This window comes from Phalacrocorax aristotelis, chromosome 1 (assembly GCF_949628215.1).
Source record: "Phalacrocorax aristotelis chromosome 1, bGulAri2.1, whole genome shotgun sequence".
NCBI lineage: Eukaryota > Metazoa > Chordata > Aves > Suliformes > Phalacrocoracidae > Phalacrocorax > Phalacrocorax aristotelis.
The window spans coordinates 3868818-3974548 of record NC_134276.1 but is presented as its reverse complement, the minus strand read 5'-3'; the positions used below and the strand labels follow the sequence as shown (position 1 = coordinate 3974548).

Sequence of the window (105731 nt, the reverse complement as noted above, 5' to 3'; positions counted from 1 at the left end):
ATCCAGGGAGCAACAGTATATGCAACCAAAGTTCTTCCACAGCAGCTGACCAAGGCTTTAATTTAGAAGTACATGATTTAAATGAGCACATGGAAAGCCCATCTCTATTCAACATCGGCTTTGGAGGAACATATATATGTTCCATGGTTTTGAGGAAAGGGGAATCAGAGATTGTACTCAGGGCTATTCATACGTTTTGGGGATGAAGGACAAATAATCAAAAGACCCTTTATTTTTGCATTTGTAAAATTTCAGCAATCTGCTCTAAACATCAGGCAGATTCAACGTGTGTGAAATATGTGCAAAAAAAAATCTGCAGGCACTGGTTTAGGGTCTTGCATTAGCTGGATTCTGAACTCGGTTCTTCTTAAATCTGCAATTACATGTTTAATCAAATCCAAACACTTTTAACAAGTAAAAAGGGAAAGTTCTCAAGTAAAGTAAGATGTTCAAGCATCAAACCTGTCCCCAAAAGTAGTGGGGCCCCATATCCCCAGTCCTGTTTGGAGCATCTGGCTGGAAGCTCCAGTAACAGGGCTCTGCATAAAGTGCTTGCTTGACTGCTGCGCCTTCACCCTGCCTGTCATTGAAGTACCCACGCTGAAATAAACACCAGCTGTGGGGCTAAATACCTTTCAAAATCTGAAAAGATGCAACAGCATCACAGACGTGGGGTGTTCATCTGAGCCAAGCAGAGGCAGCCACATACTGGATAACTACATTTCTGGCAAGCGACTCAAAACAGCGCTGTGACTCCTGCAGCAGGAGAATTTAACAAAAGCCAGACCAACCTCCCACCGACGGAGGACCTTGTCTTATGGGCCCCAGGGGAAAACACAGCCTCAGCTCTCAAAAAGGACTTGCGACAAAGAGATCAGGCACTTGGCAGCGTAGGCAGTCGTGAGCGAGAAACTGAACAAAGAAACCCAAAATCAGTCTTAACAGTTATACAGTATAATCTCTGTAGTTACGTTACGGACTCTCAAACAAAGCTGGAAGAGGACGTTCTAGATGGATAAGAAATGTACTCGTTCACGTACAAAACAATCTGTGTCACGTTCCGTCCGATATGTACGAACATTGTGTCTTACATAAAAAAAACCCCAGCTGAATAATCTACAATGAACCGAATGTAATGGAGTCTACGTCGCTTCTGTGGCAAAGAGTGCAGAGTCAGCACGGCAAGTTAAACGTAAAAACAGCAAAACATTCAAGCTCGTTACATAAGTATCTAAAGTGCAGTTATCAGGAGGGTGGTTGACGTAATACTATGGGATTCTGTGCTTAATCTTTTGTTATTCTTTCCATGTAAGGATTCTTCATCTCCTCCTGGCTTCCACTTCTCATTGGTAATAAAGATTTCATCACTTAACCCTCGTCCCACTAAAGCCTCACACTTCAACAGTACTTTGCAGTTAAAGCCTCCCACTGCCTACTTATAAAGGGCAGATGGGGTTTCTTTAAAGTAAACCGCTTTACCTGAATGTGTTACTCTAAATTACCGGGCACACATTCCACCAAAATTAAGGTCTGTTCCTGGATTCTGAGGCCTACTGAAGAAAACAGCAGTGCTGCTTCATTAGAGCTCATCTTCCAGTGAGAAGTGTTACATTGAATTGTTTCACCTCCTGCTATCAAATGCCAAAAATATATCACAGAGAAAAACAGGTTTAAAAAAACAAAAAGGTATTACTGAAATTCTTACACGCAGACAAAACCAGGCGGTAGTGACTGTGAGAAACACTTGTGATACGGGGAGGATTGTGTGTTGCTAAGTGTGTCACACGGAGGAGTTAGGTGAAAAACTCGTTCAGTTGTTCGAAAACAGGTATTGGAAGCAAATGCACTGCAGCCAGAAGTCAACTGCATTTCAAATCATACAATTTCCCTTCAGGCAAACAAGACAGTGCAATATTAGATGAAAAGAGAACTAAAGCTAATTATAAAACAGTATTTTCCGTCACATCTCTTCCAAAAATCACGTAAAACAAGTTATACTGTTTTCAACTTAGCTGTAAATATAACTTAACTACCAAAACGGGCTCACTTCACCTGCCTGAATTCAAGTCATCCTACTTGTATCTGTTTCTAAGGCAGCCAGACTTCTGCACGCAGAGGAACAGCGGACTGAGCGCCACCTAGAAGCGACAGACACGGGACAAGTCAGGACGCTTATGGAGAGTGAACAGGATCAGCCACGGATCAATACAATGCTGCTGCCAACCTCAGGGGCTGCACGGTCTAAGTCAGACATAATTAAGGGCACAGGTATTGTACAATACATGACAGAGGTAGATTAAGTGATAGACTGCATATTCCAATTCTGACTGTGGAGTGGTCTTCTAAACACTCGCAGGTGAGCACATCTTCCTTGTGCTAAACCAAAAAGCCTTAAAATGAAGTCTGGAGATGACTAATACTGCTAGCTAACAACACTGCCTTCAAAACATGCATGAGATTCGTCCTGATGGCAGATTTTTGTTTATCACGTCTCATCTTCAGTTCTGGATAATGCACGTCGTGAGCTGTACCCAGAAAAACCTCGATTCCCAGCTAAGCTATGGTGTTGACCTGTGCTGGGCGAGTAATTCTTAGGTTTTTCTTTTATTTCCAGGGAAGAATTTTTCAGCTCACAGTTGCAGAACTACTTGCTGCTGGTCTGTGCCAAACCAACAGTCATAAGGTGGCAGATTTCCTGGTCCTTCATGGATGTTAACGAATAAGAGTTCATTGCTATCAAATCTGTCCAACACATCCTGTAGGATTCATATTAAATGACACCTGATACTTCCCTGATTCCCTTTAAAGTAGCTGCTGTCTGAATCCTACTCAAGAAATAGGATCAAAGGTGACCCACCTTATAAGATGTAGTGCAAGAAAAGTTTGGGATATGCTGCTTCAAGGTTTGTAGGAAAAAAACAAATCAGCATATCATACAGGTGATATAAATAAAAAGCGATTGGGCAGACATTTAACACATTACAGGAGTAAGGATGTATGTCTTTCCAGGCACAAGAAACAGCAGCCTGAATTTCAGTGACATGCAGTTAAAACTGGCTTGCCGTTTTCAGTATCACTCACAAGATCAATAAGGCAGTGAAACCAGAGCACCCATAATTTTAGATTATTTATGCTTAGAAGAATACACACATAAATTACATTCTTCAGAATCTAACGTAACCTGAAAGAAGGGCTGCTGGAAGGGTGGTAGAGGCGTGCATGGTTTTGGTCATTTGGAATGAAAGAGGAAGCCAATTTGTGTAATTTAAAGATAAAAAACACCAGTGACAAATGATATGTGAATGAAAAGCTAACAGCAGCATAAAACTAAAACAAAAGCTTTTCCAACTTTTATTTTTAAACCCTGACAATTTAATTCACCAAGATCTGAAAAGAAGTATACGCTTCCTAGTTGCAAGTGTGTAGAAGCAACAAATTTCTTTAAAATTTACCATTGTAGAGGAGCCCCATCAGTAAGAAAGTGGCTTTTCAGCACACTCTGGTTCCTGCAATTTCAGGGAAACCAGAGCCCCCAGATCCTCCAGTAACAAAACTAAGGCCACTAAAATAAAGGTTTTGTTTGTTTTCTTAAAAATAACACCATACCTAGCAGATGTCACAAGTAACCCTTTACAGGTCTCGCTGCTGCCCTGCTCCTGTTATGGGACTCTTTCCCTAACTTAGGAAAACATGTAAACGTACTAATACAAAAATAGGGTACAGAGCATGCTTGAGAGAGCCTGGAGGCAAACAGGCAGGCACTTATTTCTAAGCTACGTTTTTAAAACAGTTCTCACATCTCTTCACAAAAAAAAATACACCTTCTGGATAATTAAAGACACTTGATCCACGACAGCATCTTCCTACCTCTGTGCTAGTCATTCCAATGTCTTTCAGTCTGAAGATCACTCGAATTTCCCAACACAGATGCTGACCTTGTCTATGGAACTGGAGCCTACTGACAAAAAAAAGTCTATTTCAAAACTTTCATTCAAGAATCTTTATAGAAGTTTGCTGATTACGGGGCGAAACGCACTGCTATCAGCACGTGCTTAAACCTCACTAAAGTCACTCAAGGTTAAGTATCTTTTTCTAGCCCTGAGTTCGTGTCTATTTGATCCCAAGAGTCCAGGGTCAGTCACATAATCAAAGCCATGAATTTATCTGGAGATCCAGATCAGTAGGAGTGCCACTGATGGACAAGGAGGATGCAGCTAAGCTGCAAATAGAAAAAAAGAAAAAGAGAAATTAAAGGGAGCAGACCATTTTAGTCAGCATTGATTGTACAATACAGATTGCAGTCTGCCTTCTTCAGTAGTTGAAGCAAGGAAGCTTACACTAGCCAGGACTTTGTGATCTGGGAGACAGCTTTATAGCTCCATTCCTGTGCCTTGCTGCTGTGGGCACGTTTTAAATCAATACAGATGGGATTTCCAATCTGTCTGAGCATTTCCCTTTTTTCCTTCATGGCAAGAAGGATAAATCCCTCAGAAAATCAAAAGCAGACAAGAATTGCATAGCACAGCAGCTAGGAGGCCCAGAGACAGACTCCGTTAGTTGCCTCAGGATCTGAAGAATCAAAACCACAGCCTCCAGTATGAGGTATATTTTGAAAAACTGTGTTAGTTCAATGTTCTCTTTATGCTCACTTATTAACTTTCATCAACTGGGTAAATAAAAATTGCAGAAACCAGAAGGTTCGTCCCCCACTTCAATTCCCAAAGTTTGGTGTTACAAAGGTGGTCAACTTTCCAGAGAGTAACCGCGTGGTGGACAGATTAAGAGCAAGCAACCAAAGTGCTGCCAGTTTTATTTTGGGGTATCCTCAACAGCAATCTTGTTCTTTACTCTTTCTTCAACATTTCTGAGTAAGAAGATGCTTCTGAAAGTCAGACCAATATTTAAGACTTGTAAAATAAGGGAGAGAGATTAATTCAAAGCTGAACTAGCACACATTTAAAGTGTTTGTGAATCTGTAATAGGGACATGGGGGGTAAAAATAAGGGATAGAAAAGGGAGGTATGTAAATAATAATTATAAAAAGATAAAAAAAAAATGTTTCTTGCGTTTATACAGTCACCCTGAAGTCTCCTGATGGAGCACTGGTCAAACAAATTAGGAATTCAGTTTCCACACCCAGATAAGAACCCCTATAATGCTTCACCATCTTAAGTGTCTTCTGCCGGTCACACCCTGGAACATCCTCCACGATGTACCTCAGTTGGACTACAGAGAAAATGGAAGTTTGGCACAAAATGAACTAAATGGCACAGGTATCCCAAATGTTTTGCTTAAAATATAAATTGCAAAGGCGGCTGTGGAAAAGCAAGATACAATAAAGCCCTAAATCAGTCATTACATACTTCATTAATTGTATAAAAGTGCAAGATTAAAGTAGTTCAGGTTAAGCATTCAGTTCTCTACAGGCCACACAAATGCTTAGCTTGGCCATCAATGGCCTGTTGTTGTCATTCAGTTACTAACATTAGTTTAAAACACAGGAAGAACAACAACTGAATGAAAAACATACGCAATCCACTTCAAAAATGGTTAGTTTTCTGTGACCAGCACGAAATATTAGCTCAGTATCATCAGCTATACAATATATACAGAAAAATATTGTGTCTTAATCTTTGTTTTAACAACTTAGAATAAACCTGTACTAAACATTATTTCCCTAGTGTGCCAGCTCTTTGCTCTGTTCTGGCCAGCTGGCCTAGTAATGCAGAGAAGTCCTTTTATAGCAACGGTACTTGAACTGATCCATAATTTTGACACTTCAGCCATAGAAACTGTTGAATCCCTTTATTCAGCCAGGCTGGGTGATCGCGTGGGACCGCCTAGGTCTCAGTCAAAGCTTCTTGGGTGGCTCCACAAGAAGAACAGGCCATATTCCAAAGACAAACTGTTAAAAGAAAAATAGGAAGAAGGGAAAGATTTCTTGGAATATTATGTCTCTCGGAACAGAAGGCAACCACTGTTAACCATCATTTCAACCGCATCTCTTGGGATGTAAGTAAAAATCAAAGATAGGACCCTAAGAGGCATCATCAGTGAGCCCCAATGCAAGTTCAAGGCATAAGATATCCAAATGCTGCAGTACATTAACGGATGCAAAATATTGCTTGCTTACCTTCACCTTTGGCCTGTGTTTCAGGAAAAGTGTCCTTGTGTATAAACTGAGGAAAAGGAGAAAAGTGTGCTTGAAACTTCATGTATAAGACAGCATATAAAATAATAATGATGTACTAACCCCAGCTTTATTTTCCAACTAAAAAAGGATTGCTCTGTGATTGCAGAGCTACCCATCCTGCCTAGATTTATGCAAAATAGGAGACATTAGCTGAGAGTAAATCCGTCTGTGCTAGACCATGATTAGCAAACTAATCTATCCTATCCTCTATGTGGGGAGAAAGAGAGAAACCCAGAGAAGTAAATTCTCTCTCCACTATGGAAAAGACTAAACAGCGACTAGAGCCTGTCATGTTGGAAGGACGGCATTAAATCAGTGTACTACAAAACAGATGGCAGATGTTCAGGTGGGGGAGGGGAGCAGCACAGCTTGATTCTGTATCTCATTTCTGTTCTTATACGCCCTCTCTCCTCAGCAGATCTTCTCCTGTGTGTGACCTCACTTTTTGAAGTGGACATAGGCAATGCCACTGTGCGGCTGAGAAAATACTAGGGAAACTACTGCAGGGAAAGCATGTGGTTCATTCACTGACAAATCAGGCATCTGCACGTTCCCCAAGGGCTAGAGGATGCAAACCCAAATTATTTTCTCTGTGCTGCATGCTGGAAAAAAACCTTGCCTCTGCTATCCAAACTCTCTGCATCAGCTTGCTTTCTGCAAGGAGTTTTCTTCAAAAGATTACCTCGAGCTGTTTAGGACAGCACACCACCTGCCAGCCAAAATGGAGCAGCTGATTTCCACATACCATGAGGTATTTTATATATACACATATACACACGCAGGTAGATATAGATACCCATCCATATGCACATGTATATATGTACATTTGTATGTATATGAATATATAAAAAGCTATCAGTATAGCTACTGGAAATGTACTTATCTTCCTTGCATTTTCCTTTTACTAGCTATTTTACCATCTGACAAAAAGGATAATACTGTGTTAGATGTAGAAAAACTGATGTAATCAAGTTTTCTCGACTCATGGAATGTATCTGTGAAACAGACGTTAAGTGGTAAAACATCATCTTGTCAAATAATGAACGAACTACAGAAATCCTGCAGATTCCAGCTTAAACTCCGTCTTCGCTCCTGGTTCCACTAGGTGGTGGTATAGAGCAAGAACAGGGACAAAAACCTGCCAGCTGCAGACTTGCTGACTTCGGCTCTCATTTAAGTCTCCTCCTACAACTAATACCCTGCACTTCTGGGAAGAGCTTCTGCTCCAACCACTTCGGCCGCCACCCTTCTGCCCTACATCATGATGCCTGCTAGTTTGCAAGAGCGACAGCGCCTGTCAGAAAAGATTGGTTATGCTTCTAAAATGTTTAATGTTTTAATTTTCAACACGTTTAATGTTGCAGTACTTCAGGATTGCTGCTCAAGAACAGAAAGGTATCAACTGCTTATATTTTGAAATGAAACTGCAAAACTATTTGACAGCATACTGACTGCTACAGGGTTCCCATTTCTGAATTGCATTTTCATGAAGACCATGACTAAAGACTAATGATTAGATTTTGAAGAATACACGTTATTTTTACAGAGCTTTTAGACCAGTTGCAACAAGGAAAGAAAAACTACCGCCAGTTTACTAAGAAGTTATTTTCCTGCTCTTCTGGCCGATACAACATTCTGAAGTAAATCTGAAGCTCGGAAAACTCTTTAGACTGCTAAACCCAGTTTAGAAAATATTTCCTACCTTAGCAGGATATGAAGGTAAGAGCCCAGGCCTGTGAGAATATGCCACCATGCATGAAACTGTGTCACAGCTCCCACAACAGGAGGCATCCTCTCTCGTAGTGCTCTGTAAGAAAGAACACCATGTAATGCCTTTTTTTCCAAGCTACACAACCTCAAATCGCAGTGCTTGATTGTCAGATCACACAGTACTGTTTCTGTAGCTCAGGCATGTGTTTCACGAGTGAGGCTTCATGTAGTCAGACCTTCAGCAGGTGAGGAACAGCAGTTACACCTTATACCGCCAGTATAGAAAGATGTTAGCAAACTGGTTTTCTTACACATTTAAAGAAAGCACACACTTCTTCATACAGGGAGCGATCAGTTACTTCTGGACTCAAAATTCAGGTAATATATTTATGGCATCCCACAGTCTCAAATGAGTTCTAGAATCACAGAATGCCCTGAGTTGGGAAGGACCCACAAGGACCATCAAGCCCAGCTCCTGTCCCTGCACAGGACACCCCAAATTCACACCGTGGCTCTGAGGGCCTTGCCCAAGTGCTTCTGGAATATCGCCAGGCTGGTGCCGTGATGCCTCCCTGGGGAGCCTGTTCCAGGGCTCCACCACCCTCTGGGGGAAGAGCCTTCTCCTAATGCCCAGCCTAACCCTCCCCTGGCACATCTCCCTGCCATTCCCTTGGGTCCTACCACCCTTCTCCCCAAAACCTAGTGAACTACCATCCATAGGATGAAATGCCGAGTTTCAGGTCTGAGAGGGGAAATGGGATCAATCAGACATCACCGCTTTACATCTAGCAATCGCACCACCTATTCTCCAGCTCCACGGAAGCTTAGCTTGCCTTTTGTTGTACTCTAAACCAGGGACGAAGTGGGTGTTTAGTGAGGAAGCAATGAAAGCAGAGGGTCTGAAATACTCTGCTGACATGTTTTGTACTTTGCACAGTTATGGGGTGTGAGCTACGTGGGAAGAGGCCAAGGGATGGAGATAGAGAAAGAAAGGGGAGGAACTACATTGCCCTGATTTCTCCTGCTCACTTGGCTTCTGCAGATAACACTTATTTTGGTTGATGGTGGAGCAAACATTTGCATCTGCCTGTTGTCTTTTTTGACTTTCATTTCACATTCAGTCAAAACAAAACAGGGAAAACAATGATCGCAGGTGTTAAGGAAGAAAAATCTGCACCTTCTGTAATACTTATTTACTGCTTGATGTTACGGTGTTCAGTCGCCTTGACTAAACGCTAATCCCTGAGCTACTGCTTAGTTTCCAGAGCTGCTCAGTCACAAACATGAACGCAGAGCTTCGACTCAGTCAGTCTGGGAATGACATAGCAGAACACACAGACTGTCACCCCGGCACAGACCCTGAGCCTTCGGAGGGCAGGAAATCTCACAGCTCAAGTTAAAAAGTGCACAGATCCAACCAGGGAAGCTGAGTGCTATAGACTTTTTTGGTTTGGTTTTGGGTTTTGTTTTTCAAATAAGTTCCAAATGTAACGGAAAAACTGAACCAAAATACAATTTTGAACATTTAAACCAAAAAAAAGCAGGTAGGTGGATGATTCACAAGTTAGATCTTTAAGGAATAAAAAATTACAAGGAACTAGAATATATTTTCCCTAAGGTTCAAGCTATAATACCACCTGGAGAAATTCAAGGCTCTGCACACATCTGATTAAAGCCAGTAAACAAGCGTATTTATTGCTTTCCAGTGCTGTAACCAAACAACTGTTACAGGAAATATGCTAACTTTTTTTTTCCCCATTGCAAAATGAGGATGGAAAAAAGTGCTTCAGCAGCTGGCGTAATCTTGTGTCTAGGATCAAGTTCAAAAGCCCCATGGACCTGCAGCAGCTCAGCAGGCTTCATGAACTGGGGGTTATGATCTCACCAGCGAAGTGATGCAGCTGCAAAAATCAACCCCGATGCCAATATTTGCGAAGTCACTGCATATCCACCCACTTGTGCTGGCACGTAACTTTTCTATGCCACCTGTATCAAGTGTTTCCATAGATGAGGCACCGTGTATTATATTAAGTACACCTATATTTTTTACGAAAAAGTTTCAAGAAAACTCTGTTGGAGTTAAGCTTCAGTTGGCCTAACCTAGTGCAAGGACTACAGAGCTGTAAGGGACAGATGGAAAACGCTAGACTTCGTTACGGCACACTGATCCGACCCTGACAAAGCAACCTACTAGGACAATTCTGTACACTGCAGGTTCAGCAGCATAACAGTGTATCAGATAGTCAAGAACAGATTTTCTGGATGCTGGCAACAACCTTTCCCTCTACTCCAGCTTGTGGTGAAACACAAGCATCATAACTAGGTGAAAGAATGGTGCAGTTGTGTCCAGTTCCAGAGGAAAACATGTTAAAAGAACAACCTGTTGGACCGGTGTTCTTTCTTGCACGGAGAGCGTATCTAGCCAGACAATGAGGCGGTGGGTTCCTACAAGCTTTGTCTGGAAGCCTCTTTTACTCTGTTTGGCAACACACTAAACAGCGAGGAAGTCTTCCCTGGCCTCCTCTACAAGTGCTAAGCCAGGAGACTTCAAGCCAATAATGACAGCCAAGCAGGGTGTAGCGGCTCACAGAGTTACTGTTCTTTCTGAGATGCTCACACAGCTGTTGTTTATTGGTGGCAGATATACCGCAAAAGATATTTCTTTAACCTGCAGAACTACTGGTTTTGATATTTTCCTGGGAAATGGCAAAAGCAGAAACAAAAAAAAAGGCACAATAAAAACCTCATTCAGATGAAATCAAGTGTGAAGGGCAGGCTTTAGTAAGGCACAGATCCTCAATATTACTTCAGTGACATTACTTTCTTTCAATTTACATTGAAGTTAAAGGGAAATATCACTTATTAAAAAAACTAAATCTATTCATGGATAAAAAAACTGTTAAAAAAACCCGTTGAATGCTGAATCTAGTCATGACCAAACTGGATAAAACCCTTGTGAATGTTTTGTATGGAGCGTGCAATACATACCGTGAGATGGGCTTGAATATACACCACAGAAGAAGCAAAGCTTTATGCAAGAAGACTATTAAGAACTATCCGGACAAAGTGAAAGAACTTACCTCAATTTATCACAGAAAATGTTGTCCACATTCCAGAGAAAAAATCCCATTAAAAATACAGTTAAAGATGTATAGCCTAGACCTCTAAGCCATGGGTATACCCTAGAGAGACACAGAGAGAGAAATAATGCAAAGTTTAGTTCAAGATTCTTTAAAGGCAGCTTTTATGTAACACACAAATACTATTACATACACATAAACTGATTTACTACAACATTGACTTCAAATCTCATCTATTTAGGTATTGTATTTCACCTCCTCCCCTCTCTCCTGAATTCACATTCTCTGAGACTGGTCTTTTAAACGTTTTACTTCTGTATTTCTAACTGTTCCCCTAAAGACTGCTCTCTCCTAACACAACGATTAAGTGGGAAAACTGAAGTTGGCTAAAAGATGCTAATTCTTCAGTCCCATGTATAATCTTTCAGTTAAAAAAAACATAGCCATGTTAAAAATTACGACTCTCCCAAAAGAAGAGACTCTTCTTTTCCAATACATGATATCCCTCGATTAGGGGACTTGTTTAAATAAGGTCTTTCAAAACGACTGTAGTCTTTGGTGAGTGTAAACCACCATGTAACAACTAACCGAACGAATGGCTTTAGAAAAAGTAATTTCACATTGTATTTTCTCGCTGAGTGCTATTGGTGATGGAAAAATGTCATTTTAATTTTGGGAGAAAAGTTCTCTTTAGGATATGGGAAACGCACAGAAGAATCAGGTGCAACAAAGTGCACCATGAATATGTTCACCCTCACTACCTGCGTTCAGGCTGGACCATGGAACTGTGAACTTCCTACATGGAAGTTGGTGGCATTTGCTCCTTTCCCACTCATAAGACAAGTCCAAAAGCAAACCCAAGTCCAACCCTAAAAGGCTGCCATGAAATACTGTTCAAGTTATTTATAAGCATTATAAGTGCACAGTTTAGATTCTGGGTTAAAACACATTCCTGAACTGGTTTTTCTCCCCTGTTACACACAGTACGTTTCAGAGCCAGCAAAAACGTGCAAATCAGGAGAGGTAGAGCTTCTTCCACAGGGCAAGCTAACCACATACAAGCTGTACGTGTTCGCAACAACTGTACTGCCAATATAAACTAGCAACATTTTCATTTGTTTTCATTTGTTTAGCCTAATAAATGCAAGGAGCACCATGCAGTACACGGCAGAGACCACGCTGTAAGATTCCCAACTCAGTGCTCTAGAGATATAAGCAAGCCCAGGACATGAAAGAGCACTAAATAGTATGTTATATGTGCCGGTAATTAGGTAATTATAGCTAGAATTGTTCAGGGAATAAATGGTGGTGTTTTGTGAAGGAATGCGAGAGAGGCTGGCATCACTTACTAATGGGGAACATGCTTTGTGAACAGAGAACGACATTTGCCAAGTTGTAATCTTGGGAAGGGAGCAGACCCAAGAAAGAGATGAAAAGCGTGGAGAAAACGGGCAGGAACAGCCCCAAATGAAGAAGATAGATGGACGTAGCAGCCTGGAAGGGATGACGTGCTGTTCTTTGAGATTTTTATTCTAAGCTCAGAGTGATTTCAAGCCCCACACTAAGACATATGAGTGATGGGAAGCTAATACATATTAAGGAAGTAAGAACAAACAGAAATCAGGGTTGATGCGTAGGTTGAAACAGGCTTGGACGAGTGCTAGCATTACCAATGGAAAGACAGGAGTACGTTTTAGCAAGGTGGAAGAAGTAAATCCAAAAGTGTACTTGGGGATGACTTGTAGAGAAAGGAAAGCATACATTCAGGTTGGCACAGCTTCTCCGGCAAAATTTAAAATTAGTATCATAGAATCATGAAGGTTGGAAAAGACCTCTAGGATCATCAAGTCCAACTGTCAACCCAACACTACCAATAGTTTAGTTAAAACTGACAAGTAGTTTAAGCCTACTTCTCTCCCCATCCCACCTTTCTAACCAGTTCGCGTAATACAACCAAAGGGGGAACCAAGTCTTTGTAGGGCCATGTTGCAATGAAGTGACTTAGATAATTAAGGAAATACACTCAGAACCCCTAAAATTGAAGAGAAAAAGTAGGTAGAACTTCAGAGACAGATTTTTCTGGAGGGAAACAATGAATGATACCCCGGGAGGAAGGATGGTGGTGTTATTGGCAGTGACAGAAAGCAATTAAATGCTTCAGAAATAATGAGAACGCGCAAGTGTGTGGAATTTGCAGAACTGGAAAGATAGCAGGCCCAAGGGTTTGTCTACACAAAGAAATCTAATTTAAGTGACTGGAACTGTGCTAAATCCTCGTAGAAGAACAAAATTAAAATGACCTGAACTTGATTGAACTTAGTTTCTCTCGGAAGTGAATTAAGGTATTATCACTTAAGATCTCTAGGTTAGGATTAAAATTTCCACGTTCATGGGTTTGACAACTGCCTTTAAACCAATGATTGTTTCTAAAGCTGCAAGCAACACAGCATCAGTTTTAAGTTCTTCTTGCTTAATAAAAGTCTGAACATTTACACTGGGTCTGTGGGGATGTCTTGGGGAAAGTCAATGCAAGTTAAGTGAAATTCCAACTGGAAGGCGATACGACTCTAAATTCACACCTTTTGTTGAATTCCTCCCTGTATGCCTGAACAGATATGCCTGTAACTCGAAACAAAGTTCAACAAAGGCACATTTAGAATGAAGACAGAGAGAAATCAGTAATTTTCTGGTGCAATCCCCCGACACATACGAACCCCAGCTATTCACAGGGGAGAGACAGAAAGGGGAAACCAACTGAGCCCTTGAGAGCTAAAGGTATATGCTTATTCCAATACTGATTCATCTCCTTTTTTTCCCCACTTTCACCCAGCAAGCCCGTGCTCTGATGATTCTAATGCTTCTCAGTGTCTCCTAACATTTCCAATACCCTTTTGTTTGTCATAAATAGTTTTTATTTCGATTTCTAGAATGTATTCTTAACCTTACCCAGTCAAAACTTTAAGGAAAAATATTTACCCTTCTGTGTCATTATCTTTTACATTTGAATTTTAGACACTTGAGTAAGGAAAATATTAACCGATGGTTCAGCTCTGCAATCTTGCTCTCACTTCTCTCCAAGTATCATCATTAGATTTTGGACACTGGCAATAGATTTCTCATGCTACCCAGCAACATAAAGACAGAAACTCCGCTCCCCTGAAGTCCCAGGCTAACAGCTGAAGCCACCGATCATTAGCGTAGAGATCTCAGTTTTGGTTAATGCTATCCCAGTGGCTTCAAAAAAATGCAAGATCAGCCATTCCCTTTCAACCAAGCAGAGCGCATGGGGTAGCATTAAATACCTAGTTAAAGAAATTTTGCCACTGCCAATTTCTCATGTTAAGCCCACCAAAAAAGATGCAAATGCTAAATTATGTCTTATAGTGCTGAACTAAACAGTTACTTACCATAATACTATATAAACAGATCGTAGAACTATAATGGAAACTAGTGTTCCGTACATGATCTGGAAATAAAAACAGAGAGAAAATTCAGCAGTTGGATTCAAGAGACTTTACAACACACTCCAGGAGTAAAACATTTTTGAAGCCTCTGTTGATTTTTATTTTTCAGTCTCAGGAAAATAGCATCCCCTCTAACCTCCTCTCCAGAAAGCCTTGCATAAAAGTTTAAAATAAAAGTATGATTATAAACCATGCCCTTTATGCAGTTACGGGAACAGCCAGCTGTAAAAAACCCCTGCTTCACTTTTTTGAATTGGAAGGCAAACACTAGATGGCACTCAGCAAGCACCCTGAAATGAAAATGGTAAATAACCCTTCCATCTCTTCTGTGTCTGTGCATGTCAGCCCAGGATTGTGTAAGCATCAGCTAAAGCCATTTTTGAAAGCTCTAATTCCTTCGCTGATATTTGATTAATATTTTTGCCTGAAAGCAAACACCTGAATAGAGTAAGCGCTATGCCCACACTGAGCACCAGAATGCAAGAAACTTTCCAGGAAGCATTTAAAACCAACTATCACAGATTGTTGGGATTCAATCTAACTATACAGTGGGAAGGCTGCACGCTCTGAAAAGATCCATGAGCAAAATCTGGCTCGCTGTAGGCTTGATGAATTTGAATGTAACCGCCTGACTTATACAAAAAAGTCAAAGCAATAATTTCTTTTCTGCCTCGTGATCTTTAAATCACTCTCCCTGTTTTTTATTCACAAGTTTAGGATCCACACACCACCACCAAGACGTACAGACTAAAGAAGAGATGTGGTCAGTCATGCCTGAAAAGTGATGCAGAAGCCACTGCAGCAGGGAGGATTGTCAGACACCGGTGACATTAAATTACTCTCCACCTTTCTATTCTGAACTGGTTTCGTCCTGCCAAAAGGCAGTTTTTTTCCAAGCAGTTTTGCCTTGCTCTTCATCTCTCTCCAGTGGCCCACAAGCCCCTCGCTATTTTTTGCTTCTGTATTCACTGACTTCCCTTTCTTGCCTTGCTTTTAAGTTAACTCATAATGCTGCCTTGTTTTACATGAAACAGAAAAACTATAAACCTTCACTAACTATTTTTAAAAGCTTAAACCTCACAGAAGTGTGTTTACAAACCAGTACCCTTACCGTTTCGTACCGACCTCCTCATAACTTGCCTTCTTTTAAACTACATTGTCTTCAAGGCAAGACTACCTCGTACTCTGCTGTAACCAGGGTGTTCAGCTATTACTATCCTGCAAGCATATGCACGTGTCTAGTCATCCGACATAAAACAGATCACTGTAATAATGCAAACTGAAACCTACCTTTCAGAAGTCCATAATGGAAAATTTTCAAACACCTTTTAGCTGTAAGGACAAGCTGTAAGCTGCTGCACACACTGTATTATCACTGCATATGTACAGAACAAGAGAGACAACAGAGCCCTTATAGAATCGTAGAAAGGGACCTTTAAAGGCCATCTAGTCCAACCCCCCTGCCATGGGAAGGGACATCTTCCACCCGAACAGGTCGCTCAGAGCCCCATCCAGCCTCACCTGGAATGTTTCCAGCGATGGGGCATCGACCACCTCTCGGGGCAACCTGGGCCACTGCCTCACCACCCTCATCGGGAAAATTTCTTTCTTATATCCAGTCTGAAATCTCCCCTCTTTTAGTTTAAAACCATCACCCCTTGGTCCTACTGCAACAGGCCCTGCCAAAATGTCTGTCCCCATCTTCCTTACAAGCCCCCGTTAAGCACTGGGAGGCCGCAATAATGTCTCCCCACAGCCTTCTCTTCCCCAGGCTGAACAACCCCAGCTCTCCCAGCCCGGCCTCGCAGCAGAGGGGCTCCAGCCCTCGGAGCATTTCTGTGCCCCCTCTGGCCCCACTCCAACAGCCCCGTGTCTGTCCCGTGCTGAGGAGCCCCGAGCTGGAGGCGGCGCTGCAGGGGGGTCTCACAGAGCGGGGCAGAGGGGCAGCACCCCCTCCCTCACCTGGCTGCCCACACATGATCTTCCCAGGCACAGAGGTGAGGCTGACGGGTTGGTAGTTCCCAACTACCAACTACCTCATGAAAAGTGGCTTGGCAACTACACCAGCCAATTCCCTCAGGACTCTGGGATGCATCTCATCAGGTCCCATGGACTTGTGTATCTTCAGGTTCCTCAGGTGGTCACAGACCTGATCTGCTCTTACGGTGGGAGGGACTTTGCTCCCCCAGTCCCTGCCCTGCCATCCCTCCACTCGGGAGGTGTGGGAAGAGAGGCTGCCAGTGAAGGCTGAGGCAAAGCAGCTGTTGAGTACCTCAGCCTCCTCCTTGTCCATTGTTACCAGTTTGCCAGTCTTGCTCATCAGGCTTTCTTTGACCTTCCTTTTCTGGCTGACATTCCTGTAGAAGCGCTTCTTATTACCCCTTGCACCCCTTGCCAAGTTCAGCTCCATCCACGCCTCGGCCCTCCTGACCCCATCCCTACACAACCGGGCAGCGTCCCTATACTCTTCCCAGGATACCCGTCCCAGCTTCCGCTGCCTGTGCATTTCCTCTGCCCTTCAGTTTGACCAGCAGGTCTCAACTCAGCCATGCTGGTCTCTGGCCTTCGTTTCCTGATTTCTTATACCTGGGGATCGAGAGCTCTTGTGCTCTATGGAAAGCGTCCTTAAAGACCTGCCAGCCCCATTCTGCTCCCTTGTCCCTGAGGGCAGTTGCCCAGGGGGCCCGATGGACTGACTCCTTGAAGAGCTGGAAGTTTGCTTTCCTAAAATCCAGGGTCCTGACTTCGCTCTCTGCCTGACCCACATCCCTCGGGACTGCGAACACCACCAGTGCGTGACCACTGCAGCCAGGCTTGATGTCACTGATTAGCTCACTTGTGTTGGTGACCAACAGGTCCAGTATCGCATCCCCTCTGGTAGGGCCGTCTGCGGCCTGGCTTAAGAAGTTATAGTGTATCCCAGGAGTCCCCCGGATTGCCCGTAGCATGCCGTGCTACTTTTCCATCAGATGTCGGGGTGGTTGAAGTCCCCCAGCAGGACGAGAGCCCGCGAGCACGATGCCTCCTGTAGCTGGAGTAAGAAGGCTTTGTCAGTCGGCTCCCCTTGATCGGGGGCCTGTAGTAGACACCTGCCATAAGGTTCCCTTCATTCCCTCAGTCTCTGATTCTCACCCATAAGCTTTCAACCTGCTCGTGGCTATTCCTCAGAGACAGCCCTTCATGCCCTATCCATTTCTTGATGTAGAGGGCGACGTCTCCGCCCCTCCTTCCTCGCCTGTCCCCTCTGAACAGCCTGTAGCCATCGATTGCCGCAATCCAGTCGCGGGATTTGTCCCACCAAGTCTCAGTAATGGCAACTAGGCCATAGCTTTCTAGCAGCACGGTGGCTTCCAACTCCTCCTATTCGTTGCCCATGCTGTGTGCACGGGTGCAGAGGCACTTCAGCTGGGCTGTCACCTTCTTAGAGGAACACCCCTTAATGCCTTTGAGGTGTTTCCCTGTTGGCTTCTGTTACCTCAGGAGCCCCAGGCTTATCCCCATAAGACTTTGTGTGCTGCAGCGTAGCCAGCGCATCTCAAAGTGGCAGGCTGAGGGCCCTTGCTAGCACCCCATCCCTCTAAATTTGACACGTCACCCCACAGCTTGTCACAGGCAAGCCTGATATTATCCCCCTCCCCCTTCAAGTAGAGTTTAAAGTTTATGTTTGACAACAGGTAAAAGTAAGCTCCAATATTGACTACGCAAAGTCACTCAGCATAGCAGCTTTTTATTTGCATTTAGAGTGAGATCAAATAACTTCAGTAACTAAACTACTACTATTGTGTGTTCTGCTCTGCAGAGGTAAACAAAGCAAAACTATTTGAAAGGCTAATTGGTTCTGGCTTGTACTTCATATGAAACTGTTCGCTAATTCCAGTCCCCTTGCCGGGGTACACCACTTAAATTGGGGAAAAACACACCCCAACAAAGCCCGCTAAACACAGCCTGAGTATCAAGTGCTTTTCAGTCCCAAGCTACGGGTAGAAAGGGGACGGCTCAGGGTACAATTCTTCATCACTGACATCTTGCCTAAAGAGACCCCACCATGTTACAAATACAGACTAAATTTAAAAGCTAAATGCCCTTTTACTTCATCAGTCTCATTTAAAAGAGCCTTTTTCATTTTCCTAATCAAATCCAGTAATTTATTCTGAGACAGGTGTGGCACAGAGCAAGAAACTCCTAGAAAGGCTCCTCTGGAACCCAAATCACAGTTTGATGCCCTCTCCTTGCTGATCTCCTCTTTCCTACAGTTTCCGTTGCTAAAATGCTCTCCTGCAGCAGACACAGGAAAACCCTACCCATGAGGACACTTTTCTATCATTCTCATTAGGGGTGTGACCACCTTCAAGCTTTTATCCAATTTGCTCTTGGGTTCTTTCTACAAGGCGTTAAACAGCATCAGGCTATGCCTAGAGAAACATGGCTTATAGGCAGCCCAAAGCCCAGGTAAAACACAGGCTAAAAATGCTAACTTTTTTTGCAGCAGCAGCTGTTAAAAGCAGGAAAGAGCAAAAAGCTATGAAAAGCTTTCTTTTCAGAGCCTCTGGCTTGGTGTCTCCTAGTGAGTTGCTTAATGGCTCACAGAAGAGGACAGTCTTAATGGAGGAAGGAAAAAAAAATAAAGAACAACCTTGCAGTGACTGAAGAAAAATATGCCCACAGCTGACACTTCAATTTCTTGCCTTTTCCGCTCCCCCACACAAACAGGTTGTTAGCAGTAAAACACATTCGTGTTTAAAAGCCTGTGAGAGACTGGAACAACAAACTGTTCTGCTCTGCATGCTCCAGTCCTCCTCTTCACGCTGAATGCAAGCGTCGAGGAGGTGTTGCTGTGATATGCAGAGACTGTAGCTGCACGTCTCGCTACAGCTGTTTCTTACAAGAGGCCTATAAACCGAGCTACACAGCTTAGCTTATACTTCAGGGAGCAGTGCTTATTTTACTCCTTTACCTCCCATGGATTTATTATTTTCATCATGCCAAAAATTCGTTACGTACCACCCGTCCACCCAAAGAAGGATAAGAGTAAAAAAAAAAAATCTGCCTTACTCAATTTGACTCCATTTTTTCAAACCCTTTAGCTCCCTTTGCTGTTCTTCTTTACCTAACACATCCTTTAAGTGACAGATGAAAACCCAAGCAAGCTTTGTGCTATTTGGTCTCACCGTGCCTTTAAATTGTGAGCCAAAGAACACCCTTGCGCTGCAGTTGAAACAAAAGGAAACAGCAGGATCTTATCTTTTGTTATCATTAGACAGTTACCTCTTTGCTGTTTAAGATGCAAGTAAAGCTGCGTGTATTTCAGCTTTGAAGCTATCTACCTACTTTAAGTGTATCTTTGAAATGGGGAAAAAACCCGAAGTCTTATGAATACACAGTGCATTACCTGATAAGAAGGCTAATATGAAGAACATCCTTCTAATTCACAAATGGGAGGTAAGCAGTTCAGGGCTCAGTGTCTGGCAGCATTTTTGATGTGGAGGCAGTTAAGCGAATCATATAGATTCATTTCTTACGCAAGTCGGAGGCAAGGCTGGTACTCTACACTGGGGGGAGCATATAAACTGGTTCTTCATCTACCCTGCTCCTGCAGAAAGCAGCCGTAGCCTGTCATTTCCACTTCTCTGTTTCCTCTGCTCCTGGCCTTTTTGCCCATCCTTGGTTAATAAAGTCAATTTATCAGCCTCAAATATTAGCGTACACATTGGGAACTGCACCGAGAGATTTTGGGTTCTTGGCAACCGCTGCCTATCTATTAACGAATCAACCAGTTATCAAAAAATAGTTAGCCTAAGTACTTGAAGTTGGAAACTGTATTTGCAATTTACAACAAAGAAAAGGGACTTCTACATGTTGTTGGATTTCTGGAAAATAAATCCGAGCAGAGAGAATAAGGAAGGGCAACCCCCGTGATGACACTGACGCACCGAGTTACTCAGCATTGTTATGGCTGTTCATTATTACATGCTGCCTTGACAGCTCCTGAATGAACCAATTCAGATCCACTTGGTTTGGTCTTGTTTAGATGCACGTACATGATGGCAAAACAACACAAGTCACTGCTGCTGCACGGCTCGGAGCAGCTCTCCAGAGCTCCCGGGACACTGTCTGCAGCAGGAAACTGAGCTTCCCCTTTGATGACTTGTAAAGCTGATCCTTTGGAGGGTCTGAACATCCTTCCATGTTCCCTAAGCTATCGTGCAGATAGAAGCACTAGCCAGAATGAAAGCTGTACACGCTTTCTGGAAGACATCCCCAAACAAGCTGTGTAACAGAGTGAAAGGTCACTGAAATAAGTTTTATACATGGTTTTCAGCAGGACAATGCCCAAGCAGAAAAAGCCCCGTGGTGGAGACATGCCCTGAAAAGGTCATTTTTAACAGACTGCTTGGCAACCTGAACATGTAGGAAATAAGACAACATGTTCCACTAAAAGGCACAATATATTAAACCACAAGCCTACAGCTGTTGCCGTAGAAGCAGGAGGGACTCTGGAGAGCTGCAGGACATCGAGTGGGTCCACACAGACTCCCCAAAATGGGGAGTCCTGTAAGTTTGAACAGGTTGTACCCTGACAGAAGATATTCTTCCTGCAGTTTCAGGCTCTCATATGTACTTCTACACACACATTTCATAGTGATTTCACTCCCTTCTTTATATTTGTATATTTAAATCACCGGTGGAGAACAATTTTATTAATTTTTTCATTGAGGCAAATGAAATAACCTTTTCTCCCACACTCACTCTCTCCCTCTTACCCAAAGCCACCTTAACCGGTATATCAAATACTTGTATTTTACTTCTATCACTGTTGCAGAAAACTCACTGGTCATGTCATTATGCTGTGACCAGCAAACACATCCAGGCACTCCCTCCCTCCCGCCTTTGGTGTCTGTGTGCAGGTTAGAACAACCATCGTTGGTATTTGCCCACCAGTGCTCTTCCATTTTGACTCATTTGTCACCCTAGCCCTCAAGGTCTCCCAGTTACCCCTTCGTTTCCTCCTCCTGGACTTTTATCATCATAAATATCATCAGTTCCTGCTACAGGTTGTTAAACAAAAACAGTCCCACTACTGATCCCGAGAAAGCCCAGAATGAGACTGCATTTCATTATCTCCTTTATTTTCCACTAGTCACTCTCTTACCCTACTTGCAATCCTCATACTGATCTACTTGTCCAGCTTGCTTAGTTCCTCACGGGACACCGTAACGCCGCCTCTGGAATGTCTATACAAAAGATTTTTTTTAAATCACATTTCCTAATGTAGAAGAAACAGCTATTTAATCCAATTTTCTATTTACCTTTTAATTATTTGTTTGCTCAAAATTTGCTTCAAACTCTTGCAGCAGATGACTACGCAAATAAAACAGGTTTTTAGATCTGTTTCATTATTCACATAACGCGGCCCTCTAGCTGACTGAGGTTTTTGATCGCTGCAGGTGTATAGCCAGCGTATGGTACGTAGCAAGTAAACAAATCAGGATGGAAAACAATGCTTTGTAGGTGACAGCTTTCTAGGTCATATCGTATTAGAAAGAAGGCTACTTGTAAGAGTCTAAATTTTTAAACTGCCATAGTAATTGATTCTATTTCCAGTGCTGTCTTACATTTGTCTGTCTATGGATCACTCCATACCAGCAGCCAATCCTCCCCTACCCCGTTCCTTGTATAAGCACACATATACACGCGGTAAAAAGTGATGAGCAACTAATCTGACTTAAAACTAATTCTGAGGAGAGGTTTAACATGTTCAGTTCCCCAATCAAATTCACATCAGAGGGTAAATTTGTGTGCCAGATGGGAAAGAGGGGAGAGGCATAGCTGTTTTCTTTGACAGCGATGCTGGCTTAGAAACAACTTGGAAACTGGGATGCAGGGTTGTTTAGTGCCATGGAAATTAGGTAATAATAGTGCTCTAGCCTGAGAGAATTTGACATAAACAAGACAATACATGCTTGTAAAGGCCACTGCTATCTTTCATTTAATTGATGAAGCTGCAAGAAAATACCCCATCAGTTGTTAGGCAGGGAAGTGGTTTTTTCCTTCTAATAATGTGCAGCCTCCAACTGACCAAAACATGCATCTCATCCCTCCTATGGTTAGGGCACTAAGACCCTTAAAGATCTGCAATATGTGCATGGAGAAAAAGAAGTTGGTCTCTGTTGCCACTGTGCCATGAATAACAGCCTGAAATCCCCTTCATGCCCTGCTGGCAGTAAGCAATTTATGAGCCTAAGTTGGGAAGGAAAGTAGAAAGTAATTCACTGAAAAATGAGGCTTGGATCCTGGTGACTAAATATAATAGGATCCTTTTCCATTCTTACTGCTCTCCTTTCGGGGGGGAGGAACCAAACCAAAAACCGCTGAAACAATGAACAATATAAAGCTGTCTATGTAGTTATTCCCCTTTTTGCAAGGCTGACAAATGATGATGATTATAGACAAATACCTAGAGGAATGAAATGCTGCTTTATGTCCTGACGCTGCTTTCCAATACAGTTAGGGACCGAAACTGTGATTTAAACTATGATTGCACAAACATATTTAACTTTACTTCAAGCCTATGTGACCCGTTCAGTTGGAAAATACTGTTGGTTTTTTTGGTGCACTTTAAAATAAAGGACAAGTGTTAAGAAAATAACGGTGCTTAGCCGTGCAGTCAGAGAAACGTTTCCTCTCGATTTACAACATATTTGGCAAAGATTTTGAAAAAAATGAGCGTAGTACTTGAATATTTGGAATTTGGCCATAACTATATGTTCTCCACAAAAATAAATTTGGAAAGAGTTGTTGTAAGAAGTCCAGCACTTTTATGGGCTTAAATCTTTTCTACATTGATTCCCCATGTATAAATTGTAACAGGGAATTCGTATTTTGAACCTAACAGAAACCAGATGCAAAAAATAAACTGTTGCCCCAGACCTTTAAAAGTTTCCTTATTTCCCTCTTTCCGGACAAGTCATAATATCTATCGTCTTAGTATTTATGACATGGAACAATACCTATGCCAATGCATCAAACTCAAATATAGTGGGGCTGTGATGGTTTTTATTATAATAAATATAGGCCGAATAGATAACTGATTAAAGAAATAAAAGTCCAATATACGTACTAAATTCTGCCACTGTTGTTAACAAAATTACTTTGAGTCACTTCATTCAAAACCAGTTATAACCAGCTCAGTAAAAGCATCAGAAATTGCCGCTTTCACCCCCCTGCAGGAAATGTAAGTAAAGGGAAAAAAAAGAAAGGATTTCATTAACATTATCATAAAAAAGCCCTGCAAGTTACTCTTTATCGATAAGTAGAGTAACAATTCATGTTTCTAGGAGAGATTATTTGGAGCAGCTGGGAATTGTATTCATCAGTGCTTCACTAATCCACCAACAGGAATCACGTATCATTTGTAAAACCGCTGATGCAGCAGGCACGTTTTGACAAGCGATAGCACTACCAATTTCAGAAATTAAGGCTTAAAAGCTCTGTCCTGCAAAGAGCTCAGTACTTTTGCTTGGCAATTTTTCAGCTGTTATCCCTAATCAAAAAATCATAAGGGAAAACTACTCTTGGCATACATAAATGAGCATGTCTTGTGAAGAGGCAAGTGATACAAGTCCAGTCCCCACAAGCAGTGGATGAATATTAACACTCTTGGGCTGCCACAAAAGGAATCTGTACCAAACGTGCCAGTAAGCCTGTAAGACCATAACAACTCTGCTACATAACCCTAGAAGACATTCTGTGTTTAAATTCAGCTTGAATTTGCACAAAGTAAAACTGAGTAGTTAAACTTATATGTTAAAATGGAGAGAAGAACGTGGTGCTAAGTGACCCAAGCCATGTTAGAAAGTCAGGTCACAGTTTCACAGCAGCTGCTAATGGAAAGAAGCAGACAAGGACTCATTAAGCCCTCCCTCTCACACACACCTTAGCCCATGGGAAGGGTCACCTTGTTACGCTTGCCACTGATTAAAACGAAAAACAACAACAAAAAAACAAAACCCACATAAAATATTATTATGGTGCTAAAACACAACACGCATTAAACTACTGTAGTTTTTCAGGTCACCAAGTTTTAGGATGGTAACATGACAGGCAGCAGTACTGCCTAAAGAAAAAGTAAAAGGCAAATTGTGCTTGCCTTCCATTTTCCCACCAGCTACAAAATCCTGCAGAATGTTCTACTAAAACAGCACAGTTTAAAAACGAGATTAGCTTCTCCAACAGAGCAAGATTTACCTGATGGAATACGGGCTCCTTCAAATTTAAGTAAATCTGGAAAGATTAAAAAAAGAGAAATAATATGCAACAGAGAACAATCGTAACATTCTTCATCTAAATATTGCCAAGACTTGTTCCGTTACAATCAAGACACAAGTGCCTGTCCATGCACCATTAAAGTTGATTAAACATCTGAAGTTTCCTCTGGCAAAACCTGAGGTTTTAACTGTGGAATTATTTTAAATTAAGAAGCACAAATAGAGGCATTAACATCTAAAATCTCCTCATTTAAGAGAGTTGCAACACAGAAAAATAATAGGATGCAGAAATTACCAGACACATTCTCGATACGCACTGCAAGAAGAAAACGTCCTCTGCTTTGATTTGCTATTATTAATGTTTTTTGACAATGCTTTAACATTTCAACTCATTTTACGAAAAGCTAGTGGTTCTTCCTATTGTTCATGCAGTTCATTTAATTTCTTCTTTTGAAGAGAGAAGGGCACCAGGCCTTAGGCATAACATGGCATGAGGCTAACAAGATTTTGGGATGCATAGGAGAGAACCGGCAAGTATTTTGAAGGCAGAAGGTGACCCATAGCACTTCTTTTTAAGAAATGGTTATCAATAAAAATAATGATGGAGATTCCATCTGTGGTTGACAGCCTGCACAAGACTAATCTTATTTGTAAAGGGGGCACACGGCACTGAGGAAGGGAATCAAGTTAGCCATGACAAAAAACTTAGAGGAATTTTAACAGTAACAGCTGAGTTCCTTTCTTATTCTGGCTGTTGTTTTAAAACACCAGCCAATATCCTGGACTATGTATCACAGTTCACTTTTTGCAGTCTGTTGAACATGATTATTCTCATTTCTGCAGATAAATTCAAATGAGGGAAGATGAGGAATACAGCTTGTCCAAGGTCTCATAACAAGTCAACAGCGGCTGTTTTTCTCACACTCCTATTCTAGCAACTGGATTACCGCTTTTCTTCTTCATGTATTCTATACAGCGGTTTAGGTAGAAAGATTAGGTAGAAAGAGAAGATTTCTCTGGCCAGCACATAATTTTCCCAACAAAAGAATAATTTGTCCTTCTTGACTGGAAGTGAGAGAGATTCAGCACTGCCCGTATAACGTTCCTTCACTGCAGGAAAACTGTCAACCTACAGGTGAAAATACCGTATTAGAAAAAGGTACTTACTATGCTGACGACGAAGCTGTATGTTATTAACAAGAAAAGCAGTGGATAATTGACCGTGTTCTTGTACTTGAAACATTCATATCTGGAATGGAACATACAGGAGAGTGAGAACATTCATCACTTACCATATAAAGAACACAGTTTCAAGGCATATTATCACAAAATTTGAGAAAATTGATGCAAATGAGCCTTAGGCCCTTCAAGAAACTGTAGGTCCTCCAATAAAGATGTGTCATTTTAACACTAAAAAAAAGAAATCACACTTTTACCAATAAATGTGGGGTTTTTTTGAAAAAAAATCTAGTGCAAAACACCTCAATAAGCTCATGCATCTACAAAAAATAACTTAGTGGAAAGAGTTTGGAAAGTAGAAGTGTTTTCAGAAGGTTCTTAAGGGGTGATAATGGATAGCAAATTAGAAATGAGTTTAAAATGCAATACAGCTGCCAAAAACCCATTACATCTGTGAGCTAAAGGCAGCAGGGGAAAGGGACTGCCTTACAAAACAGCGAACTCCAGAGATCTGTTAAAATGCAGATTGTTTATGGCTCTACGACAGTCACAGCACAGTAAATTTGCTGGCCTGAGTACTGGTAGAAGTGGAAGGTGAAAACAGCTAATGACTCCTAGTACGTAAAACAACTAATTAAAATATAGCTTCACCACCTCTAAACTACACTCCAGTCACAGTTGTAATGGAGTTATACACCCACATCCCAGACCATATCTACATCCGAAAAAAGGTCCAAAAACATTGGCCATATAACTCCTTACATCTGCCTAGTTTATGTGTTGTTAAACTTTTGGAAACAGACACCATCGTGGATGAATAAAGGGAGACAAAGAAAAAACGTATAGGAATATCTGGGGGGAGGGAGGAATCTACAAGCCAGCACAATGTGCTACGTTGCAAAATGCCTTGCCAAAGTAATTGCACAGCTTGAGAGTCAGTAGGACTGAATGATGTATAAGGGAATGTCCTGTGCGGAACAACCTACCTTGAAGAAAACCAAAACGATTATTAAAGGCCTCCTAAACTGAACATTAGCTCATTCTTCAGAACATTTTAATTCCTACCAAACATACATACATACATGGAATCTTATTAGAGCCATAAACGCAGTAACAGACTTCCAGTGCTTTTGAAGATAATAGAGTAACCATTGCACATAATAAGCATGATTATTTTTGCAAACAGATTTTTATAGCCACTTCCCATCCTTTTCCCCAATGGCATTCAAATCAGACAAAAGAAATGCAAATGCAGTTTCAAGGAGATAGTGGAAATATTCCCACTGTAGCGCTCTAACCGAGGCATTATGATTCTGAACCCGAGTTTGCACAAATCACCCTAATGCATGACTCACACACAATTCCATCATAATTTCCACAGATGTGGGTTTAGTCCTAGAGCATCCCACCTCCATTGCAAACTCCCAATAATCTTCACCGAAGCTATTCCAGTTTTCAATGGCTGAATATTTGATACGTAAAAAAAAAATTTGTCTTTTTGCTTTTGGTCTTTTTGTCTGCAACAGGTTGATTTATCGTTTGGATTTTCCAAGTGACAGAAGAAATCATGTTAAATCCAGGCCTTGCAGCAACAGGCAAGAAAAACACAACTTACGGTACCTTTACAGTCGCCGAATGCTACACTGCTCCCAAAATTAAGTGGGAGAAAACAACCTGGCATGGAACATGCATGACAGCTTAATGCCAAGACACTCTCTACAAAATACGCACTCAACTCTTCATAAAACCTTTTTTCTTTACTTTTCTAGATGGAGTGGAAAGCAGGTTTAACCAGAAATCTGAAATTTGTATTTGGAGTCAGACTACAGCAGAGAAGTACAGTTCAAATAAATTACAATATTGATGATTTTGAAGGTGTTACTGAAGTTGATTTTATTACATCTGCTGTTTACATACCAAGTAACACTGAGCTCTGGTTGTATACTACAGTGTCTTTTACAAGAGGTGGGGTTTTTTTCCTGCTAAACAAAAACTGGTAAAACATCTCTAAATTAGCAAAAACTAGGACTAAAGCCAGCCTGGTGCTCTAATGGCCAAGTCATAATGCTGTGCTGCTAGCAAAACGGAGATCAGTAGAAGCTTCAGTGTCAGCCTCGCTATACGCTAGATCGGGATTCACAGATTCTACATTTCAAAAGTTAATATTTCGTAAATATTCAGAAAAAGAACATTTAACAAATACTTACAGGCAGTAGACAAACACACAACAACTGTATATCATTGGCAGTTCATCCAACAGCTACAAAAAGCAGAGACATCAAAACATGAAAACTACTTTTAACTCACACACTCGTGTAAGTTAATTAAGGAGAGAAGTCTTAAGAAAACAGGAGTTTAAGTCATTTGGATATCTACTTTCCTGACTGTACTTCAGTACGCAACAGTGTCAAATCCTACTCAACTACTGAACGCTTGCCGCATTAATAAGGTTATTACTTTGAATCTTTTGAATATTATGTTTCATAAAAAGCCCACACCTTCAAAGACTCATGCCGCTTCCCCCGTTCATACCTCTTGAAACATTTATATGAATTAGTTTTGTAAAGCCAGATGGAATAAGGCCACCCCAGTTACAGCCTGCTCAAGGCAGCCAGCAGCATTGTACTTCTGTATAAACTTCACAGAGAAACTGAATCATTTTTTTTCTATAACATAAAATAGAAATTTTGCCCATTAGGAAGTACCTTGCAATGTGCTTGCGTGTTTACCTCCTAATTCTGGAAATTTCTTACGTTGTTTTAATTCAGAGAAAGGGCGTTTATTTGGTTAGTTGGTTGTTGTGGGGTTCTTGGGGTTTTTTTTTTCCCCAAATTCTGACTGCCATATAATGTTTTATTGTCTTAAATGATTTTTACACTTTGGGAGAAGACCAGTGTGTTACGGTCTTCTGTAATTGTTACAAAACTTTTATAAAACATTATTTCTCCAGGAATTTGCCACCTTAAAGGAGATGGATTTAAAATAATCACCACAAGAGGTGGTTTCTCAAGAACAGGTACGCTCAAAATTGCTATTTGTCATTAGAAGCAAAAAAAAAAAAATCATAGCATTATTTTTTCTTCTAAAATGTTTCTCAAAGGACATTAACAAATTTCTGCTCATAAATACACAGTTAAACTTACCTTTTCTCATGAAGGACTAAAAACCATGAAAATGTAAAAACATACAAATGGATCAGTGAAGATCCACTGCCTCTGATTTCTAATATGTTAATAAAAGTTAATAGTTAGGTATCTTAGAATTGTTCCACCAGGTTTGACACTTTCCTAAAAAAAAAACCAAGAACTGGATGCAAACAAGATTTTGATCTCTTTCCACCATCGCTCTAAAAGCTGTTAATGGCCATACCTGTACAGAAATTACCTTCTTCCTACTGGTACAGGTTACTTAATAAGCTCACAATGATGTTTTTCTGAATAATGAGACACATTAAGAGCAACAGCAGCTTACACACAACCTTTTATTAAGCCTGCCTGATTCTGCTTGGTTTGGGAGAATTTCTCTAACTGCACAGGCAAAAACTTTTAGTTTTGAGATTTTTGTATTGGGGAAAAAAGTGATCTAGTTTTTTAAAGGAGAAAGATATATTATCCTGAGTGTGAACTATTAGCTTTTTGTGGTTTTGGTCACAGAAACTTCAGGAAATATTTCACAATACTGCTAAACAGACCTACCAACGAGCTGCCACTGAAAGGGCAGGTCTTGCTGCTTCACCCACGCTCCTGCGGCTTCCCTCGAGCGAGGCAGTCACGCTCGGCTGACCCACGGTGAGCCAGTTTCAATAGCTGATTCAGCACACTGCTAACCTTGCAGAAAAAGGTTTAAATCCCTGAACCTGTGCATTATAGGGTCAGGGACGGCAATAGGTAGCACAAAGAAAGTATCAGGAATGTATCAGAGCCGGTAGCTGAACCCAACAGGCGCGTTAGGTGGCACCTTGCCGTCACGTTACCTTTGCTGTGATAACTTAGAGGGGAAAAAAGAAGAGCTGAATTCAGCTTTATACTAATAGTTATTATTTATAACTTCAGTGATATTCTTTACCAAGTCTGAAGGAATTAGCTGCAGGATTAATTCACAGAATCCCAGGCTGGTGGGGTTGGAAGGGCCCTCTGGAGCTTACCCCGTCCCACCCCCTGCGTGAGCAGGCACACCCAGAGCAGGGGCACAGGGCCGCGTCCAGGCGGGCGGTGAATGTCTCCAGGGAAGGGACCCCACAGCCTCTCTGGGCAGCCTGTGCCCCTGCTCTGGCACCCTCAATTCATGCAGCTCTTTAAGAGCATAAGTCACTTAAGGCCTCATAAAAGAAAAAGGCAGGAAGAGGGTAGAGTAAGAAATACAATATAGCAAAATTTTTCAAACTTGGACAGCTGCTACACTCTGAAGTTCATATGCCGGCCGCGTCTCAGTGACATAACGGTAACATCAAAGAGCCTCTCAAAAGATCCTAGTTAGAATTTGCTTGCAGAACACAACAAGCTTCTGTATCCAAAAGAATTAACACTTTCAGAAATACTGTCAACAGCATGACTGAACACGTCTGAACAATGAAGAAACATGGATAGAAGGAAACTCAGTGAGCTGATTTCGCTGGTTAAATAAGCATTTTGGATTCTTGAGGAACGCACAATCAAGCACATTACCTCTCTTTTTCTCTTATTTTTATGGGAATCACTTCAGAAGTATTCAAAGTAACTGCTTTCAAGAACAGAAGCTTTCACATTTCTCTTAATTAAGTGGACTGAATTGACCATTTACAGTATTAAGACTGAAAAACAAATGTAAAAATAAAATCTCTTCAAACAGCTACCAATGCTGACTGTTAATCATAACAAGAGATAAAGTGAACAAGAAAAGATTATTTACTGGTTAAAATGTTTCCCCTATGGTGATTCGTGAGCTAGCGATCAGAGTTAATTATGGGCCACTTGTGGATTTCCCTTGGCTGCCAAAATAATAATTGTAGTTTGTGTGTCTCGCACAAAGCCTTTTACACCAGCGGGAAGGGTGATGCAAGACATTCCTGCTCCCCTCTCAGCTGCTTCTGCCCACCCTCTGCACAGGTCGTAGGCCCCTTAGTTGTCCTGATGCAACACCAGAACTACACGGTAAGTAGCATCAAAGTGAATTGGATTAAAATAGCCTTTACACACACCCCAAAAAACCCCAACCAAACCCACATAAGAATGTTTTAAGCCTGAATCATTTTAATGATCTGGGTTTCAGGGTGGCCTTGCTCACCTCTGCATCAGTGTAAGGAAGAGGATTCAAAACACTGGCAGGGTTAGGAACACATAGCTGAGGGAAGAGAAATTAAAAGGTGGAAATTCAAGGCAGTTTCACCACTGAAGAGAATATAGGTAAGTCACGCCCCTGTTTGGGAGGGAGTGGCGAAACAGATCTAAAAACCACCTTTTTCATGCCAAGAAAAGCAGAAAATATTCTTACATGGTGGCAGCAGTATGCTCCATGGAGGCTGACAGTCTCCAGCATGCACCAGAGAGATAAAATGCAGCATTATGGAGGCAAACATCACTACAGAATGTAATTCAGTCCATGCTTAAGACACCCAGTTTTTGGTGTCCACATATGCAGTGTCTCGGGTCCCATTATGATCAGCAGAAATCCAGAACTCAATTCAGCTGCCACGGCATAGGCGCCCAATGCCATCTGAGATGCTCCGCCACCTCCAATATGCCCACCCAAGACTGGCCAATGTGAGGGGGGGTCTGAGACACCTGCACCTTTGTGGGATGGCAGCTGGAGGCCAGACAGAACACTCACGGGGTCTAAAATGACACTAAACACCTATATTCAGACAAACGAATATTATCCAGGTTAAGACTGCCAATGGAGTCTGGAGAACAGTCAGCTGGCCTGCTCTTTAACCTCCACTGTCTTAACTATTTGCACTGAGTACGGCAGGAGCACGGACTTCCAGCACACACTTAAAATGGAGGTTTCTTAATTTTGAACTGAATCCCACTACAACCTGACTTTAACCTTTAACCTTCTCAAACCTAAAAAAGGACAAGACTCCTCGTCTCCCTTTAGAGAACGGGAAATACCAGGACCAAATCCTTTTGCCGAGTGATTTATTACTGAATGCCTTCTACTTGAGAATAAGAGAGAGGAAGACTCAACTATTACTACTCAGAAAACACGGACTTCAGTATTAATCCTACAGGTACATCTAGATAAATAGAGAACATAACGGAAAACATTAAGATGAAAAAAGGATCCAATAAATAACAGTAACTCTGGTCTGTACTGCTTGCTTTTGAGCCAAAGCTGTAGGAATTTTGAAATAACAACTTGAGTAAAAAAGATAGTATGATTTTCCAAAGGTTGAAGTGTCTTCTACCAATGTAAGCAATTGATCAGAGCTCTCACTTTAGATGGAAGTACATGCTCCTGTATAGCTATTGGTGGAAAATATCTAACAAAACAAGACCTGCCCTACTCTTTTGTTGAGTGCAGGAGTCACGTATAATGGTACTTAAGGTAGATTAACTCACGTTATACAAGTTTCACCTAGTCAAGAAACAGCAATATGACTGTATAGTGAGATACACACAACAAATGATTCACAGCTACTTATCAATACTCACCTGCATTTCATACTTCAGGGTCATGTGGAAGCACCAAGATCCCAATCCCACAGCTGAAAACAAATCAAAACTACGGTTAGCATAAGGATCTACATGTAAAACTCTCAGGTACATCAACTTAAATGCATTAACTCTACTGGAAAAAAAAATTAGAACATCAGCATCCCATTTCAGGGGCAAAATCCCAGTTTTCCACAGCCTTCTGCTTCATACTTTAGTCACCAGTGATGTCCTTGAATTTTTTATTTTTTGGGGGGGAATGGAGGGGGAGTGGGGGGCAGGCAAGGGGTAGGTGTTTTCTTTCCTTCCTCTCAATACTGTCTCCCATGAACTGGTGTACTAGGAGTGGAGGGAACCCAAAATGAATGGAGCAGTATCATTCTATTTATCTTTTTTTTAAGTACATTAAGATTTGTCTGTCTCAATCCTACTTTGCCGCAAAGCATCATTCAACCGCTATGACTCCTGAAAGCCTGTGATATTTCTGCTTATTGTCCAGTTTTAAAAAGTAAATTTTACAAGGAGCTTTTTGTCAGCTCTAGAAGCAGAAATTAATTGCTGCTAGAAGTCAGACCTACAGATTCGGGGTAAACAAACAAAACCCATGCAGTACGGATTCGTTTTGTGAAACGAGATCACCATTTTTGAGCCTTCTTCTTAGAAGCGCATCCTTCTACATAATGATTTTTATTTATTTGAAATACTTGATTTTTAAACTCCGAATTTACTTCTGAAGTTAATTTATGAGATAGATACTTTGCCTATACACAGCTTTTTCAGTTAGACAAGGACAATGCTTCCTGGAAGTTAGATTTCATTGTTTAGAGCAAAGCTGGCAGAGTATTTATTGTATCATTCATTACTTTGAAATGTTATCTCTGGTTTCAGAGAAAGCCAAGTAATTTGCACTCAAGCCTGGATCACTGGGTAGTGCTGCTGTGCTTTGCTGCACGAGCATAACCTTCTCTACATGCAACAGCTAGATTTCACTGATGCATAAACAGACCTTTATCTAACAAACTGTGCATTTCATAAAGGATTCCCAAGACAGTTGACAGACACGCCTGGAGATGTTTCTTAGATGCTATTAGACTACAAATCTGATTATTACACATACTCAATGAAATACCTAAGCACGTAACTTCACTGAAACATAAAACTGTAATACAGCTAACATTTAAAAAAGTATTGCCAAATACTTCAATGTCATTAATTCTCTGGGAAAATTAATGATGGCTGTCTACCAGAACATAAAGCACCATATGCACTTCTGTGCGTTTCAATTAAATTGTTTTGCTTCTGAAAATTCTTTCCAAAGGATACGCAACAACTGTTTTTCACCTTCATTGAGGTTTTAATGAGAAATTCTCATAGCCATTTTTCTACTTATACAGAATATATTACAGCCACTGTTCATTCAAAAGAAAAAAAAATTAACATCATCATTAAAACAGTAGCATCCATTATCCTGGCTGTCAGAGTGATTTCAGTATCTCCATGATACAAACTCTTATAATTTGTAATAAGTGTAATTTTCAAATATGGGCAAAATCATTGCATAAGAAATTTCAAATGATTTTAAATTAAAAAAATATGCTGTTGGGAAGGTTTTGTGGTGTTGTTGTTGTTGGTTTTCTTTGTAATGTTATTGGGGTTAATAAATCTCAACAATCAGCTACTGAACTCCTCCCCTTCCTCCTACAGGATTAGAAGCAGTCATTTCTAGATTATTTTTCCCTTCCAATCTTTGCAAAAAAAAAATCAAGAATGCTGCAGATATTAGTGTTTCAGGTCATTAATCCCACAACTACAACTGATTTCTAAAAATAACAACACTCTTGCTTCTGTGTAATGATCACACTTGGAGTTTCTTTGATCATGACATTTTACTATGCATTGGAGAAATATGCTTGAGCTATACTGTGCAGCAATTAAATAGTTATCTGAAACAAGAAAAGTTTGCAGGGACTCATCAGATGGTCCCTCCTAAAATAAAATCCGCTGCTGAAAATGGCTGTAGCTCTGCTTGCTGCAGTCTTGACAGAGCTCATGAGCACAGTCATGTCTGGTATTTAAGTACATTCAGCATGAAACCCCAGATGTTACGTGATTATAGAAATTGTATGACTAGATTATTCGTCAGATGACACTTTTCCTCTCACGACTGCACAGATGACGTTTCAGCAAACACTACCACGGTAACCATGCACAACAGCATCTTTTTGAAGAGATAGTTTAAATGAAGACCGAAGAATAAACCTATGATTCTTCACGTATCCTATTTATACCAGCTTATTGCAGAAGGATAACTTAAAAAGCTATGTTTTACACTGCAGAGGGATAACTTTAAAATGTTTCACATCTAGACATCGAATGAGCTAAGAACCAAGTTTCTCATTTGCTACCTTTGGCATATGTTTTATCTTAACACAGAACTGTGCAAATAGCTTCAGGAATCTGTTCAAAAAGGAAGAAGGAAACTGCATTAAGAGATGAACTGAACTGCAGCAGCTGAAGCATATGTCAACCTCTGCTTCACTAACGTCACTATATAAACTGGTAAACTTTAGCAGAAGGGAACTAGTATCTAATACTGCGCTCACTGGGCCCAGGGCTGGGCTACTTGGAGATACTGTCTCATGGCTTAACGCAGGGTTAGCGCCTGGTGCTGAAAACACTCCAAAATAAAAAGAGGAAGCACCTATCGCATGCCAAGGATTGCAAGGAAATCTTTATTTCCTCTGCTATGCCCAGAGCATGCTACCTTTCTGTCACACAGAGTCTAACTTGTAAACTTACATGGGGCTTGACATGTATTTGTCTCCAGTAAATAGTGGGCTAATACTTAAGCTCAAATGTCTTCACATGTAGCTTCTACCTGCAATTCTACAGGAATGCAGCTACCTTAGATATCCTTCTCATCACACAACTTCAGGATCAAGACGTTTCTAAGGAATGCTTATTTCACAAAAGCCATCACTGCAATGACATGTTCTACCAGCTTTGTATTTTTCAAAATATGAGTGAACATAATCACTGCAATTACACTGATTTTCAACAGAAGCGACTTTCCCATAGAGCCACTGCAAACTGAGCAATAGATTTACTCCTTATCTTGAAAGCAGGGGTTACATCAATGAACCTCTCAAGTTTCAGGGTATATATATAACATTATGTATTAAGCACAGAATACGCATTAGGTCACAATATTATGAGATCAGAATAGCACTTAAAGAGACCAGATATGCAAAGTCAGGTTAGCTGCTCTATGTAGACTAACACGGCCTTTTTTTTTGTCCTGCAGCAAACACAATGTGTGGTTCCTGCCAGCTGATAGAACAGCTGTGTTAGTGATGATGTAAAGGCAATGCATCTGCCAACTTTACTCACGCACAGTTATTTCACTGTGCTCCCACACTGCCAAAGAGAATATCCATGCTAGAAATAATCTGACATTATACACGAGATCCAACTTCATAGATGAACCATATAAAAATCTCAGGATTTGAACCCCAGAGGGACACAAATATCCCCTACAAGTTTTTCAATAGCTTTTAGGAAGAATCAGATGTGTCACATCATCAGTGATAATTCATGTCGATGTAAGACTATCCATCAGCATTCAAAATTCTTTCCATAAGCCTAAAGCCTTTACAGAAAAAGCAGTTTATTAGGATTTCATAGATGTGGTTTGAATTTAACCTGTACAGGCACTGAATGAAAACATTCTGAAGGAAGGATGCTCCAGATGCAAATGCCTTTATTTAGGTATCCACACATGAACTACGTGTCAAAGCTTCCACTGAAGAGAATGGCATCATAAAGAATGCAACTGGCCAAATATAAGGGGATATTTTATGACGAGCCAAATGATTCTCTAGGCTTACTGACTGCAAGGGGAGACAGAGCCCTCTGCACAGGTAGACACACATGTTTAGGTGTTTGAATCTGGAGCTGAATTCCACCTACAGTTTCCTACAATGGCAGTACTGAACTGAAAGTAAACAACAACATACTGCATCATGACCAGTCAAAAATGAAACAAGATGAAAGAGTAGAATTAAATTAACAATTTTTATTGGATTTATTTTGTTTTGTAATAGTTACCCTCCACAGCATAAGACACAGGAGAGTCCTTGGTTCCTCCAAGGGTGCAGCTCTACAAGTAAACTCGAGCATGGCTGGGACTGTTCCCAGGCACTATAATGCAACCGCCTGTGCTAGTGAATTATTAGAACAGTCGCAGCGTGAGCCTGGCCTGTTCCAGCTACCACTTTCCCTGAGCAGCTCCCAGGCACGGCCCAGCAGCCAGAAGAGTCCAGGGCCCGGGCCCAGCAGGGGATTTGTATGTGGTCACCTTGTTTTGGAGGCAAAGACAGACACAGGCTGTTCCACACTGCTTGGCTTCAGCACTCAGGTATGTTCCCCAGCACATTCGATTTACTAACGATGACATGGCCTAAGCACCTTCTCTACGGTTGTTAGGTAAGAATAAGAGAATTAACTTTGACCGAAGGGCTTCTAACAACTATTTCGCAGATACATATTTTCACTGGAAATGAAGTTTAGCCAGGTGTTTATGAGCTCCTACGGCTACGTCTAACAGAAAACCTTTTGCATCCTTTTTTCCCTCCACTTTGGTGCAGCTTGAATGACTGAGCCCTATTAAACAGGCCAAAGAAATACAAAACAGAACAATCCTTCCAAATTTCAAGTAAAGCATCTAATAAAGTTTGTAACTCCACTGACTGCTTTCTCTATCTTCTCAGGTCCAGAACAGTTACATTCTTTTTTTTTTTTCCCCCTAATATCATAGAATCATAGAATCGTTAAGGTTGGAAAAGACCCCTATGTATTTTTTTTAGAGACCCTTCTAGAATACAAACCATTTGGGAATCATAGCTTCCCAGGACACATGAGGAAATGACATACGGTAGAACCTGATACAATAAAACCACAGCATCATAAGGAACCTTCCAAAACCAACTGCTTATTCTTTGAGGTAGTGACAATCTGACATTTGTTCCACCTATTTCATGAGATGCAGCATGCTAAAGTAATTGTTCAAGATTATTCTTCACGATTTATAGGTTGATTAAATAGTTCCCTAAAGCTTAAAAATTGTATCCAGTTCCTACTGAGTCCGTTGACAACATGTCCTTTGAGCTGAAAGGCAGCAGAAATAAGGGCTGAGAACAATGTGCTGTATCTCAAAGAACTTGCTGAAAAGTGCAACTCAGGCTCAGCACCATGAACAAGGCATTTATTTAAAGTTATTTAGAAATCCCCCTTCTTGTCCTGCCAACTTTGGATCTTAGCATGTATGTGAAGTGAACAGAGCCTCCCTAATTCAAAATGCATTTGGTTCAAAGAGGAAATAAATGTCAACAACAGAAATTGTGAGGTATAAAATGAAGCGTTGAACACGGCATGGTAAAACACAAAGGAACTGACAATCAGCTAAATGTCTGGAAGCATCCAAAAGAAACAGCTGATTTGGATCAAAATAACGTCTTGAAACAACACGTCTTATGTTCTCAAATGCTAACAGATTTAATTTTCATGTCCGCTTTGACAGCTGTCTTTTAGCATCTTGTAAAAACTCAGTAATGACTCAAAGTTGTTAAAACTAACTCAGTGCCCTCCTTTCCACCCCCATCTCCGTAGCAGAATTGTTACAGAATTTCTGCTTCAACAAAACAACCCTCAGACACTACTAGCCAGTTAGAAGTTCTGCTATATGGTCTGTAATGAAGCACGGGGCCTGAAGTGAAATCAGAAGCTTGTGTTAAATTCACTAACCCTTTATAGATTAAACTTGTTACTTGTTTGTTACAGATTAAGTGGAGTGAAATCTTTTAATAAATATAATTACTGTAAGGGAAAGAATCCTCCCTGGTACTTTCTTACAAAGAGATTTCTGTACACTTTCTTCTCCACTTCACTCCTCATTCAGTCACACGCACAGAAAAAGTGCCAATGTTCCCGGCACATTTCAACTATATTTAAAATTCTGTTTATCTTCTCATTTGCTGCTTTTATTCCGTGTTAGAACAAATGTTAAGAGGTCTGTGCTTCTAAACCATCCTGTTCCTGTTTTTCACTGAGAAACTATAAAGCCTTCTATATTGCTTCACATCTTTCAACTGCTGTGAAACGAATATTGAAGCAGAGACCAACAAAAACCCAGAAAAGAAACGTTTTTGGAAGTGACCTTTAAAGATAAGAAGCTACAGCAAACACAGAAATTCTGTGAAACAGAAATTCTGTGTAATCTACTTCGAGACCCAACTGCCAAATCTGAACCATCTTCAAACATCTTCTTTTCTCATAAGGAACATGATTTCTGGTTGCATAATGAACATTTTAAAGGAAGTTTGTTCTTTCCTGGATTTTGCTGTTGTAGAAAAAGCAGGCTGCCCTTAAGTTCACCTATGCACGAATGTCACATTGTTCTTCCACCCTTGCAAAACATCCCAGCTACGACAGCTCCCATCTCTGTGGAGGCTACCTTCCCCAGTCTTCCCAGTGGTAAGAGACCGGTTTATTGTAAATACTGCTTTTAAAATTGGCACACTTATGTATTTAGATAAACACCGTCAAAAACCACACATCCATACGCTAAATGGATTCTTGGTGCCAGTTAAAGTGTAACATACACTAGGTACAACTTCATGGGTTTTCAGTTACTTCAGCATTTCCAGTTCCTTCAAGATCTTGGCCATTCCTTGTATTACTGTTCCATATAAATGTCACAAAAATATTAATATAGTGTGAAACTGTCTGGAAGTGGGACACATAAGATATCTTCTGTAAGTCATCATAAAGGACACAGTAAGCTAAGATGCACAGAGCAGGACGTAAAGCCAGAAAAGGATCACTTTAAAATCTCAGAAAGTTATTTAGTGATTTCTAACTTCATGCCCTTCCAACAAATACCAATTTTCTGTAAATATTAACGAGTATAACAAATTGAGGTTTACGTTTCACACACATAGTATTTGGATGTAATACTTGGCTTATTAATATCTGGCTATTGTTCATTGCACATCTGAGCTCTCTTTATAATGAAAGAGCAAATTAAATTTTACACATACCTGTAAGACACAAATATGCAGCTAAATACCGTTTTTCAAGGCCATCTTTACAGGTCTGAATCGCACCATAGATTGGAGGTAGAATGAAAATCAGGTTACTCACTGTGTTCCCTGTAAGACAGAAACCAAAAGCAGAGCTTTAGAATTGGGTACTATGCACTTTAAATAAATATAAAGCTGCATTCACTCATCGCAGACAGGTTCAACAGTTTTCATCCAGAAAGCTAAACCTTTTCAGAAGTCGTCTTCTGCTTTCACATGTAACACAAAGTTAAATTTTGCTACAACACAGTTAACTACTTGAAGGCTAAGGACATTTTAACTCTTTTGCCTTTTTTCCACATGTATGGATAGTCATAAAATACTATTTTAACTAAAAACTGACTTAGATCGTGCTTGCTTTCTCAGCAGGAGGCAGAAAAACAGGGTTACCTTGATTGCACCATTCATGAACTAAAACCCAATTCCTTACGGAGACATAAGCCTCAAATAGTTCAAGCCTGGTATTTTAAGAGAGCTGTTTGTTTGTTTTTTATTTTCTTAAACCTGTTCTTGGAACTGTCTCCTCCACACTCCCTTCAGACACTTTAAGGTCACCAAGTGACTCGTTCCCAAATGAAACCAGTTCGATCTTTACCATTAGTCACTGCGCACACCCCGACCGAGCCGATGGGAAGCTCCATCACAGAACACGGTGTAAGACCAAAGACTGTACAAGGGTACAATAAGGAAGAGCAAAAAGTCAGAAACTGCTAGTGATCAGCACGAGGGAGAACTGTCAAAGCTTATCAAGAAGCTGAGCTTCAGCAAGATACCACTGCTCTCCATCACCCCTCCTGCTGAAGCTGGGATGCAACGCACGGAAATGACAGAGGCCAGAGAAAGCAACAACAAGCCAATGACCCAGCTCTCATACCAGGGAGCGTGACGACTCTCCCAGCACTCGGGAAGATGAAGGAACCTTTCTTTTTGTTTTCTCTAGGACTACTTTCCCAGTCTGATTTAGATTTTTTTTTTTTCAAACTGTTCTGGCCTATGCAAAAATACAATGAAACACTGAAGTTTAAGTGAAGCATAAGGAAATGGAACATTTCTCAGCAGAAAGGATGCAGATTCAGCTTTTTAGCCTAACCACAAATCATAATTTTGAGAATAAAGGTTATGTAATGGCAATAAAATGACACGCAATTTGGGAAAAAGAGCAACTCTTAAAAAAGGCAAAACGTTGCTTGCATAATTAAGCTGCACACTTTAACATGCCATCAGTTAAATACATATGGAATTGAAATTAATTTCCAAGTATCTCAAAGAAAAGTACAATCCATGAGGCTATGGAGAGGCAAAAAGAAACCCTATTTCTGGTTTTGTTTTGGTTTTTTTGTTGTTTTTATTCAGCAGAAAATCTCAGAAGAGTTTTACTTTCTAAAACAAGAAGGAACAAGAGTGAGTAGGCCATGTCCAAATCACTTCTCCCATTCAAGCACCTATTTTTCAGAGTCCTACTTCCCAAGATCCATCCTAAAGAAAAGCGAAAGCTACCAAACTACGATCACACAACCCCAAAGTATTACAGCACCTGTGGAAAAAAAGATCCATACTTTACAGGTTTACAGAAAATTCAAACCCAAATGGAAAAAAGGGTTATTTCAGAACACACGAAGCAGAAGTGTACCTGGTTAACTTTACCATGTTAGCTCTTCGAAATTCTCACAAAGCAGATACAAATCTCACTTTGAGACATTCTCAACCAGATAAAAATCAAATGCGATTTTTACTAAATCTTCTTTAAATCACTTCCTTATTGATTTAACATCATCCCCTGCGCAACTATGAATTTCACTAAGTTAGAACAAGCAAAACAGATGCGCCAGAGACCTTACTCTTCTAGTCAGCTCTGTACTAAGTTCCTCCACGTAAAAGAAGCCCAGCTGAAACCGAACAGCTCTGCAAAGACATACAAGTTTATACCAAAGTTCATACCAAAGGCCTTTTTCATGCCTCAATTCTTTGGGGAATCATTAACCTTCTACCACATTCCCACAGAGCTGCAATGGACAGTGATTCACTTTTGGTGAAGAACAGGTTTGGAGGGAATCCACTACAACTCAGTATCGCGTGGTATACTGACCGTTACCACATCCTCCCACAAATCGTGCAAAGATGTCAACCAGCCTCGAAAAGTCGAGTAAAGGCCATGTGGGCTGAAGAGCGAATCTTTATAAGTGATCTGGATAACGGCATCAAGCGTAGCCTGACGAAGTTTGCTGATGACACCAAGTTGAGTGGGGAAGTAGGCACTCCAGAAGGCAGAGCTGCTCTGCAGGGAGGTCTGGATAGGCTGGAGGAGTGGGCCAGCAAGAACCTTATGAAGTGCAACAAGGACAAGTGTAAGATCATGCACCTGGGAAAACATAATCCGGGAGTGCAGCATAGATTGGGACCCACCTGGCTGGAGAGCAGCTCTGTGGGAAGGGACCTGGGGGTCCTGGTGGGCAGGAAGCTCAACATGAGCCAACAGTGGCTGCTGTGGCCAAGAAGGCCAACAGGGTGCTGGGTTGCATCAAAAACGGCATCACCAGTAGAGATAAAGTAGTCACCATCCCGCTCTACTCAGCGCTTGCCAGGCCACACCTGGAGCGCTGTGTGCAGTTCTGGTCCCCGCTGTACAAAAAGGATGTGGCCAGGCTGGAAGGGGTCCAGAGAAGGGCCACCAGGATGATCAGAGGACTGGGAAGCTGCCATACGAGGACAGGCTGGGAGAGCTGGGTTTGTGCAGCCTTGAGAAAAGGAGGCTCAGAGGGGATCTCATCCCCACGTACCAGGACTTAAGGGGTAGCTACAAAGAAGATGGAGACTCCCTTTTTACATGGAGTCCCATGGAGAGGACAAGGGGGGATGGACACAAGTTGCTCTTGGGGAGATTCCGATTGGACACCAGAGGGAAGTTTTTCACAGTGAGGACAGTCACCACTGGAATAATCTCCCCAGGGAAGGGGTTGGCTCGGCCACGCTGGGCACCTTCAAGAGTCGCCTGGACAGGGTGCTGGGCCATCTTGTTTAGACTGTGCTCTTCCCAGAAAGGTTGGACTAGATGATCCCTGAGGTCCCTTCCAACCTGAGATTCTGGGATTCTGTGATCCTGCTTTCTAAAGCAGTTCTCAACTACACCTATTTTCAAGAGAAGTTATTAGGCATTATATAAATATCACCGATCAAGGTCACTTCATTATGAAACTGTCAAAAACCTGGCAAAAATTCAATTATGAAAATGCTGAACAAAAGAATACCATGGTGTTTACCCGCAACTAGGAAGGCACATGACTTTAGAAGAGAGTTGCAGTAGGATAATGAACTTCAGAAGGATGCAAGAATGCAGAAAAGAGATTCTTCTTTAGGAAGACTAAGGTTTCAACACTTCCTCTAAAGCTATAATTATGTAAAATTACTGAAAATTTACAAGCATTTAATCTAAGGACCATCTTGCTGAAAGAGGAAATACCGTAGGCTTAATCGAGCTGTAAATTCCTGCCACTCCTTCTATGCACTTTTTGGCCCATATTATTCAGAATATTTATAGCACGGATTATGCAAGCCTATTTGCAAACATACTCAATGGAAGTTGTGTAAATTTTTTAAAAAGGGAAATGAGGGTGGGGGAACAATGAAGTCTTCTGGCGTGCTGCTAGCAAAATGGCTTCTTTCAAGAACAAAAACTACAAGGTCCCTTTCAAACCCAAGGTCCCTAGGAGCACATATTTCATAAGAGTCTAGCTAGTCTTTACAGGATTATCCTCACATAGAATAGCTTATAAATTCATTAAAAGGGATTTTTACTAATTCCATCAAAAAACCAGCAGTGGGACACGCACAGAGATCAGCAAACAATACCAAGAAAGAAGTAAAAGGTGACACAACTACAGACCCATAACTCTGAAGTCAATTAAGGAACAAGGAAGTGAAACAAAGTTTTGAAGGAAATAGATACAGAATTGAAAAAGGGGAAAAGTTAAACTTTCAAGGACCCTAATATTTTAAAAAAAAAAAAAAAAAGAAGGAAAAAAATAGTGCAGGAGGCCTCCTTAGGAAAACCAGAGATTGGAGAATTTGCAACTAAGACACGAGGCAGAAAGTACGCAATATAATTAAAGAAGAGATTATCGATTACGCCTGTAAGAAATCTAGTATATCGGAAATTAGATGAATGCACGTGGACAGACCTGGACTCAAGCATTATTCTTCTTCAGTACTGGATTCCTTGAATACTGGTCCAGGGAGCAATCTAATTTTCCTCTAGTGACCAAAGACCAATTCTGAACATTTTATCTTCAGCATGTCTATCAACAGAAAGGAGGATTAGATTATCAGCGTAAGAAATTAATGAACTCTCGGACTGAAATGACAGGAACAGGATTAAATATGATGGCCAAGAATATGCCTTTCAATGCGAATATGAATCCTTATTCCAAATGTAGGATGAATCTATTTGAAGAGGCAGAAAAGTGAATTAAGATCACTTGGTGACTGACCCTAAGCCATCACTGTAGGCACCAGACCCCCGAAATTCATTTCCAGTAGAGGCAGGGAAAATAGTAACGTCTTCAGGCAAGCCAATAGAATACACTGTTCTCTAGTTATCAATAGAAGAGAAAGCGTGTCAGGTACAGAGAAGCATCACTCCGATGGGAGTGATGAATGGGAGCTTACAGCACCAGAAGGGACAAAAATTGCTCAGCTCACCTAGCCTAACAAAACAACGGCTGGATGGAATGAAACGGCGCTCTGGAAATACACCGTGAGTAAATGCCAAGGACGAAAGGTAGCTATTTGAACTGAAGGATAATACTGACAAAAAAATAAATAGATATAAACTAACTCTAAATAAACATGGGCTAGAATTAAGAGGAAAGCTTTCCACTGAAGAGAGGATGTTTACAGCTGCTTCAAAACAGAAATGGGCAGTGTGATGAACCTACCCGCTCTCAGGGTGGAGCTCAGTAAACTCAAAAGCCAGATTACATGCTGTGGTGGCCTCTCACAGTAGTAAAAGAGACTACGTCCACAAAGATTATACACGGTGCTAGGCAAAGCGCTAAATTAATGAATGATAAATGCAGACTGTGTGACTGACCTTACAAATTCTCATAAAAGTCTTTTAAGGCTCTTTTAACGCAAACCATTGTTTCAAAATACTGTTTTATTCATTGAGAGAATGCCATAGGGTACCAGAACAAAATCAAATTTATGCAAAACATCATTTCAACAGCCCTCTGGCTAGGGAAGGACAGCTGTAGGAGTGTTAAACCACATCTGCACCCTGTTCTACAGATAACAGCAGCAAAACATGACAAGTCTTTTTTATGATGCATGGACATTCAGAGACATCTCAGGTCCTAAAACATAGGCATATTATTATAGATGTGCAAAGATCTGTACAAAGACTGACCACTGCAAAGAAAAAATAAAAACTTAAAGAGGAAATAGTATTTACAGGCAAACGCGGGCACAATATACCGCTTACTGTTATACAGACAGCTTGGTACAGTTAAAGAGTACACAAATTTGAAGGACCTTACTTTCATAAAGTTTCCACTTCCCCAAATATGTAGTTAATTCTACATTAGCAAATCATTTCTACAATACATTTGGATGAGGAGTCAAACGGATAAAACAAGTAAAGTTGTAAATAAGTCAAGTTGTAACAGAACATGCTCATAAAGAAATAATACACAGGTCGTAAAAACATCAGGAACAGAACAGAGTTGCTTTCTGTTTTCTGTGAGGGAGGAAAAGTGCTATTATGAAAGATGACGCAAAAATTATCATCATCTGCTTTTGACAAGGTGACCAGTGTGATTTATATGGTGTTAGGAGACCCATTCTCCTGCGTTTGTACACAGGAGGACTCCAAGACTGACCAACTGCAAGGATCTTCTCAAATGTCAGGATGCTCTTTCTCCCTCTGCCAAACAAATGAAGACTTTTCACTCTGCTATGGTTTCTACATGACTCAAACCCAACAGACATAGATATTACCTTCTGAGAGCAAAGGAGAAAATTTTTGCAGTTAGAAAAGTTGACTATACCTAAAAAGCTCATTTAAAATCAGGACTAACAAATATGACGTTCATTTCAGACTTTCAGCCTCCCCCCACTGCGAAACAGGAGAAAGGAAAGTGGCTGCTGTTTTCTAAAATAGATACCTAAGCTGCAATAAAGTCAAAGTGTCCCTTTAAATAAAACAGCAAACAAGCAAGTAAACAAACAAGATTTTGGTGCTGAAAACATCCATCTCATTGTCTGGATATCGTGGTGCTCTGCACGGTCAATTTTAGTGCACTTCCTGGACCATGTAGCTTTTTCTTTTTCCATCATTTCATGAAGAAAAATAATTATAAAACCCAAAGCCTGTCAGATGGCAGCATGCAGAACTTGAACCACCCTTCTAGCTGCTTTCAGATATAGGGAGTTTTATCTCATGGCTTTTGTTTCTGGAATCATCTCAAGCAGCCCTGGCACAAACTACAGCTCATTATTAGAGGGTTTACCAAATCTAAAGGAATTGTGAAACAATGCAATTCAGGCCCATTTGGGAGCACAACCATCTACCATTAAGTTACTCTCTCTTTTAAAGAAAGATTTTTCTTTTAGAAGGATCTCTAGGGATATGAAACCAAAGATGAACACACGCACACAGAATAACAGCGAAAGAAAGGCACGAAACGGGTAGTCCCGTGGGCCAGCAGCACCAGATAAGGTAAAGCAATGAAAGACAAAAAGGGGTTTGGAGATCAGGTTTGAACTGGAGGAGTAGGTAGCCTAAGAGCTTAAAGACCAAGGAGGAATCTAGAGTATTTCCTTATAATAAGAAACTCATTCAAATCTAATATGGGAGTCCTTGCTAAGACACAAGTACTTCATAGCTCACTTATCACAGCATTTTAAGCGTCAACACAGGAATTCATTTGAATAAAATCCAACAAGTTTCCATACCATATATACCATATATTATCAGTCAATAATAACTAAGCCAGAGCCCTGACAAGGTTTGTATCACTGATGTTTCAAAACACAGACATTTCATGATTGTTCAGAAGACCCAACTACACAGAATCAGCTGTTTTGGCCACTAACTTCAATCTTGTGCTGTTTTTGCTTACGGCTTATCACCAGGCGGGCAGTATAGCAATTAGATTTTCACTTCCACCAGCCATTTTTAATATCTTCCACTTCAAACTCTACAATAACTGCACCTCAGAGTGTCAGGAAATGAAAATTCCTGTCTCCATTTGATATTTCAGAAGGACCTCACGGGGAAAAAAAGTGAGTCATCCCAACGGGAATTTTGCCAATATGTAATTACTGAAGTCCCTACTTGGTAATGTGCATGAAGGATCAATATAAACTTCCTGTTACTCAGTGAAATACAATACAGTGTTACTCCAGGCTGGAGCACAGCACCAACACGGACTTAAACAAAAAAATGGGGGCAGGCGGTGTTCAGAGTGCTTATTTTTAAGCGACAAGATGAATTTCTTACCTCCCCTAATTCTCTTTTCCAAATACTAAGCAAGCCTTGATTTGGTTTATCTGGACATTAACTGAAGTTGCAACTGCAGCAATTCAGCTGCAACTCGTATTGGTCACATTTCTAATAACGACATGGGAAAAATACTGAAGGAAACAAGCAGAGATGCAGTTACTGAACTGTATAAGCTATGTATGAAAGCTTCCTGAAGAACTATAAAAATTAGTACAGATAAATAACACTTCAAACTAATGGGTTATTAGGGAGGCCTAACAGTTCCTCTAGGTATTTAAAATTAAATCAGAAATCTAAAGAGAAAGTTCATCTACATCATAGGAATCCTAAAATTAAAGGGTAGATAAAACACCATGGAAAAATGTCATAAAGTAGTACATTACAAAGGAACGCTGCATTAATCTAACTCTGTATAGGTGTTGGCACCTGATTGTGAGAAAAACTCTATGGGACAAAAGGGAGGGAGGGATCAGATACAGCAACCAGAAGCACTACAAAGGAAAAGAAAGATCTTAAGAAAAAAGAACAGCTACCTAAATGTCAGCCAGGCAGCAGCCACAAGAAAGCAAAGTAAAAGCCAACAGATATACATGGGGGAAGGATTGGAAAAAAAATAATTATTGCTACAGAAGAACATTCTGATCAGCACTAACTGCCTAAAACAAGGAGAAGGGGAGCTCATGTAGAACATCTACAGATCAATTTTATTTGGCAGCAGCATCACCTCCTAAATGAAGCCATGAATCCTGGAACAGTTTCAACCATGAGTGGACAACACACTTCAAGATAAACAAACAGAACAACCCACCACGGGCAAATAAAGGAAGCAAGGGAGGAAGGAACGCAGCCTCCTCCTCGACGCTAGCACCACCACAGATGCATACCACTAGTGTGAGCACACCGCGTTCCAGTCGCACGCGTCTCAGCCCCAGCCGCAACAGAGCGCTGCTTCCAGTAAGTCAAAGTGCTGGGACAAGGCCAAAAAAAACCTAAAGGCAGCATTGCTGCTGCAGAGCTGGTGGCCATCTGGGAGATTTTAGAGCTTAAAGTCAGCGCTTCCAGGTCTTCTAGGCTGCTTCTCCTTTGCTGGGCCTCCATTTCTCCAGGATATGTAAATGTATGCTGATATCCTTCTGAAGAGGTGAACCATTTCAGTGATTTACTGGATTGGGAAGGGGTAATGAGGTAATTTTAGAAAAAAGAATTAATTATTAACACCACAATTTAATTTTTATTCCCAGTGCTCATTTATGAGCTGTTCCAACATGCTGTGTCAAGTGATACGTTCTGATTTATGACCTTACACACTTTATATTCCAGCTGCAGAATTCTTTCCCTTGGCATTCATCATACCAGTTCAGCTACTGTTTTCATAGATGTTTTTACTCTGATTATAGTATTTCATGTTACATTTGTGTTCTTCAAAACAATCAAAAGGTAATTAGAAGAAAAAGCTCTCCACACTCCTGACTAACAAAGCACACACAAGAAAACTCAGTTCAAACCTGTAAAGCGTGGGTGTATTTTCTAAGGCACAAGCCTCTCTTTGGAATGCACGGCTTACAAAAGCACTTATTATTAAATGGCTTCTGAATTGCCCTAGGTTACAATTAAGCTATCCTTTTCTTTATCCTCACCTCTCTGCGAAGTGCTTTGCTACTGTGCAGTAAGGTTCTAATTTTCTAGTGTCTTAACAGGAGACTGTAGTAACGCTGACCTTGCTTTTTACGTATATTATGCTAAAAATAAATGAAAACTAATACAATATAAATCCAAATTGTAAAGGTCCACATGTTTCTTCACAAGAAACCGACACACTTGCAACCCTGGAAATCCAACATTTATGTCCATAATGCAGATTTGAACTTGGATGGTGAAACATGCATTGCTGGGCTAAGAACTTTTTGCTCTTCCCCTCAAATATAAAACATGGGTTACCTATTTAGCCTCCATTATTGCAGTGTCTGAGCAATCCCAGTTTTCTGCACACTTATCCTCAATATCTTTGCAAGAAGAGGACAGGCTAGAGGAGGGTGCCTGAGTCACAAAGAAACTTGCATAAAACCGAAGCCAGGACTTTCAAACACCAAAGCATTCCCGTAGCCACTAGACCATCCTGACCTGCCACAATAAAAATGTGTGAGCTCACCACAACACCTCTGGTAAATAAAGCTTCAGAGTAGCAAGTACATCCCAGGAAGAACTGGGTACTTACCAGAAACAATGCTTTTGTTACAAATTCTGATAATGTTCAGCATAATGGAGCCTTCCTCCTCCTCCTGGAATTATTAAAGACTATCACAAATGAAGTGCCTAAAGACCCACAACTTGGATTGATGGTTTTTTTGAGGAAGGATAAGCGATTTTTATTTCAGTGGGATCTGTCTTGAAGCCTTTCATGAGTGAAGTCCGAGGTCTGCATGAGATGCTGTGCCTCAGAAGAAGGTTAATAGGTTAATGTGGAGGACCGACTGTGAAGTTTAACAGATAATTATGAAAGCAATTGCAAGGGAAATATTCTGGGGTGACAGGCCAGAATTAAGATAGCTACAACAGCTGAATCAAAAAGCCACATTCCTCACTTTTGAGGCCAGTTTTGCCAATTATCTTACTGTGGCTCTAACTACGCCTATCACACCTAGGCCTGTCACAAGTGTAGGGCACTCTGAAGCAATAAGAAATGATTTTTGAATTTTGAAGGGACCATTACATGAAAAATAACAGTATTTAAGGATATAACAAAAGCACTAGAATCTATCCTTGGCTATTTTTTTTGAGATTGCAGGAAGCAGCTTAGACAAGTATGATAGCTCACAGCTCCTTTACAAGACATTTTATTCCTAATCCAAGATAGCCACAATTAACTGGACTAGCAGAAATAAACTTGCATTACCATTAGCTGATATGCCATCACATCATATTTTAATGTTGCTTTCCTAGAGCATGGGAAGCCTCATGGAAAAGGAAGCATCATTTCTCTGAAAAACGTGCACCTAGGATGATAGCAAGCAGACCAATTACTTTTAAGTACACCTGGAAGGATTATGCAAGTAAATTTAAAGTAAAAACAGTTGCCACAGGCAGATCGTTTGAAATATCAATCTAGAAGGCTCACCGAAAGCAAGTGCTTAGAGCTGGAAAATGCAATCAAAGCCTAAAGAGATTAGGCTGAGATGATGTAAAGATAGAATATTACATGCAATGAGCTCGATGCTGAAGGGCAGATTTGCTGCTATTATAACCTTTATTGGAAAACAAAATAAAACTTATTTTACATTTTAAGACAGGCTGATGATGTCAGACTGGAAGGAAACAACCAAGACAGGGAAGCTTACTCTTCAGCCACTGCTAAAACTAAATGGCAGCCAATATGATGCTATAGCAATCATTAAATTAATTTTCATCATACTTGACTCCTTCCAGTTCACCTTTTTTCTTCTATGCTGGTGTCAGCATCCTTCATGTTCCGTGTCAGTACCAACTCCTCTAAACCTCAGGGTTCGTCACAAAATCACAGAATGGCAGGGGTTGGAAGGGACCTCTGGAAATCACCCCGTCCAACCCCCTGCTGGAGCAGGCACACCCAGAGCAGGGGGCACAGGACCGCGTCCAGGTGGGGTGTGAATGTCTCCAGGGAAGGGACCCCACAGCCTCTCTGGGCAGCCTGTGCCCCTGCTCTGGCACCCCCACAGCAAACGGGTTTCTCCTCATGTTCATGTGGAACTGCCCGTGTTCCAGCTTGTGCCCGTGGCCCCTTGGCCTGGCGTTGGGCACCTCTGAAAAGAGCCCGGCCCCATCCTCCTGACACCTGCCCTTCAGGTATTTATAGGCATTGATGAGATCCCCCTCAGCCTTCTCTTCTCCAGGCTGAACAAGCCCAGGTCTCTCAGCCTTTCCTCACGAGGGAGATGCTCCAGCCCCTGATCCCCTTGGCAGCTCTGCACTGGCCTTGCTCCAGCAGTTCCCTGTTCTTATTGAACTGGGGGGCCCAGAACTGGACACAGCCCTGCAGATGTGGCCTCACTAGGGCAGAGTAGAGGGGGAGGGTAACCTCCCTTGCCCTGCTGGCCACACACCTTTGAATGCACCCCAGGATACCACTGGGCTTCCTGGCCCCAAGGGCCCAGTGCTGGCTCAGGGTCACCTCGCTGCCCACCAGCACTCCCAGGGCCTTCTCAACAGACCCACTTTCCAGTAGCTCATCCCCCAGCCTGTGCTGGTGCCTGGGGTTGTTCCTCCCCACGGGCAGGACCTTGCACTTGCTCTTGTTGAATTCCCTGAGGTTCCCCTGGGCCCAGCTCTCCAGCCTGTCCAGGTCTGGCTGGATGGCAGCACAGCCTGCTGGTGTATCAGCCGCTCCTCCCAGCTTGGGATCATCAGTGAACTTGCTGAGGTTACACCCTATCCCTTCCCCCAGGTCACTGATGAATATGTTGACCAGGACAGGACCCAACACAGACCCCTGGGGAACACCACCAGTGACAGGCCTCCAGCCAGACTCTGCCCCGTTGATCACGACCCTCTCAGTTCTGTTGTTGAGCCAGTTCTCTGTCCACCTCACTGTCCACTCATCCCACCCACACTTCCTTAGCTTGCCTGTGAGGATGCTATGGGAGACAGTGTCAAATGCCTTACTGAAGTCAAGATAGACAACATCCACTGGTCTCCCTTCATCGACCCAGCCAGTCACGCCATCGTAGAAGGCTATCAGGTTGGTTAAGTGTTATCTTCTCTTGGTGAATCCATGTTGACTGTTTCCGATTACCTTCTTGTCCTCTACATGCCTGGAGATGACCTCCAGGATGAACTGCTCCATCCCCTTCCCAGGGATGGAGGTGAGGCTGACTGGCCTAGAGTTCCCCAGGTCCTCCTTCTTGCCCTTTTTGAAGACTGGAGTGACATTTGTTTTCCTCCAGTCCTCGGGTACCTCTCCTGTCCTCCACGACCTTTCAAAGATGACGGAGACTGGCTTAGTGACAGCATCCGCCAGCTCCCTCAGCACTTGCGGGTGCATCCCATCAGGGCCCATGGATTTTCCAGATCAGAAAGCAGAGCTTTTGGCAGCTGACAGTTTTGAGCTACTGGAGCACATCCAACCCAGCATCTGTCGGCCCTCACCACAAACAGAGATACCAACTTGATGCACAATATGCTGTGGGTATTATCTCAGAGGCTCTATAGGACTCTTGCAGGCACTGCGCACTGAGGTATGAGATTTGGGGAGCTCAATATGCTTACTGGATGGTGGATGGAAGGGAATAATATGTGTCAGTGCTCTTTCCAGGTATTTGTAGCTTTAGCTTGAGTAGCCTTTCTTTGAAATCCAAATCCTCTTGCTTTCCTCCCTTTGTTACTGTCAGCATGGATATCCCCTGCGTGTCCAGAATGATTAAAGTCTCTCCTACTAATGACTCCTGCCATTCTTTTGCATTTTGCCCTACTTGGATGGTAGGGAATTAAAGGTGAGATGCTATGTGACAAATGTAAAACAGAGCACCTGGGGATAATGAAACTAGCCAGCCAGCACAGATTCAGATATACAGCAACGATTCAAACACTGATTGGTGACATTCCCTCTCTTAGCAGCAGTACTAACAGAAAATCCATCTGTAACTAAACATTTTTTTGCAGGACTGCCTTGAATGAAAATCCTAAGGCTGCCTGAAACATGTGATAAAAGAAAGACACCTGATCTCAGAAATTACTCAGCCTCCTCTTTTTCGCTCCTAAATACCCAACTTCATCTCTTATGTAGGCGCTTCTTTTCTCTAAAGATTCATAACCTTTTCCAGTTAATATGACAACCTCTGGCAAGAACTTTCAACAGCACCCAATTAATTCACTAACTCAAGACCCGAATGTTGTCACTACTAGTCCACAACTTCTAACTCCAACTCCATTCTCTAGTCACCATCCAACTGTCATTTCAAGACAATTTTCTTTCTTGCTTGAAAAATGAAAATGAAAAAATTGGCAGTTGCCTATCCACCCACAAACCTTGGCAAAAGCTATTTATCTAGAGGGGAAAATGAAGCAGCTTCTCCACAAAGACAGTAAGATCAAAGTCCAAATCTTAAGTATCTTACCATCTAAACCAAATACAGGAAGAGATATACAACCCATTGAAGGTCTGAGCTTTAAACACTGACTTTTCATTATAAACATAACTTAATATAGTACCTACACAATAATAGTTCATAAGGTAGGCGGCAAGCATTTGGGCAGAAGTCAGTTTTACCAAATAATGATATGAAACAGTCGAAACCTCTACACAAAATCAACCAAGTTCCCAGCACAAACGGTGGCCCAAAGACTGGCAGAGGAAAACTTTCAGAGGAGAGGTTTGAGACAAATGTGGAAAAAGTACAATAAAAGCCGGGTAAAAAAATTACACAAAAAAGTGGAAGGGCTTAAAGAAGGTTCTTCATCAGCATGGAAGAGCTTAAAGGCAGGAAAAAGAACTGAAGCACTTGGAAGGGAATGCATTTAAGAAAAAGAAGTAGCTTTAAAATATTTCACTGCAGCCTAGAACAGAGAAAGAAAAAAAGACAAGAAAAATTAAATTGGGATGGACTCAAGAGTTTTAGCATTCAAGTACTGTGCTGCTGTTAGACACTGTGCTGAAGACTATTCTGAGGGGCCTCACAGGAGGATAAAATTGGGCCTTGAAAGACTTAACAGCCTCCAAACCCCAAACCTCTGAGCGAAAAGCAACTGTGATATCACAGATCACAAAGCCATAGCAGTTTGCTTAAGTGAACGAAAACAACATCTGCTGTATGATTTCACTACCACAGCGCACTTCTCTGCTGCTTTCCAAGGCATCTACACAATTCAATCGAGCTGATTCTTATTAGAGGCTGCACTCACCAGCTCGAAAGAGGCACAAGAGATACAAACTGGTCACGCTCATCTGGTTTTCACTCTGCTACTTATAAAGCCAGCCATGAACTTCTGGAGATGGCATTAAACTGCACCCATTTGCAGAAGCCAGATCTGCAGGTACAGGGTGCTATGAACAAAAGTGCATTGCTAACTTTCTTTCTAAATTTCTGTTACTAAATGGAAAATTTAAAGAAAAATGTTTTGCTTCTCCAATTTGCCAGTCTGTTTACTCACGCACTGGTCAGCTCGCTGCATATGGTTAGTTCTCTCTGCTTATATGGGTCGTGGCCACAACTGTGAAAAGGACTTGGAAAAAAAAAAAAAAAAAAAAAACAAAGCCACAGAAAAAAAAATAAAGGTATCAGTTTTCAAACACGAGCAAAGTATCACCTGGAGCAACTCTGAGTTTAAATATTTTGTTGTTTGGGGTTTTTTTCTTCTTAAGCCTACAAGACTTAATACCTGAAAAAAATCTGTATCCTGTGGGAGGAATGCAAGAAATATCTGTACAAATACACCCTGCAGCTCTCCTCCTGAGTATAATAACCCACAGAGCAGGCTCCGCAGCTTGTCTGCTGCAGTCTGGGGCCAGCACTAGACCTGGCAGCCTCTGGCAGGAGGAGTGCACTGGAAACTCCCTCCAAGAACAATCAAGACTATACCAAGATTCACACAAACATACCCTTTCTCACACAGCAAACCTTGTTAAGTCCTTGTAGAGGTAAACCACACCCATTTTATCTAGGAGAAATGGGAGTTCCACTCTGTGACAATCAAATCAGTTCTTTGGGTCATTGCAGCTCACTACTGCAGGTGACCCATTTGATTTCTGAGAAAGCCAGATCCGCAGATGCTATTTCTCAAAGACATGCAAGGAATTTTTCAGGTATCCCTGGGTTTCCTCATCATAAGGTCAAAACAGCCATTAGAAGGGACCACAGTAGCGTGCTTTCCAGTTGGGTAGTGGGTCTCTGCCTGAACAGTGTTGGCCAGGGAAGATGAAGAAAACCTGATGAACAAATAACAGATCCAATACAGAAATAATCTGTCTCAAGACTGTCAGTGTCCAGACTATTTTTAATGCTCAGCTATGCTACACAGGTCTACAGGACTTCTCCTCTGATCTAATAGTTCATCTGATTCCTAGATGCTGGATCTTGGCTAAATGAAAATCCTTATCTAACTGGAATTAGCAAATACTAAAAATCTAGCCTACACTGTAGTAGCATCTTGAGCTTCTGTTGCAAAGAATGAGCTTAGTAAAGCACTGTATAAATCAGAGAGCTTCCAGGATCACGTTTTATGACCATAAAGTTGATAACTTGAAATCCTACCAGTTGGAATTCATACAAAACATACTCTGGCATCCTTTGCCATACACCCATGACTCTCAGAAAAGAAGGAGGAAACTGAGGGAGAGGCATGGCTAGTATCAGTTATGTATGCTGCCCTGGCTTCACTCACCTTGTGCTGTTAGGCAGAGGCAAATATTAAGCTCACACACACACCTCCCTTCTTCTAACTTTGCTTGTCTGCCTTCCTGCCTAAAGACCACCAAGCCTTACCTTCTCAAACCTAAAAGTCAAGTCTCAAACTAATCTCCTGAACCTTGTCCAGCTGAATCAGCCCCCACTCTTGTCCCCTTCTCCAGCTCCTCTGGTTAGAGAGAAGAATCAGGGCAGCATTGCCTGGACTAGGCTACAAGGGAAAACACCCTCTTGCTCACAAAGCCAGCTGGAGATCCTTTAAGAGACACACACCTCCTGCGCACATCATTCCTGGGTGACTCCAAGGACACGGGATTCTGAAAACAAGTCCAAAGAAACCAAGGAATAATGTAAAACCAAATAAAATAAAGCCGCAGGACACAGGTGGGAAACAGGTACGCTGCTGGATGCTAATCTCAATTCTGAAATACAGTTTGGAATTTCCCTCAGGAAAGCTCTGCAATGTGAAGGGCAGGCCGAGTCACCAGTTGCTGGAAAGACAAAAAACTGGAGAGGAACCTTGTAAGTCTGGGGTGGGCACAAAGGGTGCATCTCCCCACTGGGACCAACAGAGAGGGCTACTTCTGCCTCCCAAACTCCAGGCACACTGAAGTACAGACTCTGCCAGAGGTCAGTGGACCTTACCGTAAAGGAGATAATGATCCTGCAGCTGCTGACCGCACTGATCCTAGAGAAAATGTTCATTTTCAGTCACTGATCACAGTGAATATGCAGCATATTTCTTCAAGGAAAATAATTTTTAAGAACAGATAGAAAACCATATCCTAGTCTGATGCTTCAGTTTTCTGAGCTGGTACAAAAACCCCAAGTATTTCACAGCTGCATCTTCAAGTGCACAAAAGGGTCTGCACCTGATATACTGAATCTCAACCGTGCCCAGGAAAATCACTGGGACTCTACCCAGAGCTTACCTATATGGGGATATTCAGATCAATTAATGGTAAAAGATTGACACTAAAGCAGTGCTGCCCTGGTTTGGTGTGGTTTTTTTTGTTTTGGGTTGGGTTTTCTTCTTTTTTGAGTTGTAACGTATTTTAGAAATTTCTCTCTTCCTCACACCTTCCTTCCTTCATAGCACTTCCACAACCACAGAATAACCAAGCACCTTTAATTCATGCAGCAGGTCAGCTTCTCTGCTAAAGGACTGAAAAACGACTGTAATTAATGAGGTGGCTGTAAAGAGCCCCACACCTAGAAAACTCAAAGCAATCAAAGGTAGGTAGTTTTTCCCTGATAACCACTTGTAAGCAGGCTCCCTTCTAGCATTATAAATCTCACTTTTCTTTATACATATTTTGAATTAAAAGAACTCTTCACATTCTCTTAACCTGTCATGATCCATGAACCTTTCTGCGATCCTCTTTAGGCTTTTGAGACACTCAGAGAAACAGTCGAGTGTGTTAGCACTTGCATGCATTGCAAGATAAAGTGACCATATACTGCAGAGCTGTTGGGACTGGAGACAACTCCCAGAGTTCCCTTTGAACATTTTTGCAGCAATTATTAAATCTTTCTTTTGTTTAAAAAAAAACATCTTCCCCACTGATCTGTGAAAGGCTCCAGCAAATATGGAAAATGCAGTACATAAATAGTTTCACACACACAAAAAGACTCAACAAACCCCAGACTAAAGACATTTTTGTCTTTCAATTATGGCAACAATCGTTTTTATCTGTGACTAAAGGCTCATTTAAAAGGCATTTAGAAGTCAGCAGTGTTCCTTTACCGTAATATATTTTACATTTATCTTGTTCCTAGCTACAAATACATATTCTGCAAATTTGTATCATGCAGATCATAAACCTGTCTGCCTTAGTTTGCACATAAGCAAAATTAAATTGTACAAATGCCACTGCTCCGTTACCATTTGGAGTGGCAGATGTCCAACTGCCAGCTGTACAAGTACTGAATGTGAAGCACTAATTATAAAGTAATCAAACACTTTGTTAAACCATATTTAAGAATTTTCTTGTCACTTAACTACACAAGTATTAGTAGATAAACATACATGCAGTCCATTACCACAGCATCCATCAAGTTTTAAGCATATCCATAATATGATGGATTAAATGAGAGCTGTTGATTGGACAAACGTAGGCTTTCTAAAAGTGTTTGACCCTGTCTTTCCATGAAAGCTCTTGGGAAAACAGCAAATTAGGCTGTCATGAGATGAAAAGTAGAGTTGCATCATGGATTAGAAAGTAGCAAAGAAAAAAAAGAATTTATAAAAAAATATATAAATCATTAATTGTTGCAAAACGCATCAACACAGTGCCACAAGATTATCTTCAGGCTTACGTCAAGTATATACATGTATAACCAAAGAAGGGAAATAAATTAATGCAACAGTGTTTGCCACTGATTCAAAATCACTTAAAATCATTAAAGAAATAAGAAAGTATGACAGCAGAGACCACCTGTCTCACTTATGAGTTTACTTCCACTGTATTATTCTTCGAAGGAAGGAACCCCTCTTTCAACTTCTTTTTGTCGGCAGCACAAAAAGCAAACCAGAAGTGTTCATCTTAAAAAGCATCCCACAGCTGAGCACTGTTCTGTACACTCCACTTGCCTTTACCACCACCATCAATTAGTTTAATGTTCCTTTTACCTTTCCGTCGTATTGCCCCCTAAGTTGAGGGAGCTCCCTCAAGAAGCCTGATAAATTTAAAGAGAAAACCTGTGACGGGGCTTCCTGCAATTAGGAATCCCTTTTAGTCTTGAAGTCTGTGAGGCTGTGACATTGTCTTCTCTTAAATCACACTTTAGAACTCATCTGTGTCATGGTGTCTTTAAATTATTCAGCCACAGCCAGGCAGCCAGGCTGATCACACCCAATTAATCCTGATGATTCTTCCTTCACCTGCCACTTTATTATTGAAAGAACAGACAGAGCTCTTGAAGTCAGACAGAGCTGGCTTTTTTTTTTTTTTAACTCACACGGATAGTACATGGCCCAACAGGCTCTGGCTGCTTTCCAATGCCCCTGGCAATGTGGTAAAATACAGCAGGATGCCCAAGAGAAACAGGTGACTGTACATATGTGGCAGTCAAAGTTCAATATTAATGACATTATTCTAAATTTAAGTAAATTTTGCAAGTTGTTAAGTTCCAGAGTGATGAACGCCAAGCAAAACAGAGATCTGTGCATCTTTGACAGCTGTCTTTTTTGAGCAAAGCTTAAAAAAACCCCAGTGACACTGATCACAATGCAGAGAATGCATAGGTGTCAATCTACACATTAATGAGATCTCACACCTGACAACACAGGTAACCGTCATCTTATCTCAATCTCTTACCCCTTGGTTTGAAGCAAAAATAGAAAGGCTTTAATGAAGAGCAACAAAAGTGGCTAGAAACGGGCAGATTCTCATGATTATTTTTTTCTCTAAATAAGGGTCGCATAAGGAAAGCACAATTACAAATATTTGTTTGCCAGACCTCTAATGAAAACAAAAACCAAAGGATTTACCTCTGGTAATTTAAAAAAAAAAAAAAATATCTTTTCTTATATGAAGGTAGCGGAACATACTGAAACAGGACCAGAAGCCAAGAAAGAAACTATTTCACCAATTCCTTGAGAAGCCCGAAGCTATATTCCAGATGACTGCTTTTGAGATAGTATATCCTTATGTTGGTTGCCATTTACAGCAGCAAGCGTGATGTACACAGACAATGACGGCTCAAGGCAATATTTCACATACCTGGAAACATCACTCAAGTTTGATCCAAACTGATGCACAGCACTGAGTTGATAACAACAAATTAGCCCCCATGATTCTCCTGACTGAGAATTATAAAGCCTTGGGTTCCACGCAGCAGTCCTTTGAAGTTTGTTTGGTTTTGGTTTGTTTGTTGTTTTTTTTAAATTGATACTACTCTCATGTTTTCCACAAAGGAAATCTATGATTAGTTATATCCACTCTTCTCATTCTACAAGACAAACCCTTCTTATAGGGATAACAGTGAACGCAAGAAGCTTAAGGCACCTGTCATATAGACATTCACATCAAAACAGCCCCCCAAAACTGAACATTACGTGGGCTAAACTGGCCTGAAACATCAGCCCTGCTAAAATAAGGAGTAAACTGTAACATTGAAGTGCTTAGTGCTAAAACAATAGCACTTACATTTGACCTCGTTCTATTTGCTTGGGTGGGAAGATGCTGGTTTTTTCCTTTATTGTTATTATTTTGATTAAGTTGGTGAACAAAAGGTTGGTTAATTCAGCACACAAGCACAGGGAGCTGCAAAAGATTAGTTAAAGGGAAAAAAAAAGGCATCTCTACTGCTTGCCCTCTAGCACACAGGAGTTAGTCCAAAACTCCTGAGAAACCCTAAAGAAGGAATTACTACACCATTCTCCAGATTTGATCAGTGAGGGATATAAGAGTCATTTTAGGGCTTAACATACTTAAGCTGGCAAAATAATTCTTTTCAACTGGTTCTCCCTTTCAATTGGTTTAATACTCTACAGAACGACGTGGAGCAGTTAGTCATCCACCTCCACAAGGGAGGAAAACTGGCGAGGTCCAGACTCAGAAAGGCAAGAAAAAGCATTTTTCGTTAGTAAAATAAGAATCTTTGAATAGAGGTCATTGTGTTTGGGGTACATCAAAAGAACACAAATATGAAGTTCTACAAAAACACCTTAACTCACCTTCATATCTCTGAACACATATGACCGAGTAGCTGCCATAATTTAGTTCTTCAAGGAGTAAATGGCAAATAACTGTGTGTAGGCTTCTGGAACTAATATAGCAATTTGGACTAAAATTAGCATATTAAAAACAAATTGCTAAATGGCACAAAGATGTAATTTGCACAACAAGCTTTCAGTTTGGTTCTGCAGCCTGCAACCTAATGAAAACATGAATTTTGATTTCGACCTGCCAGGATCTTTCAAGCTTTGGCTCTCCAACAGTTTCTTATAAATTATTTATAACAAGCATTTAACGCAAATTTTTTAAATAAATCATCATCTTAACTGAGTGGTAGCAAAACAGTGAGAAATCAGAAACCGATTTTCACTCTTCTGCAAGGTAACACTTCAAATAACACAGCCTATACATGAGCTTTACAAACAGCATCCGCACCATCACAAATTACTACAGTGAGAACTCAGAGAGATGAGAAAAATACTTTTTGCACTTTCTGGTCTGTTTGCTCTCCAAATCTGAATTTCTGATAGAGCAAGGAGGCCATAAAGGCACAGAAACTTACAGAAGGCCACTGGGCCACACAGACCCCGAACAGACTCTCAGCTCTTCTGCTAAAGCAAATAGATTTCAGGGTAACATCCCTCTGATATTCCAAAGTACTTCACATTAAGTATTTTAGAGAAAGTTGGGAAAAAGCCCTTAGTTGGTTTATGAAAGTTACGTTACCAACCAACTTTTGCTGGCTAAGATTTAAATGCAGTGGGTTCCTAGCCTAAAAAAAAAAAAAAACACACCACAAACAAAACCCAACCACTTTTTCCTCTGACCCTTGAAGTGCAGCTACAGAATTATTGCTAAAGAAAATCTAAACCACCGTGACATCTCTACCAAAATTATCTACTGTTAAGCTAACCCTAAAATAAAGTGGGCTTATTTATTCTTTTGCTTTTTAAACTCGGGCCATTTAAATGCCTTAATTTACAGCACAGCCCTCATACACATTTTTTGCAGCGCAACTGACAGACCAACAAACTGTGGCCCCAAACAACAAAACAATAAGGGGGGACCAGACCTTCTATAATCAGCCCCTTTTTCTTCAGAACACACACCTTTCCACCTCCCACCATTAATCTCATCCTCACCTTCCTTCTCCTGCGTAATCCAGAAGCAGATGAAAAGTATCAGTTCACAAGGCCAACAATGCAGGGATTATTTCAAAAATTTACATGCTAGTCAAATTTATTTTCACATGGGTGAAGCAACAGAGCTTCCTCTTCCCTGTGAGGTTTATCTCACAAATTACTTTTAGCATGAGGAAAACACAAAAATACACACTCTGCAAAAGTCACATTCTATTTAAAAACTTCTAAGTTCGTCCTGTTTTAAGAGTATTTAATTTTGTTCCCTCTTCAGCTGGCCTGCCTCTTCTCAGCCATAAATCTACACATCAACTTCCTTTTCCTCTGAGTTTCTATGCCACTGTTATTCAGATCCTGTACTCCTTCCCATTCCCACACTCCAAAACCTCTTTCACAACTATTCATTTTGGTCCTTCACCCATGTCAGTGTTTGTAACCAGGAGTCGTAGCCTGGCATGGACGCCCAGAACCTTCCATCTCCTGTATGCCAAGCTCTTCCAAAGCACTGCCGAAACATCCCAGCTATGTGAAAGGCCTCCTCAGATTGCCCACTCCAAGCACTTCAAGGATGGTTCACCTTAGTACTATTTTCCTAAGGTCTTAACACTTCAAAAGTAGCCGCTAACTTACATGTAGGAAAGCTTTCCGTAGGACAGGGCGTCTGTCAGGGGGCAGCACATAACTAGAAGTACTACGGCCTTTAAAGTCACTGCCCAGGATACAAAATATTTTATTTTTTCAGCAAAACAACTGTGAAAGAGGCCTTGATCCTTTACCAGGTACCACAATATACTCCCTTCTCAAGCACTTGCTGGATAACCCTATAGTCAAAGCACCTTCTTCTTTCCTGAAAATGCTCTTGAATATATCTGAATTCCAGACTGCCTCTGAATAACAGAGTTTTGAGGTCAAAACAGCCACCTGCTCTCTTGCCCTTGCTCCAAGCTATGCTAAAAGACCACCACCTGCAACAGAGCAACTCTTCGAGCTATTCTAACTCCCACCACCTGCAAGAGAGCAACCTGATGATGGCCAAGACCCACCAAAGACCAGCTGGGCAAAGGTTGGTTCTCTCCTGGATGAAGACATCTCTTCCGTACAAAGATACCGTCTCCCTCCCTGCTCTCCCTGAACAGTTTCACATGGGCTGACCGTCCATGGCTAGGCAGATGCTCCCACCTCCTCTCAAGGGGAGCAGAGCTACAGACCCACACGGCTTTACCACACCCCACACACAATTTCTGTGAAAACTCCCCTCTTCGGCCATCCACGTAGTGCCACACAACCTGCCCCAGCACCAAGCCCCCCCGAGACCCACCCCACCGGGCCATCCCACCCCCTGGTGCCCCCGGACACCCTCCTCCTGCCCTACCATCACTTCAGACACAGGCCAAAGGAACAGGCTTGGAATGGGGGGGGTGGCCCAAACAACACGCTGGGACACAAGGAGAGAGGAGGCTACACCACCCCCTCCTTCGGATACGGATTTGGGGAGGAAAGGGACAGGAAAACCCGTTTCCATCCGCCGGGGCTGTCTGAAGGGCAGAGGCCCCGTTACCCCGCCATTTGGCCCCCTCAGGGAAGAGGGGCCATGGAGGAGGGGGGATTCCCCTGCCGTGGGGCCTAGTCAGTGGGGTGAGGGCATGGAGGGCTGGGGGAGGCGACGGGACGCGGCCCCGCGGCCGCCACTCACAGAACTCGGCGATGTAGTAGGAGACGGCGTAGTTCTCCTCGCACCACTCCAAGGTGGAGGTCGGCGGGCCCCAGTAGCCCTCCCGGTCGGCGGCCGGAGCCATCGCGGAACCCTCTTCAGGCCAGAGTCGGAGGAAAGGGAAGGTGGAGAAGGGATAAGGGCGCCGGGCCCGGAGCGAAGCGGGGGCGGGGGCCGGCGCTAGGCCCGCCCGGCCCGGGGAGGAGCCGCCGCCGCGGCGGGAGCGGGAGGGGGACGCGGGTTGCCATGGCGACGGGCTGCGGGCGCGGGAGTGCCGGGCCGGGCGTCCGTCTGAGGGGAGCTGGGGTGAACGTGGAGGGGAGAAGATAGTTGATGTGAAAAAGGCAGATTTAGGGAAAATCTGTGGGGAAAGACCGGCTGCGGGCACGTTTGACTGCCTGTGGAGAGGAGGCAGGATGGGCACCATCGCGGCCTCGCTGCGGCGGCCCTTTCCTCACCCGCTTTTCGGGCAAAATACGCTCCCCAGGTCGCCTTGGTGGCACTTGTAGCAGTTTCCCCTTGGTGATTTTCCTTGCAGACTGCAGGGAGGGTTTGTAACGTGGGCAGGCAGTGCGCTGGCTTCATGTTTTTAAATGAGAAGGAGAGTGTTCCTCCTTCCCGTGGGCCGGGAGGAGGAAGGAGGTTTTTTATAGCACTGCCTACTACACGGGGGTTTTCTCTCATCTGATGCCTTATTTAGTTTCCTCAGTGCTTACTACGCATACTTTACTTACACCCAGAATATGCAAAGCACTCTTCAAACGGAGTTGGTATCCAAAGTGGAACAGAGTCTAAAAAGGGAAAGACTTGAAACAATAGAAGAGAATAAAACACACAAGAAGAGGCTTAATAACATCATGTGGTTTTTTATGGTTCTGAAGAAGGTCCAAAGACTTGATAAGAAGCTTTGGGCAGACCTTGAGGGCTGTATGCGGTGCTTATACCCTGTTGGTCAGCAGAATTTATTATCCCTGCATATAAACACACAAACTTCTTTGTCCACATCTTTTTTCTCGTCACCTCCCTTTCTGTAAGCTAAAAAACACAGACCTTTCCTAGCGTAAATGCTGATGTTTCATATTGTATATATTTGTTGTGAAGAATAACTTTCCTTCTGCAGTTCAGCTTATATATAATTGCTTTCAGCATGAGGTAGAGATGTATTTAATGTTTTTCACAGCGATATAAAGCCTTCAAAACAAAATTGATTTTAGTGATGGCAATGATAAAATACTTAGATTGTCAAAACATCATCAAAATCACTGTGGATTTTTTTATGCACACCTGTCTTTTTTTTTTTTTCAGAGCTAGATCATCCTCCCCAGGTTTAGACTTTCAAGACTGAGGTCTGCAAGAGTACCAGGCTGACTCAGAAGCTCAAAACTGGTTGTAAACAACGAGGAGGATCCTAGCCCGCTTGATGCACTTCAGCTTTTTGGACTTTTGAAGGTTCAGTTTATATAGTAAGGAAGTTTGTAGGGCTTTGATCTGCTGTTATCATGGTTAACCATTTTAAGATTAAAGTTTTTAACAGAAAAAATAATTCAAAGTTTGAAATTGCAGTAGTTCAGAAACTAAAGAAATAACTATTAAATATCCCATTTTCACACCAGGGGCACAAAATGGGAACAATATGAAAAACCAAGCAATTTGTGTGATATTCAATTACAGCTGGCTTTAAATAAATAATCAAAAATATTGATGCTGGTTTGTGTTCTCATCCCAGGCATGTTGGACATGAGAGGATTTGTAACCACAACAGAAACAGAAGTCAGGCATGAAACTGGCTTTAAAACTAGGCAAGATAAATTAACGAAAGATTGCATGGGGTAAATAATAGCAACCATGTGGGTTATCCGTTCTGGTTTTTTCTAGAAAGAAAGACAAGCAAAAGCATAGAGCTAGTCCTTAATTCAAATCACTGAAGAATTTTTTATATTTAACATGTGTCTGTAGTATTCTCCATCACAACATGCATTTATTTTTGACTTGTGCTGTGGTTTGCTTCTCTGCTTTTCAACCAAACCTTTCAGTCGTTGCACTCGGAAGGGTAGTATTGAAGAGGCAGCCACAAACCGTTGTAATTACACACTTTTTTCCTCCTAGAACTATTTTGTAAAGGTAAATTAATCTTCCAGAAAAACAACTTTGACTGTTTCAGCTGTTACAATAATACATATTAAAAGCAATACTTTTCCTCTCTAACCTTGAGCTACACTTTGTAGTGTACATTAATGCACTGGATATAATGTGACAGCCTGAAGTTATTTGCATCTAAATGGGGTCAGTCTGACTAGATGGTCAAACCTACCTATGTCCAAGTGTTGGATCTTCTTTGTGTGATCTGTAAGACCTATGGCAGGAACGTCTTGATTCTGAAATAACAAGAAGAGAATCTAACGTAGAGCTCCTGAAATGCTTATTTTCAGCATTACTAAATATGTACTTGATATGCCAATGGAGTAATTTCCTGTGGCTTCAGGGTGCCTGTGCAAAGCATCTTCTTTCCATACAGTTTTATGTTGCCCTGAAACCTCATGGCTTAAATGATCAGTTAGGTTAATTGAGTCATGTCGGTTTGTACCATTAGAGGGGTATGCCCTCAAAATTTAGTGTGTGGATCCAGTAGTTTTTTTGCCTGGGGAATGGGAACGGCCTGCTGTTCAAAAGCTGCATGTGTTCAGCTATTTCTCTTTGTGATCTGTGAAATTCAGGGAATGACCCCTGAAGAAGAACATTTTTCTCTATCCCTGCTTTGTAAAAACACTTTACCATGGCTTGTGCTGCTGTCTATTTAATTTCTGCATAAAATGAGACCTAACAAACAGAATGGTTAGAACTCACTATGGCTACACATGTTGGAGAAGATTGTACATATTCCCTCGCATCAGTATATGCATGTGAAGGCAGAGATAAAATTGACACAAAGTCTTGAAGACGTTTTTGCTACTTGCTTCTAATAAAGATAAAAATAAAGGTATAGGCCACATAAATATAGCTAAACTTTGTGCTACAAATCACCAGTGCAAATTTTATGGTATTTATGAACCCGTGCCTCTTTTAGGATCTTATTTTATTGAGTCATGGTGTATACAACATCTTAGGCATGGAACCCTGAGTCAGGGTTCTCAGCTCAGAAGTCTCGCATCCCATGATGATGTCAGCTTCCAAATACTGCAGCTCAATATGTCATTGTTGGCGGCTTTCTGAGTTGTCTAGTACGTACTGGTTACAGAAAAAGGCCATTAACACCTCTGGATCGTACAAGACTGATCCTGTGTAATATGTAATTTATTCCATTGATTTATATGCAGATAGCATGAGTAAGATGCTAGAAACAGGATTATAAGAGGCTGAATCAGATTCTTTACAAAGTGCCTTGAAGTTTAAGGGCTCTTTATGAGCCCTGTGTTGGGGTGACGCTAACTATGCCTGAAGAAGTATCACAGGAATTTATTGGCACCTGAACGAGTGAAAAAGGGAAGTCATTCCCTAACGTGAAGAAGGATCTGATCCAAGAAGCTTCCACAGACTCGGAATCATAGAATCATGGAATGGTTTGGGTTGAAAGGGACCTTTAAAGGCCACCTAGTCCAACCCCCCTGCCATGGGAAGGGACATCTTCCACCCGAACAGGTCGCTCAGAGCCCCATCCAGCCTCACCTGGGATGTCTTCAGGGATAGGGCATCGACTGCCTCTCTGGGCAACCCATGCCAGGCTTTCACCATCCCCACTGGGAACAATTTCTTTCTTATATCCAGTCTGAAATCTCCCCTCCTTTAGTTTAAAACCATCACCCCTTGGTCCTACTGCAACAGGCCCTGCCAAAATGTCTGTCCCCATCTTCCTTACAAGCCCCCGTTAAGCACTGGGAGGCCGCAATAATGTCTCCCCACAGCCTTCTCTTCCCCAGGCTGAACAACCCCAGCTCTCCCAGCCCGGCCTCGCAGCAGAGGGGCTCCAGCCCTCGGAGCATTGCTGTGCCCCCTCTGGCCCCGCTCCAACAGCCCCGTGTCTGTCCCGTGCTGAGGAGCCCCGAGCTGGAGGCGGCGCTGCAGGGGGGTCTCCCAGAGCAGGGCAGAGGGGCAGCACCCCCTCCCTCGCCCTGCTGCCCGCACTGCTGGGGATGCAGCCTTGGGTGTCTGGGCTGCAAGCGCACGTTGCCAGCTCGTGTCCAGCTTTTCACCCCCCGCACTCCCAAGTCCTTCCCTGCAGGGCTGCTTCTCCATCCCCCCATCCCCCAGCCTGGATGGATACCGGGGGTGGCCCCAATGCAGGGGCAGGACCTTGCACTTGGCCTTGTTGAACCTCATGAGGTTTTCACAGATCCACCTCTCAAGCCTATCCCAGGTCTCTTTGGGTGTCATCCCACCCCTCAGGCACGTCAACTGCACTGCTCAGCTTGGTGTCATCAGCAAACTTGCTGAGAGCAGACATGATCGCGCTAAGTCATTGATGAAAATGTTAAAAAGCACTGGTCCTAGTACAGACCCCTGAGGGACACCACTCATCACCAGTCTCCATCTGGACATAGAGCCGTTGACCGCTCCCCTCTGGATGTGACCATCCAACCAATTCCTCATCCACCGAACAGTCCACCCATCAAATCCATATCTCTCCAATTTAGAGAGAAGGATGTTGTGAGGGGCCATGTCAAAGACCTTACAGAAGTCCAGCAGACTTGAGGAGAACTGATTTCCTATTCATAGCTACGTAAAGCAGAAACGTCTGTGCTGAAGTTAAATGGAGTCACGCGTGTGTAAAGCATCATCAGAGGGACTCAGGTCCTAGAGCCATATAAATATTCATAAACTCACCCGTGCAATATGACTGTTCTTAGTCATACTTCCAGGGCTATTGTATGAATTTGACAAATGACTGTGGTAGTGAATGACAGCATCACAGATTTCAGCTCTGTGGATGCTGTGAGCATCCAGCACTGAAGGGCTCGGATATGAATACTACAATCTGAACAGCATTATAAAGGGTTGGTGAAAATAGGGGCTGCTGAGTGTGGGTATTCGGGAAAGGAGGTGAGACCTGCTGAGGACGGGACGTTCCCTCATGCAGAGGACGGTTCAGTCCTAAATCCAGGCTTGAAAGCAGATTTGAGGGAAGCATTTTTCTTCTCTATCCTTTTCCTAGCACAAACTTATCTGAACTGGTCTGTCGAGATGTATCCCAAAGCCTTTCAAATTGAAAGCTGAGGCAGGTGATACCATCCCCAACATATCCCATTTTACCAAAATTGGGATGTTTGCTTTCTTGTAGCAGTGGATTAAGCTGAAGCTTATCTGCACCCCGTGGTTACTACCCTGAAAGCAGACAGCATGCGTAGTTGTCTCCAAGCACCTGCAGCTTTCAACCCATTGTATTAGCATGAAATAAAATTGATTACAGTTTGCTCTAATTGGTAGGGCTGAAATTGGTACAGGAGGAGAGAAACCTGCTGTTCAGCCATTCCCAAGGGAGAAGCCGCTGACACTGGGAAAAATTTGGAAGGAGAGCTCAGCTTGCTAACTCTTCCAGTCATCTGAGCTTAATTCACCCTTATACGTGAACCAGAGGCCTTATCAGCTGCAAAATTTCTATGGTAGATGTGCACCAGTTTAAGCTGAAATAGCAAATGAAAATCTATCATGGGAGGGAGACTTGCCAAAAAGCACAAATGGCATGTGCCTCAATCTCATTGACTTTCAAAGGAATCTGGGAATTGGTCTGCCTTTGTGCTTTGGAATTCTTCTCATGCTTTTAAAAAAGCGAAAGCAAATGCTGTAGCAATTCATTGTTTACACTTGTAAACAGCTTTCTCTTTAGGGAAAATATAGCAAGCTGTCTTTTTCTGCCTGCTAATTTACACACACAGAGCTCAATGTGAAAAGTGTTGCATGAACTTTGTAGCAATTTTTAAGTCTGTTAATCTCAATTTGGATCCTGTCTTAAGAGACTCAGTTTGCTTCCTTAAATGCTGGCATCTTGTGTCATTTGAGATTCTTTCAGAGCGGCAGCTGAAGGTCAGGCAGGATGCCCTGGTGTCACTGGATCTTCCCCATATGGCTCTCAGCTGCTTTGTGTCCAAGAGCACTAAATGTCTATGTTTTTGGCAACTGAATTGAGCTTAGAGGTCTGGCTTTCCTGGGTGGATGAAGTTGGGTGAGGTCATGAATCCCAATTCCTTACTTCTGAAAAACACCCCACTCTGGTATAAGGTCAGTGAAGCTCCTGTTATGTTTGCTATACTCACAGCATCCATGGAAGGTACATACCTAATCAACTCTTGGCTGGAATTGAGGTATTTATGGGAAGCAGCCTTATTTCTGAATGTTATACCACTCATTGGAGTCACCAGTCCCTAGGACATAAGCTACCTATATGAAATCTGGGAGGAGAGATATACCACTGGCTCTTTCCAGTGTTTTAACATACATTACTGAGTCCATTTGGGGCTCAAAAAATGGCAGTACCTCTTTACACATGGTGAGAACAGCAGTGCTCCTCTCTTTTTTGTTCCTGTCTTAGCTCCCTCCCCATGAATGGTGCTGAGAAAGGGTTTGGAGACAACACAACTCTGGTTCTGTTTTACAACCAGCTCCTTTTGGGGAAGAGAAGGGAGGGCACTAGCAGCTTGCAGTTAAAATAACAATCTGAATGTAGTATAATCATATTGCTGTGGCACAGGGGAAAGACAGGTGTTGCAGAAGTAACATATTTTCAACCCTTCAGGAAATATTTTGAATTCTCCATGTTTTAAGTACCTTGACAGTGTCTGAAGCCATTGGGTGAATTAGGTGGGACTCCTGCTAATCGCAACTACCTTGTGAAGACAGTTGGCCTTAATTCATAGAATCATTAAGGTCAGAAAAGACCTCTAGGATCATCAAGTCCAACCGTCAAACCAACAATACCAGGCCTCCTAAACCATGCCCTGAAGTGCCACGTCTACATGTCTTTTAAATATCTCCAGGGACGATGACTCCCCCACCTCACTGGGCAGCCTGTGCCAGGGCCTGACCGCTCTGGCAGGGAAGACATTTTCCCTCACATCCAAAATAAACCTCCCCTGACGCAGCTTGAGGCTGTTCCCTCTCGCCCTGTCACTGGTGACTTGGGAGCAGAGACCAGCCCCCCCCTCACTCCAGCCCCTCTCAGGCAGCTGCAGAGAGCGAGAAGGGCTCCCCTCAGCCCCCCCTTCTCCAGGCTAAGCCCCCCCAGCTCCCCCAGCCGCCCCCCAGCACACTTGTGCTCCAGACCCTGCCCCAGCCCCGCTGCCCTTCTCTGGACATGCTCCAGCCCCTCCAGGGCCTTCTTGTCCCGAGGGGCCCAAACCTGAGCCCAGCACTCGAGGTGGGGCCTCCCCAGGGCCGAGCACAGGGGCCTCATCCCTGTCCGGCTCCTGCTGGCCACACCAGTGCTGACACAAACCCGGGGGCTGGTGGCCTCCTTGGCCACCTGGGCACTGCTGGCTCATGCCCAGCCGGCTGTCAGCCAGCACCCCCAGGGCCTTCTCCGCCGGGCACTTCCCAGCCCCTCTGCCCCAGGCCTGGGGCGATGCCTGGGGTTGGTGTGACCCAAGGGCAGGACCCGGCCCTTGGCCTTGTTAAACCTCACACAACTGGCCTCGGCCCATGGATCCAGCCTGTCCAGGTCCCTCTGCAGAGCCTTCCCGCCCTCCAGCAGATTGACACTGTCACCCAATTTGGTGTCATGTGCAAACTTACTGAGGGTGCCCTCAATCCCCTCATCCGGATCATTGATAAAGATACTAAACAAGACTGGCCCCAACACTGAGCCCTGGGGAGCCCCGCTCATGACCAGTCACCGACTGGATTCACCTGCGTTCACCACAGCTCTCAGGGCTCGGCCAGCCAGCCAGTTTTTTACCCAGCAAAGAGTCCACCCTTCCAAGCCATGAGCCACCATCTTCTCTAGGAGCATTCTGTGGGAGACAGTGTCAAAGGCTTTACTGAAGTCCAGGTAGACAATATCCACAGCCTTTCCCTCATCCCCTAAGCGGGTCACCTGGTCATAGAAGGAGATCAGGTTGGTCAGGCAGGACCTGCCTTTCATGAAGCCATGCTGGCTGGGCCTGACCCCCTGGTTGTCCTGCACGTGCTTGGTGAGCACCCTCAATATTATCTGCTCCATAACCTTCCCCCATACTGAGGTCAGGCTGACAGGCCTGTAGTTCCCCAGATCCTCCTTCCAGCCCTTCTTGTAGATGGGCGGCACATCAGCAAGCCTCCAGTTGTCTGGGACCTCCCCTGTTGGGACTGCTACCAGCCTGATAGTACCTCCCCTATCAGGATTGCTGATAAATGATGGAGACTGGATTGGCGAGCTCCTCTGCCAGCTCCCTCAGTACTCTCGGGTGGATCCCACCTGGCCCCATAGAATGTCCAAGTGGAGCAGCAGGTCATAAACTGAGGCAAAGAAGGCATTTAGTACCTCAGCCTTTTCCTCATCCTCAGTTGCAATGTTCCCCTCTGCGTTCGATGGAAGGTGGAGATTCTCTTTGATTCTCTTTTTATTGTTGATATATTTTTAAAAGCATTTTTTGTTGTCCCCTTCTTACTTCACCAAGGATGGAGAACTCAATCATATTGTGGTCGCTAAGCCCAAGATGGCCTCCAATGACCACATCTCCCACCAGTCCTTCTCTGTGAACAGGAGGTCAAGCAAGGCACCTCCCATGGTAGGTTCGCTTACCAGCTGTGTGAGGAAGTTATCTTCCACATGCTCCAGGAACCTCTTAGACTGTTCCTTCTCTGCTGTGCTGTATTTCCAGCAGACATCTGGTAAATTGAAGTCCCCACCAGAACAAGGGCAACCGATTGTGATACTTCCTCTAGCTGCTTGTACAAGAGTTCATCTACCTTTTTATCCTGCTTGGGTGGTCTATAACAGACCCCCAGCAGGCTATCTGCCTTGTTGGCCTTGCCCCTCATCCTTACCCGTAAACACTCAACCTTATCATCAAAGTCGCTAAGCTCTATGCAATTAAAGCACTCCCTAACATACAGAGCTACCCCACCACCTCTCCTTCCTTGCTGATGCCTTCTGAAGAGCTTATAGCCATCCATCGCAGCACTCCAGTCATAAGAGTCATCCCACCATGTGTCTGTGGGATGTGTCTAAGTCATAACTATGCCACTGCACTATGACTTCCAGCTCCTGTTTGTTGCCTGTGCTGCGTGCATTGGCGTAGGTGCGCTTGAGCTGGGCTATTGGTTTCACCCCCAAGCCTGGCACGCCACCCCATGGTTCCTCTTTGGTGGGCCTAGCTACATCCCCCTCCCCCTTCAAACCTAGTTTAAAGCTGTCTCATTTTAAAGTTAAAATGTTTAAAAAGTTTAAAGCCAACTCATTTGCAAGAATCCTTTTCCCTCTTTGAGTTAGGTGAACTCCATCTGCCACCAGCAGTCCCGGTGCCGTGTAAACCTCCCCATGATCAAAAAACCCCAAAATTCCACCAATGGTTCCAGCCTCTGAGCCATGTGTTAATCAGATGAGTCTTCCTGTTCCTTTCAGTATTGTTCTTCCCTGCCACTGACGGGACTGAGGAAAACACTACCTGTGCTCCTGATCCTTCAACCAGTCACCCAGTGCCCTGAAGTCCCTTTTGATTGCTCTTGGGCTTCTCTCCACAACCTCATGACTGCCCACCTGCACAACCAATAGCGGGTAGTAATCAGAGGGTCGTGCCAGACCAGGGATTTTCCTAGTAACTTCTCTGACTCAGGCCCCAGGGAGGCAGCAGGCTTCCCTGTGGGATGGGTCTGGTTGGCATATTGGGCCCTCTGTCCCCCTCAGAAGGGAATTGCCTACAACAATTACCATCCTTTTCTTCTTAAAAGAGGCGGTCATAATACATGAGGCTGACTGACTCTCCCTAGGCAACCCTCTGGATGGACCTTCACCTACATCCTCATTTGCCTGGCCCTCAAGTTCCAGAGCCCCGGATCTGTTGTGCAGGGGCAGCTGGGAAGGTGAGGGAGGCCAGGAGGGGATTCACCTGCCGCCCCAAGCAGGGACCTGTCTCCATTCACACCCATCTCTTTGGTTCCCTCCTTTTGCTTGCTTGGTGGCAAGAGGGTAGGGGATCCTCTGCTTCTTGTGGAGCCTCCATCCACTGAGTTGACCCTGGGATGATAAGGTGCAGCTCCACCAGTCTATCTCCCTTTCACTCTCCCTGTTGCTCCTTAACGTTTCCAGTTCCTCCTTCAGCTCTGCCACCAGGCAGAGTAGATCATCCACCTGGTCACACCGCAAGCAGCTGCTGTCTCTGCTGCCCTCTGATACGAGTGCCAGGCTCAGGCACTCCCTGCAGCCAGAGACTGGACAGCTTTGTGTTTTTGTGGGGTAAATAGCGAGCTTTTGGGTGTCAGCGTCACTTTGGTAACCTGTCCAGCAAAAGCTCCTCAAGCTGGGGCCTCCTCCCCGCTACAGTCATGCTGCTAAAGTTTCCGGCACCACTGATGTCAGGTGCCAACTCCTGGTGTGTATCCGTCCTTCCCACTCATACCATTTTGGGTGTATAAACTGACGGAGGCTGGGGAAAGACTGCTCAGTGACCACCTACTGCAGGAATGGAAGTCTCCACGATATAAGGGTGACATAAGACAAATTTTGAAGGCACAATATTGTCAAGAAACTGGCTGGAAGTCTGTGAGGGCTAAGGGCGGCCCGAAAGTCCAGTGGGAGTGGAGTTAGAGGAACTAGCTATTGCCAGTGTCTCACCCTTTTCTTATAACCTTCAGTTTAGGGAAAAAAAGCCCCCACAAACCATTCGTTCACTGTATCCTGCATAATGAATCTATTAGTGTTTGAACCTGCAAGGTGATACATCCCACCCATGCTCTATAAAACCCTCACCCATCCACTTGTGCCCTGTGTTTGGTCTCACAATTTCCTCGTATTGCTGCTCTTGGGAATCCTCTGCAACAAAAGGAGAAAACCACAAGAAGCAGACACAAAGTCTCAGCGGTAAGCAGATACAGATATATTAAAATGTCAAATGTTAAAAGATTTTTTAAAAAATTGAACACATGAAATATCTTCCGTTGTGCTGCATCTACAGTAGGGAAGGCAGCTGCTATTTTCTTCCTTGATCTCTGGGAAAATGGCATGTTTACCCCAAGCATATGCAAATTTTTCTACCTAGCCTGGAGATGAAGCACATTCAGCTCATGTAAAGAAACCATTGCTGTATTTCTTTCATTTACTGCAGGAAGGAGGAGGAGAGGAAAGAGATCAAGTCATTATTTACTTGGCAAAAATCCTTTGTTACTTTTCTGGTTATCAGTTAATTACTAGTGAACTAATCAACTTACACCTCAGCCAAACTCTTCCCTCTAACAAGTCATTAATAAAGGAGACCTCTCAGATGGTTCAAGTTGACATTATTAACATAGCTTGGCTATTTCAGACTTACGAACTAAACGGGGGATAAAAAGAAACACAAGGAAATACAGTAATTTCCACTTGCAGTTTTCTTCTGCGGTGACTTGTGTCCCGCGATTATTCCTGCAGTAAATGTTTGATGATCAGCCTCAGTAGAAGAGCTCATTGCTAGACTGATTAAAAGGGGGTTTCTGGAGCTTTTGTATCACTGACCCTACTTTCTTGGTGGCACCTGCTCCCGAGAAGTGAGTAATTTTAGCTTGTGTTGCAGAAAGCCATTGCTTTAGCCACCTTGGTGACGCCCTTCGTGAATTCATATGAATGAGAGTTGGCTTCTGGTCATGGCAGTGTCCTGGTGTTTGACACACCAGACTTCATACATGTGTCATACCAGAGCCGTAGGTGAGAGTGGGTTCATCATGACACACTTTTCTGAAAAGTTTCATCCAGAAGTCTGACATAATTTTTTAATTACAATGTGAATTACCTGATTACAACATAGGAACTTAAATCATACGTATGAATCACACCCTGAATTCTGTGGTAAGGCATTATGGCTGCAATGGTAAGTCAATGGGATATAATACTGAGTTACTGTCTCAGGCAACTTCTCTCTGTACCGAGTGCTGAGTGTGGCAGCTGCGGACAGTCTGAATCACTCAATGCGTTTCTGAGTTCAATGGCCATAGTAGGTGTGGCTTAAAAGTTAGGCAACATTAATAAATGATTTAAACCAGATGCAATATGCAGAGCACAAGCCATAGAGCACCCTCTGTGAACGTTGCTTGATTTCTGTCATTTCTGTGATTTCACCATCGCTGAACAAGGCTGGGGGACTCTCAAGGACTGAAATATCTGCATCACTTCTGCAATCCCAACCACGTGCCCCATCCACGATCAGGTATGAGTGATATAGGTTAGGGGACTGCTGATGCTCGAAGGGAAGGGGGATAAAATTGAGCCAGACTCCAGCTCATGCCAGCTTCTCTCTCATTCCTGTCTTCCCAAAGAAAGCTGAATGCGCTCAGGTCCTGTGCATCAGCCCATTTGATCAAAGGCTAAGCAGTGTTCCTGGATGAATTAATTGCTTTTTAAACACCATCAGAGCAAAGATGCTGTCTACTATTCAGTGCTCCTGATGTACCAGAGCCAACCAGAAACAGTTTAACACCTTCCTTCTTGTATTCCTCTTTTAAAAGGAGCATTCCTACCCACTGCTTCCAGTGCCAGAGACTGCACTATTCACATGACCATCTCCATTTTTGAAGCCAACGCTCTCTGAAGGCTTTGGAGGCCAGACTGCTAATCTCGTGACAAGCAAGTGTATTTCTTGACAGTGTGATTGGTGTTGGCCCATCGCCCTTAATGGCTTGGCCCTCTGACAGCTGGCAGTGATTTTCTGACGGCTGGAGCCCCAGTCACATGCCCCCTGACAGCAGCAGAATAATATTCTCATGCCTGTGATAATGGCAAATGCGTTTGGAAAGCTCATGAATAAAATTCCCTTCTCTGTCTCTTTTTATATCTCTGACATGCTTTCCTGTTGCCCAGTTTCTCCTTGTTCTTGTTTTTTTTTTACCATCCCCCTCACTTATTTCTTCCACTCTATTATTATTCTTCATGTTATCGGAGTGGCAGAGACAGACACTTCTAATTTCTTCGCTGCCCGAGGCTCAATGCTCTTTCTTTTGGTCTTTGAGCAATATTACCCAGATATTGTTGGCAGGAGGCTCTGTCAGTGCTGATTCCTGTGTGAAACTGCCATGCAGAATCCCTCTTATTTTGCTCCTACCAGCTTCTAACAATGCTGGTTCCGTCTTCCATCGCCCTCGCTTGCCAGCTTTGATATTTATTTTCAAAACATGCCTTTGACTCTTGTGTTTTCTCAGGAAAGTTTGGGCCTAGTTCCACAATCCTGACACACCTCCTAATTCAAAGCGCGGAGAGGAACCTGGAGTACAGGGAGGCAGGGGAAAGGGGGAACCACAGTGTAAGAGCTCATTTTTATTTTTGCCTTAGCTCATGGAAAGTACAGTTTGACCTCAGCTGAGCAGGAGGAGGTGGCTGGGGCTTATAGCTCAGTTATGTGTTGGAACAGGATTCGAGGAAGCAGAGGCTGGGGATTTTCTTGATGGGACTTATTTATTATCCCAGAGAAAATGGTCATAGGAGGGAGGGGATTGCTGCCAGCATGCAGGAAACCTCCTGTTTCAGCAATCTAGGATGGCAGATTAATGTCTAATTCTCTAGGGGTTCTGGTAAGATAGGGAAATACATTATCTTGCTGTTTGCAATACTCCCCTCAAAATGAACGTGCGTCACTAAACAAACAGTCCTACTTCTTTTTCAAAGGTGGGACACCACCGCACAAAGCAAACAGGTACCGTTGTGCATAACAGCACCGCATCCCAGCCACTCCTCCTACTCCGTGATACCTGTTTTGGGATTGCATTCATTTAGCAGTGGTCGGTGGTGCTCAGCGGGTCTGGCTCCAAGGCTGAAGCAGCTCCTGAGCTGTGCTTGCTCCCTAAAAAGAGGACTCAGACTCTTAAGTCTTGCAGTGTGGGCACTTTGCTGGCTCTGAGCCTGCCTGCAGCAGAAGTTCAAAACTTCCACTCTGTGTTTAGGAATAGCTGAGCAGAGAAAACTGCTCCCTTGCCAGTTCCCATGTCCTCCTGCGGGTAACATGAACAAGAGCCGTGGTCTGCATGACTACACCCAACATGGGCTCTAGCCTTCCTTTCACAGCTGTGCCCCAGTCTGTGCACGCGTGTGGAGAACATGAGCATCAGCCTGGTCCTGAAAACGGGCTTAAACCCAACAGTCTTTAGGACTATTTATACATAGCACAAGAGTGATGCATGCGGAGACAAAGACCTTTGCTATTCCTAAATCTTGCTACAAAAGAGATTCACAGCTGGAGCACGAAGCTCCTTTTGCTCACAAAGATATGTCAGAGATAGCTGTTTTTGGTGTTTGTGGAATAGCTTGGGTGTGCTATAAGGGAGAGGGATGTGAGGCTCCTGCATTGAATGAACTGTTCTGGCCTCGGCTGTGATTTCTTTTTGTGATTCTGCTGCTTAGTAGGAGCACTAGTTCCTGCTGGCTTGTGCTGGTGAGGGATGAAGGTAGGACAGCATTATGTCCCATCTAAGTCTAGGTCAGCCCTGGGAGCACTTCCATGCACAGCCGGAACTCTTTTCCTGGGGTTCCCAAGAAAAACCTGCAAGCTGCCGTAGCCTGAGCTCTCCCAAAGGCAAGAATATGCTTTTTGGAATTGTGTGTGGGAACTCCAGGAGAACCGCTTCTTTTGGAGGCACTGAAATCACTGCAGCTACCTGTCCAGCCAGGTGTGCCAGCTGAAGCAAACGGCTCCCTGGATCCCCCATCATTGCTCTCGGGAGCGTAGTTAGGACAAGTTTCTGTTCTGTGCTGCATGGGTGTCTCAAATTAGGGAAAATACCCAGCAATTTCCTCCATTGCTGCACTATGGTGCTGCTAATGAGGGGCTGCCATGGGAGATGTCACTTTATTTTACACAGAGACTTTCATATAGGCTGTCTTCCAAAATGCTCAGAGTTACCTTGAGGCAACTGTTTTAACTGGGCATTTGTGAAATGCTCTCTGGAGCACTTACTGGTGGTCCAGGAAGATGATCTGGCTCATCAGGGGCCCTGGATCCACCTTGGTTTTCTGTTCTCAGGTATTGGGATGCTGTAGGATGCAGTGCCACTGGGGTTTCTTGTCTTCTGTAAAGGTGCGCCGTGAACCAGTATTGCTGTTGGTAGCAACAGACCATCAGCTTTGTACTGAGTTTGCAAGGCCTCAGGACCGAGCCTTGCCAGGTTTTCTGTCTGAACTTTTTTCACCTGCCTAAGCTTTGTTTTACTTGGTTTAGCTGTGACAGCGATTCCCCTGACTGACCAGGTGTCTACAGTGTCTACACAGTAGTGTAGACACTACAGTGTCTACAGTGTCTACAGCTAATTTGCTATACCTTTGTATAACCTAATACCTAATTGCTTAGGTAGCAGTAACAAGCACTTATTCTATGAAGCACAAGACACAGCCCTAACACAATGATGTATTACAGAGAAATACAGGGCTGGTACGATAGCAGAGACCTTGAGAAGTGGAGATGCAGGATGAGGCACCGAGGAGTGCCGGCACGGTATGAGAAAAGATGGAGCATGAGCTGGCACTGGAGACCTCATGGCTATAAACAACTCATCCATGGGTAGTTACAGAAATGCAGACCTGGATCTGGACAAAACTAGTTTTAGGGGTAACAAAGAAAACAAATAAATAGTATAATAGCAGAACATACATATAATAAATTCACATGTAACCTGTAGACTCATGAAGAAAGAAAAAGGTGTAAAAGCATATTAACAAGCATATAAAAATGACCCAAAGTGGATTTTAGAGTAAGGAAGGATAAACCAGTAACACAAAGAGCATATTCTTCCCAATGAGGCGCACCAGAGGCTGATGCCTTACAGTGTTACCTTCTCCAGCAGTCCAAAGTTACTGACTTTAAGATGCAATGGAGCAACAGAAGAGTGCGTGTAACACCAGGAAAAGGGATAGAGACTAAACTAATGCAATTTTAATTGTCTTATTACTATTATTGAAACTTTTTCTGTATAGAATTACTCTATTGGAATTATTATTCTTTCTTTTTCTCTAATAATTAGATTGAGACTAGTAATGATTCTTGAATTAGAGAGTTTTCAGTTATGCTAACAATAAGTTCTTAGCTTTACCTGTATATATGGTGTGCTTCCTCTTTTCCCTTGCAAAACATTTGGATTATAACACTTCAGAGGCTGAATTTTTTGGATGAAATACAAATATCTACAAAGTAGGTGTTTCCAAGATGGTTACCACTGATGCCCGATATCATCTATAATTTAATCTTCAAGTAGAAGTCTAAAAAGGGGTCAGATTAATCATGCTGTAAGACTGCCTCCTTTCTTTCTTTTAATTATACACAAAATCCAGGCTGACTAGCTTAGATGGTATTGGTTTAAGACTTCAGATATCTTGAAAAGATAAGAAACCAGCACAGATGTGCACACTGTTCTGACTTTACACAATTTTGTCTGCAGTCCTGAGGTGTCCTTGACATAGGTGATCCTGGAAACTCTTCCTAGAAGGATCCATTGATCATGTAGTGTTGCTGCAAGAGTAGAAGGGGCATGCAGAAGCAGCTGACCAGGCAGGTGACAAGTGGGGTCAGGTCCCATTTGGGAAGCTAGGATTTCCTCAAGGTTTTCTCAAGCCAACACCAGAGCACTGTCTTGTACTTAGATAAGTCAATTTGGATGCGAATGTTGGCTGCAGCTGTCCCCCCCGAGCAGCATAGGCATAGCTATGCTGGTGAATGACAGCAACAGCTATGTGTGCATTCAGTTTCCCAATATCAGGCTGAATTTGTTAGCATGATTTTCCAGTTAGTTATCTAATCTGAGGCACTTAAAAAGACCTGATACTCAGAAAACGCTATTCATTTCCAAGACCATTGAGACACTGATGTTATGGAGAGCTGCCACATCAACAAACCAGCTTGTCTCTGCTAATGGATGCAATTCCAGGGGAGGACATACATACGAGTGTGTCTAGGCTTTGAGTGAGCTCAGGTTTTGAAGATCATTTCCTATCCAGCTGAAGCATCTCTCACTGAACAGACCAGACCCTCACTGTTGATTTATTGGGTGTATTTACTTTACTTCCCTTGCTGGCTGGTGAGACCTGCTGCCTTGGCTCTGGTCTGATTCAGACCTTACAGCCCTTCTCCAGGGCCCCTGGCGGACCCTGATTTATCATAGAATCACAGAATCATTTATGTTGGAAAAAACCCTTAAAATTATCAAGTCCAACCGTTAACCTAACACTGCCAAGTCCATCACTAAACCATGTCCCTAAGCATGTCTACACATCTTTTAAATACCTCCAGGAATGATGACTCCACCACTCCCCTGGGCAGCCTCTTCCAATGCTTGACAACCCTTTCAGGGAATAAATTTTTCCTGATATCCAATCTAAACCTCCCCAGTGCAACTTGAAGCTGTTTCCTCTTGTCCTATCACTTGTTACCTGGGAAAATGGGTTCTTATAATAAGGGGCTTATCTTTCACATTGGGACTCCAAGTGCCTTGTCAGAAGCAAGCACCATATTGCAGGAGGCCCCTGCAGCAGGCACAAATGGAGTAGACATAGTTCAGCTCAGAGATCAGGCTTTGAATCCTGGCATCTTCTGCATCTCGGGACATCTTCCACATGCCAAGACCTCTTCGACATCCCAAGACATCATCCACGTCTCTGGTGCCTGCATTTCTCCATGAGGCTGCGGTTTCCATCCTGCATTCTTCCTGTTCTTTATCATCCCTTCTTGGTTTAGGGCTGGTATCAAACAGTAACTCTCAGGATGGTTTACACCTTCCATGTGCACTACCCTATGGATGGAGAATGGGTCCCAGTGCACTGCAACTGATAGCAAGACTAGCGCCTGAAAACAGCCTTGCTGAACATCTTTTACCAATGCAGTCAGGGCAGGGGGAACCAAAAGGCCTTTCCTCCAAAAGAGTTTCTTTGCATGAAAAGGCAACTGTTCACTGAAGCAGGGAAACCTGCATCCTTTCCTTTGTTTTTTAATATGAAATTGGGATTTGCAGTGGAAAGCCTCCATTTCACAGTGCAGCCTGTGTTAATCAATTGTCCCACATACTGTTTTTTAATTAAACAGACAACTGGAGTGAATTAGGGCAAGGACAGATGCATAGGAAAATTTGGATTGCAGATGATTGTGGGGTGATGCAGTGAACACTGGCAGTCACGAGCTCTCAAATCTGTCGCCATCTCAGCCACAAAAACTTCTGTCTGACCTTGGGCACACTCATGGCCTTCAATCTTTACATATCCCTCAACTATGCAATGTGTAGGTCTTCAGGACAGGCCCTGCCTGTAAATTTACATGGTACCTTGTGGTGAATGAAGCTAAATCCAGTTGGTGGCTGGTCATGAGTGGGGCTCCCCAGGGCTCAGTGTTGGGGCCAGTCTTGTTTAATATCTTTATCAATGATCCAGATGAGGGGATCGAGGGCACCCTCAGTAAGTTTGCACATGACACCAAATTGGGTGACAGTGTTAATCTGCTGGAGGGCAGGAAGGCTCTGCAGAGGGACCTGGACAGGCTGGATCCATGGGCCGAGGCCAGTTGTGTGAGGTTTAACAAGGCCAAGGGCCGGGTCCTGCCCTTGGGTCACACCAACCCCAGGCATCGCCCCAGGCCTGGGGCAGAGGGGCTGGGAAGTGCCCGGCGGAGAAGGCCCTGGGGGTGCTGGCTGACAGCCGGCTGGGCATGAGCCAGCCGTGCCCAGGTGGCCAAGGAGGCCACCAGCCCCCGGGCTTGTGTCAGCACTGGTGTGGCCAGCAGGAGCCGGGCAGGGATGGGGCCCCTGTGCTCGGCACTGGTGAGGCCCCACCTCGAATGCTGGGCTCAGGTTTGGGCCCCTCGGGACAAGAAGGGCCTGGAGGGGCTGGAGCGTGTCCAGAGAAGGGCAGCGGGGCTGGGGCAGGGTCTGGAGCACAAGTGTGCTGGGGGGCGGCTGAGGGGGCTGGGGGGGTTTAGCCTGGAGAAGAGGGGGCTGAGGGGAGCCCTTCTCGCTCTCTGCAGCTGCCTGAGAGGGGCTGGAGTGAGGGGGGGGCTGGTCTCTGCTCCCAAGTCACCAGTGACAGGGCGAGAGGGAACGGCCTCAAGCTGCGTCAGGGGAGGTTTAGGTTGGATGTGAGGGAAAATGTCTTCCCTGCCAGAGCGGTCAGGCCCTGGCACAGGCTGCCCAGAGAGGTGGGGGAGTCACCGTCCCTGGGGGTTGTCAGAAACTGTGCCGCCATGTCCCTTGGGGAGATGGTTTAGGAGGCCTGGTATTGTTGGTTTGGGAGTTGGACTTGATGATCCTAGAGGTCTTTTCCAACCTTTATGATTCTACGCTTCTACCTTCCCTAGGGACTGAACTATGACTTGTGGTTGCTGCAGTGATAGAAAGAGCTTTTGCAAAAACGCCGTAACACTGCGCCTGTTAGAAATATTCTGTGTACAGATAGATAGACAATAGTTACCTAAGAGCTCACCTGTAGGATAGGCACAATGAATCAGGTTTGTTTGGGGTTTAAATCCACAAAGAATTAATTGATCTCTACCTTACTGATTCAGAGGTGTTTATTTAGTCCATCTTTGCTTCAAGAAAAGTTTCTTTTTGCTAACTGTGAATGCATTTTTGCCTGTATCAGGTCTAAAATTGGTTAGTTGGAAATAGAAAACAGTCGCCTATAGGAGTGTTTTGGCAAGAAATGCCCTGTGTTGGGAGAAGACCACTTGTGAAGGTGGTCATGTTAAGGATGTGATATTTCTGGAGTGTTTACTGATTATTGGACATCACTCTGTGAATCCCAAAAGCTGGTATAGATTCCTGTACAGACTCTTATTCATCTAAGATTGCATAACATTTCTTAGAACTATTGTTTGTTTGCACTGAAGACCAGCATTTGCATCTAAGCTCAGGCTTACTGAGCTGGTCAGCGTACAGGTAGTCCTTCCTACCAAAAGTGTATGGTTTGACAGAAAAGAGAGAGGTGAGGGGGACAGGACATCCATGGAGATAGGGTTATCCACGCCTGTGCTACACGGCAAGTAAAGTGACTAAAAGACCAAAGCTTTTGTCTCTGATGCCTAGTCTCATCCAACCGACGGCACAAGTTCTCCTCCATGTTTCTTATTCTGCTGCCTCAGATATGCTTTCAGGATGGTGTGCTGGTGGCGACCATATGAGCCCCAGGTCCTGGGACAGTTCTTCTTACCACCTTAATTGTAGAGGAGCTGGAACCCATGTCCCACGTTGCAGAAGATCTGGGTGAACTGGGATTTTGCTTCTTACCATATCTCAGCTCAACAGGGGTGGTTGAAGCAGCTCACTAGTTCTCAGCTCAAGCCATGCTTCCCCTTTCCAGTTATGAGATTAAAACAGTAAATCCTGTAGGACTTCCTTTCCCTCCCTCCCCCCATAAGAGGTGCAGCAGGTTCTCATTTTCCAGTGTTTGGGGTTTTTTTGTGTTTGTTTTGTTTTGTTTTGTTTTGTTTTGTTTTGTTTTGTTTTGTTTTGTTTTGTTTTGTTTTGTTTTGTTTTGTTTTCTTTTCTTTTCTTTTCTTTTCTTTTCTTTTCTTTTCTTTTCTTTTCTTTTCTTTTCTTTTCTTTTCTTTTCTTTTCTTTTCTTACAGCCAAGTCAGTTAGAAACGTACTTAAAAATTCAGACTGAGAATCACCTGTATTCACACAATCCCAGGAGCTGGGACTCACACCACTTCCAGCCCTGCCTCCTCACCTTCCTACAGTGCAGGATGCACAGTAGCACAGAGGAAGATGAAAATAGTGAAAGGCTCAATAGATGATGATTTGGTGACTCATATTTGATGAACGCCTCACAACAGCTTTACATGGGACTGCAGTAGTTTAAGTGCTTCAGCGTGGTTTCTGTCTAAGGCAGACTACGGTCCCTTCTGCTTTGTGGCAGCAATGCTTCCAGTGCCAAATGTTGTGCTTTGTTAATCCAAGTGTATCAAGTGACAACTGCCTTTCACTATTTGCAGCACGTAAAAATCAACATACTGCTTACATAGCCTCTCTGACTGTCATACCAGACACTTCTGCTCTGCTATTACATGCAGAAAGTTTACCTCCTTCAGGCAGAACGCTGTCTATTTTCTGCATGAATGCGAGAAATGCTCTAACATTATGGTCCCATCTAAATTATAGGTGTGAGGAAAGGATTTATGATGGATATTACAGGATGGGTGGCTTGTGAAAACAAAGTACCTGTCCCCATGAGCAAGAATATCCTTTCTATCTCCACAGCCCTAAGCTTTTATTGGGAGTCAGATTTTGACCGTACCCCTCAACTGTAAGGTGTTCGTAGACCTCTGTCTTGGAGGTGTGGTGGAACAGGTAAAGGCAAGATGAGATCCAAGAGCCAAGAATCCTCATATAGACCTGTCCTGTCTGATCTGCAACACAGGAGATTATTTTGGGGCTGAAGAGCCAAGCTCTTGTGCACAATGTATGAAAGACACCATGGTCTTAAAAATAGTATAGAGGTGAGAGATGCATGGAAAGGGAGCAAAGGTTTGAAAAGATGGTTGAGGAAATGATGGAGAACGAGCTACTTTGAAGCATCTAATGGCCAAAACAGCGCATGTAGACACCTAATTTAGATTTTTAAATCTTGGGACAGGAAAATCTTGGAAAAGGAAAACCAACGGAGATGCTAAGGAACACACAAGAAGGCTCAAATGCCAGGATGCCTTGACAGAATAGGGAAACCGAGGAACCTGTGTAGTGGGAGGGCAGGCAGGCAGTACAATTGGGAGCCACCAAGCTAGGTAGTGGGTGGCACCATACACGGGGAAAAATCCTCTGGTCTCTAGGATAGATGCACCACACTGAGGTCTCCCTCACATGGCATGTAGCGCCCAGGTCCTCTCCCAAAGTGGAGCAGACGGGGAGGTTGTTGCTTTCTTTCGACCGTTTAGCTACTTCCCCAGTGGTCAGAAACGCCTCAGAAAGCCAGAGCTTCAACTCCTTCCCCTTCCAGCAAGGATTTCTACCTATACCTTGGAAATCTACTTACCAACAGCCTGCTGGTCCTGGGGATGGGGTGGAAGTGGTCTACCCTCCTCCCAGTGATGCCCAGCAACTCAGCAGCAAAGGCACTGTATTGAAACAATCCCAAATCCTTGCTGAGATAGTGGGCTGACCCAAACACGCCTGTTCGGCCCTCCCTGCTGTATGGTAGGAGCAATCACCCCCTTCATCCCTTGCTTCCTCTGCCAGGTAGATGACACCCACCCCACCTCAGCAGTTGTTCCAATTACAGCGAAAGGAGCGGGTTTTGCCTGTTTTCCCTTGCTCCGTTCCCCCATGGAGGCTCAGGGGCGACCTTGGAAGTTCTCTAGCAGCCCTCCTCTGCTCTCAGCAATGCCTCCTCTGCAGTCCTGGCCATGGTGACTGCTGGCTGAGCCCACCCCAGCTCCTTCTCAGGGAAGGTGCCAGCAGATGGTGCTCTAAGACCCCGAATTTAGCTCTCCTGCCCCACATCCCAGGGCAGGGGTACCTTGGCACAAGCACCCCTCAGCGTGCTCTCTGCTCAGATCTCTCCCACCCTGGGTGCTGCATTTTGACGTCTTTGTAGGGTCAAATACTCAAGACAAAGTTTCAGAGTTATGCACTTTATAACATCCTCTAGCTCCATCCATCCCCCAGGGCCTTTCGTACCAGTATCATTTTTCCCCGGCAGGAGGAGTTTCCAAGCTAAGACAAAAATGATATGAACTTCTTCATCAGACTTAAGCTATTCTGGAGGAGCTCAACTAATTTTTTCCTCTGACTTACTCATAAAAAGCTGTGGCCTGCATTTTACCAGCCTTTTATAGGGGGTGCCGCTGACCTGATGATGGTGCTTTGTTGAGACTCTGGTCCAGCTCAGAGATGTTCCTAGCAATCCTCAGGGATTGACAAAGCCATTTTCTGATAAAAAGACATTTTCAAGGCAAAAAAAAAATCAGTTCAGCTGATGACAGTATACCCTGGACTCAGGCAAAAAAAGGCAGTGCTGGTGAGAATGAGTGCTCTGGAGTTTATGGGAGAAGTAGGGTCTGTGTTTAGAAAGCAAGAAGAGTGTAAGAAAGTGCTTTTAAGTTGTCAGCTATTTATGTCTCTTGCTTGTTCAATTATGGACTAAATATAATGGTGGGAGGGACCAGAGGGTGCAAGTACTTGATGCCTTTGCACAAAAGCAGTGTAGGAACTTTAAATTGGTGCTGGGCTGCTGTTCGCTTTATGGCAATGCTTTGTGGGGAAGCGATAGCAAGAGGTGAAGGTTTGCCTGCATTACCTGGGGCACGGTTGCTTGGGTATTTGGGCTGGGAGGTCAGACAGTAAGTTTTGTGCTCTGCAGTTTGTGAGTCCTTCTGTTCAATTGCTGCTATGAATACATTTATTATATTGGGAGGGATCCCCCAAGCTCCCATTTCAGTAACAACTGTTCCTTACTGGAAACCAAGCTGCTGTTGCTCACTCAAGGAAACCCAATGCTATGGTGTTTGCTCCAAAACTTGCAACTGGTTTTCGTGGCCAAGTCTGCAGAAATCAGTTTTCCCCACCAAGATGCAGCTGTCTGAGAAAAACCACAGCAGGGGTTTAACGCTGTGCAACTGCTTACCAAGAAGACTCGCGCGTCCTGCTGAAACTGTGAGGGGAAATTTGGGTTTGCAGGATATAATTACCAGAGCTAGAGTTTGGCTGTGTGACTAGAGCTAACACCCTTTCACTCCAGAAAATTGCTGTGAAGGATTTCGGGCAAACATGAGGCTCGTTCCTGCATCCCACCCTGGAGATGGCAGCTCCCGTGGCGGCTGTGCCATCCATCATGGGAGGAAGAAGATGCTGGAAATGCTGCTTAGGAAGCCCTGCAAACCTCCCACACCTTTGCTTTTGGGAAGAGGCTGGGGGAAGAAACAAGCAATTTCATAGAAAACAGAGAAATACACCAGTAATGAGGTAGCTGTCAGCACTCCCTGTGGATAACCTCACGACAGCAGAATTATTTATAGACAGAAGTGTCTGAGAACTTATTTTATTTGACACTGGCAATGGCAGAGTAATGGATAGCTCTATGGGAAGGGTTTTCAAAACCACTCAATTAGGAGCAATGAGGTGCAAAATTACATGTGCAAAGAGAGGGAAATGTAGATATTTGAGATGAAAAGGGCCTTGCTGGCCTGCCAACACCGCCTAGTCCCCAAAGGGGCAGAGAGAGAGCTCTTTTCTCAGCACCCTGATGTAAAATTGTTCTTTTTTTTATGGGTATTTTTGAACATGTGACATGTGATATGTGGAGCCTGAAAACTAGAGACGGTTGGGTTATTGTTGGCTGCGCTAGATGCCTGTGTCTGTATAAATCCCTGTCTACACAGGGAAATTGGTTTCCTTCTCTCCAGAGGACAAAAGTTAGAGCGAACTTGATTTAAAGTGGAGTTCCCATTTTGATTCATTCCTTGGGATAAGAGAGACAGTAGCTTTTTCCAAAAGGGCCTGTCCGTCTGGGGATGTCATCAGACAGAAAGCTGATCAGAAACTGCTCACTTAGAAGTGCAGCCAGCAAGCTCTCCTTATTTTTATTCTTCCTTGCCATTGCTCACAACCCAAAATAAAAAAGTATCACTAGCCGGAAAATTAGTAGTCTTCTCCTTTGGTAAGGAAACATTTTGCTCAGGGATGGCAGGAACATTGTGTTTTCCCACTAAAAGTGTCTTTGTCAGATTGTACTGGCGTTTACCGACCTGTGGGATTTTGAGGGAATCAGGCTTTCAGACCACACTCAGACCCTGGGAAAAATGTCCCTCCAATTCTGCTTCTTCTGATTACTGATGAACTTTGGTCCTGAGAGGAGAGTGCAGCTCACTGCTATTTCAGCTGTTCTTGAGGCTTGTGCTGGACTTTACCCAGCATATCTCTTTTGCTGGAGAAAGAAGGGAGGAAAACTGGTACCCAGTAAACTGCTTGCAGTACAGACATTTCCCTTTCTGTGCTGCAGCAGAAGGTGACATTATTTCATAGAATAAAGGGGCAACCACCCATTAAGAGCCATAAAGATGCCCTGGTTGTTATTACACTGAATTGCAGCTGCAATGATTTGAATGGCAAAGGGCTCCAGATGCAGTCAGTTGGCTCATTGGGTCACCGTGAGCATGGTCTGCAGGCTGCGTGGCTCCTTTCATCTTTCCTGCTTTGCCCTCTGCTTTCTTCATCCAATCTCTATCTTCTTCCATGATGTATACATACAAGAGTCTTTATACATACAAGAGTCTTTATAATTATTCCTGTTTGCAGTAGTCATTACAACACTGGGGATTAATTAGCAGGGCAAAATCCGGCCAGCGAGTGCCAGCAGACCCCAGCATAGGCTTGGATCACGTTTTGAAGCCTCAGCTTTAGGAGTCGGCTGTGGTCTCACAAGCAGGGAGGAGAGATCTGAGTGCTATCTTGTACTCTTCTGGGGAGCGTTTCTGAGTCCTTGGACAGATGGGGCAAGCAGCAGCCCTGCAGTTTGAGCACTGACTGTGTTCTGTGCAGTTAGTCTCCTTTTCCTGACCCTACCCAGCATCCTTGTGTTGCTATACACAAGCCATGTCCATCACAGGCTAGGATTAACTTCATTTTCCTTTACACATCTAAATGCAAACGTCTCCATTTGATTGAGTCACCCTCAGCTCCCATTTTTAGTCACAGAAGAGAAATGGCCACTGCTAAAGCAATTCCCCAATGCATTTTAGGTGCGTGCCTTAGGATAAGTCAGATGATGTATCGTGCCTCTGAAATGAAATGAGACAACTCCTTGCTGACTTGGCTTACCTATTGTAATTGTAAAGGCCAATTGTAAAGGATTGAGATACAGCCCTGCTAAAACTTCACCAAGCCTCACGTGCCTAATCAGCAAAAGGATTTTTCCCAGAGGTGTTTAAGAACGTATATAAAGGTTAATTTAACACAACTATTAACCCAGACGTATTGGGAAGTACTTTGTTTTTTCTCTGAAGGTCACACTTCCATGCAGTGTACCAGGAAAGCATCAGAAATCCTCTGGTCTGCAGATGCTTGTGAGTCCATGAGACCTCCCAAAAGGCCGGAGGAAAGTAGAAACAACAGGCTTAGCCACCCCAGCTGTGGTACAAGAGTCTGTAGCTCCAGGTGGGAATTTGTCCAGTCTAGGTTGAAAACCACTGTCAGAGGACACGTCCTCTTCTGGGCTGTCCTGATATCCGTGTTAGTGTCAGTTGACGATGGCAAACCCTGTTCTCCATCATGAGTCAGACTCGGGGGTGTTAGTTCTTGCTGTCATTGCAGCTGTATACCCAGGGCATATTGGTTTGGCCATCTGGGAGAAGCATGTGTGGGGTGCTGTTGTGTCCTCCCCTGTGTGACCTATACCTAATGCTGAGAGGCGCCGTGGACCATGTGCCATCCCTGAGCCATGGGCCAAGACTCGTAGAGTGATCGGAGACTCCTGGCCCAGGGAAAATTTGTATCTGAGGCCAGTGGTAATAAAAGGGCAACCAAGACCTCAGTGGAGAAAATTCCCAACTTTAACCCCGAATTTTTCCCTGCCCTTAATTTGCTGCTCTTGCCCCATCCCCAGGGCAGACCCCAGGCTGGGCTAGGGGCTGTGAGTAGGAAGAGCTGTCCCCTCAGGGATGCCCCAAGGTCCAACCTCTGGGCTCCTACGCAGGAGCCGAGTGACACCACCATGTTGGTCCACGTGCAGGTTGCCTGCCTGTGGCCCTGCCTCCTCTCCGCACCGTTGCTCCCATAAAATGAGCCGTATTCAGCCATTATGGATGCGGAGCGTGTTGGCACAGAGGGAGCGCCATTCATCCAGGGGCTCTGGTCTCTACTCATTATGTGCCGGCTACAATGAATCAACGTTAATGAGGCAATTTTTGGTTATTTCCACTTTGTATGCACAATAATTATTTTCTACCCTTGCAAAATAGTCCCTAATTAAACTGATGGATTTCAGCAAGGTCTTGCGAGACTAAACCGTGTTCCTTTTTTAGAGGAGTAGAGTGGCCTGTGAAATCCGTTGTGACCGAGCTCTGCAAGGCACAACAGAGTTTTCAAATGCCTCCCTTTGCTGGATTTTAATAAGCTGAACAAATGGAAACCTTTGGTGAAATCAAAGATAAAGAGGCGACATGTCCCTTTCTTGTGGATTTAAAAAAAAAACCCAACCACCCAACCTAATTCCTTTAAAAGCCCTAGGACAATGTGATATCAAATGTGCAGGAGAACAAGCTGAAACTCATTAATTTGCTCGAGCCGGGAATGCCTGCTCATGAAAATGCAGGCAGGAAACTGCTCTCTTTTTACGGTCTGAATTAAACAAGGGGTGACGTTTCCATGTATTGCCCCCTGCTCTGTAAACATCCCTACTGCAAAGGGACCGTCTGAATGCAGCATCTCCAAGCCATTGCGCCGCACTAGAGTCCTATTTCTTCTCCGTGATAGCTGTTGAACCAAGTAGAGGTCAAGAGCCTATTACTACCAGCCTTAAAGACAGCAGTGCTCTTTGAGGAGCCTGGAGGAGCCTAAGCTTTAAAGCTAAACGGTCTCACTGTCAAACTGTAACTGCTGTCCTTGGAGCAAGCTGTTACAATGGCTTTGGAAATGGTTGGTGCTTGTTGTGTAAGCAGATTACAACAAATCAGCTGAGCCACAGCAATTTCTTCGGTGTAAACTCGTGGCCAGGCAACAGCGCTGTTATCAGTCTATGCTTAGCTCATGAGCGGAGTGGATGAGCCTAAACTAGATTACGTCTTGTTATCTGCGGGCTGGAAAACTCAGAGGCGGCTGATGAGCAGTATCTCAAGGCAGAGTAACGTGACATTGGGTGTGTGTCTTCAGGCATCAGGAACACGACATCTGTGGCTGCTTGTTTATTCAGGGGTTGAAAGCAAAACCAAAGGAGTCTAAGGCCTTATGTAGACACTCCTGGCTCATGTGCTCTGAGTCCAAAAACTGGTTTGTGGGGAATCTTCATGGAAGACAGACACAAGCCCAAAGCCAGCAGCAAAATGGGAGTGACCCCTCCACACCATGTAGGAGCTCATCCCTTTATGCCCAGAGCCTCCTTCTGTTCCTAGGGGAAATCACAGAGTCACAGAATCCCAGACTGGTGGGGGCTGGAAGGGCCCTCTGGAGATCATCCCGTCCCACCCCCTGCTGGAGCAGGCACACCCAGAGCAGGGGCACAGGGCCGCGTCCAGGCGGGGGGTGAATGTCTCCAGGGAAGGGACCCCACAGCCTCTCTGGGCAGCTTGTGCCCCTGCTCTGGCACCCGCACAGCAAAGGGGTTTCTCCTCACGTTCAGGTGGAACTTCCCGTGTTCCAGCTTGTGCCCGTGGCCCCTTGGGCTGGCGTTGGGCACCGCTGAAAAGAGCCCGGCCCCATCCTCCTGACACCCACCCTTCAGATATTTATAGGCATTGATGAGACCCCCCTCAGGCTTCTCTTCTCCAGGCTGAACAAGCCCAGATCTCTCAGCCTTTCCTCACGAGGGAGATGCTCCAGCCCCTGATCCCCTTGGCAGCTCTGCGCTGGCCTTGCTCCAGCAGTTCCCTGTTCTTATTGAACTGGGGGACCCAGAACTGGCTGCAGCCCTGCAGATGTGGTCTCACTAGGGCATAATTCATGCAAGCACTGAAAAGGCAGAAGGACTTAAAGCTGAATGCACAGGGCTCAGTCAATGGCATCGATAATGATATAAAATGCCTGTTCACCGCAAGGGCATCATTGTGGCAAGTTAAGACGTTAAACACCAGGATGGAGCTTGGATAAAGAGTAAGTACAGCAACTGTGAAGCTCTCACGCTTGCAAACCAATGCCTCGTGCAGACCAGTGCCTACTGCAGACCACTGCTGCCTCTCCCTCAGCCCAGCTGCAGGGGCCTTCTCTACATCTACGTGTTCCTTCTCTACATCTCAGCATCTTACATGCCACCTTTCAGCCTGATTTTCCTTTGTCTCCTCTATGATGTGCAAAGAAAATACAAAACAGAGAGAAAGATGACCGAGACCTTAAGAGGCATGCTGGCAAAATTGTGCGGAAAGCAGAAGTACATCAGTTTGGATGTGGAGCATTGATTTATTTTTATCACCCTGCTTATTAACTACGCAGGATTTGCTCTTAAGAAAAAATAAATCAAAATGAGCCTAGAGGAACTGTGAGAGATAAGGGGAAGGATGTTTGCTCAAGTTATTTCTCACCATGAAATGCTTTTAGCTCCAGATCTTAGGTAGGGAGCCAGTTCCCCATCTTCCTTTTCAGTAATTAAAAGAAAAAAGAAAACCTGGCAGTTTACCAGACATTCTTTACACATAGAATTAATATCTTTTTATCTTCCAGAGATAATAGATTGAGCTGGAGGAGTCAGATCAGAACATGAATGTCTTTGTTGTAATTCCAACTCAAAGCAACATTTTTGCTGTAATAAAGCCTAACAGTATTAAGTGGCCTTGATTTTCCACTGCAGTATTGTGGCTTGGTGCCTGAGTAGCATCACACGGCCGAATCTTCAGTTGGGGTAAGCTGGTTGGTTTACCAGTAATGTAAAAGCTAAAGCTATTGATTTAAATGAGACTCTATTGCTCTGATTAAATAAAAATCTAGCCCGTTGGTTCTGGTAAAGTTACACTGAGGTGATGCAGCAGAGTATCAGTGTTAGAAACAAGTTGCCTGGCACTGGGGACACAGCACAATTAGTGCAATAAACAATGCAAAGGCACTGGAAAGAAAAAGTAACCCAAGGAAAAAGAAGCAAATTCCTCAGGTGTGGAGACTGGGGGAGGTGTGGAGATTGGGGGAGACAAACAGAAAGTCAGTGCGCTTACTAGAGGTGGCGTTGAACAGAGAGAGCCCTTACACTAAAAATGTAATGACCCTGAATCTCAGGCAGAGACCAGTTCCTCGTGAGCAGCCTGAAGGAGACAAAGCACCCCCCTGCCTCCCTCCCAGATTCTTTCCTTTGATTGTTTGTTTACCTGTTTTCATATCAAAGGCTCAGCTTGGGTGTCTTCCATCTTGGCTATCACCATCACCAAGGAATGAGCTTCAAATCAACCTTCTTGGAGGCTGGCTCCTTGGGGAAACCTTCAGTAGCAGGTTTTACATGTCGTCTTAAAATCCCTTTCAGAAGTATCAAAGCACCCACTAATTGCTGTGCCCCGCCTCACAAATACCTGGATCTGAATGGATGTGTGGGAACTGTTTAGATTGGATGACTTAAGGATATTTCATTATTTCACTTTCAGGTAAACAACCAGGAGTCAGAAAAATGTGGCTATAGTCAAGTGACTTGGGCTGAGCTAAGCAACTGAACGTTGCTCCACACCTCACGGTCTTCATGTTTTTCCAGGGTCTTCCTGTCATTCATGTCATTCCTGTCTTTGTGTAGTTCCTGAGAGATTCCTGAAGCTCTCATCGTCCTGTGCCAGCTTAAATGAGCTCAAGGAATCACCTACTCACATCCGAGATGGAGGATACACCGCGGTTTGAAGGTTGTGTCCTGAAATTGGTTGTTCCTTCCTGGATTCCAAGACCAAATTACTCTGAGTGTCTACTCCAAACAAAAGGAGAAGCCTCCAAAATGATCTCCACGTATTCTGGCTTACGGACCAGTAATCTGTAATGACCCCATAGGCAGTAATGTCAAACTGTCTCCATCAGCAATGAGAACAGACATGGGCCCAGAGAGGAAACTACCAGATTTAATCATGTTTCAGCTGCAGTTTCTCATCCTGAAGGCCGTGCTATAAAAACCCAGGCCATGGGTGTCACACAAGCCATCTGAGTGCCCATGGCTTGGTGCAGAGGCTTGGAGATACAGCTCCTGCATGCACATGGCATGTGAGCCCTGAGAGCAGCTCACGGTCAATCCTTTGGATGCTGAGCCCCTTCACAAATGCGACCTTTATGTTACAAGCAGTGAGGAAATGGAGCGGATGAAATGTTTGCTGTGCAACAGACACCTGTTAAATTAATTGCAGGGACATGAGCGCTAATTAACTGATCATGCTAATGAGAATGTCGGATTTTGGCAATGGGGTTATTTTTTTGATCAGAAAGAATTGGGGATGCTGGTGTGGAGGATGAGACAATGCGATCCTGAGATATTTATGTGGGCTCCGCATTCCGACTCCAAGAAAATTATTTTAAAAGCTTTTATATTAAAAAAAGCTTTTATATTAAAAAAGCAATTACATTCTAACAAGAGAATAACAAACTGAGACCTCATGTTGTCAGGTGCTTTCTGAGGTTTTCAATTCTGGTCTTGCTGCCACATAGAGTAGTGCTTTTTTTTTTTTTTTTGCATTCCCTATTGTTTACCTGGTAATTTATGACAGTTTTAAGTCCATTACACCAATGCAACTTCAGATACACTCCAGATCTATCAAAATCCCATAGGTCACCCAGGCCTGTGTTTGCCACCAGATACACAGCAGTTTAGCAGTTTCCTGGTCCTTGTTTTTTTTCCTAAGGGGTATATGGGCCTTCAGAGAGATTATTTAAATGCTACTAATAAGCGACATTGGTTAATGAGATTTCTCTCTCCTTTCTGCAAGCCTCATGCCTTCAGGGATCTTATGAAGGACAATTTGATCAAAAATCTGCTCCCATTTTTCAGGATTAATCAATTAATTAGTGCCAGGGCATGCTCTGAGGCCTGGAGTATCCATTCAATTATCTCTTGCTACATTGCCGGGCTGGGCTGTGGCTTGGCTCACACCTTTGCTGAATTTCTGAGCAGGTCTGCAGGCATAACATGGGGCAGGAACCATTCCCAATAGGCAGCTCAGGTGAGTAATGTTCATCTCCCAATCTGCTGACCATCAGGGAGCACAGGCAGAGATGCAGGGGCTGTATCACAGTGTCACAGGCTTCTAAATCTCTGCCACGCTGGACAGCTTCTCTTAGACCAGTCTTCTCCTATTTCCCCTGCTTGTCCCAGCTGCCTGGGGCCACCAGGACATGGTTAGCGCAGTGCTGAGCCCTGAGACAACTCTGTGCAGGCACAGGTACAGGAGCAGAGCCCAACACTGTGCTAGCACAGCCGCACTGCTTGCAGCCCTGGCGCATGGGTGGAGAGGAGACATCTGCCTGAAAATCCTTTCCAGAGGCTGGTAGGGAGATAGAGACTTCTGCACAATGATTATTAGGAAAGTGTAGGCTATAACTTTGTATTTTGTTCCATATCCACCTCCTCTGAAATGCTGCACTAGTGGAGCTGAATGACAGTGGGAGGTGGTCCCATGTTTCTAGAAGAGAGCTGATGATGCTTTTGCATAGAGGAGACCTAGTTTTCAGCCATTTCTGCCTGCCCTGCTCTGCCAGCCTGCTCTCTCACCAACACTCTCAGGTGGCAGCAGGCAGCATCCCCAGCCCATTGGGACAATGGACAGCCAGACCAGTCCATGTGCACAACTGGGGTTTCCAGGTCCTCCCTGTCTCCTGCACCTTTAGAGCACCGGCTGTTTTGTCCACCTCTCAGCAGGTGTCGAGTTCCCTGTAGGGATTTGGCCCTGATGCAATGATCATTGGGAGATAAAATTGACAGAGGTCATGTCATTCGCACAGAGGCTGGTCAGCTGAGCAGATCTGCGTGACGAGCTTTAATTAGATCCTTGGTGATTGTCCTCCCTGGGAGAGTTGCTTGGTGGCTTGCTGAACGCACGCAATGTAAGTGGCTGGTTGCCACCGTGTGCTGGAGGGCAACTCCGAAGTGCTCCTGCTAACAAGAGCAGGGAGAAATTGGTGTGAAACAAATTGGGATGGGATTTGGGGATTGCATTCCCCTAAACACATGCTTTTGTGCTGTTCCCTCCCACAGTTGTGTGTTTGCTCTCACATTTTCCTCCCGCATATGCACAACAGCACCTTTGCACACCCTAATTCTGCTGGTCTCTTTCTCTCATGACCATATGCTCTTTGGTCTTTCTCCATTCTGTCGCTCACAGGTCCCCCCAGTTTGTCTCCATCACGTTTGAGCTCTATTTGTGTCTCAGGACAAAATCTGATCGCAGAAATGCTCACAGATGAGTGGGTTTATGGGGAAAATCCCCCTCATGCAAAGCTCTGCTGCAGGAGACCGAGGGGGAGGCAGGCCGATGTGACCACCCAGATACAGCAGTAGGTAGACGGAGAACATGGGTGCAGAGAGAGGCATAGGGCCTTCAGCAGAGACCAAGAAATGCCTCCTGCTATCAGTTGCAATTGTGTTAACAGTCAATTAAGTTACTTTGGACAACGGCCCAGGTTCAGCAAGGCCATTCTTTAGAGTAGGTCCAACCCAAAGCAGGAAGGAAACTGTACAATGTGAATGAGCTGGTCATAGGCTTACAGTTCTCTCTGCTCCAGGCTCCTACACTTTAGCTAATCACACTTTTCTGTCCCCCCTTTCTTTCCTAGACCTGGCAGAGGTCATATTTTGGATGAAGTTTTAGGCACGGTCTTACTGGGTCTTCACTGATCAGCTCAGTATTTTAACATCTGGCAGCAGGAGTCTTCCCTGAGCAAGACCTCTGAGCTTTGGTTGGTGCGAATGAAGGGCAGCTCCTTATCCCATCAAACACCCAATCTTCACAAGCTTCGGACAGCTTAGTTTTGTTTAACCTTCCCTTTCCAGTTCTTAACAAACTTCCTTTGGGCTTTATTTAGAGCCAGCAGTAGTTCCCACTGGGATGTTGCCAGGCAAGGAATTAATTTGGTGGATGGAGATATGAGAGGTCAGCACGGCTGTTGCAAATTCAGGTAAAGCTCAAATGTTAGGCTGGCCAGCCATAGCATCTGGCTGTAGCAGACTGGACTGGATTTTTCTTTAGAAAGTCTCTGTGGCACAACTGGGGCAACCTGGAGAAAAATAATTGGCAGAAGAGCAAGGATCTACCTGTTCTTGCACACCTTTAACAGCAAACTTTCTTACTTCTCATGTGTATCTGGCATTCAAACTCGTACACGACCCTGCCCTATCTTCTTGTAGCAGATATTGGTTCCATCAGAGCCTCAGACTTTTGCTGTGCCACCTTACTGCTGCCCAGCTACTACAACTCATTTGTCTGGATGATGTTTTAATGAACAGAGGTGACAGATGATGCTGAAGTCTGTCTCCTTTTCCAGGTGATACATGAAAGAGTGAAACTTCTGTGTGACAAGATGTCAAACAGTTATTCTGGAGAATTTCAGTCCTAACCATTAAAACATGTGGCTGAAATAATCTGCCCAAAGCATCAGTCTCTGAAAGAGGAAATCATGCATCGAGACTCTGCACAGCTTTGCTTCACTTCCTAAGTTGTTTCTTCACTCTCACACCTTTGGTGGCTATTGGCAAAATAAGAAATGAAGAAGAGAGATTGGCTTGGTTGATAGCTTCATTTCCCATCTTTGCTCACACCTTTGTTCCACTGGGGAAAACCAGGTAGAACTGCAAAAGGTCTGGAAATTAAGTGGAATTTGAAGGAAAATGGGAGTAATTTCTTCTTGCGCTTGCATCAAAATTTTGAGTGCTGGGTGCAGAGATGGAAGAAATTGTTTCTCTGAACAGCCCCACAGTGGGACTTGTTTCACCTCTCTGGATCATCATGGAGCTGGTCACCATGGGCTTCCTTAATAGTCGATGGAGGGAAATAGGTGCTTCTGTGGTGAGATTCATCTGCCCTGCTTCAGATATTCACCCCAGGCAACCCACTTCATACAGAGCAGTGCCTGTTCCCCTATGTCCAGTCTGGGCTGCTGCCTTGGATGGGGATGTCTACATGGGATAAAACAAATGCCCACCTCCTGCCCCTGTGTCTTGTCCTGGCTCCTGAGCTCAGTTGTCTTATGGTATAAAGATGCAATGTGCTCAGCTCTCTTATGGTATAGAGACCCTCAGTATTCTTAGTGGGGTGTCATCTCGAAGAAGTCAGAATTTCATAGCAAAGGACTAGTCCTTTGGTGGCTCTAAATCAAAAAGACCCCTGCTCAGTGTAACACAGCTCTGGCATTACATGATGGCACAGGATCAGGCTCAGAGGTGAACTTCTCTACTCTGCTCCATTGGGAAAATGCAGTTTTCTGCCCTTTTTTGATGTGGTGGGAGGCTGCTTTCTAGGAACAGCCTGGTTTGGGGGCACGGTTTCTGTTGCTCTGGGTTCTGCATGTCTCCCTGAAGCCCATTGGCTGCTGGATCAAATTCTGGATGCAAAGACAACTCAGAACCCAACCTCCACTCCATTGCATTTGCCTCCACAAGAAGGAACAAGTAATCAAACCCAAGGGCCCTAACCTAACCCTAACAAAAAATAAAAGAAAAGAAAATAAAATAAAAGAAATAAATAAAAATAAAAGAAAAACCAGGCACAAGAACAAACACTTAGGAGGTAGGAAAGGAGTGAGACAAGATAGTAAATGCCCTGTTCCCTGGTCAGCTATTGACTGTGTCAGTCTCATGTACCATCACCCCTTGCGTAGCGAGTGCTAGGCAGTTCTTCATCACTTCTCTTCTCTGGCCCAAGGAGAATAATGCGATCTCCAAGGTCAGCGTAATTACCTGCTTCTTCTCCTTAAAGAAATTGCCAAAGTATCCATTTAAAATCATTAGCCTCTCCACCCCTTCCATTGCAAATGATTTATGAGGAGGTTATTTATTCCCTCCTCTTTTCTCCTGAACACCTTTCTAATTAGGAGGGGCACACTGAGGTCCCCCATTCTTCAGGGTGGAATTCTACTTATTGCAAAAGGAGGAGCATGGCAAGCTGGAAGATAAAGCAGGCAGCTATTTGTTTTAAAAAGGATAAAATCCATCTCATGGCTGATACTAGAGAAACAGCTCCAGCCCCAAGTCCTCTGCTTACAGACCATGGGACAGAGCAAAGAGCAGCTGTGTAGGGAAGGGTTTAGTAGATACAGGTTCAACCCTTGGCCATGATGGAGAGAGGACAATGAAGTGAGCTCCTTAATCTCTTAGTTTCCCACCCACCAAAAAGGCAATAATTTTGGCCCATTTAAGCTGCTTGGAGCTGTGTAGTTGTCTTCCCACTTGTAAGGCTTCATGTCTTCCTAGCAACACAAACCAGCAAATCACACTTGGACGCTGGCTATTTTGAGCCAGCAGAACAGTCATGCTTGGCCAGGCTACAGAAAACACTCTGCAGATCCCCATTAAATGGGAGAATTTGAAAATTTCAGCCCTGCATGATGATGCTGGGAGCTGCCAGAAGTGACAATAGTCTTTTGTTGCGAGTGTTTGGAAACTACATTGCTAATGATGTGATAGTGCAATTAGCTGTGATTTTTTTCAACCAGTTTTAATGCTCTTTCCCAAGACCACAGCTATATGCCATCTGAGACCTGCCAGCACTCAGCAGACCCTGTAGCAAACAATGTTATTCATTTAAACCTAAAATAGCGCGCATCTTGTTACTGCAAGCCCTCTGCTAACCAGCTGTAGGAGCCAACTCATTCCTTTTCTGGGTAATCCCAGAAAAATTCTTGTGGGAGAGGGATGAAGAAGTGGCTTCTGGGTCCCATGGATTTTGTCTGGCGTTGTGATCACAGTCTGAGGATCTCAAGAGCTGCACATGCAGGTAAACAACATAATTTGTACAACAATTTCCCTGCCAAGTGGTTAACAAAAGTGTCCAAGAGATGGAAGAATGAGCAGGGAGCTTTGTGATTTAGGGGACAGTGCTCACCCACTGCTGCCATCCCCCAGATCATCACAGATACCTGCAGGATAAAAGTCAAACACAGGCAGGATAAGTATAACTGTGATGAAGAAGAGGAACATAAATGGAGAGAAAATCAGGATAGAAGTGGTCAAGTTCTGGTCCCAAATGAGTTTTGAGCTCCTGTTCCATGGGTATAGAAGGAACAATTTCTAAAAGCTCCCTGACTGTGGCTGAGCAGAAGCTTTTGCTGTAAGTATAGCTATTAGTGTGAAAATTTTTAAAATTAAGAGTTAATTAAAAGAGTTGCATCTCTCTTCTTGGTCTCAGCAGCCTATCTTAGAAACCCAAGACCTGACATTTCCTCCCAGTGTCTTTTTTTCTGCCTGCAAATGAAGCCTGCCTTAATTTACTCACCTCCAACATATTTCCATTACTGGCCCTCTAATTGCAGGGGTCCGTTGGGAATGAACAGGCAGGAACATATTCCTGCTGCTGCCTTGTGTTGTGGAAGGTGTTATGGGTACACTATGATCCTGTGCTTTCTGCCTCAGTTTCCCCATCAGTAAAAGGAAGAAAATTACTCTGGCTTTGGAGAACATGGGGTTCAAGCACCTGGGGATAACTGCTTTAGTGGACTCATTGGGCTTCACAGCCTCCTTGAGCACTCTTCAGTTGAGCTCTTGTCCTGCACCAGAAACAAAGTGCCCATGGCCAAAAGAAGGGAGAGATCAGCTTTCCTAGTAGTGTTTTTCTGCAAAAACATAGGGACCCTCAGATGAGGTTGTTTGGGATTGCCTCCTGAGCTCCCATCACAGCCCTGCTCCATGTCTGGGGCTTTCTCCCAGCACTCCCAGCCCCTTTGCCCTTTCCCCTCTTGGTCACTGGAGAAGGTTGTGAGTCTCAGGCCTGCTTCTCCCATGTCTCAGGCATGGAAATTGCTCCCTACTTCATCCCAATTCACTGTGAAGTGTCAGTAACTGGTGGCTTTTGGGTGTGGGGAGGAAATTTTTCTTTCCTTGGGGAGAGAGAGCTGTGGTTGTAAAGCAGAGGACATGATGGGGTGATCTTCCCTCCACCACCATGTGGTGTTTTGGGATAGGGGATGTCTCCCTTGATAGGTTTGTGTAGTGCACAGCATGACAAAGGTCTCCTGGAGGATCAGCCGTGGTCCTCCAGCCATGGACCCACCTGAGGGCCCCAGCCTGGCTTGGCACCATGGGCAGGGACCAACCAGCCACGTCTCTGCCCTCCATGCCTGGTTTGTGCCTGGCAGGCACGAGCGGTTTGGGTCTGAGCTCCCCAGCACTGTGAAGGATGTTTTGATGCACAGACTTGCTTGTTTGACACTGCCTCAGCCCTGTTCTAATTACATCCAAAGGGTAATCATTATTTCATTGAGTTTCCTCCAGCACTGTAATTCCATCTCTGCTGTGGCAGAAAACCCTGGACAGACAGGGCGTTACAGAGGCAGTGCTTTAGGCTAGGGGTTTATCTCCTTGTTCTTTCTTCTTTTCCTTTCCTTTCCTTTCCTTTCCTTTCCTTTCCTTTCCTTTCCTTTCCTTTCCTTTCCTTTCCTTTCCTTTCCTTTCCTTTCCTTTCCTTTCCTTTCCTTTCCTTTCCTTTCCTTTCCTTTCCTTTCCTTTCCTTTCCTTTCCTTTCCTTTCCTTGCCTTGCCTTGCCTTGCCTTGCCTTGCCTTGCCTTGCCTTGCCTTGCCTTGCCTTGCCTTGCCTTGCCTCGCCTCGCCTCGCCTCGCCTCGCCTCGCCTCGCCTCGCCTCGCCTCGCCTCGCCTCGCCTCGCCTCGCCTCGCCTTCCCTTGCCTTGCCTCGCCTCGCCTCGCCTCGCCTCGCCTCGCCTTCCCTTCCCTTCCCTTCCCTTCCCTTGCCTTCCCTTGCCTTGCCTCGCCTCGCCTCGCCTCGCCTCGCCTCGCCTCGCCTTCCCTTCCCTTCCCTTCCCTTCCCTTCCCTTCCCTTCCCTTCCCTTCCCTTCCCTTCCCTTCCCTTCCCTTCCCTTCCCTTCCCTTCCCTTCCCTTCCCTTCCCTTCCCTATTTCCTTTCATTTCCTTTCACTTCCTTTCATTTCCTTTCATTTTATTTTATTTTATTTTGTTTCACTTTATTTTATTTCTCTTCTCTTCTCTTCTCTTCTCTTCTCTTCTCTTCTCTTCTCTTCTCTTCTCTTCTCTTCTCTTCTCTTCATAATTTCTTTCTTCCACTTTTTCTTTCTCTCTCTGTAATAAAAAGGTGTTTCTTCACGCAATGAGTAATTCCTTGCTGCAGAACCATGGCAATGTGAGAAAGTCACACAGGCTCGAAGGGGGACTGGTCAGGTTCATTAAAAGAAATCCATTGAGGGCTTCTAGAAACCACCCCCAGCTCAGGAGCTTCTTGGAGATAGAGGGATGTGGCTGGAGTTGGGAAAATCGCTCTGGGAAATAGCACCTGCGCTCACCCTTTTCTCAGGCATTTCCTGGGACACTGAGGGGGACTTTTGGTCTGGCCAATACATGTTTTTATTTCTCCCTCCCTCGCACCCAGCCCACCCCCGGCGAAGTGGCACGGTCACGCCTCAACATTTGCAGGATCCCTTTTGCCCTGTCACTGCAGGACTGGATCAGGCCCCGCAGGCAGCAGGTTCAGCCCGTGGGAGGCAGGATCCATGCAGCGTCACGCAGGAGAGGGTTAAAAGGATCCTGTTCCCACTCAGGGCAGGGGCCTGAGACAGCAGAGGAAGAAGGAGAGATGGAAACCCCGCATGCCCTGACCCTCGCAAACATATTCCCACGGTGCGTAAGTGCGCGTGTGTTCGCTAGCTCTGCCCCATCCTCGCTGCTCCTGCCTGCCCAGCAATGCGTAGTGATCAGGGACCTCCGTGTCACCGACACCCAGGGCTCTCCGAGAGACCTGAGCTGAAATTGGATTTCGTGGTTCAGTGACCAAAATCAGGAAGATTAAAAAAGAAATAAATTAGTTCTGTTTGAAGCAAAAGGGGTCTTCCAAGGGGGTTTCAGCAAAATGATTAAAAAACCCCACCAAATAATAAAAAACCCCTGAAGTGACTTCATTGTGCCTTGATGCTCAGTGCTCCCTTTCTGCCCACAATGAATCATTTTATTTTTATTCTGGATTATTTAGCATGTCTTAGTTTTACCTCTTTTTCTTTTTCTTTTTCTTTTTCTTTTTCTTTTTCTTTTTCTTTTTCTTTTTCTTTTGTCTTTTTCTTCTTTTTTTGCCCCCATTAAGATACATCACAAAAGAAGAACTAAAAAAATGGAGGAAAAATCCTAGTCTGGACTTTTTGTTACACTTAATTTCTGACACTGCTGGAGTGGGATTTTTGAGCGTCCTCCCCAGCCAATGTACGAGGCCACCCAGCAACCTGATTTCACAGGCAGTTTTGGTCCCTCTGAAATTCCCTTTTCTTATTAGATGAGTTGTAGACGATTCCAGACAGGTTATATTGAAAGTCCTTTTCCACAGTTGAGAAACTGAGTCAGAGGGAAACCTTTGCTAAGGCAAAGAAATATCTTGCTGCTGTGACGGTTTCATCTGGGCCTCCTCTGGCCCTTTGGAGTTCATCTCACCTAACTTCCGATGTCTCGGGTGTTAATGCCTCCACCTGGGCTGATTGCCCCAGCTGCCTTTAAAGTCAGCAGGGAGAAACAGGCACTTTCAAGGGTTGCTCCATCTGGCATATTTTGGCACTTCTCCATGTGGCTGGATGACTCCCAGACCTTATACTTGGTAGTTCTTGGCTGTTCTCTTCCCTGGAGATGACACCATCCAGAAATTTGCCTTGCTGGATAGATCCTTGCTTTGGCCACATCCCCTTAGGGCTTGTGCCCCTTTCTCCATCACAACTGCTCTATTTACCTGCTCTTCTAAGGTTTGCCTGCTTTTCCTCCTCCTGTTTCTGGCATGGAGGAATGGCTTGCATGATCTCATTGAGCTGTTGGAGGACTGTGTTTGCAGGCTGCCACTGACGAGTGGCAGGTGAGTCCTTTCTTGCTTGCCTCATGTCCTCAGAAAGATTTTGAACTTTGCTGGGGCAGAGGACCCCTTTCCAGCCCTATCGATTTAGCACAGTCAGACTGCGTCTCTTTATTGCTCTTGCAATAAATACCAGGCAAAACCAAAAATGTTGAAGTAGTTCTGTGATTCATACGAGGTTTGAAGAAATGTAGAGGCTTATCTATCTTCCAGTAGGCTAATGGGATAAAAGCCAGGAATTTCTGAGCTCTCTTCCCAGCATTGGCTGCATGCTCTTGAGCTGGGATCTCAGCCTGTATTATGCATTTCCCCTCGATTTGCCTGACACGTCATGTAACAGATGAAGATGGATCCTTACACAGGGGAGTTTACACTTCCTAAATTCAGACTGCACAGTCAAGAGGCACCATGAGGATCATCTTATCTGACCTTCTGTATACAGAAAATAGATTTTTCCCAGAAACTGGATTAGAGCATCTCCTTTCATAGATACCTAATCTTTATTTCAGCATAAGAAACATTGGTGACTCGGCAGCATCTCTGATAAGCCGTTCCAATATTTAATTACCTTCATTGCAGTGAGTTGGTGTCCACTTCAAAGACTGAATTAATCTAGAGCTATCTTTCACCCATCATGTCTTCTTATTCCCCTTATCAGCATGCTGAAGAACCTCCCCTTCTCTGCCTGTCAGACAGCTTTCCCCTATGCAAATACGCATATGCAATGATCCCTCTTAGCCGTCTCTTTGATGGATAAGGTTACATTCCTAAATATTTACAGTGACAAGTTTTGCATCCAACCCCTGGCCTTCTGCTATTTCCCCAGCCTCTGGTGTATGGCCAGCAGAACTGACCTGTCACCTCCTAGCAGCCCTAGCCTACTGTCTACTAAGGCAAGAAGGTGTCTTTTCTGAAGAACCTTTCTTCATTTTGGATGCCAAGGACCTTTGTGGGCCTCTTCTGGCACATCAGCTGGGCTGGCTCTCACCCATCCCAAGCTCATTGCAGTTCAAGGCAGTCTCTCACCCTTTAGGGGTGAAAGACCCTCTGACAGGGTATTTGCCCTCCAGACTGACACCCCTTTGACTCTCTCTCCTTCTGTGGATGCACCTATTTATCAGCCCAGTACATTTTCTGCCCTACAGACCTTTGAACTGCTCCCACAAACCCCGTACGCTTTTCAGTCCCCTTAAAGTCCTTCTGCACCTCCTTCCAGAGCCTCCTCCGCAGCCCATCCTCCTGAGCCTGGCTCTGGTCTTTGAGCCCTTTAATCCTCCGTGCCTGGACCCGCTTCCATCTGCTTCTACACTGCTGTCCATATTAAACCATCTCTGGTAAGAAAAGGGTTATAACCCCGTTCCTTCACAGCCACGTTTCAGGAGCTGTCAGGGGACCAGTTCTGGCACCATTTAATGCATGTTTTGTTAATCTCATCTAAGGCAGTTTAGAAGGAAAAAAAGCAGAATGCCTTGGAGGAACTGCGATGTATTAAACCGCCACAGCTGCCTTTATCAGCAGAGGCTCAGGCTGTAACGTGATGAATGCTGATGAAGGTTTTCTGCTCTGCCATCTGACTGTGTTTATAGACATATGTACATTTGTCCAGATTACCAGCTCATTGATGAAATCCCAAATTAACTGCTCTGGCTGTTTTGCTAAGAACTGATGGTTCTCACCCTTCTGGTTGTCCCCTTCGCCTCTGTCCACGTTGCTATGACCCAGGCCCTGTGCCAGCCCATTCCTCTTCCCTGAGGTTCTCCAAGACTTGTTAGATTTAATGTTAATGGCTTTTCGGGTCATTTCTTGATGGCTCCTGGCAGTGAGTTATCCAGGACTATTGATTTCAAAGATGTCATTACAGCAGATAATTCTCCCTTGCTGCAGATGGTTAGCTCTCTGCTCCATCCACCTCGTCATGGTACCTTCTTCCAAACAGGGACTAGAGAGGCCTAGCAGGGATTTCTGA

General features: G+C 43.8%; 1 protein-coding gene across 1 annotated transcript; it reads right to left on the bottom strand.

The window, feature by feature from the left end:
* Positions 1 to 4057: 4057 nt before the first annotated feature.
* On the bottom strand, positions 4058 to 63233 carry ACER3 (alkaline ceramidase 3). The gene is made up of 11 exons (XM_075115063.1): positions 63047 to 63233; positions 39621 to 39731; positions 32524 to 32576; positions 28099 to 28151; positions 25880 to 25961; positions 24693 to 24728; positions 14391 to 14449; positions 10984 to 11085; positions 7896 to 8000; positions 6134 to 6179; positions 4058 to 5905 (listed from the first exon to the last, which is right to left on the bottom strand). The coding sequence occupies exons 1-11, from the start codon at positions 63147 to 63149 to the stop codon at positions 5852 to 5854; spliced, it is 804 nt and encodes a 267-aa protein (XP_074971164.1). The 5' UTR covers positions 63150 to 63233; the 3' UTR covers positions 4058 to 5851.
* Between the last annotated feature and the right edge of the window lie 42498 nt (positions 63234 to 105731).

What these genes read in the sequence shown, in the direction of transcription:
- ACER3 (XM_075115063.1), bottom strand. Translation starts at nt 63,149, where the DNA reads ATGGCTCCGGCCGCCGACCGGGAGGGCTACTGGGGCCCGCCGACCTCC. An exon ending in TGTGTGTTTGTCTACTGCCT is followed by an intron (nt 25,962 to 28,098) that starts GTAAGTATTTGT and finishes GTTCCATTCCAG; the next exon opens with ATATGAATGTTTCAAGTACA. An exon ending in TACCTTCATATCCTGCTAAG is followed by an intron (nt 6,180 to 7,895) that starts GTAGGAAATATT and finishes CCTTTTCCTCAG; the next exon opens with TTTATACACAAGGACACTTT.